This window comes from Manacus vitellinus, unplaced genomic scaffold (assembly GCF_001715985.3).
Source record: "Manacus vitellinus isolate BGI_N305 unplaced genomic scaffold, ASM171598v3 scaffold_0_pilon, whole genome shotgun sequence".
In the NCBI taxonomy this organism is placed as follows: Eukaryota; Metazoa; Chordata; class Aves; order Passeriformes; family Pipridae; genus Manacus; species Manacus vitellinus.
This window is the reverse complement of record NW_021938789.1, coordinates 26,077,336-26,204,787: the sequence shown is the minus strand read 5'-3', so window position 1 is coordinate 26,204,787 and position 127,452 is coordinate 26,077,336. Positions and strand designations below refer to the sequence as shown.

General features: G+C 37.6%; 1 protein-coding gene across 1 annotated transcript; it reads right to left on the bottom strand.

The window, feature by feature from the left end:
- Positions 1-60,033: 60,033 nt before the first annotated feature.
- Positions 60,034-118,914, bottom strand: MTNR1A (melatonin receptor 1A). Its single transcript, XM_029961254.1, is given in 5 exon segments — positions 60,034-60,902; positions 118,719-118,782; positions 118,785-118,817; positions 118,820-118,878; positions 118,881-118,914. Coding segments are annotated over 5 exon segments (1,059 nt in total).
- Positions 118,915-127,452: the final 8,538 nt, after the last annotated feature.

The window sequence follows — 127,452 nt, the reverse complement described above, 5'->3', positions numbered from 1 at the left end:
GGACTGGAAGGGATCTGTCCTTCTTTCCCTCCTGGACTTTTATTTGGAGGGGAGAAGAGATCTGATCCACTGTAAATACATATGTCATGGTAGAGATAGTTTGTGATCATGTGTATAAGGTGATATGGTATTTATTTGTACAGTCATTGTAATATATTCCCTTTCCCCCACTTTGAGTCTGTGTGTGTTTTGTCTGGAAAAACCCATCTCACATTAGGTTGAGATGTGGGAGGGGGAATAGAGCTAGGGAATTGGATTTTGGGGCTATCTCAAACCATGACAGTGCACTATCAGGAACACATGTTCAGCCTTGACACTGGCTGCACCTGGGGACATGGAGCCACAGCAGTGTCACGTCCATGGGGCTGGGACCCAAGAGGGCCACCTGAAGTCCATCAGATGTGGCATCCTCTAACTACATAAGGTCCATTCTCTTGAGACACCCATAACAGGGGACACTACTGAATTTCTGAAAACCTACCTGTACAACTGCTTACCTTGATGCCCTCAGTGCTCTCGTGTATTCTAGAAGTGGAACACCATCCTTTCACAGTCCTCTCTCCTGAAGTTTATTTTATTTCCTTATTTAGGTAACTCTTGTAGATAAGTCTCCTCTCTGACCTATATAGCAAGTTCCTTTCAGTATCAGCTTATGTGGCAACTAAAGACTTCCTCTCAGCTAGGAAAAAAAATGCTTTATTCCTTCCTTGAATTAACTTCTGCTTTTAAAGGTTTTCAGCAGTCTGTTTCTCCTTTGTCTCAAATATTTTCCCTTTCTAGTCTCCGAAGCCTCTGAAGAGAAGTACTTTATTTCAGGTGGAAGGTTTTGTCATTTGTTCATGGATGTTTATCATCCTACCTGACAATTGTTAGAGATGGCAGTCCCACTAGTGTTAACATCCTTACTGTCACTGCTAGAAGTCCAGTGTAGGGATCCAAGACATTACCGTGATGGAAATTTGAATAGAACTCTTAATCTCAACATTTAAAATAAATGGGGAATTTTTCAGCCTATAGAATAGGATCCTGAATTTTATCCTGATCTGCATCTACTCATATTGTACCGATAACTGGAAAGATTTGCAAGCAAAAAATACAATCCAAAAAGTACATGTATAATATAAGTGATATGGGACCTTTTAGATGAATTAAATTCTTATGCCAGGAATGATATCAACTATATAAACAAGATTGTAACTTCACAGTAAAATTTTGTATTTGCTCAGTTAAGTTAATGATTTGCTATCCATTTATTCTTTAAGAAAGGAAAACAGAAAGGAATATATTTAGAAGGTAGAAATAAATACCAGTGGAAGCTGAAAGTGTAATTTTTGGTAAATTATGGGAAAATTTTCTCTTTTAAAAGGAAAACTACTGAAATATATTCAAACATTTTTAATTTTTCTAAATTCTGTCCAGATTATATACAGGTATTCCATGTTTAGAAGGTTTACTTTTTGTCCTTGAAGATGTCAGTTATATATATATTTTCCTGAACACCAAATTAGGATGAAAACATTGACTTTTTCCTTATTTTGTTCCAATTTATTCTAATTTATTGAAGCCCAGAGGTTCAATAACTGCTTTTACACTGAGTTTAGTGGTTGACTACCCGTAAAATAAATTCAGAGGAATTATACAGGATATCAATAAAGAGTAGCTGATCCCTCTGGGGTCCTTTTTAAAAGATCTGCTGCAATCTGTGGGTGCATTACTTTTCTAAAGGTGAAAATTGACTGTGCTGTACAGTAAGTGAACTTCATGAGGTCATGCTATTCCTATGCTGAGTCTGATTCTCATCTGAGGCTATTTTTGATGGATTTTTTATGTCAGGAACAAACAAAGCCAGCTAGTTCAGTAGTGGAGCTGAAAGATACGCACATTTTTATTCATACTTTGGGACAGCTGACTGGTAAAGGTTGCTTTTCTATGCTACACCAAAGTCCTATTGAAAAGTATAAGGAAGGTTATATGCTGTGTTCAAAAGGATTGTTGAAGTACTTTTGCTATATCTTTTATTCCATATATCAAGAAAAAATTTTGAACTATTTTTAAAAGACACCATTTGGGATATTTATTAAGGTCACCAAGTTGCATTTAGGCTGTATGACCATTGGTCATACCTTTTACAGATTTTTCTTTTTCTCACGTTCAGAAAAAGCGTGCAAAACAATTCTCTGAAAGAAAACAAGCCCAAAGTATCTATTGACTTCAACAAGTTGAATCAGAATGAATATAGAAGAGAAAAAAGGAAATTGCAGAGAGGGAGACATTCACTAACGTATTAATAATCTTTCAGGCAACAAAAAACACGATATGATAAACAATAAAATAAAAGAAAGATGTTGCAAAACTTTCTAAAAGAGAAACTAATATGAATGTTCATGTATTTGCTCCTCTGCAGCCAAATAGGCTTGAAGTCATTCAGGTATCTACCAGAAGGCATTTACCTGCCTTTGCTATTCCAGAGCACCACTGCAGCCACAGTGTGGCAAAAAAAAATCCCCACTAAATGGTAGTGGAACTACTAATTGGTGGTCATTCATCTTAAACCTGGGTGTTTTTTTCAAATATGTCGATGCTTGTACCTTCAAGACTATAATTAAAACATGTTATTTTTAACCCAGTTATAAGCCTACAAAAGTTACTTATAAATTTAACACATACTCAAATGTCCATCCTGTTGGCAACCATTTTACTATCACTTGTTCTAAATGGTCCAAAATTAAATACGGAAATATTTGCATGACTGAAATGAACTGAGAAATTCAGAAATGAACAACAATAAATGAATATATGCCAAAAAAAAAAGGTCAAAATCTTTCACTTTGGATCAATTCAGGATTAAACTACAGTTTTCTATACTGCCCTAAGAATCATCATTTATGGAATGGATCTTCTGTTCTCTGATATCTTCAGTCCTTGGTTGAATTATACTTTTCAAGACTCACTATGCTTCTTTATAAGAAAAAAAACCAACACATGCACAGTAATTTAGAAGAAAATGACATCCCAAAAAGCTCATGAGAAAATTGGTTCAAGTTACAATTTTCAAGAGACTTTTTGCCATAAAAGAGAGTACTATTTATTACTAAATGGTTTAAAACTGAACATTTATAATCAGTTTAATAAATGGAAATACTTCGTACTCATCTATTTTAGACACAAGGAAGTGGTTTAGAGAAAAATTATTGAAATTTTTTTGTCCAGAAAAAATATTTCCTATTAGGAAATCATTAAGGCAACATTCCCAGATTGCTCTGGGGAATATCAGTTGTATGTTATGTACTTTGGTTTATCTTAACGTTTCCCTGCCATTACCAGGGAATGTGGTGCATTATTATTATGTGTGTGCATTAGCTATCTTGCTTTGCCATGTTTTTAGAAGGGTCTCTGAGACTCTCTGGCCTCCAGCACAATTTTTCAAATTGCCTTTTTTTTTTCTATTTCTTAAGTACTCTTATTCATAACCCGTTTTTTTAAAAAAAATTCATATTAATCTGTAAATTCATGAAATCATATTAGTCTGCTTAATTTAGAGAAGCTTTCAGAAACTTGGGGTTACTGTTTCTAGATTATTTGGTGCTTGAGAAACTAAAGACAGAGGAGGCCAAGAGTAGTAACAACAAACTAGGAGATAATAACACGGAGGAAACAAAATCAAATTAAATATGTTGGATCCATGCCTTGGGCACAATCTGAAGATCCTAAGTCAAGTAAAACTCCAGTCACATGTAAATCTACTTCCCAGATGCATCTACAAATTAAGAATGGCTTGTTCTATAAATTACACTAATTGTTTCCTCAGGGAGGATATTGTTGCATATGCAAGATGATGTGTCTGTGGGCAGACATTTTCTTTAATGGGAGAGACTTCAAGGAAACCACTCTCCTTTCCTGGCTACAGCTATTTAAAATCACCAAAGTATAGTTCTAGTAATCTATCCTACCAAGTTTTGTTTTAAGTAATACAGGTTTCAGCTTGATTTATGCATTTTTCCAGGGTACAACACAGGTAGTAAAACCATGCACGTAGTGAATTCTCCACTAAACATCTAAGACAATTTCACAGGGCTTTTGCTCTAGGAAAGAATCCAAAGCATGGCCAGGACAAGATGAAGTGCCTTTAGATTTCAGCTGAAACATCTATAGTCTGTAATCTGCAAAACAAGTTGGTTTCCCTGAAACACTGAGAAATGTGGATAGTTCCCTGCAACCATGAACGCACTCTGTTTTCTCTTTCTTAGAAAATGCTATACTAGCATTAACAGTGTATGAATGTATGTTTTCATGTAAAAATGAAAACATTTTTATTTTTTCTGATTTCTTCTGTTTTTCTGTGACTTATGTGGTCAGAGGATAACATCTGGTGGACTTCAGGACGCTTCCAGTTCCAGCCTCATGCGAGGCTGTGATGGCTCCGGGTCCAGCCAGTGGCAAGGCTGAACATGTATTCCTGATAGCACACACAAACTGCTAACACAACTTGCCACACAGACCAGAGGAGAGAAAACTGGATATTTGCTCAATGGTGTATGTTCTGTCTCAATGCCTCACAGATTTTAGGACAGCTAGTGAAAATACAAGGCCTGCTATATCATCAAAGACAGCCTTGGACTTAGGCTGATATTTAAATTCTGCATTGTGGTTCTTAATTCTCTGCTTACCTCCTGACAAATCCTTGAGGTCCATAAACTCAAATAATGCCTCAGTTTCCCTTGGCACCTGTGTTTCATTGGTGTAAATGATCCTAATATTTCAGGTCTGATTCTATGGGGGCAGCTCATCACCTACATGGTGCCTAAATCTAATGCACAACTACAAACTGAATGGGCTAATGCTTATCTACCAAAGGAGAGTAGAACTAGTAGCTGTAGTAGGTGTAGGATGGAAAGTTCCCATGAAATTTAAAGAATTTATTTTAAGCTACTGGCATCTCAATGACTACAGCTCTCACTCAGGACCACAAAACCAAGGCTGAGTTTTCCTCTTTCCCTGGCGATGTGAATTCAAATCACCTGTCTCCACAATTTGGAAGTAAGCTCCTCCTGTTGAGGCCATGTAATTGTGAAAAAAAGTCAGTTGGACCAGAGGGAGAACTGTTATGCTTTTTTTGGTACCTATGGCAGTCTCTTGGACTGTGATAAACCAAACTAGGGAGCTCAAACCACACCAGCTCTAGCATGAGTTACAAGTTTTTCTATGACTCTTTTCCTTCTCTCACTCATGTCCTGAAAGCAAATAACAGCACATTGTATTTTTCAAAGAAAACTTATAGACCTTTGTCTTACAGAGAAGTTTTTGCAGACATTCCTGCAAGGAAGTATTCACAAAGGTGAATGCACCCAAGTTCTAAAGACAAGAGGTATATGAGTTTATTTCAGCTTTTCTGTCTCGAGGCACTCAATACCTGGCTTGTCTAGTATTTAACTGTCTTCAGACATCATGCTAAGGGTGTCTGTCCTCAACATGCTAGTCTGGATTCTACCTGAAGAAGCAGGAACTTCAAAATTACATGTTTGAAGTCTCAGCATGGTGGTACACATATTTTTTTTTAGACTAGAGCCCTTCGATCTTTTATTATGTAGAGAATGTTCTAGCCTGAGACATTAGTCAATTCATTTTTTTATAAAGAGGACTGTACAAAGAAAAGTGTAAATTATATGTCATAGTTTGGAATTTCTCAAATTCCAGCTGCAGGTTTTAGAAGCTGTAATTGCAGTATTAGCTAAAACATCTAGCACTATAGCAAGACAGTGGGAAAAAAGCTCCCAACACTTTTTCCAAGGGTTATTAAAGCCATATATATAGTGAAGGTTCTTAATTAACTATGACAAGACAATTTAGTGTATAAGTTATATGTTAGTCTAAGTTTCTACAAATAACTGAAAATCCTGATGCCATGCATAAAGACATACATATTAGGAACTTATTCTAAATATCTTGTAACCCAGGAAAATTAACAGGGGAATATGAAAGCTTCATGTAGCAATTTATGCATTGCAGCATATCATATGCTGAAGAGGCACAGAGAGTCAATTTTGTGTTAGTTTGGTTGAGGGCGAGTTGGGGGTGGTTTGGTTTCATTTTGAGTTGGCTTTTTTTTTTAAAGGAGCTCTTCTTTCATGCACGAGCAGGTTTAGGGGTGACGTGCTCTGGAAGAGAAGATTTTGACAGTGAATATTGTCTATTTTTTATATCTTGATATTTCCAATGAAAACATAATTACAAATTTGAAATCTTTAGGATTTAATATTATCCTGGTTTAAGATTAGATAAAATACTTCATACATAAACCCCTCAGGATAGGAAAGTGAATCCCTCACACCCTTCTCACACATATTTTAATGTTTATACTAATCACTGACGTTAGGGCAGGTGCCCACACTTTTTCAGATGGCTGTCATTTCAAGGTAAAACAAAAATATAGATCTTAGAAGCTACCGACACCTTCCATAATAATTCTTTTGAAAATCCTCTGTAAGGACATTGTAATCACTTAAAAAATAGCAACAAGGATTCTGAGTGACCTCGAGGACACAATATACTTCTGAGTTGTGATGACTTACACAAATAATTCTTACTGACTCTTTTTTTGTCATAGAACAATCTATGCTCTTCTCCTGTCATATCATAGAGTATTGGAGTTCTGGAAAAATAATGTGTAATGAAGATCTGACTGTACTTTGTGGGTTTGTACTCCTTTTTGCTTTGTTTCTAGAATTGTATATGGAAAAATATTTTCATGTTAAAAGTACTTCTAGCCTCATGAATGAGGGAAAAAATGGAAAATTAATCCATTACTGGGAAAAGTAGGTGGGAAACGTTATCCAAAATAAAAAAAAATAAAAGAAAACCACTGGCAATTTATTATTTCACAATAGTTCATTACATTGCAGCAAATTTCCTTCATTTTGAAAAGTTGCTTCATGATTTCTGAGCACTTTGAAGTGGAAATGCTAAAGACCTATGAGATACAGTGTATCAACTGAAAGAATTTAAAATACTTGGTTGTTTTCAAATGAAAAATGCAAAATAAAAGTAAGATCTCTGAAAATCTAAGAGAATCTAATTAATTTTTCATTTCAGCTTATGCTTATTCAACTGCGAGGATTTTCCATTAACTCTTTACACTGTGAGTAATTAAAAACAGCTGTGAAAGAAAGATGATCCACATTTTTTCCCTCCTTTACTGTTATCAAGCCTTGACAAAAGACTATCATCATCAAATATGATCGAATACCTCAATACAGAATCACGTGTGGTTAAGAGAGCGTCAAGTTCTGTCATTGGTAATTATGTGGATATAAAGTCAAGAAGGGATGTTTTGCATCTCAGATTTGCAGATGCAATCTGAAAATTATTGCACCATGGGAAACCTCTGTGTTTTATAGAGGGCTGTTGGTGACTGATTCTTTTAAAACTTGAAGTCTCACAAAATACTGAGGAAGGTCTTTCAAATACGGGGGGTTTTTTAATCTAATATAGGAAGCATAACTTGAAGAAGGGAAACAGAGAAAGACATAGATAAAACACTTTGTTTTCATTTCTGTTCTGTGAAATGCACATGCATTAACATGAAAATGACCATGAGATTATATAAACAGATTTGAACAGAACAGAACTCAGACTTCCTTTTTTCAGGAAAAAAAATCTCTAAAAAAAGAACAAGACAGGCTAAGAATTAGCAAGAAAGTTTACTCATAGTCTTTTTTCCCCTGGTAATACCTAGGGGTCTTTAAATCTATTTTTGGAAACATTTGGTACTAATTAATTTTTAGAAACAGTATACTAGGGTGGGTATTAACAGTTGATGGGGTTGATGACTTTAGCATTTAGGAACCATCATAATGGACTGAAAATTCAGGTCCTGTTTGTTTGGCCAATTATTATTTTCTCCTAAAAATATTCTTTGCAGTTATCTGATGTTTGTTTCCTGTTTGAGATCTGAAACTAACTTATGAGAATGTATAAATAAGATTATTTAGATTTTTACAGTCAGAGAAACTCGGGCACTGTGTGGGTAAATGTCCTGCTTAGCTTATAGCAGAGTTGAGAAACAAACCAGCATTTTTCAACTGCTAGTTTCAGAGGAAAATGTTATCTTCAATATTTGTTATATCTTTGGGAATTTTGGAAGTTGTGATTTTTTGACTCTTTTAATGTTAATTCAGTTTTTGTTATAGTAATTAAGTAGGTATGATAGCTAGGGTCCGGTTTGCAGTCAGATGTCAATTATTAGCCCAGTCGCCATTTATCCATTTTTTAATGTGTAAATAGTTAGTCCATGGATATCTCATCTACAGAAGAAATAAGCAGACCTGAGAGCAGAACTGATTAGCAGTTACATACTGTATTATTTGAGTGCTCACACATTCTTGAGCATAAGATGCTTTTGGAAAAGCCTTTGATTTTCATCTTTCTTGGTTAAGGAGTTACCTTGTTTTAAATCATGGCATATGTAATCCTGTCCATAAGACAAATAAAACCACATAAATCTGCAAATACTTTTGGAAATTCAGATTGTGATAAAGTTTAGAGGTTTTCCAGTTTATATGCTTAAAGCCTACTTGCTAAAGAAAGAGAATAATACATAATTCTTTCAAATACTTTTAAAAACCCTAAGTTAAAGGATGCAATTGATACTAAACCCAAAAATGTTTAAGTCCTATAATGTTTCACAGTTCTAGAAGACTATAAAGCTTTTCTCTAACCAAGATGTTAAAATACATATTATCAAAGCAGTTAGATAATTGTGAAACCTTAGAACAGAAGAACCATGCACCCAAGTGTGGAATTCAGGAGAAATGCAGAGGGTAAACAGAAAAAGAGGGAGTGTGGAGACTTGATATGTCAGTGCACCTGAGCAATCAAGTAGATGAAACAAAAAAAATACTGAAGCATCAGTCAGCTTCACTTTAGACAGAAAAAGACATGAGCTTATATATTATTACTGTAGGATACAGTACTTGGGCAGTTTGCTCTTTTCCACCCTAAATGTAGCAGCCACATTTAAATGACTCTATCACTTTGCTCTACCTGGGGGATCAGCCTTCCACTGAAGTGTTTTCTCATTTACTTTCTCTGACTCCAAAGACTACCTTTTTCTCAGATGGAAGCTGAGATGCTTTGTCACTCCCTTGAAGTCCTCATTTTTTGTCCAGGTCGGCCAGTGCCTTAGGAGAAGTTAAAAGCAGTATCAAAAATTTTCTATGTACTGGGCTACATCAACATAAACATGAGCAGCAGGGCAATAGAGGTGAAACCCCACCTGAAGTACTGCATCCAGCTCTGGTGACCTCAGCATAGGTGTGGACCTGTTGGGGAGTGTCCAGAGGAGGGCCATGAAGATTACCACAGAATCACAGAATTGTTTGGGTTGGAAGGGACCTTGAAGATCATCTACTGCCAATCCCCCTGACATGGGCAGGGACATCTTCCACTGAACCAAATTGCTCAGAACTCCATTCAATGTGGCCTTAAACATTTCCAGGGATGGGGCATCCACAACTTCCCTGGGCAATCTGTTCCAGAGCCTCACCAACCTTACAGTCATGAAGTTCTTCCTATTATCCAGTCTAAATCTACACTCAGCTTAAAGCCATTACCCCTTGTCTTATCACTACATGCCATTGTAAAAAGTCCCTCTCCATCCTTCTTGTAGGCTCCCTTCAGGTAATGAAAGGTAATGTTCATGCTGTTAGTGTCATTGAAATTATTTTGTGTCATCCTAGAGCGTTCTTTTCTCTAGGTTGAACAATCCTAACTCTCAGCTTTTCCTCATAGGAGAGCTGCTCCATCTTGGTGACCCTCCTCTGGACTTGCTCCAACAGGTCTATGTCCTTTCAGTGCTGGGGGCCACAGAGTTGGATGCAGTACTTCAAGTGGAATGCCGCCAGCATGGAGTAGAGGGACAGAATCACCTCCCTCAACCTCCTGGCTGCACTGCTTTTGATGCAGCCCAGGACACAGTTGGCTTTCTGGGCTCTGAGCACACACTGCTGGCTCATGACCAGCCTCTCATCCATCAGTACTTTCAAGTCCTTCTCCCCAGCCTCCTCTCCATCTCTTCATCCCTCAGCCTGTGTTGATATCAGGGTAGCACCTTGCACTTGGCTTTCTTAAACCTCATGAGGTTCCCATTCAGAGGAATGAAGCACCTTTCCTATGAGGACTGTCATGGGTTTAACCTGTGGCTGGGTTTTAGTAGCAGGGGGGGCTATAGGGTCGCTTCTGCTAGAAGCTACTAGAAGCTTTCACTGTCCTACGAAAAGCCAATAATAAACAGCTCCAGGAGAGATTTCCTGCTGCTGGCCAAGGCTGAGCCAATGACATGAGCTTCTGTGATAACATATTTAAGAACAGGGGAAGAGAAGGTTGTTTCGCAGAAGAAATTCCAGTCCGGGAGAACGAGCAGTCACCAAGGTTGGTGCAGCCAGAGTGGGGGAGAGGGGGAAACGGAAAGGAAGAAAAAAACTACTCTGTGGCTGCTAAGGAAAATTATCTATATTTATACAAAGATAGATAAACACTATAAGCAATATGCATACAAAGAAGAACTTAAAATAGAGATACTTCCCACACAACCAACGTTTCTTCTTCTCCCCAAAGGAACTGACCCGAAACTGCCTCGCTCAGTGCCAAGAAGAGAAGAAAGAGCTCTCTTCCTTCCATCTGTTTATATATCTGGGCTGACGTAACATAGCATAGAATATTCTGTTCCTCCTGGGAAAGGGAAGTATTATTTAACTATACAAACCTACTACAGGACAAAACCGAGAGTTGGGGTTGTTCAACCTGGAAAAGAGAAGGCTTAGGGGAGACCTTATAGCAACTTTTCAGTACTTAAAGGGAGTTTATAAGAAAGGTGGGGACAGACTTTTCAGAAGGGCCTGTTGCAATAGGACAAAGGGTAATGGTTTTAAACTGAAAGAGGGTTGATTTAGATTCGATATAAGTAAGAATTTTTTTACAGTAAGTGCTGTAAAAATCTGGAACAGGTTGCCCAGGGAGGTGGTAGATGTCCCATTTCTGGAACTGTTCAAGGCCAGGTTGGATGAGGCTTTGAGCAACCTGGTCTAGTGGAAGGTGTCCCTGTCCATTGTAGGGGGGATGGAACTATGTGATCTTTAAGGTCCCTTCCAAACCAAACCATTCTATGATTCCCTGACTGATTCTATGATCCTATGGTTATTACCCTTTTACATTTAATTGTTCATGCTGTTAGTGTCATCAGAATTATTTTGTGCCTCATGGAATGTAGTTTGGTTGAATTCTTGCCTTTTGGATGTGTAAATTTGGATCATTATGTGGAGGTCCTATTAATAACTTACAGATATGAAACACATATTTCCTGAGTTGATTATGGTTCCTTACAAGACAGATTCATAATATGATTTTCACAGATCACATTTCATAAAAACTAACTGGAATTTGGTGATTTGGTTGTAAAAAGTAATACCTTTGGGCAGGTGTCTTTCTGCTTGGTCTGCAAATGACAGCTCAGGCTTATGATGTACAAATTACGATATTACAAAAATTTCAGTATTCTGTCTTGTTTAATTCTTTTGCAATTATTTTGGAACACGTAAACATAAAACACAAATTAGCAAAATGGAAAACATAAGTACAATGAAAGATTCAAGAATTATATAAAAAATAGGGAGGCAAGGGCTGTGGTTGGTATTTTTAAATCAGACCATATTCTCATTTTAGTCATGTCTCAGTAGCAATTTAGGACACATTAAAAGATTTTGATTTTTTGGGAAGTAGATTAGTGTATTTTCAATGTTGCACATAATTGGTCAATGTAAAATCTATAATTGCTTCTGTAAATTAAGGCTTCTGTACTGAAAATTTAAACAAAGACGTTAGAAATCTTCAAAATATTGTCTGGCCATGCAAGAGGTGCATAGCACTAGACAGGTTTTAGTCTTTAAGATTTGGCTGCAACATGCTGTGGGTCTCTTGGAGTCAGCATTGAGTTCTTTTCTTGCCAGGGAAAAGAATGTATGCGTGGGGGCTTTTGTGCATCTGATCTCTTTCTGATATGGAATTAAAATATGCCTGGATCACTTACATGGGCATAGGTACTTAGATGTTCTTATGGACTGCGTACTCTAAATATAGCTCATCTGTCCTAAAAGGAGCCGTTTCACCAATCTGCACTTCCATCTGTTTGATGATGCCTCATTCCACATTTTAATTCAGAAGAAATTTTCTGGGGACTTTCTCTCTCCCCATTGAGTCTGATAAAATGTTGGCAGACATTACTTTCTTCATCTGTCTATGCAAGGTTAGAGTTTAAGTGTGTAACAAGTTGATAAGAGATCCATAGTGACTAAGAAAAAAGATCCATTGACCTCTTTAAGAACACTGCTTCCTTGCCTATATTACTTATTTAATGAAAAGAACATTAAATTTCCTCTAATATACTGATAGAGTGTCAGTTAAAGAATCTTAAGTGTCCTTAAATGCTAATTGATGAAGCTGCTTGGAAGTGAGTTTGGTTGTTTTAACTTCATCATGTCTCTTCCAAACTCATTTCTCTGAGCGTGGAATACAGATTTCTAAGCTGATCTGCACTTTGTGGTGTGTTTGTCTTTAAAATATAATGTTGTACCTGTATTCTATCTACTCATATATTCGTATGGGTTCTTTATTTAACAACATCCCTGACATTAGTGGAGGAAATTATCCTTTTTAGAGAGAGAAAGAATGATACAGACAGAATGCTCTAAGTATGTGCCTTAAAAAAATTATATGGATAGGAATACTCTACTAATTAGAAAGCCCTTGGGAACATTCAGCCAATGAAATCCAGTGATTGACTACATGTTGCTACCCTACTAGATTTAAATAGATGTTGACTCATCGCAACAGTGGTCATAGCAACAGATCATTCCATTTGGAGGGGAGAGTGATATAGAGCAATACTGCGCTTGAAATAGGTTTATACTTAAACAGACACAGACACACAGAGAGATATAGATATAAGCATTTCAAACGTGCTTTTCAAGAGCCTTATACTCATTTTACAACCTGTTAGGAGCTTTGCCCTCAACAGTACTTGGAGTCTACTCACTCAAAGATATAAAATGAGAATTGAACCACTCAGTTTCGCTGCAGCATCTCATATCCTGACTTTGTTCTGGTCAACAAACAATCTTGATTTATCAATTGCAGATTAATTATCAAAGAAAGTGCATTAAAAATATACGAGAGTAGGTTAATACAGTTTATATTGATCTTAAATATATGATTTTTTAAAAAGTGAAATCTGAACTTGTAAACAGAAAATTACTTCTGATTTACATTTTCTTTATGTTTTGTTTAATTGGAAGGTCTTGTAAGAGTTGTAAAAAGTTGCATACCAACATACCACCCACACAGTGATGTTTTATACACTCACCACCACAATACTCTCATCACTGATGAGTTCCTGAGGATAAACTGGCTCCAGAAGCTTCACTTATAACAGAACTGATTTTTTTGAAGATGACACAGTAGTGGAATCACACTCACATTGTTGGAATAATGCTACAGGAAGCTCTTATAGTTCATCTCGTTCAGATACTTAGTACCTTTTAGCATCTGAAAAAATTAGCATCTTTATTATTCTTCTGATAATAATATTAGTGAAAATTTTAATAATTTATAATAGCCCCTTTTTACATGTAGTGGTGTAAGAATATGGAAAAAAGAACTGACTGAAGACAAAGTCAGCATTTTCTCTGTAATAGTTATGCACTTGAAAAGTTGGACTATTTTTTTGTCTGAAGTGCTGTGGGAAAACACGGGTGCAAAATTTTTTAAGAGCATAGTACCTTTTCCCACTCAGTAAACAGTTTTTGTTTCAGTTGGACTGATCATGGCAATGTTTAAAATTATTGCCCAGAATCCTTAGTTATTTTTATAGAAGAAGTACATTATTAAAATTAAGAAAAAAGATGTGTCAAATACATGCTCAGAATGTTTATCTTTTCAGACAGAAAATGCATGATATTATGGGCCAAACTTTGATCCTATGAGAGCAAATTGATCACTGATTTAAACTGATTTCAAAACAAACATATAAGTCCATTGATCTTTGACAGATTATGAAAAAGGTGGATCTAGTTTTTTGTGTTAAAAAAAAAAAACAACAAAACCAAAATGGACCAGAGAAGATAATGCGTTAAAAACTCTACCAACCATTTCTTGTGGTTTAGAAATACACTAGTTTCTGTAGAAGTTATTTGTTAATTTATTACATACAATGGTTCACAAGCTTGGCAGACTGGGAGAGAGGACATGCATGCCTTTTGGTTTCTACCCTTTCAAGTAGATAGGGCTGTCATGACAGCATCATAGGAGGAGGAAAAAAAAATTAGCGGTCAATCTTTCTACTCTCTATAGATTTTCCTTATCAGTTATTCAGTATGGATAAGGACAGCAGGGGTCATGTCACTGACATAAAGAAACAACTTCTGTGGTGTTTTTTTCTTATTAAGAGCCTGAGAGAGATACTTCGCCTCAAACTGAGCGAATTTGTCTATCACAGAATTCACTTACTCAGAATAAAAAGGTGTCTGCTGAATAAAAAGGTGTCATTTCTCACAATAGTTGCCTTAGTGATTCTAATAAAATTTGAGACTGTATAGCTTAGTCACATATAGAGCTTAAATATATATATATGACTACAATATACAGTGACAATATATAATATCTAGAATGCTAATTTATTATGCACATATAAAAAAGTCTGACTTAAGATTACTAATGACTAATGCTATTCATCTCTGAAAGATTCGTTTTTTCTTATGCATTTTTTAGTACACATTCCTATATGTTTTTACATCTGAGATTACCTTATCACAATTTTTAAACTCTTTAGCACTGAATCCTGATTATAAGATTGGGAAGCTTTTGGAAACAGGTGCTGACAAGTATGAAAACCGCTTTAAGTCATTAGTTATCAATATGAAGATGTGTGGCAAATTTTTATAATCTCATGCTATGGGGTAGAAACAAGTACAACAGAAAGCAACTGCTCTAATCTCATGATAGAAGATGTTACATGATTACAGTGTGCAAATTTACACTAGAGGAGCTGGTAAACAGCAAGAGCATTAACAACAAAAATCTCTATAAAGTCCCCTTGACATTCAGACCAACAGCTTCCAGGGTTGTCTCAAAGGGAACTTGGAAACAGGACTCACATGAGGGAGTTCAAAGAATCTCTTTCTGTCCCTACATAGATCCTGTTCTTAATAGGCAAGTTTCAAACCCAATATCCAGGAAAAGTGTACACTTCTACTTTTAATTGTTTAACCTTCTTTCCAATGCCACCAGTGTTAAAAACTAAAATGCTGCCAAGCATATTGAGAATAGTCTACACAGTGCCACAGATTATTATTAACCAATAATGTTTAATCCTTTTCTGAATTATTTCTTTTAATATCTACATTAAAAAGTAATTTTCCTGTATTTGTTAAGAACTTAATGTTATTCCACAGAATTATCTACTAAAGTTATGTCCTTTATGTAGGATAGCTCTACCCATTTTCACTGTTTCTAGTCAGTGAAAACACATACAAAAAATACATAAACACATATAGAAACCCCTTAAAAATCTAAATCACCATTTTCCCAAAAATCATGGGGCAAAGGAAGTTTACTTCATGATCTTGGAATAGATGTACTAACTGATTATCATTTGGTTTGCTACACTGTTGATGTAATCATCCATAAACATAAGTAGTTTTTAAGAGCTTGTCTTATGAATACCTCTTTGGAAAATAATACTAAGAAGGTTGCAAGCATTTTTTCTTCTTTCTTCTAAGGACCAAATAATTAGTTTCAAAGGCTGATGGGTTCCTATTCTTATGTTGCTATGTAGTCTATTGATAAGTGTGCATATCAGAGTTGGAAAAAAACAAATCTCTCACACATCTTTCAACTCTTATGAAGGTGTTTCTCTTACTAACATCTTAGGTATTGAGATGGAAAAAAAGTCATAGAAAAATTCTAATTATCTCAGGACAGAAAGCCTGAACTAGTTCCTCAGATGGTTCTAAATATTAGGATGTGGATTGATTAGGAAATGATCAGGAGATTGATCAACAGAAAGAAAAAAAAGCATTCTGGTAACTTTTTGGTAACTTGTTTTTTTATTAAGAAAACAGATCGTGGCATTTTGTGTCAGCAGGTTGCATAGTTAGATAAATTACAATTGAAGTAAAGATTTGGAGGTTATAAAGGTATGTCTGAGTTAAGATAATATTTCCTGACTGGTCACTCAAGGAAGCACATAGGTTAGTTTAAAGTTATCCAAGGAAATTCAGTAAGTCTAAAGAGATTTCAATGCCAAAACCTGAAGATACAAAACCAATCACATATTTATCATTCCTGCAAAAAATATGGTATTTTTTTAAAAGATCTATCACTTCTGAAAGTAGGTCTTTAAATACTGATTAACTGAGACATAGAATAAGTGGTGGAAGAGAAATCTTAAGTCAGATAAAGCATGCAACCAGAGGCGTTATAGCATCAAATGGTGAAGTGATAAAATGAAGCAGGAAAATAAACTCTAGAGCTCTGGACACAGTGACAAGTAAAGATAGGGTTGGTAGAATATGAGTGGTATTTTTCAACATGTATAGTAATTTAGAAGAAATTGTGTTAAAGTAAATGGAATAGAAATGAAATGAAGATTTTATGAAATCAGAATTTGGTTGAATCCATGAAATGAAAATAGAAGAAAAATCTCATATTTTTCTTTCAAAGATAGAGCAAAATACAGAACTAAGATAGTATGCATGGGACAGCAGGACCAAGAGCAATGGTGTTTTTATGAGCATGTGAATAAATTATACAGTACTATAAAAAAGTTGTTTTCTTTTTCAAGCAATCACTCAAGAAACATAAAACATATAAGAAACTCAGGAGAGTCAAGAAAAGCCTGTCACTTAAATATTCCAGAGTGCTATTTGATAGTAGTTTTGTTAGTAGATTTATTTCAAAAGATATAAGGAATAGGATGCAAAGTGGCCTTTCACAGGACAGTAGCCCAAAGACTGTTTCATAAGAATATTTGTAAAAATTAAAAGACATCTATTGCTGAGTAACTGGTCTTCATTTAAGGCAGAACAATGGATAGATGTTGGTGGCCAGACTGTCTAGCTCATTGTTAAATTACAAGGTATAAATGTAATTCAAAAAGTATACTGCATGGTGATAAGAATAGGGATGTATATGAATTGAGCATGCCACAAAAGCTGACGAGCAGAAAACCAAGTCTAACATAAAAACACACACAGACTTTGAAAGAAGAGGTATTTTTCTGTTAATCTGTTGCGTGTGTACCTGCACTTGAGAAACTTACTGTACGACTTCTGTTAAATTTTTCTCTTAATACATAGGTTTCCTGTCACTTATTACAGAATAGAATCATGGAATCTTAAAATCAGCTGGGCTGGAAAAGACTGCTGTCATGGTTTGAGAACCCCAAAATCCAATTCTCTAGTCCAAGCCCCCCTCCCACATCTCAACTCAGTGTGAGATGGTTTTTCCAGACACTACACGAGACTCAGAATGGGGGAAAGAGAATATATTACAATGACTGTACAAAATAAATACTGCAATACATTATATACAATCTTAATTATCTCTACCATGACATAAGTATTTACAATGGATCAAATCTCTTCTCCCCTCCAAATAAAAGTCCAGGAGGGAAGAAGGAAAGATTCTTTCCACTTTCAGAGCAGCATTCTCTTCAGAGTAGCAGTCTATCTCTTTCTCTTCCAAGCAGTAGCTGTAGCTGGATCTCTGCCAGTACACACGAGGGGGTATCCAAGCCCTCTTGGCTACTCATCTTCAAGCGAGGGTCTTATCTTTCGTAGGTTGTGTTCACTGGGACAAGGGTCACTTCACTACGTCATACCACGAAGTACAGAGGTCTTCGTGATGGTCCCTATCTTCAGGGGATTCAAATTCCCCTACAGAGCTCTTGGGCTCTGATCTCAGGTTGCTAGCTTAGCTTAGCAGCGGCAGCGAGGTGGGTCAAGGTCACCCCCTCCGCATTCTGTCTCTGAGCTTTTCAGCTCCTTTCTGCAGTGCTGTAGCACTCTAAGACTCTTTCAAGTAAGAGTCCATCATCCTTCTCTCTCTGGGAGGAGTCTCCAAGGAGTTTGGGGGTTTCTGATTCAGTTTCTTACCCCAACTATGTCTCTGTCTGAGCTTAGTTCTGCTCTCTCTCCTGCTGGCTCTCTTTTTCTCGGACAACTCTGTGTCTCTCTTGCTTGGCTGTAATGCCTCTGCTGCTTCTCCCTGATCTCTTGGCTCTCTGCCCTCCGTACGCTGCTCCTGCTGCTGCTCCTGCTGCTCACTCAAGGTGGAGAAAACTCCTTCAGCTTTCTAGCTACAGGCACTTAGCCCAGTCTTACGCTGTTCCAAGTCCATGTAGCCCCCCTGCCGGGGGCTGGCGGGGGGCCTCAGCCCCCCGTGGGGCTGGGACCCCCTTCTCCTCATGGCCTCAGAACATGGCCACCTCCCCTACAGCTACTACCAACTACCTTCTCTTCCGGTTTACTTGTGATATGTTTATATTTTGCAGAAGCGCTATGGGGTTTTACCATTTTATAACTTCAGGGGGAAAACTGTTTCCCCCCACCACAACTGTTGAGATCATCAAGTCCAACCCTTGATCCAACACCACCATAGTTACTAGACCATGGCACTAAGTGCCACATCCAGTCTCATCTTAAAAACCTCCAGGGATGGTGAATTCACCACCTCCCTGAGCAGCCCATTCCAATGTCTGATTACTCTCTCCATAAAAAATTTCTTTGTTGTATCCAACCTAAACCTCTCCTGGCACAGCTTGAGACCATTCCTTCTTGTCCTACTGCTGGTTGCCTGGGAGAAGAGACCAATACCCACCTGGCTACAACCTCCTTTCAGGGAGTTGTAGAGAGTGATGAGGTCTCTCCTGAGCCTCCTCTTCTCCAGGCTAAACAACCCCAGCTCCCTCAGCCTCTCTTCATAAGGTTTGTGCTTAAGTTCCTTCACCAGCCTCGTTGCTCTTCTCTGGACCTGCTCCAGCACCTCAATATCCTTCCTGAACTGAGGGGCCCAGAACTGGACACAGTACTCCAGATGTGACCTTATCAGGGCTGAGTACAGGGGAAGAATCTCTTCCTTGGTCCTGCTGGCCTGTTCCTGATACAGGCTAGGATGCCATTGGCCTTCCTGGCCACCTGGGCACACTGCTGGGTCATGTTCAGCTTCCTGTCAGTGCAGCCTCCCAGGTCCCTTTCTGCCTGGCTGCTCTCCAGCCACTCTGTCCCCAGCCTGTAGCACTGCAGAGGGTTGTTGTGGCCAAAGTGCAGGACGCGGCACTCGGCCTTGTTGAACCTCATCCTGCTGGAATCAGCCCAACTCTCCAGCCTGTCCAGGTCCCTCTGCAGAGCCCTCCTGCCTTCTAGCAGATGAACACTTCACCCCAACTTGGTGTCATCTGCAAATTTGCTAATGTAAGACTCAATCCTCTCATCCAGATTATCATTAAAGATATTAAACAGAACTGGGCCCAACATTGATCCGTGGGGGACACCACTAGTGACTGACCGCCAACTGGATGCAGCACTGTTCACCACCATTCTTTGGCTCAGCTCTCCAGCCAGTTCTTAACCCAGCACAGAGTGCCCCTGTGCAAGCTGTGAGCTGCCAGCTTTTTCAGGAGTATACTGTGGGAGACGGTGTCAAAGGCTTTGTTGAAGTTCAGATAGGCAATATCCATAGCCTTCCCCTCATCCACCAGGGCTCATACTTCATCCCCTCATCCACCCTCATACTTCAGAGCTTGTTTAGATCCATTGATCTAGAGGTTAATTTAAGTTTTGATTTTTTCTTTTTTCCCTTTTTTTTTTTTTTTTTTTTCTTTAGATTAATTGATTTTTTTCCCTACCTGTACTTGTCCCCCTTTTCTAAACCTACTTAACCTCACTGGTCTGTTGCTCTCCACTACTGTGCTTTGCTAATTTCCTTATTTTGTGTCACAGACTTCCTGTGGCTCTCTCTTGTGAATTACACCAAATAACAGTCATCAAAGCAATAAGCTCTCTCTTTTTGTTCAAAGAAGCACCTCAGACAAGAGTAAAAAGAGGAATAAAGACATAAATTAGTTACAAAACCTCATATGAAAGTCAGAATAATTATTCAAAATATCAGTTGATATTTTGAGACCTCATTCAGCAAGAATCATATTGAACAAATTGCAATGATTTGAAACAAGAAGCTGGGCTATTGGTACTTGTATATTTTCTTCATTGAGGGAGTGATTGTGTATGTTTGAACACCAAATACCCCAACAGAGAAGTCCAAAGAGCTCTGTAGTCTCTATTTCTCACCAATGAAATCCTATGGTAGAGCTTTGGATTGTTTTTCAGAAGTGTCTTTCTCTTCCGTTGATTCTCAGATAACAAGATCACACCAATCTTTCCAGTCAATTGCTTTAATAAAACAATTGTGACAAAATCTCATTGTTAGATCATTTTATCCAAGAAATTATTGTAGAAGTTCTGGTGACATAAGACTACATTTCCCAAAAATATTGCTCTTTCGTGGTAGATATCTGGCCAAATTTTCAGGGAAGCAATTGAAATATACAGTCACAAAGGACAATATGTGATGCAGTACTAGGACATGGTCTCGGTAATAGGTTGAAGCACTTATGCCGTTTGAAATTCTCAGGCATTCCTACACAATGATGATGTATTAGTGTCATGAAACATATGTCATTACATTACAAACAAAGTAAGGCATATGCATACATCATAATCTAAACCCCTGTAATCTGTAGAGGTAGGATGACTCACATGGTTTGAGAGTAAAGTCATATAAAACTTTATGTAAAAAGATCTGAATCCATAGTCCATCTAAGCACTTGCTTGTTGTAGATACAAACATAATCTAGACACAGCCAGTGAACATGATTATCTTCCTAACTGGAATGCTATAAAAACTGCAGTAGATTTTCAAATAAGACCAACCTTACTTTGTTAAAAACCCCTAAATCTTCTCGGGTTTTATCTCTAGATTTTAAATATTATTTTTTCATTTTTAGAAAAATTGCAACTTATTCAGAATTCAGAGATAAGTATTTGATTAAGCATTAGCAAATTAGAATATAGATTAGACCTACATGAATGTAAATACCGATGCCCTTTTATGCATTCCTTCAAGAGACAGATTTAGAAATAACACTTAATGTACTTAAAATAACTAACCAGGATAAATCAAAATGTATGGAAATGTTTATGTCAGAAGCTGCCAGAAGACAGCTAATCTCTTAGTAGAGAGAGGGAATTCCCCTTTCTCATCTTTAGAATAAGACACATGTCATAATCTAGATATTCCCAGGACTCAGACTACAACAGGTCAAGCAGCAGTTGCTGACCATGGCACAATGAAAACCAAGTCACAATCAGCTCAGGCCAAGGCAACCAAAGGAAAGTACCGAGATTTTGCACTGCCAGGTCAATGTAAAGCTGGATACCTTCCTTGGTAATGGTGTTTACTGGACTATACATGGAGATGTTAGATGTTAGTAGTGAGTCAGAGAGCCACAGAACATTGAGTTGGAAGGGACCCATAAGAATCGTCAATTCCAGCTCTTAAGTGAATGGCTCATATGGGGATCAAACACACAACCTTGTTATTAGGACCATGCCTTGACCAACTGACCTAATAGCAATTAAGGTGATTTCAGAGAAATCCTATGACAACTAAAGAGCAAATTCATACAGTTAATGGCTTTTTTCACTGTGGCTTTCACAAAAGGGAATATACCACTTTTTGATTTACCTCTGGTTCAGTCTTTCATAATTTTTCTTTGAAAACCCTTTCTTAGAGGTGTTTGAATAAAAGCCCTAAACTTGAGAGACTAAGGTAGAACTATTTTGCAAATTCAAAAAAACCAACCAAGTAGCAATTTATAGATTTCCCTGACCCTCCATCTAATTGTATTATGTATGGAGCTATGTGACATATGCAAGCTTGGCAGACGTCACATTGTCTAGTCACTTTTCAGCAATGAAATTACAAACACAAAGCATCACTTATTATTCAAGTGTTTCATAATGTACCAGTGCTTAAAGCTGATGAAATAATCACGTTAGCAAAGTCAGCTACCAAAAAATCATGGTACTCTCTCCTTCAGTAGTAGGTTGAGGTGAAGGCAACTAATTGATACATGGACCAATCTAAGTCACTGCTTTTATTCGTTTTTCCAGAACAGCTGTAATCTGAAAATCCCTTTTAAAAAAAGCAAATATAGCAAAGTCTCTGTGAATTAATTTTTTGTAAGTTGCCATTTTAGGTTTTTTTATACAGTGTATACTGCAGTCTCTGGCCTCTCTCCAGGTTCTTAGGTGTCTTAGAAATTTAGAAATAACAAGACATTTCTTGACTTTTCAGTAGAATACCTTAATTAAATATTTTTTCAAGTGCAAAAGAAGTAAAAGCAAATCTAAATTAATTTGTTCTGTCAAAGAAGAGTTATATAAACTGTTCTTCAGTCCCTAGTTTATACAACATAGAAAACCCCTAGTCTCTTTTGCAGTTTAAAGAAAACAAATCCAAAAATCTTTATATTCTATTCAGGACAATAAAACCTCCAGGCTCTTTTTGATTCACAGAACCATTGAAAGTCCTTAACCCTGGAAATTATCTTACTAGTAATCCCTTAACATCTGCTTTTAATGATTACAACTAGACATAATATCATAGACGTTTTAGGTCTTTTTAACGTAAACCAAATACCTTAAACTCTTGCCAGAAACTCTGTTTATATCAGGTAACCATATGCTATCACTGTTAGTTACTTTCCTTAAATCACTAACATTATTCCATTGTCATCTGCTTTAAGCCACATGCAACTATATGGGTCAAAAGAGACTATAACACAGTGGATTGGTGAATCTTAATAAACAGTATAATCAATGGTAACATAAAATAATTTTTAATATAACATTCATTATTTACCACCATTAAACTTTATAACAGCCTGCAATTTTACAAGTCAGAGATCACTTGCATTCTCAAAAAAGAAAATTTTCTTTTGTTTACATGGTTTTGCTGACCTTAATATACTGAATAATGACTTCCATTTTCCATGTTCAGTATTGAGGTTAAGTATGAGAAACTGAAGATCACAAAAGTTTTAACTTTTAGATACTGCAAAGTCAATTAAAGATACTTAAAATATTCTAGATCTAGGTTTATCAAAATATCAAGATTTAAACAGGTCGTTAGGAGATTCTGACTACAGAATATTTTTCTTGTGTTCTCCAGTTTGGGATTTTTTTATATAAAAAGGGATCTAATTAATGAACATGCTTAAGATACAATGAACAAATGTCTCAAAGATCCCTATAGTTTTCAATCTCTCTTCAATCATTTAATTTGTGTGTTGAGAAAAAGAAGTGAAAAGCAGCTTCAAGGCAAGCCTAACCAACATAAACAGCCCCCACACAATAAGCAAAGTGTAACCTCAGAGATTTGTTAACTACTTACCTAGAATTGAAAAGAAATCTAAAACATACATTGAATAAGAATAAATAAAGGGAATAAAGAGGTGAAAAAATGCAAGAAAACGAAAACAGCCTTGTTGGTGATGAATCAGAAAAGGCTAAGAGAGGACAGAAAGTTCTGTTACAGATATACTGTCCTGGTGAGTAGAAAAGAATTATTAGGTTGGAATTTAAACTATAGCTTCTGCAACTCAGTGCTTATAAAGCACAGAATGTTTCAGAACTGGCTTCTAAAAAAATTAAATCACACCTAGAAAAATTTCAAAATGAGAATAAGCACTATGCTTTGAAAAGGTAAAATAGCATGATCTATACTCAAAAGCAGAACCCCTTTCAGTGCCTCAGATTTCCTATCTGTAACATAAAAAATGTTTATCATAATGGGTTTATCTGTATACCACTTAAAAATCTGTATAAAAATGCCCAGATATTTCTAGTAAGAGCTTAGTAAACATCTTCCAAAAAATAAAACCTGAATGTTTAAAAGTCTTTGCAGAGAAAGACTTATACTTGTGAACCCCGGAATAAATACAATTTTTTTCCAGTAGATATAAACCATGATGAATTAAGGAAAATCCCTTCTTATAGACCATCACAATCTTTCTTTGAAGAGAGACTCATGTTTGGTGGGTTCAAGTAACTTTAAAAAATTAACCAAGACAGTGGAATGCACATCCAAAGAGAGTAACAGAAGCTGAGGCTATCAACAAGTTGTTCTCTGTAAGTGAAACTATAACTCAATACATTAAGAAGGGATTTTTAAAATTGTTATCCATAAAGGGTAACTCCTTGGATTATTGCTAGTAATAATTCTTTTGTCTCGACTCTCAGATTAATACTTCTCTACTAATGGATCAAAGATGAAGCAGATAGGTGCTAAGTAACTTTCAAGGAGCTATCGGCATGTTTTTAGAGAAATCATCAACAAAGCTAGAGTATGTGGAGGGCACAGGACAGGAAGAGAGAAAGGGCAGTGGACCTAGTGCTGAGGGTAAACAGGGTGAGACAACTGCATCCAGGAAACAGGAAGCACAAGAATTTGCCTGCTGAGTTTAACTGGTCTAATACCTCTTTTACATATCACCTAATGAGTGTGTCATATCCAGCAAATTGTTAGGGACAATTTTTTATGCAGGTTGGACAAGACAATCTGGAAGGTTCTTTGCTACTTAGAATCAAGGATGAACTTGCCAGATGAATAATAGTTGATGAAAGCCTTTGTTGAAGGGACCATGAGACAGTAGAGATTTAATATCCTTGGGAAAGTGAAACAAGAGACTAAAGGACAGCAGACTTTGGCATTATCAGGGAACTGATAGGCAGGAAGCCATGGGATGCTAATGGGCAGGAGGAAGGGGTCCAGAAACAGCCAGTTGATTTCTAGGACAACCTTCACAAAGCACTCTCTAACAGTCTATTGCAATGTGCAAGAAGCTGAATAGGCATGGCAGGTGGCCAAACTGGTTAAATAAGGAATTGCTGACTGAACTAAAAATAAAAATATCCTATATGGAAGGTAGAAAAGGGGACAGGCTACCAATGTGAAATGCAGAAGTGTCACCTCCATTTGCAGCACTGGACATGAAAGGCAGATGAAATTTTTTTATATATCCAATAAATTTGTATAATCTTCAAATGTGCCCCTCAAATCTTTACTCTAAATGTCACGAAGCATTGCTAAAATTTGGACTAAGACTAATTTTCATCATATGAAGAACATTTGGGGAGCTGACAGTGCAGAAAGAACCAAAGTTGGATCAGCGTAATCAAAGGCTAATGTCTGTAACTCCAAGTTAATTGTGTTGGTTACATATTTTGAAATTATAATGGGGAAAAAAGGTACTATGTACTGTGATCAAATTAAGTTTGATCACAAGTTACTGAATCACATCATAGGATTTGGAAAGATCAAGTGATTTTTTTTATACAACAAAGCATGCATATTTTTGATACAGACAAGAATCAGACAGCAATTTAGATAAATCTAAGTCTGGGAAAACTGCAGCTGAATCCATAAGAGAGAAAGGAAAATTGATAACTTGACAATCTGTGATAGGTTTATCTTTTGAAAATGTTTTAATACAGTACTGTCCTAACCTATCTGAACCTATCTCTCTGCCAAAGGTTGTCCTGTAGAGACAGCAGAGAACAGACTGAATGTTCTTACAGTTGCTTTGGTTCACAGTCTGACTGTGAGACATAAGCTCCTAATAAAAGGAACTATCATTAATATATCAAAGTGCAGCAGCTGACAAGCAACCAATTCTGCTTAGCTACTGAGATGGTGGTGATCTCTGGCAAAAGGGCAAGGAAGGTGCTTCAGCTGAATCCATGGTGGTGCATCCGACAGAATTTTAAATTAGTATTTCCCATTTCAAACTGGAAAAAAATTGAATTTTTCTCTCTTCCAACTGAGCTCTTGACTGTCATTTTCATATTTGGCAGCAGTAAAATTTTAAAGGAAAAGTGAAACTTAATTGAGGGAATAATTTTTAACTACTACCAGCATTAAATACATTTTCAATCTAATTGTTTGTGCCTGTCTTTTTAAACTTGCATAATATTAAACTTGCTGTCTTTTTAATGTTTCATCTCTGAAGTTGTTGCTACAGGCTTTGAAATAGTAGTTAACTACATTTTGGAATTTAGATGAGCTGCGACCTATTTCATTTTTTTCCCTCAGTGCCAAAACCACTGTCTTTCAAAACAAGCTGTATCAAATCAAAGATTTGATGCAATTTATTCGGGCAAAGTGTTCACTTCTAATCTGTTAGTAGAAGCACAGTACTGTAGTACATGATAATGAATAAAAAAAAATCACGTGAGGCTGACTTGTGAATTTGCTGAGTGTTTTTCCCATGTACATGATTAACTTTATGATACATTAGATTATCACTCCCATGTTCCTGTTAGAAGACTTCCTAACTATTGTGGAGAAGTGCTATTTTTGTCCAACAAATGTAGACTTCGTGGGTACAATTCAGTAATAAAAATGGTATTTTTGTTTATTCATTTAAAACAACAAAAATCCATAGGTGATACTTTCATTTGTAAGAAATCACTCCTAATTGGGCACTGCCTTTCAAGCATAAAAATCTGGTAAAAGGGATCAATTTACATACTCATGCATATCAGCAGATATTAGTGCATATTTTGAAACAGTTCTATACTGCATTGGTTCACTGACTGAATTAATGTACCAGTTGAAAAGAAAGTAGGTAAGCACAACGGTATCCAGGAGATCAAGTTTTCCTTCAGGATTCCTAATGGCAGTTTCTTGTAGCAATTTTCTCTGCGTCACTTTGGTAACTACAAATATGAGATAATAAGTGTTCTTTTATTCTCCCATCCTGTCTCCTCTGTTCAAACTGTAAGCTCTTCAGGGGAGCAATGTGTTCATACTGCTCTGTGCTCACTGTGAGATTATCTATCGATCTATCTATCATCTATCTATCCATCCATATATACATATATTATATATATATTATATATATATTGAGAGAGAGAGAGAGAGAGAGAGAGATACACACTGTGTCCAAGAGGTGTGTTTATTTCAGAGTAGGGGCTTTACCTACACTCGAACTTCAAGATAAAGGGAAAGAAACAAATTAATTTAAATTCTGGAAAGGTATAAGGATTTGACGTATTAAGTGCAAATGTAATATATTAATAAATTTGAAATAGATTTTATAAGCACCTCCCATATGAATTCCTGATTTTCAACTAGAATTTCTAGTAAGAGAACATACTTTTGGTGAATATTTTTCCCCAAAATAGTTATTAACAATAACAGAAAACAGAATAAACAAAAAAACCAAATAAGATAATAAAATGGTACCTTAATTAATAAAGTAAAACCACTCAAGAAAAAAAACAGAGTTTTGCAGAGACAAGACATTCCTGCTTTCAAAAGCATTTTAAATGTTTTATGTAAACTTTGAATTGAGTTTTGTATAAAAGACTGTTAGAAAGAAAAGAGGCAGGCATTTAGGTAGCCCGGGAATGGCTCTTCACAGGAAATAGTGAAACCCTTATACACAGATTACGGTCAAAATAAGAAAAGTGCTTAAAACAGACATTCATAAAACTTTTTGCAATAAGCAAGGGAAACATTAGTTCTGTCATTTCAAAACACATGAGCTCCACCCTTGGAACTACAGCTTTTTTGACAAGTAATTTTGTTATTATTATATCTGTATTAATCAGAAAAATGCATGACTTAAAGTGTTATATTTATAATAAGAACATATTTGTAAAAACATAAGACAATTACTTTCATTTTTGTGCTTTTTATGAATCTTTCTTTAATATACCAAAGGCAAATCTCCCTGTTATGTTTTTGTGAAAGAACTCAGATCTTTAGGTAAAGTTTTAAATATAACACTAGATAAAAGATATATTATATAATTCAGTATACACTTTCTTAATACAATTTTTTTTAATGGAAACTGTGTAATGAACTGCTGAGGAAATTTAGCTTTAATCTGTGGAATATAGCTTCTTAATATCTGCACCAACTATTTCTGTTAAGAACTTAAATAATATGTATACCTCTAATGAATCTTGATGTCAGAGTTAAGTCAAGAGATTTGCATGAGCATTTGGCTATCAGTCTACTTTTCAATATCTCAAGAAAACTTAGGGGATCAGATAAACTCTAGGGGAAAAAATGAAAAATATCACTTCTTCAGACGTTTTTGTAGTAATATCTTCTGAACCTGCTAACTAAAATAAGTTTTTCTTGTTTTTTACTCCTACTGAAATTTAGAGTCAACTTAATTACAAAAGCAGTAACTGAAGAGAGAATTTAACAACAGTTCAGGTGCTCTGGATTATGAGTCTTGGAGACAGATACTGACCTGTTGGACCTTCAGTGGCAACATAAATGAAGGAAAAGGAAAGCTCACAGTTAACTGCAAAATTTCAAACTGAGATTGCAAAAATGACACACACAAAAAAAGAGGAAAAAATCTCCAGATATTTTAAAAAATATTTCCTTACTTGTTTAAAGTGCAAAGTACAGGAACAAATCTGTGAGACTTTAGAAACTTAAGATCTTATGATTTATTTTGAAACAGCACCTCTATTAATGTAATTGATCTTTAAGGATTCGTTCCTATTGCTACTGAAAAAAATTAGTATGGAGTAAGACTTAAGGCAATAGCATCAGAATATGGAGCCTGAAGGAGGGAAATGGGTAGGTTTCTTTCATATCAGAATCACTGTTACCAAGTCAGAAAGCCAATATATATTATTTACTAATTTATTAGTAGTGCAATAATGTTATAATCAGTTATGCTTCAAAAGTCATATTAATAGGCCTGTCATTTGCCTCTGCATTCTTAGGAGGTAATCTGACCCACAAAAAGCAATATTACACACTAATAAAAATTAAAATGCAAAATCTTCTGTTAGTACAAGAAAAAGAATACCAGACTGCTGAACACTCAGAGTAGACCTTCCATCTTGTTTTTTCAAGTGAAGCAAGATATTGCTGCACAATGGATCCTAGCACTTTGTGACACATTTGAGTAATGATTGCAGCTGAATGTAAATGCAAACCATGAGAAAGAAACACACAAATTAGCAGCTGTCAGACACATGATAATATATTGCAGTATTCTTTTGTTTGATTTTCAGCTGCATTGATCTCAGATAGATTGATTTACCTTCAGTAATGAACTGCAAGAAAAACCCTTCAGAGAAAAGATGTCTGTAATAAATATGGATCCTCTTGCTAGAAAACACTACCGCTCATTTATGTTAAAAAGAAAAACACAAAGCCTTTCTCTTTACTTCTAGCAATCAGTACTTTACTAAAATAAATGGGTTACCCCATTTGTTACATCTCTAGATTTTCATAAATTCCAGTATATGTGAGATGAACTCTACAATTTTTATATTGTTTAGGAGAAAGCAGTAATCCTAGCCAAAGTGCAGTTAGCTAGAACTGATGGAGAGCTGGAATTCCCTGGCCCTTAGTTATATATTTTATCATCTTCCATTTGCAGTGTATTGTAACAGTCCAATTACAATCCATTGATATACTTTTACCAGACTTGCTTGCAGCCACAAATTATGTTTTGTACTCAGTATTCAGACAATTTACATTCTACTACGACGTGTTGCACCCGAATTACCTCTTCTCATTAAAAAGCCATCCTATGAGAACAACTACCTGTTTCCATAAAAAAACATTGTAATGTAACACACATAAGACCGAATAAACATTACAGCTTCTGCAGTCATTTTAGCATAATATTTAACATCAGTGTTTCATGGTAAAAATACAGTTATGATCACCCAACAATGAAAAACATTCATCAAAACACTTTAATTGTTAATTCAGAGAATAATAATAATAAACAGTCATGTCTGTCTCCAGTCCATGTGTATTTAATAACATCTGCAACAACAATAAAAAGAAATGAAAAATATCCACTCAAAATATTTTTCATAAAGATCATGCCTTTTAGCAGTTACTGCTAAAGACCTATGTATCTCAGAACAGGCCCTCAAACATGAGACTTTTAAAAAGAGAAATTTAAATAATATTTTATTTAACATTAAATCTTATTTCTGTCCGTATACTATCCTACTTCTGAAACCTTTCCCAGCCTTCCATACTAAATTTTTATCTGTTTACTGGACATATTAACTCCAGATAAATCTTGCAATATGAGACTTGAACATATTGTGCATGAGTTTGCTTTGCATGTTAAGCCATGACTGTTCTATTTATCTAACTTTTCAGAAGTTTGAACTAAAATATATCTTGTGTTTCTTTCCTATAAAGAAATTTAATATCTTACTGGTTTCAAAAATTCAATTTTATGACCCTAATAATTTTCACATCTTTCAAACATTCACAGTTCCTTTTCTACTTTTATCCTTCCCTTCTTCTCCATTCAAAAAAAATGGGAAGAAAAAGAAAAGAAAGAAGAAGAAAAGAAAGTTGCTTTGATCACAATTACTTCCCTAAGAAAGGCTGACCACCTGATTTTGATCATTACAGTTTCTGCCCTTTTAAATATTGTTTGCTTGGAATGGATAGAAAAGTGTTCAGAGGCAGGCCCCACAGATGACCTGAGTGCCTGTGTGTCAGTCATATTCTTTGGGGACAGTTAGAGAGGAGATGTGACATGGGGGAAACTGGCTGGGTTCAAAGCACGGAAGGTGACTAAGCATGGCACACTCATCAGACATATGGGCATGGTAAAAGAATCTGTGTGTGAAGAGCATCATGACAAGCTCTGTTTATATCTGCTTTCAGTACAGGGGATCTTATGTATGGTCAAAATCTGTTTAATTCATTCCTTTAACTGACATTTCCATCTTGGTACTATTCATTCTCTTAGCTTCAAAGGTCTAATTGCAGGCCTGTTACCCAGACAGGAACCTGTCCCTTTCTGATTGAGGCTGATCCCTGTAAAAAGTGATCAGATAAATTCCAGAGGTCCCTTTCAATCTCATTCATTCAGTGATTCTCTGATACGGACTAGATTTTGCAGTGTTTATTAAGAATATTCCGAATGAAAATTTTAAAGCATGACAACACAGAGAAATAAGATATTTTGCGTTATATATTGTATTTAGCAAACACAGTGTATTAATTTCCCCCTGGTGTCTGTCAAAGCCATGCTGATACAAAAGTGCTTTTACCATTTTAGATTATGTTATGCAGGGTAGTGTTGCTATGACAGCTGAAAAGGTTCTCCTGTCAGCCTATGCTGCGTCTCTAGCAGGAGCTATGCCAGCGTGGCTGTGCTAGCATTAGCCTTGTAATGTAGATGTGTTCTGAAATATCAATGGAGCATGATGCCTGGAAACAGAAAACCTCTGGAAGCTGGTACCATTGTTAGCAGAAAGGGATGTTTTGTGTTGTAAATAAAATTAATTCTTTCTCAGAAAATGTGGAGCTATGAAAATGTGATTGCAGGATATGCTGAAGCAAGTCCTTTGACAAACCCTGGGCTTTGTATAATTCCATTCAGATACCATGCCTTGCTGCAGGACAAGTTCATTTTAGAGGATATGTATGGAGAGATATATGCATTTAGGTGTCTACTGTTTTGATCTTCAAGTCAGCGGTATTTGCACCAGATGGTCTTCTTCCAAAGTCCACAAGACTGTAATTTTCAATTTTTTTGTTGCTGTCAAATGTAACTTGACATTTCCCTCTATTTTACATTACCAGATCTCTTCAGAAACTGGAGTGGAATCTCAAAATATAATTTCAAGTTGTGATGAGAAAAAAAACAGAGTGAGGAAGGAACTGCAGTTCATGGTATTGCACCATAATCATGGGGAAATCATGTCTGAAATGCTGGTCACTAAAAGGTTCAAAAGCACATTAGTAAATCCCCCAAGCACTAATGTTGAAAATACTGATATAAATCAAACAAAAATTAGGTATCATTACAATGACATAAGCAAATGACATAAAACCTTTACAACTGCAATATAAAACATGTATGATAGAAAAATATATTTGAAATTACAGTGCTTGTAAAGTTGCATACTCAGTCCTATGACAGGAAGTCCTAAAGTTAAGCAGATGTGTAGGTAGCATTGCAAAGTCTTTGATTCTTTTAAAAAAGTGGGAATCTGAAATTTAACCTGAATCTTAAATTACAACAAATAAACCTTAAAATTTCTGAGACAAAATGGGTGATGTAAAGAAGGCATTCAGTAACTCTGCATCTCTGTTTCCAGGGTCCCCTCTTGATTTAATAATGAGCCCATATTATCCTTAGTTTTCCTTTTGTTACTGATGTATTCAAAGAAGTCCTTCTTGTTGTCCTTGACATCCTTGGTCAGATTTATTTCCAGATGGATGTTGGCCTTCCTCATCTCGTCTCTACTTACTCTGTCAACCTGTCTATATTCTTTCCAAGTGGCTTGACCCTGCTTCCACCCCCTGCGCATTTTCTGCTTACACTTGAGTAATGACAGGAGTTCCTTGTTCATCCATGCATCCATCTTGTCCCCTTTGTGTGATTATTTGCTTATTGGGATGCATTGTTCTTGAGCCTGAGGGAAGTGATCTTTGAATAACAACAAGCTCTCTTGGATCACTCTTCCTTGCAGGGCCCATTCCAACATGATTCTTCCAAGAAGATCTGTGAAGAGGCTAAAGTTAGCTCTCCTGAAGTCCATGGTTACAATCTTACTTGCTGACCTGCTTCCTCCTCATTCAATACTCAACTCCATAATCTCATGTTCACTATAGTCAAGGCTGCCATCAACCTCCACATCTTATCACATTTTAGGAAGAAGTTCTGCACAGAAAGAGTGATTGGGTGTTGGAATGGGCTCCCCAAGGAGGTGCTGGCATCACCGTCCCTGGAGGTGTTTAAGAAAAGACTGATATGGCACTTAGTGCCATGGGCTAGTTGACAAGGTGGTGTTCGGTCATAGGTTGGACTCGATGATCTCAGACATGTTTTCCAACCTGGTTGATTCTGTGATTCTGTGACCTCCAACAAGGCCTTCATTGTGTGTTAGTATGAAGAGCACACAGTTCCTTGTGGGATCCTCCCCTACCTGTGTCGGGAAGTTGTCCTCAACATTTTCCAGGAACCTCTGGACTGTTTGCAGTTTGCTGTGTTGCTTCACCAATGGATTTCAGGGTAGTTAAAATCCTCCACAAGAACCAGGGTTTGTGACTGTGAGGTTGCTTCTAATTGCCTGTGAAAATTCTCATCCACTTCCTCCTTCTGATCAGGTGGTCTGTAGCAAACACCCACAACAGTGTCACACTCACTACTCTACTCTTTTATCCTAACCTTTAAGCTCTCAGCACACTCATCATTCACTCCAAGACAGAGCTCAATACAGTCCAAGTGTTGCCTCACACAGAGAGCAACTCCACCACCTTGCCTTCCTTGTCTGTCTTAAACAGTGTGTGGCCCTTCATGACAGCATTCTGCTCATGTGAGCCATCTCACTGTGTTTTTGTAATCAAAATGAGGTCAAAGCCCTGTGACTGCACACAAATCTCTAGTGCCTCCTGTTTGTTTCCCATATTCCATGTATTGACATACAGGCACTTAATAGATGTATTTGATTGTGTCAATATCCCAGTAAGAGTGCAAAGGAATGCCCCATAGTCCTGTCTTGTAGTTATATCTTTGACTGCTTGTACTTGCCAGAGGCATCTTGTCTTAAGCCTCCTTTTGCTACTTGTGTAGTCACTATAGGTCTCGCCCACCTTTCCTAATTTAGAGCTTGCTTTACCAGGTTGGCCATTCCATTGGCAAAAACATGTGTGCTCCACTTCATGAGGCGGATGCCATCTTTCCCAAGCAACTGTCAATATCAGCAAACAGGGTCCTGTGGTTATAGAAATCAAACCCCTGTTGCCAACACCAGTGATGTACCCAGTCACTTACTTGATAAGTACATTCAATTCTTCTCTCGTCATTTACCCTAACTGGCAGTATCAAGGAGAAAATTCTCTGGGCACCCACACCCTTGATCAAGGTCCCCAGAGCTCTGAAATCAGTTTGATTGTTTCCAATTTACCTTTGATATCATTAGTGCTCATGAGAAAGACCAGCAGTGGGTAATAGTCAGATGTGTTGGTAAGCCTTAGCAGTGTTTCCATGACATCTCTGATTCAAGCCCCTGGCAGGCAACGAACTTCTCTGCGTAAGTTCTGAGATAGGCAGATGGGTGCCTCTATCCCCTGCGTGTCTCAGGGTCTGGTGACTCAGTCACTTCACTTGAAGACTTAACCATCTCATCCTTGGCTTGGAGGGTAATAAATCTGTTTGCTAATGTCAATTCTTCAGGAGGAACAGGAGTATTCCTTCTTGCATAGAAAGAGACCAATTTCCAGCCTTCCTCTGTTATTGACACCTGACTTTTTTTGAGATGAAGAGCAGAGGTTACCAGCATCTCCTGTGTAGAGGGTCGAGACTCCTGTGTCTGTAATGTCTCTGTGAATATCTGATCTATTTCTTTCTCCTACTCACAAATGCTATGCAACCCTCTTACTCCCTTGTGTAACTCCTTGACCTGGTGACATAGTTCCTTGACATAGACACACCTTCTGCAAAGGACATAACCGCCCCAGCTTCCTGGACAGGTACCAGGCACTCTTTACAACCAGAGGCCTGCACAGATGCATCTACTACCAGAAGGTGGAAGCCTCTGACATCATTGGTGCAGAAACTTCAACACCCACTGGATAATGATCTCTACGGTGCATAATAACCATAATATTGGAAGCTCAGACTAAAACTGGAGAGGTCTGCTCTTTTCCCTCGGTGTTAACTTCTGTTCCTCTCTGGTGTTCTCTGCTTCTGCTACTCTGTTGGTCCTCTGATGGAGAGGAGCCCTTTCTCCACTCTCCCTGTGCACCCTTCCTTGCAAACTGCTGTGCAAACTGCTGTGATTGTTCTAGTACTCATCACCCCAGAGTTTACCATAGCCACCACTGCTGTCTCTGCTGTCACTGTCTCACTGGCTGACAGAGGCTTTCAGTCTCAGTACATTTAAATCTGCCGTGGTTACCCCTCACAATACCTATCGCTGGATCAGTCCTGCTGGCAAGGGCTACCAGGTCCTGGAAGGTTCCTTCTCAACTGTTGTTTGGGCTTTCCTGCCTCTGGGAAACCCCTACAGCACTCCTTCCTGTGCTCAGCCCTGCAGAACTTATTGTGGTCACCCATTTCGTTGTATCATATACAAAAATGATTCAATATAGGAAACTACCTTGAGTCATAACAAAGGTGTTGCAACCTACATGCCTTGCCTTGTAAATAATATACAGACTGGAAGAACAACATTCTTTCTTAAGCTTGTGCTTTAATTGGCTCTATTCTCTCTTCCATTGAGTTTCTGCCTACTTTTGCTATTTAAATTGCACATTCCTAAAGTACATATGGTGCAATTTGATGAGGTTGGAGGTGAGGGTGGAAGGCAGGTGACATAATATCAGAGTGGGGACAATCAAGAGTATCAGGATTTAAGGAGTCCATAGACAAAGCAACTGAACCAGAAATGCCATTGAGTTCCCTGCCTGGTAAAATACCCTTTTCTTCCAATGAATCACACAACACATTTAAATGAAAGAAAGAAAGAAACTTAATTTAAAAAAAAATTAAAAATTGTTGCTAATTCAACTTAAAGATATGAAATAAAAATAAATTATTTCACTCATTTCTCCATGACCATCTAACACACCACATTTCTAGTGGGTATATGAAACTTGTATCCCACAAATTGTTGCTAAGATCATTTTACTGGCACCTGCTGCTATAGCTATAGAAGCCCAAGAGGAGGACCACACCATATAGTTGTATAGAGATGATAAGCTTTTCTAAAACTATTTGCATTATTCTAGCAGGTAAATTTTTTGTTGAATGTATGCCTAATATTTAGCACTTTATAGCAGTGCTAAATACACATACACAGTCTAAAACAGAAGACTTTTTTGCAAGACATTTCTCTTCACTGTGCCAACTCATTTATCACTGGTTTTTTGAGTCTGCCTATAATGCAGCTGCCAGTATTCACGGTTTATGATGCTACAGGAAAGGAAGAAACTGAAAGCATGACTGATACCATATTCAGCACTGTATATGCAGAAGGTTGAGAAGTTTTTCTTTTCATTAATATAATATGATGGCTAATTATAAAGAAATGAAATGGCATAACTGTCCTTATACCACAGCAAATCTTTGCTTTTCTGTGATCCAGTGAAGCAGCAATTTAGTTTTGGTAGTCGCTGCCAAAACTCCTGAAATCCAGTATATTTTAGATGGTGGTCTTTAAGCTGGCCTCATCCTGTGGGCATTACTACCTGTCCATGGTCTGCTGTTATTAGGCAATGATTTCTTATGTTAATCAGACTGCATAATAATTTGAAAAAAGTTATCAGATCAGTTAAAAAAAAAAGCTCAAAGATAGGTGAAAACTACATGAAATATATCACACGAAGGCACTGGTAATGCCAATGTGCTCTATGAGTTGATAGAACATTTAATGTAAAATCCACTTAAATGAAGCATTGAAGTTTTCCATACAAAGAGATAACTACAGGAACCCAGGGGAGTGAGAGAAAACCACTAATAATACAATTATTTTCTGACATGTGAGACAAGTTGGAGAAACTATAAAGAAATCTTTATTTTTTATTTTCTTTTAGGAGAAAGACCTATGATCAAGGCAACAGAATGCTTTGTTTCTCCTAAAAAGGGCTTTTATGTAGAGAGATACAGAAGTCATGTAATTTAAAACAATAAAGCTCCATTTTACATGTAAGGATTATTAATTAGGCTAAACCTTTGGCAAAAAAAGAAAAATCTCAGAATAAATTCTCTAGGTGACCTTTTATTGCACTGAAGAGGATGACGACGAATAAGTGCTGATGTTTCCACAGAGATGACAATGTCATTCTAGTTGCTTAGTTTTTGTTACTATTTCCCTGTTGGGTCCATTAAAGTGAATACTGTGAAGAATGAAAAAATACCATCCTAATGAAACCAGATGCTACTCATGTAGTACCAACAATATGCCTAGTTTTTGCTGTTTAGTTCTTGTGTTTGAGTTCTTTTTTTTTTTCCAAATGCTGAAAAAACATTTAATTATAATTAAAGATGTAATGCTAAAATTTCCAGATCTATTTGGCTTTTCTGGTTTCTTATGGAGCTGTTTAATTTTCCTCTTCCTCTAAATTTATGAAGGAACTGTATTTAGAAAGAGTAATTTAGTTGGAGGAATTGAATGTGAGGAATTAGTTTACCTATGTTCCATGTCTGGTTATGCATCTGAGTATTTGTTATGATGAACTGTTCTGGATGACATTTTTTGTAATATAAAGGTTATATAATATTTTGCTATTAGCAGCAGCTTTGGGGACTCCTTACTTTCTAAAATCTGACACTATGACTAACTAGTACTTGTTCATTTGAGTTGTATTTTACATTTATAAAGTAAAAGAGAAAATATTGCATTACTACAAAATACTTCTGTAGGGTTTATTCACTGCACTTAAACTGTTTCCTTCTGCACTACATTGCAAGCTTTTCCATCTCCCAGTATGAATAATGACAGGCAAAGATGAAAGCTGACAAACAAAATTAAATCATGCCAGTTTGCAGGCTGTTGCTCTTACTGGTTTTGAAGGAAACTGGACTCTTAGGGATAGGATGGAGACTTGGGATGATGTGGCAAGGAAATACTGGACAGCAGTAAGTCACTTTAAGTATCATGATTCCAGCACAACATCTGTAAGGTTTCAGAACATCTTATACTCTCTTTGAGTGTGGAACTTAATTAAGTCACACAGACAGCATACCTGGTAATTCTCCATCAGAAGATGGATACACACACTCAGTCCCCCTGTCAGTGTCAACAGAGCCAAAGCTTACAAGAACAGAGGGACTGTATCGGCAGCTCTGAGATCCTCAGCCACAAAGGCAAGTTTTTTAACTGCTCGTGACAGATACACATCTTAACTCAGACAATCTACCTGTTGCTTTATTCCAGGGTCATACTGTAAGGTATGAACTAATACAGTGGGGGCCTTTTGATTTCTTCACAGTGGCCAACAGTATAAGAAGGTTTAATGTAAAATCCAACTTCTCTGGAAGTAGCAAATATTGGAATTTTCCTTTAAAAAATTTCATTATATATACCACTGATATGAACTTTACGCTATCAACTACTTTTTATTAGTTTACACTCAAATACTTAAACACATCTAAGATAATCCCATTGTGGAATTCCTATACAAGCCCATCTTTAGGATTCTAGTTCAACCTCCATCTCAACAACACATAGGCAAGTTTGAGGAAAACATTTTCATTCTGAATGTATGGATATAAATAAATAAAAATAATGGCCAACTTTACACACTCTTGAAAACAGAGTCTAGAATGAAAGGGTGTTAACTCTAGAAAGTAAATCTAGAAAACAGGTTATAAGGAAAAGCATTTCTGACAGTGGTGATGTCTGGGAAGTATGCTAGCTGTTTCAAGTGAATACCAGCAGCCAAATTCTAAACACGAATCATCTTATACAATAACAATTCCTGGGTATATTTACTTTTAGTTTAAATATACATGCACTATTTTCCAGGTGTTTTCTAGCTGGTAACATTTGAAACTAAGCCAATAGAGTGATATGCGGGCACACTCATCAAGGCACTTTAACCCAGTGGAACTGGCCAGATAGTCATAACAAACACTGAATCTTTAATTTCTGGTAAGTCTTTAAAGATCCAGCCATATGAGTTAGGATTTTTAAATTATTTTTTAAATCATTCTTCTTAGTAAATCATGTGTCTAAAAAATCAGTGACAGCTTAACAGACTGAACACTAACTCATATTGTTTCTATTGGACAACTAATTCATTCATTGTTTTAATTATTCTCTATGGTAGATGTTTTCAGCATAAGAAAAGAAAAAAACCACAAAAAAAGCGAAAAGAAAAAACCCTTGGTGAAATGCAAATGGGATCTATTTACACACATGCACTGTTTTTAGGGACCAGATCTACCCGTATCAGCATCTCTCGAGTAGAGCCAAATTTTTATGTATAAGCTATTTATGTATATAAGTATACAAGCCATTTGTTCACTTTTTCCAAGTCTCTCCTTACCTTGGCTGCTGGGAGGTCAGAAATCCATTGTTTGCTGCCTGAAAATTACAGGACAGTGAAATATTACTAAAAGAACTAACTTGTCTCTGAAAATGGGATTGTCAATTCCTATGCAGATTTGTTGGCACATGGTGATATATTCCAAACTTGGAGTGCACTTTAATTGAGGCTAAAATCGGTAGTACAGAGGAGATCTTCCAAAACTTCCCAAAGCCTGGCCAGCATGGGGTGCTCACATGGCATCCCTACCACTGCTCACTTTTAACAGGTTCTTAAGATTTGGTGCTAAAAGCGAATGGCAGAGTACACAGAGTCCTGCCAAATTTCTACTGTTCTTACAGCACACCCTACACCACAGCACACCCTTTGGGAATCACTGGCACATGGACCGCAAACCTGTGGAGATTTTGCACTTGCTACTGCAAAGCCACAGCTTTAAGCAGGGGCATTGAAAGCTACCAGATTTTAAATATAAAACAATAATAGATTACAGACTAAATCTAGGTATACACATCAGCAAGCTTCTCACAAATGGAAACTGACATGATTTAATATCCACAAATCAAAAAGGAAACAATGGCATATCTGAATCAAATTGCAATATTGATTTTTCTGAACACAGACACAGATCTATTTTCTTAGTATTACATCAGCTAAAGACACTGCACTTGTATTTAAAGTAAATAGAACACATCTTACAGAAGACATTTCAGAAAAAAATACTGTGTGGTCCTCAATATCATAATATTTTCCAGTGGTCTTTGTTGGGTTTTTTTCCCTAAACATAAAGTGTTCAGATTAAAAAGATGACTTAGCAGCCCTTTCTTCCAGGGATGGTGGTTATATATAACTTTTTTTTCTATTTTAGCAAAGGTTACACTTTTGAAATTATAGATAAGGTGATTAACAGGAGCCTTGGAAAACTGGTAATCTGTTCATGTGCATAAACTCAAAATGAGAAGGGCCTAGTCATTTGATCTGTCACAATCAAGACCTAGTTATCACCCCGACTCCCACTTTTATTTGGACATTTAGTGACTTAGTGCAAACAAACCAGGAACTCATGAAGCAAGATGGCTCTGTTGAACCAGACTTGTCAGCAGAGAAGTCAGGTGGAACAAACTTTAGGTCAGCACATAATGGTAGCATTTGTAAAACGGGAGAACTGATAAAATTGATATCTCAGATGAAGAAGTCCCCTTGGTGTCAGGTGGTAGCTTTTCAAGACTGGGAAGAAATACAGTGTATCTGTTGGCACAATCCTTGAACTGGGCAGACCTGTCCTGATGGCAGCTAAAGAGAAGCAGATTTGGTGGCAGAAGCAGTCTAACCAAATTCATAAGAGAATCCTCTGTGAGTGAACACGGTATGTGAAGTAACAGAGCCAGAACAAACTGCACAGGCTGTCATCTACTTTTTTTATCCTTGTTGATTTCTTTTTATGAGAACAGTTATTTACCTCCCACTCTTCAATGTGATGTTCATCTTCCCAGGAACTACTAACCAGATTGAAAGTGAGAGGAAAACATTTGATCTTTGGATTTATAGTTGAAGTTCCAAGTACCTGAGTGTTTCAGGATTAAACCTCAAATATTTTGTTTAGTTTGATAAAAAAAAAAAAGGAACTGCTAGACACAGTATTTGAACTGGTTCTTGGTTTTGTAAATGACACATAACAAAGAAAGGGTATACATTATGGTTTGCTTGATTTCTTTTGACAGGAGTGTTGTGATTTAAGCCAAGTCAGCAACTAAGCGCCACATAGGCATTTGTTCATTCCCCCAAATTGGGATTGAGGATAGAACCTAAAGGGTAAAAGTGAAAATACTCATGGGTTGAGGTAAACACAGTTTAAGAGGAAAAGCAAAACCTGCACACACAAGCAAAGCAAAACAAGGAATTCATTCACCACTTCCCATGAACAGGCAAGTGTTCGGCCATCCCCAGGAGAGCAGGACTTCATCACATGTAATAGTGACTTGGGAAGTCAAATGTCATCACTGTGAATGTTCCCCCTTTCCTACTTCTTCTTCCAGCTTTGTATGCTGAGAGTGATGTCATATGGTCAGTTGGGGTCAGCTGATTCTTCTGTGTTCCCTCTCAATTCCCCATGTACCCCTAGCCTCCTCACTGGTGAAGAGCAGAAAAAGTCTTGACTTTGTGTAAGCACTGCTCATTTACAACAAAAACATCCCTGTGTTATCTACACTGTTTCCAGCATAAATTCAAAAACATTGCTCATACCAGCTACTATGAAGAAAATTAATCCTGGACAAAACCACCACAAGGAGGCTGCCAAACTCACTTCCCACGTCTCTAGGAAACAGTTTCACTGGTGAGATTCTGGCAATCTGTTTTGGAAAGTATCAGTCCCTCCAGCTTAATTGAAACTGACAGAAGTTGTTTAGATAGGGTTTCGAGATCATTATTCTGATATGGAAAACTGACATTTTGCAAATCACTTTTCCATATATCTGTTAATTCACTTGAATATAGAATCTTGCCTCATGTATATTTTCATACATTTTACATTTTTATACATCTAAAATGTACTGTATATTTCAGTGAAAGATATATAGACAGAGAGAGCACAGTTTTTTTATACCTTCTTCAGTCTTACTTAGGAAAGACCGAAGAAAGTATTAGTAGGGAAAAAAAGTTCTTGTTCTGGAGTCATATGTTCTAGTGGAGGTTATATCATTCTACGACTTTAATGTAGTGATACACAGAGATGGTGCCTTCTCTCCATCATAATTTTTCCATCTCTTATTCTCCATATCTTTCATAAATGTCATGCTGGTGTATAGATCCTGAAGTATGATCACTTTGTGGTTAAACTGAGACTTTGAATTCCAGTGAAGATTTACCTGTTATTCTTAAGTACCACTGGTACTTAAGTATACCACTCAGCAAACCAAAGAGTATTTGCTCAAAATGGAAGCAACGTGGCTGCCTTCAGATCTACCTGATGAGGGAACAGTTTTTTTCTTTCTCCCAGAGAGTGTTGTTGAAGTAGTCATCTGACTTACGGAAACTGAACCTTAGCTGACTTTGTCGAGGCAAAATGCAGAACCCACACAAGCATAAGTTGCCATTATTTTGTAACATTTGGGAAGGCTTTCGGGAATTAGACCAGGAAAACAGCAGCCAGATGTGTCGGTTCTTATTATACTGCAGTTGTAGAGAAGATTCAGATCTAAGGGTGATGAAGAGGAAAGATGTGGCAAGGTGAAAATAACCTTTTAAGAGTCTGAGAGGGAAGCTAGATAACACTTTTGAAGAGGGGAAGAACACGAAAATAAAATCCTGCTTTAGAGTTTGCAAGGGAAATGGACTATCACTTAACATTATCCAATTCATATTTGGTTTCTGCTGTCTGACTTATAAATCATGTTTGCAGTGTGATTCTCCTCCTTTTGGTGGAGAAACCAAAGCCTCTTTCATAACTCTAAGAGAAACACAGTGTTTCTCTTAAGCTAGACTCACCGATGGAAGCTGTCTAAAGAACCTGTCATAATACTCTGTAACAAAGACATTACTGAATCATTAAACATAATAAAGAGCAAGAGAAAACATTCCTGGAAACAAATGATTTGTTTTCTATTAATTCTGTTTTTTATTAACTCTCAGCATATTAATAGATAAACAACCTTTGCTTTTCCTTTAAGACAAAAAAGGCTTCTATAAGTAGCTTCTTATTTCTCAGCTATGGCAGACAGAAAAGATCCTACTGGGTATTGATTTTATTGGATGGCAGGACTAAAACCTACTTTCAGATGGAAGTAAGGAATGTGAGCTTCCAGTCACATGCAGGGGCCGTTTGACAGAATGACGCGATGGATACGTCCCTCGGTTGCTATGGTGATCACTCATCTGCTTATATGTCCAAGAAATAGGGCTTTTCATTATTTCCTCTAAGAAGAAAAACTGCTAACTCATAATAACAAAGTGATTTGTTTTTGCACTAAAGCACAGCTAATGCAAATACCATTACTCAGTTTTAATTTGGGCATGAAATTAATATCCTAAAGCAAATAACATGAACAAATAGCTTTTCTATCCTTTACCTACTTACTCCTGTAGCATTTTTTACCACAGCAACTGTTTACCTCTTCCATGAACCTCAAATATATCTGCAACAAATTGGATTTCTGGAATAACTGACACGAGATTCCAGAATACTATGGTAACTTTAATAAATTTATTTCAAAGCAGGATTTAATTTTATTTTTTTTATCCAAGTCATCCAGATGTTAGAGTGGACGGATTTTACCAGTATTTTCTATCAACGGTTTCCTGAATATTTAAGTGAATTCTGTTCAGCTGTGGCCATATTCTATTTGTGTTTATTTTCTTCAAGTACCTACCTTCTGACCAGTCTCTATTAGTGGGAATGTTTACAAGAAGCTCATACAAAAATGCATGGCTTAAGCTTCTGAAAATAACATATTTTTTTTTTTATTATACACAGGGAATATTTTTGTTAGGATTGCCTGCATTCACAATCCAGGATGTGACTAATCAGATTAATTTCATGCGTCAACCAGAAGTGACTATTTGATAACACCTTCTATTTCAATTATTTGATTTGGGATGCAACACTATGTTTCCTTAAGCAGTAGAAAAATCAGTAGAATATTAAACAAACAAACCAAAACAAAACAAAAGGAAATCACGTTCTCTCTGTGAGAGTTCCAAAAGAAAAATTAAATTCTCAGTTAAGCTTATTTGCCGATACATCAGTCATGCCTTATTTAAATGCAGCTGTGGCTTCACTGTAGTAATACTCAGGCTATTTCAGAAATCCAAATAAAATAAATATCAAGAGCAACATGATATGGAAAGTGTTACAGAAATTACAGATATATCTGTGAGGTATTGAAGACATCCTCTCATTCAACTCGTTCAAATCAGAATGCATGACCATGTAATTTTATCAAATGCAGTAAGGGACTCTATGGCCTCCAAAAAGTATTTTTGTAGATTAGAGTATCAGTAATTGCACTGTGGCAGTTAGTTCCAGATGTCCCCTTGATAAGTGTGCCAGGTAGAAAAACTAAAAAATCTAAAACTATATTTTATTTGACAGGTAGCCTGTTGTGGAAGCAACTAAGGATATTCTATCAGAGCCATTCCCACTGCAAAGCATTTGTTCAAATTCTGTGACATGGTACGCTCTCCTAGGTGTTAGCTAGCATCTCAATCTCTCTTCCCAGTTTATAAATTATATTTAAAATATGTAGTCTGTTTATAAATTTGGGGGTTGTTTTTATCAAATTTCTTCGCCACAGATTTCTGAGTGTTGGAATAAGGCTAATAATATAAATATACAGAGTGCATGCTTTTTCTGTAGAAATAATGCAGGTTAATGACAGGTAAACTGACCATCTGCTTTATGTTTGAGCAACTATTTCCCACACTGAAGTTCCTATAAATTCACCCATTTTTCTTTCATGCTAACCAATGGCTACATTAAAGGGAACAAATTTAAAGGCTTAAAGGTCCCTTGCCATCTAAACTATCTGTCTCACACAGGTTGGGGACCCTGCCAACACAGTTCTCCAGTCCGTGTTCAGTTACCTTTTGCATGTCATCACTCTCTGGCTAAATTTCAGCTGCTAATCTGGAAGCAGAGCTTTTGATCCGGGAAGGAAGCTGTCCTAGCTACACAAAATACTGACACCCCGTCTTGGTCCTGACGTTAGCAGACATACACGAAGGATATGCTCTGTGGTATCACTTCCCAGTGCTGAGAGATCTGTGCCTGGTTCCCAGTGGTGACATTTCTGTTTCTAATCAGCCTCAACTCCTGCTTTAGCTGAGGTGACATCAGTCACAGTTGGCTCATCAAAGTGCCTCTGCGCTGCAGCAGCCGGTGCTCTGCTTGGCCTGCCATGTTTTGCCTGAAAGGATTTGCTGAATTTTAATCGAAAATTGCCTTCTTGTATGTTTTCCCATAACAGACTGACCTTACCCGTTTTTCCGTGATCTACATTCTTGTTAAGCACTGTCATACACCCAGCACCCCACAGAAAATATCTATAATTAAGCCGTTGCCTGGCCTTCAGCAAGTGCATGTTGATGGACACCATACTTTGCTTTTTGGTAGTATGCACCTGTCTCAGCACCCTGCAAAACAACCTTGGCCTTTGATTTTAACATTCTGATAGTCTTCTGCTGCATGAAAACGGCAGATGTACCAGGTACCACATAGGAATATTTTGCAGCCATCTTGATCAAGGAAAAAGGCAAGGTCCTGGCACAGTATCACAACATTACTAGCTGAAGCCCAAGTGTTTGGGTGGATTGGAAAACCAGGAACCCGGATATGCAGTGGTGAGGTGCTGTTAAAGGAGATCTACCTGGCATCTGGGTGCCAAGGAAGCCTTGGGCCCAAGTCCCCTGAGGAGAGACATTTTGTTCTCCTGATTGCCACTGTGACAGGGGATCTTCATGGGTGTGAGGTCTCACCTGGCAGCAGTCGTGAGCCTCCACATCCAGCTCAGGTTGATCTGTTGGTCCTCAATACTCTCAAGCTTTCAAGGGCTCCCCAGCTGATCCGAGAGAGTGCAAATAGAGCTGAGTGTAGCTGCTCACAGGGCCAGCACTAACCAGATGCTCTTGGTTTGGGTTGTGTGGGAATTGGAGCTACACAGCCAAGGCACCAACTGCTGTCTGGACACATGATGACAGGCTTCTAGAAGGGGAGGTCTGCAGTCTAGGGGTGCCTAGGATCAGCAGATCTGCTGGGCCAGCCACTCCCTGGGCATTCGCAGGAGCTCCAGCACAGCCTTTCAGATCCTAAATACACTTGTGAACTCCCATGCACTTCAATTGCATTGTATACTTGCTTATATTGGTAGGGTCTATATATAGCGGTGTATGTAATTATATTTATCTCTTCATTCACTGTGAAAAAGAGAGTCTCAGCCAGCGGTAGGAAAGCTTAATTAGATAATCACCAAAATTTATTCTCTGTTGGGGTAGAAAGTGCTGTTATCACCTACACAGAGAGTGTATTTGGCCCTTGGGTCTGATTAGTCATTCTGCTACCTCAGCATCGCTTTGATGTAAAAGCAGGGGACGTTACAAGATATGACAACTGCAGAGCATTCCTTTCTACTGTGTTTTATTACGGTGCTTCCTGAAGTTTCTACATGTGTTTCACATTATGACTAAAGTACAACTATAAATAAGGTTCCAAGAGAATAATCCACGTTTAGTTCCCTCAGAGAGGCAAGTTCATCAAATCTTACTGTTGGCATGCATATCTCAAATCTAGAAGCAAATGCATGTGGTTACAGGCAGACTGGAAGCGGCAACATTTTCTGTGGCCTCTTTAACGATTTAGAGGGTTGGGATCTTTTCAGTGCTCTTTTGAAATCTGCTGGCTGGAATTAAAAAATAATGATATAATTGTTATCCATTAGAAAAAACTGCATTCTGGAATCAAAATAACTCATTCTGCATGGACTGTAATATAGAGGTGTGTTATTAATTCTGAGGAGCGCTTTTCATTTTTACAGTACCTATATGTGGGTTTCTTCCAACTCAGAATATTCTATGATTCTATAATTTGTAGAAAACAAAAACTGACATACTGACACTTTTTAAAGAATTTTATTTTTTGTTCAATATATATTTAAGGAAAAAAGTCATTCATATGTTCATTATTTGAATGCAGCTAGTTTTCTTAGGGACCATAAGCCAGCAAATTTTTAATGTTGTGCTTAAAATTTATCAAGAAATTTATCTCAAGGCTTTTCTACTGTAACTTAAATAATCTTATATGACAGCGTTTCATTTGGTGCATTAAAAAAAATAATTAAATACCAATGCAAACTGCATACACATGGTATTATCCACTGCATTCTAGTCTGTATGTCATCCTGTGCTGGAAATATGGGCTACAAGTTTTATAATTGCACGCTGGCCAAACACATTGGAATTTGAATTTGAACACAAATGAAAATTAACAAAAATCACTTGAATTAAAAGTAGGAAGAGAATGCAATTTACATGACAATTTTATTAAAATTGAGTCTTAAATGTGTATTTACAAAAATTTTCTCAGCTCCAGTAAGTAAAATTTTTCTCAGAGAGATGTCTCCACCCTTTTCTACATTTGGAATACTTACACAGGCTCTATAAAAGCGAAGATGTTTTTAAAAAATTATGTGCTTTCATGTACCACAGTGGTGTTTCAGTAAGCCAAAATTTTCAATAACATTACTCAAACACTTGACAAAGCTATACCTCAGTCTTCATATAAATTAACTTAAAATCCTGAATAATATTAAAGTTTCTAAAGAATTCAGAAAATAAATAAAAATTATAGCTGATTTTATGACCTGTTACACTGGGACATGAAGAGAGATTGTTAATAATATGCAAGGAAAACCTGAGATTGCAAACATTAGAATTTTAGGGTAATAATAAAGAAGTTTTAAATTTTTGTTACTTTTGTAAAGGTTTGAGCTCATGTTGAACAGCTAATATGATAACATCTTTTGGTAACTACAGTTAAATGGACATTTTCAGATTGATGTTTTAGTTAAAAAAGAGTAGAATGATGTGTAAGCATCTTTGTTTAAGTATGCTGCAGAATTCATGGGTATGGTAGCCAAAAATGAAAACAAAAGAATAAACCTATCGTTTAATACTAATAGGTCTAAAAACCATTTCTAGTTGTTGGGTTGGTTTAGAAAAATTTAAACTGCAAAATAAGCACCAGATTAATTATTCTTTGTAACCTAGATGTCTCTTGCCTTGATTAAGTTAATTTTCAGTGCAAGAATCTTACTGAGTTCAATGCATTTTGTGAGTAGATACGCATTTGCCAGGTGAAAGAACGACTGCACATGAGTCACATAAGAATTTCATGTGCAGTTCCATACTGGAGAGGCTGCAAATGTAGGCCATATGCCAGAACAATTTACTGAGCACATGGTTTACTCCCTTGTTATTTCTGGAAAAGTCCTATGCAAGAGCTTGGAGGCTTCTCATCTACAAGATGAACAGGACACAATTATCCATGGGAATTTGAGGAGATAAAAGTAGTGGGTAGTGCTTCCCATAGAGGAAAAAAAGAATGGCTAAGGAAATTATCTGAGAGTTTGCTTAAGGTTAGAAAAAAATCATACTGCTTCATGAATACAAGTAGCTGCATCTTAGTTCTCAAGAATTAACCAAAAATTGCATATCTTAAACATTAGACTGCCCCCATAGCAGAATTAAGTTTTGCCAAAAACAGACTGAGTAAAATAATATTTTTTTTTTAATTCATGAAGACATCTGGACTTTGTTTTATTTTGTTTTGAATTCTCACTTCAATTCTAATGCGCTCCTATATTTTTTAAGTTATTTCCCTAAAGTGTGTATTTTTAGGATGATTTTTATGAATATTTGAAATTACTATACATTATTAGGTTAGTTTGGTTTTAATTTTCAAAGCAATAATTTGGAGACAATTTAAAGGCAGTGATAAGTCCAAATCAAGTACTGAAACTTTTAGAAATCCTAATCCTGGAATGTTTATGTAAAGAGAGTACAGATAAAATTTGTCAAGAGCTGTATGCTGCTGTAAAATCCTAAATGATGTTATTTAACTAAAACCACAAGATTCTCTTATTATACTGGCACATATGTCTTCTCTGGTGGTTACCACTAAGGGCTGTCCCCATATGGAGTCCTGAAGTACCCTCACACTTCCACAGTCAGATCTCTAGGTTTGACTTACAATAAATACTTCCTGAAAGAGAATTTAAGTACTTGACACTAGCTTCGGCTCTAGATTTGTACAAAAGGTTGCACACACCAGTACAAAAGAAGAGTTTTATCAGTATTTTGCTCATGAGGATATGCATATGTACGAGAAGTGATGCATAACCTAGCTTAACTGAAGCCTTTCCTCCAGGTCTTCTAATTGCCATGCACTGACTATGCCCTGCAGGCCTTGTATGATCTATAGGATCAGTAATCAAAATGAGTGAATTTTTGCTGTACAGTTGTCTCCATTTTAGTATTAAAAACATTTAAAATGGAAAAAATAGGATTCGAAAATTATCTAATGAAAAGAAGCCCTAAATATTTGGAATAATTAGCATCTGTGTTTATTTTTTAGGAGAAAATATTTTTGTAACATGTGTAATGTACTTGATTCCTAGGTGACCATTTCAGTAGTAGTAATTTTATTTTATTTTAGTGTATTTTAATATTAAATTTTCCTCAGTACAGAATAGCAATAAAATTCTTAGTAAGGATGTTATACATGCAGTTCATTTACTCTGGTTTCTTCACACTGCCTGATCCTACCTAATATTATTTCCAAAGAATAGATGAAAAGACTGACAGAGTGGAGGTGTTAAATAATACTGGGGTGATTTATCCACCCCACTATTCACTAGCTATTTTGCATTTGAATGATAAAGGAATGCTGGAGCTTATTGAGGCTTCTTGTGCCATTGAGCATGGAAGAAGTAGGAGACTGTTTTTCCTGGTTTTCAAATATGTATCTTAGTATACGTCTCCTAACTTCAGAATAATTATGATATTTGGTGGTTTTCACCTACAGTTACAGGAGAATCTCACTCTTCACTGGAAAAGTGTTTTTAAAGACGGATTGAAAATATGAATATGGTTGCATCTTTAAGACCCAAAAATGGAAGGCAAATTAAAGTACTTTATTACTATTTGAAATCATATCTTTGTTTAATGTCATTCTCGGCTTTTTGTGTACTTGGTTCATGGTTTGTGCAGGATTAGGGCTAGCAAGCCCTACTTTCAAAGAGATCTAGGAAACCAACCATAGTCTATTCTAATTCTGAATAAGTCTCACTCTTATTCAAAAAAAAAAAATGAAATTCATGGTGTGGACTTGAGTAGCGAGAATTTATCCTACATTTTTTGCAAATAAAAGCATATATGTATGTATTTGATGGCTGGTTAAAGGAACAGTTTGTGCTGCCTCTGTCATTTATTACTGAAGTATAGTGTAAATCCTGTTGCCATGGAGTAGCAATGCATATCAATTTCAGACAAATTTTAGTGTATGAAAAGTATACTAGGTCAGCTCTAAAACAGAGGAGGGACCTATAACCAAGGAGAATATAATAAGTCAGTCTTGAATTTGGACACAATTTACCTATTCTTTCATAGTGTGTCCTTTAAAAAAAGACAAATAGTGGTGTCCTGATGATACATTTCATCTAAATGAGATCACAATGTCCTCCAATCTTCCATAATAAAACTGAACTAGTATTGACTATCATGACTGCATAAAATTCATTGGTAACACTTGAAAAGTTCAAATGTCCTGTTCAAACACCAACCAATTGAAACTGTCTTTATCTGCAAGATTTGCTGACATAAATGACAGAGAGAAAATTTCAGCAAAAGGAATGGTGTTGTTTTAGTATGAATTACGTACATTCTATTTCAACTTATCACCAGAGTTAAAATACTTGTTTTTTAGAAGCAGCAAACTCAGAAAATTCTAAATTTCCCTGTCCAAAAACTAAAAAAAAATTTAAAAAGTCTAGCAATTATATTCACTCTCCACTGCTGCAAATCTTGAAAATAAGAAAATCTTCACAGAATCTACTGTCACCATTCAGTTGAAATCCATTAATACTTTGCTCCCTAGTATTAACTGTTATGTTCTCTCTTGCCTAAGAAGTTAAAATTAAGGACTACTAGGCAGTAAAATGAAACAGGAATGCCTTTTACTAGTGTGGCCCATGCCCATCAGAACTTCATAAACATCAGTGAAACCTTTCAGAGATATTTCCCCCTTGCACTAAGCGTGCATGGTACTTCTACCAGCACCATGTGTACCAGTACACATCAGATCAGGAGGTGTACCCTGGAGTGGGAAGTCTGATGCGCCTGCAGAGTAGCTACTGTGGTGGTCACTTTGTCTTGTCTCAAGCTGGCAGAGACAAGCATGCAGAAAATCAGGCTGAGAGAAAAAGAATACCCACAACAGGGTGATTTATGAGATAGCAGCCATTGAAACACATAGACGCATGTACAAAGTGTACTCCAAAATTTTATGTTGACATCTCCCCCACCTAGAGAAAGCATGACAGTTGAATGAAATGAAAGGTAGGGTAAAAAAGGAAATGCAAATGCAGTGGTTCAGTATAGCTCAGTTTGTTATTTGGTGTTGACAAAACAAATGTAATACATATGATTTTCAAAGACTTTAGTCATTCTCAATGACTGCTACTTTCTCTTTGCTGAATACAAATCTAATTTTCATAGCTCCCTACAATAATGTATATGCAGCTGTATCCAAACATACTTGGAATGCATTTATCAGGATTCTCCTCAAACATTTTTTTCTTCCAAAATAGAAGGAAGAACTGAAACCAAAAATGTCATAACAGATGTTAAACAACTGTTCTCAGTATCATGGAACACTGGTCAAAGGTTGTGATGCTGAAGAATAAAACTAAAAAGTAAAGTAACTGATGAGGCTGAAACTGAATCTCTTTTTCGAGGAATGCTTTCCTGTGGCTACAGACACTACTCTGAATTTCCTTATTCGTGTATTTTAAGAGAACGTTTTTCATTCCATCTGCTCATGCTGTCATCATCCTGCTTTTAACTATGATTAGATGGTTAGTTTGTAATACTTAATATTCACCTTTAGATGAGACCCAATGACACACTGTTGAGTTATTTATGAGAATGTTCAAGAGTCTCTTGGCTTCCTGAATATACATTGTCATCTGTGAAAAACAGATGAGGGTGAAAAACAACAGGGTTTGTTTTTTTATCAGGGTATTGGTGTTTAGATGTAAGCCATGTCCTACATAAGAGTATAAAAAATTATTTTTTGAAAGTTATACTGGAGATTTGATCATATTTTTTTCAAGTTTAAAAAAAATGTTACTCAATTGTTTCTTTAACAACCAGTTGGATTCTTATTTTGAATTCTTCTGCTTGCAGTTATTCATTAGGTAGTGTTATCTGTATTATGAAAACACATCTTAAACATCAAGGAAGTATTTTGAGAAGATGAATTAACTAAAAAAAATAGAAAGAATTGTTGCTTTTCTGTATTTATAAGGAAATGTACTTATTAGATAATTCTTTTGGGATACTGTTCTAATTGTTTCGAAAATATTTAATTCCTAATATCAGTGAAGTAATTATGTAAGATGGATTCTCTACTTTGATTACTGCTTTCCTAGACAGCAGTTTTCTAGTAATATGTGAATCAAATGGAAGGTCTATCTTGAAAGACTAAACCAGAAATGATTTCAGAAAAGGAGAGTCCTATTTAGGACCAGACTAATTGCCTGGCCCAGCTGGCAGCAGACATCTGTGCAATAGACCTTTAAGTCTGTTTGGGATGACAAAACACCTACCCTCTCTCTTCATGTTTTGTGGACCTCCCATGACAAAATAATATCCCAATGAACATAGGATTTTTCACTATGAGTTGTCACGGTTGTGTTTCACATATCCTTTCCTGTATGATGAGGGAATGACTATTTCACTATTTTTATCAGATACGCTGTTAAAAATCAAAAGAGAAGAGTGTTATAAATTTACACAAATAGAAACTGCACCCTTGTTGGTCCCTTCCTTCAGGTTTGGAGGTTTCAGTGGCTTTATAGATTTACAGCTTCCTTATAGCTTCTCCATCTTAACAGATAGGAGCACAACAATAATTCAGGGGTACTGAGAAAGGGCGAGTGTTAAAACATTAAAGAAAGGGTAGATGCTAAGAGGTTTTATGTATAAAACCATACATCACATGTACTCATATATATGACCTGAATCATAGAATAAGCTGAATTGGAAGGGACCCAAAAGGATCATCAAGTCCAACTCTTAGCCCTGCACAGGACCATCCCCCTGAGTCACACCATGTGCCTGGAGTATCATCCAGACACCTCTTCAACTCTGCCAGGTTTGGTGCTGTGACCACTTCCCTGCAGAGCCTGTTCCAGTGCCCAGCTACCCTCTAGGTGAAGAATCTTTTTCTAATATCCAACCTAAATCTCCCTGGACACAACTTCATCGCCTTGGGTCTCGTCACTGGTCATCATAAAGAAGACATCAGTGCCTGTCCCTCCTCTTCCCCTCACAAGGAAGTTGTAGACTGCAGTGAGGTCTCTCCTCAGTCTCCTGTTCTCCAAGCTGAACAGATCAAGTGACCTCAGCCAATCCTCACACAGCTTCCCCTCAGGCCCTTCACCATCTTTGTTCTCCTCCTTTGGATGCTGTCTAAAAGCCTAAAATCTTTCCTATATTGCGGTGCCCAAAACTGCACACAATATTCAAGGTGAGGCCGCCCAAGTGCAGAGTAGAGAGGGACAATCCCCTCTCCAGACTGTCTGGTGATGCTTTGCCTGATGCCCCCCAGGACATGGTTGGCCCTCCTGGCTGCCAGGGCACTGCTGACTCATATTCAACTTGCTGTCAAACAGGATTCCCAGGTCTCTTTCCATGGCACTGCTTTCCAGCATCTCATTCCCCAGTCTGTATGTATATCCAGGGTTGCCCCATATCAGGGGCAGAATCCAGCACTTCTCCTTTTTGAACTTCATATGGTTGGTGATTGCCCAGTCCTCTGATTTGTCAAGGTCTCTCTGCAGGGTCTCCCTGCCTTCCAAGGAGTCGACAGCTTCTCCCAGTTTTGTATAATCTACAAACTTGCTTAGTATCCCTTCCAGTTCTGCATCCAAATGATTTATGAAGATGTGGAAGAGCACAGGGCCCAAGATGGAGCCCTGTGGAACCCCACTAGGGACAGGTCACCAGTCTGATGTTGCCCCATTCACTGGTACCCTCTGTGCTCCACCCATGAGCCAATTGCTCACCCACTGCATGATGTATTTATCCATTGTCCATTCTGGACATTTTATCCAGAAGAATCCTGTGAGAGACAGTATTGAAAGCTTTCCTGAAATCCAAAAGGATTACTTCAACTGGCTTCCCTTGAACAACTAGGGGGGTTACCTTGTCATAAAAGGAAATCCAGTTGGATAAGCAGGAGTCTCCTCTCATGAAGTTGTGCTGGCTGTGATCAATGACTGCATTGTCTTTCAGATGTTTTTCAACGCCTCCCACAATAATCTTTTCCATAACTTCACCAGGCACTGAAGGGAGACTAAAAGGCCTGTAGTTTCCAGGCCTGTTAGTTGATCATGTAATCAACAAATAGAACATAGTGAACAAACTATTGGCATATAAGCCTTTCAGCTAGTCTGAAACAGAAGTTTGGGGATCCAAGGGCTTTATAGTTGGTTTAATGCACCTGTAATAGCTATGTTTCTTTATACTGGATGTAAACAATCTCTTGAATATAGTATTTGGTGGACACATCTTTTTACATGACGAGGTTTGTAAATTATGCATATATAATCCATAGATCTACATAATATTTTTATGTAACTTAAAAATTTATCAAAAAAGGCTTAATGAAGTTTTTCCATGTTATTTTTTAAGCATCTAATATTGTACTTTTAAAAAGGAAACAGAATTTTCTTTCTACCTTGTCATAAAAGGAAATCCAGTTGGATAAGCAGGAGTCTCCTCTCATGAAGTTGTGCTGGCTGTGATCAATGACTGCATTGTCTTTCAGATGTTTTTCAACGCCTCCCACAATAATCTTTTCCATAACTTCACCAGGCACTGAAGGGAGACTAAAAGGCCTGTAGTTTCCAGGCCTGTTAGTTGATCATGTAATCAACAAATAGAACATAGTGAACAAACTATTGGCATATAAGCCTTTCAGCTAGTCTGAAACAGAAGTTTGGGGATCCAAGGGCTTTATAGTTGGTTTAATGCACCTGTAATAGCTATGTTTCTTTATACTGGATGTAAACAATCTCTTGAATATAGTATTTGGTGGACACATCTTTTTACATGACGAGGTTTGTAAATTATGCATATATAATCCATAGATCTACATAATATTTTTATGTAACTTAAAAATTTATCAAAAAAGGCTTAATGAAGTTAAATTTGCAGATAGTTAGTAGGCAAATTCACATTCTCCTATAACATGGACAGCTGACAATTGTGGACTTCCTTAGAAATAAAATATATATTTATTGTGTAAATAGCATAAAATAGCTAATTTTTAGATTTATGAAATCTAATATGTCAAAATCCTCAGCTGACATGACACACTGAAACTGTGCTGGTTTATGTGAGATGAAAATGAGACACTATGTCTCAAATGCTGTTTGGTTATAACTTTTGGAATAACCTGTATATACATTTATGAATAACATGCTTTTCAAAATGGGCATACTTTGGTCAGTGTGTGGTAGTAGGGGTGGTTTGAGTGATGAGTATAATATTAAATTGGGAAAATATTTTCTGTGACCATTATTAATATATGTATTTCTTTGATGAATTTACTTCTGTTTCTATTTAAAATTATAAAAGCTATTGACTTGTACTGTAAGTCTTTTTCCACCCTATTCATATTACAATCTCTCAGACACATCTTTGAGGTAGGAATAAAATTTTTAATAAGTAAATTCATAAAACCACATAATGGAATTCTTAACACAGGCAAAAATTTGAGATACAGTACAGGGGCTATAAGCCAGGCCACTACTTGAATATTTTTTCTTCTAAAAAATTTAGCTTTAGCATGTGTGATTTCCCAAAACTCAGTGACAAGATGACAGACATTTGTAGTTCTTAATTATTCATAAACCTTGTTAATAATACTTAGAAAGTGCAGTTACTAGAAAAGAATTAAAGAATAACAGTCCATCTATATTACTACAGTTTGTGAACAAGTTTTTCAAATAGAGGAAGAGTTTGAAACTGTATTTTAAACTGGATGATCACATATACTTATGTACTTGTGTATTATATTTTAAGGAGACTTTTTTATGACTGGTTTTTTCAGTGCAGTTTAAGGGAAAGGGCAGTTCCCTTCAGTATGTCATAATTAATCAGATCTCACATGATACTATTTCAAAAGTGGTCAAAAAGAAGAAAAATATGTGATCATTATAGAAGGATGCACTATACACTAATACAGATTGACAGTATGTTTATTATGGATGATTCCTACACCTACCTTCTAAAACAAATAATAAGCAAAAGAAAAACAGTAAAATCATTGCTATATATTATGCCTATTGAAATAACATATATTTGCTTCATATCTCTGCACTTGCACTAGCCCAGTGGTAGAAGAAAATGTGCAAAGCACTCTTAAGCAAGCTATTCCAAATGAAACTACATTGTTGCATACAGTTACAGTTCAACTACAATAAATACCCTGTTTGATATTAATATATTCATTAAGATTCTCTTTGCTGGTAAATATGTAATACTGCCAAGCTTCTTTGTTAACATGAAGTTTGCAATGCAGATGACCACCTGTCTGTAGGAGTACAAGATGTTTTGATATAAGATCATATTCAGATTGTCAGTGTAATCAAGACTGGAATATAAGAAAGAAATTCTTGTAGGATAAGGTAGAGGTCAATTATGCTATAAGTCTTCGGTGCGTTGCCTACAGAGGCGTGCACTGCTCCTTCACAGAGGTTCTTTGGCTTCACGGGAGCTCAGACCAGAAATGGATAGGAAATACAAAAGGGACGGGCCTGTGCAGATGTGGTAGACACCTAAGACTCTCAGTTTAGAAATTAATCTGTCCAGGGCTGATGATTGCTGTAGGACAAGTACACTATCTAAACCATCCAGACAGAACTCTAAATAATGCAGTTTTTCTATTCTAGCCTTTAGTATAGGGGAAAATTTAATATTTTGGAATGTAAAAAAACACATCAAGGCTCATCTACTTTCACAGAAGCAACTAATTTTGGATAGGTTTCTATCCATCTCCTTAGAATGGACAGAAATCATTATCATTTTCATCAATCTTTATGTTGACCATAAAGAGTCAGACGTTGTGAGGTGCTGACTTACGTTGTCTTGCCCATTGTCAATGAGCAGCTGACAAGGCTGCTGATTGTCTTAGATAAATCACTTAAACTCCTTTGAAGCAATAGACTTGGATTAAAAGTAACCATTACTGCAAAGTACTTCAGAATGGCAGTAAATGCAAAAGTAATCTCATGAGAGCAGCAGATGTTGCTCAAATTTTTCATCCATAGTAATTTTAAACTAAATTCTAAAGACTTGCCCCCCAAAGAAGAATCAGGGATTAGTTTATTAAAATTATTGCTATATTTAGCAGCTTAAAAATTTGCACCAACATGCAAATTCTGTGATTTAGATTTAATACAAATATTTCAAAATACAGCTCTGAAAAATGTTCTCCATTTTTATTACAGGCCTATTCAACAAAATATATACCTTTGGTATAATTTGTTCTGTTGTATATAGCAAAGCATTTTCATTGTCACCAAAAATATATTTTAGCACTTGTGAATTACAGGGGACTTTAATTCCTCAGATAACCCACAATATTGGATACAGTGTCTTCAACCGGCTCATAAATATGTAGACATGATACACATGTACATTTTCTGTTGGAAATGGCAAGTGACAGATCTTTGAGAATCCTAAACTTACTAATGATTAAGCTACTTAAGCTGTCTTTATGCTACTTTAATAAATATATCATAAGACATCATTTTCATTGAAAATATGCTTTAAATAAGGCAACTTTTGTAAGAATTCAAATATTGTTTTCTCTTGCATGAAAAACTCATTTTCTTGTAAGGTAATCATGCCTCCCTTGCTATTCTAAAATCACTACGCACAAAGCAATAAAATTACAGAGCTAAGCATCCTCCAAGGATGAAATCACAGTGAAGAAAGCTGTGATATACTTTATGTTGTTAATCACGTTGTATCATATCGCATCACATGATGATACCACAATAGAAGAGAGTTGGTTATTTACACAGTGGTTCTGACTGAAAAATGTAAACAAAGATGAGTCAAGCACCTTGGCAATGCATTGACTTTCTAGTTCATAACCAGGGTTTTACAATGTTGTTCATTAGTTCTGTTGTTAACATGACATGAGGCACCTGTTTTTAAGGTAAGAAACTGGTCAGATGATGAAGTGTCAGTACTGCTATCAAGTAAATATGAATATGTTTCCTTTTAGTTCATTATTAAGTCAAGGATATGCTAATCTATGATCCAAGAAAGACGAAATGCTGTCAGATTCATATGCAGTTTAAGGAGTTCTATGACATAGAGTAACTGTTGTTTTCTAAGACATATAAGCTCAAGAAAATCTCCATTACAGTAAATAATATTTTAAAAAAATTCTTTAGGTAAAATTCACATTTTAACATAGATTAACAGAAGTCTGATGGCTATTCAGAAACTCTTAGTCCCATTGACATTGTTGGAATCGGCTTGGAAAAGCTCAAGTGTACTCGAACATCTCTGTAGGTATAAATGCTTGAGCATTAAAAACTATGACAGTTGGAGCTTCTTTCCAGAACTAAATGCTCCTTCTTTTTAAGGTCAATTTGAAGGTGAATCCTATTGTGAATTGCTTTTCTCCGCCAGAGGACTTCATTATAAACAGACATTCTTTGTTGCAGGAGACAGCCTAGCTATTCTTCCTCACTTCACAGTGTGCTTCCCCTCACTGAAGAGGTGCCTGCTATCTGTGGAAAGTCCACATAACACGTCCTGTCCTGAGAGTCACATATTCCTCTTTGTGCCACTGTCATAAGTAGTATCTTCTCTGTTCTATTATTTAAAGGTGTCTAATTGTTCTAGGTTATTCTACTATGTTCATAATTGTGTTAAACACCTAATTATTAATTTGAAAAGCTCATCTGTGTCAGATTACAAAATAACCTCTAGTCTCAGGCTATTCTCAGGAGAACAATTTCCAAAAGATGTTATATGGTCATTCTGTATCTTATTTCCCAGGGTTGCATGGGGTTAAGATTCCACTGACTAGACAAAACTTGCCACTCATATTAAATGCATTAATCTTCTTCTCACAGAGGTTTAGAACTTCTATCCTTTACACAGGTGAGATATAACAGTCTTCCTCACCTATGTTTCTAGAAGGTGTTTCCTCAGAAGCTCCTCTGGGGCATTTCCCCATTTCATGAGTTACCATCTCTTCAGAAATAATGGTAATTTAAATTTCTCTTCCCAACCCTCCTACACATTTTTTTCATGCTGGAATGGCTTGACCTGATGAATCACAGCTCTTTTCTTTTCTTGCTGTTTATCCTCCTGCCCTTGGAGCTTTGAAGATAATCAGTCAGGCATGTTTCTCCCCTTAAAAGCTATTTTAAAATTGAGAAGTCAATTGAGAATGTCATTCTTAGGAGGGTTGCTGAGGTTTAATACCCAAAGAAAATTATAACTGTGTCCATGTTAGTAGCAAAGCAATATAGATAGAGGTACTTATCAAAAATCCTGATGAATTTTCAATTACCTTGATTTTTCACTTCACATCTCCTAATATATTTCATAAAGGCCTGATTCCTTCTTTTAAAAGAAGTTTCCAGAGGTTTTAGAATCAAGACCACAACCTGGCCAGAAAAAGCAGGTGGAAAGTGGCAGGAAGAGTTTTATGATTTGTTTTACTGCACTAGGCAGTGTGGATACTTCTGTTTCAATCTCTTTCTAGGTGTTTGTCTTCATCTAAGGGAAAAAAACAAGTATCCATGCATAACTTGTTATTCACTCAAGGATATCATTATGTCATTATACAAGAGATATACCATTGTATAATAGGACCTGTATACCATGGCTCTATATCAAGCTCCCAAATACTATGAAAGAAATTTGATCAAAGTGCTCTCAGTGTAGAAGATATATTTCACTATAATATCTAACAGTAGAACTAATAAAACAGAGACTTTATTTGGATGCTGTTGAATGACAGTAAGATTCCCATTTTCAGACAGAGTCCACCTTTACTTGATTGTTGTTTGTAATCAACGGAGAAGGTTTACTTCTCATTCTGTCTCCTGCATCATTAGAACTATCCTGGAAAAAAACATTTGCTGTACAAAAAGTGACAATAATTCTCTTGTATTCTCTTCTGAAGTTCTGGTTCAGGAGTCCATATACTATAGCATTAAGGCAGCTGTTGAAATATGCCATATAATAACTAGATACAAACAACCACTCTGGAATCCTAGGGATTACAGTTTTTGGGTTGACAGCCACAGCAAGGCCTATAAAGTTCAAAGGGGCCCAGCAGACTGCAAACAGTACAAATACTACAAACATGGTTACAAAGTTTCTGAAGTCGTGTGGCTTCAGCCTAGGGTTGTTATCTGGTTTAACCCTTCGCCTTACCTGAATAACTAGGATCCATATTCTCAAGTAACAGAAAGTAACTACGGCTATGGGAAGCAGGAAATGGAAAAACACAATTGCTATTGTATATGCTGAACTCACAGATTGTGTAAATGTACACGAGTAAATCCTGGGGTCATACTGTAGCGATCCCACAAACAGGTTGGGCACAATAGCAACAAATGTTAGGACCCATATAAGAACAACATAGCACAATGAATTCTTGTTGCTGTATAGCTTGTCATATTTGAGACTGTGGCAGATATAGCAGTACCGATTGATAGCGATGCCTGTAATATTGAAGATTGATCCAATGACACTTAGGCCCATCAAGAAGCCACTAATCTGGCAGTGTAGGTATCCCAGTTTCCATCCGTTGTGAAACACAGATGTGAGGACCAGTGGATATGGGTAGATAGCTACAATCAAGTCTGCAACTGCCAGGCTTACAACAAACACATTTCCTGTAAAATAAATATAAAAAGGCAAGTATTAGTTTTTCTTTTGATCTTTTTCTGTCATTTCTACTCTCATTATATTTATGAGAAGCCTTAAGCGGAACACTTAAAATGTAATTAGTGTCTACTTTCTAGATCAAAATTCATTATATCAGAAATAAGACACTCATTTTGAGTCTAAAAAGGTAGCTTAAATTAAAGATGCACCTTTTAAAAGAAAACTGTCTTTAAGCTTAATTACCATGACCTAGTATATTTATCATGTCATTTATTTGGATTCTTCCAATCACACAGACTTAGAATTAATATCAAATTAAGATATCCATAACTTTAAGCCTTGCCTTGGTTTTAAATAGTATCTCTTGAAAAATCAGCAGAAATAATATTACTAATAAATTTCAAAACTCACATTTACCTTCCTTATTTAATTTAATTCCCTTTCAGTACATTACCCCTTAACTTTTCCAGTCCTGAAATGAAAATCTCTTTTCCCCCATTTATATTTCAAGCTTCCACGACTTTTACGTGTCTTTTATAGTAACTGTCTTTGAATCTGCTGGCTAGGACTTCTCTAAACTTCTAAGAGTCTAGCTGAACACAGACTTAGTTGTCTTTTCTAAACTGAGAGACATGCTCTTCAGTAAAAAAGTGATGCTGGGCAGTGACCTAGACAGTTCCTAGATACTACTGATGTCCCACTCTTCTCTGCCACCAAACAGAAAAATTAAGCAATGAAATATTCTCTTGGTTCATTTTTTAACAAAGACAGATGCTAGAACCCCTCTCTGCTTCAGAAACAATGGAATCCATCAAGTTTTGAATTAATCTTTTGAGTATAGATTATATTTTCTTTTTTTAGTTGCTTAAACTGAATACCTCCCAACCATTCTAGTTTCTAAGAAGAAGCTCATGAGATACATTGAAGTCACTTTTATTCATTTTTTAAAAGTAACTATTACATGTATTGGTCTAGTTGTTCATGTCCATTTCTACAGAAAGTTATAAATGTGTGTATACACATGCATGTATGTAGGTATATAAATGCATATTCTAAATAGGCATTTGTGTGTTTGAGATTCTATTTTGCAATTCTGAGATTATTCAAGGAAGATGAAATATGAGCTTCTGTTGCAACCTGTAATAAAATACATTGTTAGCTTTAGATGATGCAGATTTCATTATTAGTCCAAAGTGGGGTTGGTGAACTGTTTTGCACTTGGGCAGACAAAACACAAACAAATAAAAAGAGTTTATAAGAAAGGATAAAAGTATCTATGGAACAATAGGGCATTCTATCTCAAACAACTTAAAATGCATCTTCTCTTACCAATCTTAGCCTTTAAATGGCCAGTTAGAAATATTAACGTCTACAAACACTGACAGAGAAAACCAGAAAATATCTGTCTCAGGAAGCTACTTACACTGTCCTGTTTAAATTTTGATACGTGCAAAAGTACCACATTTGATATTTATACTAATGGCCTTAATTTAAAGACTGCTACACTAGCTGTCATCAATTTTGTTTCTGGATTTATAAACAACTTTCTCATGATAGCGTCTATAGTTGTTTCTTCTTTGTCTGGGAATTCAATGCCAGACTGCAATATGCTTATCCTGAAGCCTTTGACAGAATTCCAAATCATTTCAGCAAAAACATCAGAGTTTCTATCAGCAGAAGATGATATGGGGGAAAAAAAACATTGCTTTCAGAATTTACCCTTGATGTAGTGGCAAGTGATACAAGGATAAGACACTACATGGAACTTAGAGCTCTGGTTTTTCTTATGAATCAAGGATTGGAAAGTAAATGAAAATTTGCTGTTAGTGGGTTTTTTCCCACTAAAAAGAATACTGCAAAATTGAGAAAATGATGACATATAAAATCACAATACTTATTCAAATCACAGAATATGCTGAGTTGGAAGGGATTCATTAGGATCATCAAGTCCAAGTCTTAGCCCTGCACAGGACCATCCCCATGAGTCACATTATGTGCCTGAGAGCATCATCCAGACACCTCTTCAACTCTGCCAGGTTTGGTGCTGTGACCACTTCCCTGTAGAGCCTGTTCCAGTGCCCAGCTACCCTCTAGGTGAAGAATCTTTTTCTAATATCCAACCTAAATCTCCCTGGACACAACTTCAGGCCATTCCCTTGGGTCCTGTCACTGGTCATCATAAAGAAGACATCAGTGCCTGCCCCTCCTCTTCCCCTCACAAGGAAGTTGTAGACTGCAATGAGGTCTCTCCTCAGTCTCCTGTTCTCCAAGCTGAACAGATCAAGTGACCTCAGCCAATCCTCACACAGCTTCCCCTCAAGGCTCTTCACCATCTTTGGACACTCTCTAAGAGCTTAATATCTGTCCTATATTGCGGTGTCCAAAACTGCACACAATATTCAAGGTGAGGCCGCCCCAGTGCAGAGCAGAGAGGGACAATCCCCTCTCCAGACTGTCTGGTGATGCTTTGCCTGATGCCCCCCAGGACATGGTTGGCCCTCCTGGCTGCCAGGGCACTGCTGACTCATATTCAACTTGCTGTCAAACAGGATTCCCAGGTCTCTTTCCATGGCACTGCTTTCCAGCATCTCATTCCCCAGTCTGTATGTATATCCAGGGTTGCCCCATATCAGGGGCAGAATCCAGCACTTCTCCTCTTTGGTCTTAATATGGTTGGTGATTGCCCAGTCCTCTGATTTGTCAAGGTCTCTCTGCAGGGTCTCCCTGCCTTCCAAGGAGTCAACAGCTTCTCCCAGTTTTGTATAATCTACAAACTTGCTTAGTATCCCTTCCAAATGATTTATGAAGATGTGGAAGAGCACAGGGCCCAAGACGAAGCCCTGTGGAACCCCACTAGGAACAGGTCACCAGTCTGATGTTCCCCATTCAGTGTTACCCTCTGTGCTCCACCCATGAGCCAATTGCTCACCCACTGCATGATGTGTTTATCCATTGCCCACTCTGGACATTTATCCAGAAGGATCCTGTGAGAGGCAGTATTGAAAGCTTTCCTGAAATCCAAAAGGATTACATCAACTGGCTTCCCTTGAACAACTAGGTGGGTTACCTTGTCATAAAAAGAAATCCAGTTATATAAGCAGGAGTCTCCTCTCATGAAGTTGTGCTGGCTGTGATCAATGACTGCGTTGTCTTTCAGATGTTTTTCAATGCCTCCCACAATAATCTTTTCCATAACTTTATAAGGCACTGAAGTGAGACTGATGAATATGTAGATTCTGGGTCCTCCATCCTGTCCTTCTTGAAAACTGGGACAATGTTCACCAGCTTCCAGTCAGCTGGGGCCTCTCTGGATTCCCAAGACCACTCTAAAACCACCAAGAGAGGTTGTGTGAGGATTCTGGGATGAATCCCATCAGGCCCCACAGATTTGTAGGGATCCAGCTGGAGTAGCAGATCCTGCACAGTTTCAAGGTTGACTGGGAGTTGATCATTCTCACAGTCATGGTCCTGGAGCTAAGGGCACTGAGACCCCCTTGGTCCATCATCCGAGTTGAAGACAGAGGCAAAGAATGCATTAAACACCCCTGCCTTGCCTCTGTCCCTGTTTGTGAGGTGATCATCTCCATCCTGTAACAGGCTGATGATATTTCTACACTGCCTATTGCCATTAATGTACTTGAAAAACCTCTTTTTATTGTTCCCCACAGTTCTGGCAGCTTCAACTCCAGCTGGGCTTTGGTGGCACAAATTTTTTCCCTACAGCAGCAAGCAGAATCTCTGAATTCTTCCCATGTCACTTGACCTTGTTTCCACTGGGCATGCACCTTCCATTTTTGCCATATTTCCAAGAGAAGATCCCTGTTCAGCCAAGCCGGCCTTCTGCCTTGCCTGCTTCACTTCCAGCATTTCGGAACTGACGATTCCTGTGCCCTTAGGAGGTGATGTTTGAAAAGTTATCATCACTGATGGACCTCAGCATCTGCAAAAACACTTTCCCAGGGGATCTTACTTACTAATTCTCTGAGTAGCCTGAAGTCTGCTCTCCTCACATCAAGAGTTATGGTTTTGCTTGAAAGAATTTTATATATATATACATATATATATTTGCTGTTAAATTTCTGTTTAGCTGGAGACTGCCCATCCCAAGCTTCCTTCTCTGCCATCCACTGAAACTTCTGTTGGTGCTCACTATTAATATTGTTAATATTCTCATTTTTTACCCACTGGAGTCAAATGATAAGGAAAAAGTTAAAAGTGGGAGATTTTTCCCCTTTGTTGAAAGGCAATACATGGTATACTTTTCTCTGAATAGTTTAACTTTGGAAACTGAGTCCAGGAGGAGTAGACATTCTGTCTTTGAATCAGCCAGACCTCAAGGTTCTATAAACTCATGCACCATAGTTGTTCCAGGTTTTCTCAGTTGGCTGCTGTAGAGTGACAAACTGAAAGTCTTGGAAACACAAGCTGTGTCATATAAAAATTGGAGGCTAGCAGGATATCTTGGGAGTCTGTCTTTTAAAAAAAAAAAAAATATCACAAGTTTAGAAACCAAGTCCCAAGCTGCCAGGTCATGGTTAGCATGTCAGCTGAATGAACAAAGCATGGGCCTGAAAACTGCTTGGAAACCAGATACCTGCTTGCAGAGTGGACTTTTAGCTTCCACTTGAGTTCAGATACATTTTCGTTGTATGTTTTTTGTTTGTTTTGAGGTTCATTGTTTCAGACTCCAAGGTTGGATCTGAAATGATGTTGAGCTTTCATATGTTATATAATATGCTATTTAAAAATATGATCCTAGCTTTACGTACCCAAAATCAGTGGAAAATATTGATAATTTATTCAATTCCTATATTTTAATGGCATATTGTGAAATTAAACCCTAATGTTTGGAGACTACTTAGTATTGTAGAATCATAGAATCATAGAATCAGCTGAGTTGGAAAAGACCTTCGAGGAGATCAAGTCCAACCCTTGATCCAACACCGCCATAGTTACTAGACCATGGCACTAAGTGCCACATCCAGTCTCATCTTAAAAACCTCCAGGGATAGTGAATCCACCAGCTCCCCGGGCAGCCCATTCCAATGCCTCATTACTCTCTCTGTAAAGAATTTATTCCTAATATCCAACCTAAACGTCCCCTGGCACAGCTTGAGACCATTCCTTCTTGTCCTACTGCTGGTTGCCTGGGAGAAGAGACCAATACCCACCTGGCTACAACCTCCTTTCAGGGAGTTGTAGAGAGTGATGAGGTCTCCCCCGATCCTCCTCTTCTCCAGGCTGAACAACCCCAGCTCCCTCAGCCTCTCCTCACAGGACTTGTGCTCAAGTCCCTTCACCAGCCTAGTTGCTCTTCTCTGGACCTGCTCCAGCACCTCAATATCCTTCCTGAACTGAGGGGCCCAGAGCTGGACACAGTACTCCAGGTGTGGCCCCTGAGTGTGGCACTGAGTACAAGGGAAGAATCACTTCTGGAGCTGTTGGTCACACTGTTTCTGATCCAGGGCAGGATGCCATTGGCCCTCTTGGCCACCTGGGCACACTGCTGGCTCAGCTTCCTGTCAATCCAAACCTCCCAGGTCCCTTTCTGCCTGGCCTTGCTCTCCAGCCACTTCTGTCCCCAGCCTGTAGAGCTGCAGGGGGTTGTTCGTGGCCATAAGTTTGCAGGACCCAGAGTGTAGTGTTGTTGAACCTCATCTCGTTGGAATCAGTCCAGCTCTCCAGCCTGTCCAGGTCCCTCTGCAGAGCCCTCCTGCCTTCTAGCAGATCAACACTTCCCCCCAACTTGGTGTCATCTGCAAATTTGCTAATGGTGCACTCAATCCCCTCATCCAGATCATCAGTAAAGATATCAAACAGAACTGGGCCCAACACTGATCCCTGGGGGACACCACTAGTGGCCGGTCGCCAACTGGATGCAGCCCCGTTCACCACCACTCTCTGGGCCCGGCCCTCCAGCCAGTTCCTAACCCAGCACAGAGGGCCCCTGTCCAAGCTGTGGGCTGCCAGCTTTTTCAGGAGTATGCTGTGGGAGACGGTGTCAAAGGCTTTGCTGAAGTCCAGGTAGACACATCCACAGCCTTCCCCTCATCCACCAGGTGGGTCACCTGATCATAAAAGGAGATCAGGTTGGTCAGACAGGACCTGCCCCTCCTAAACCCATGCTGGCTGGGTCTGATCCCTTGTCCATCCTTTAGGTGCTGTGTTATTGCACTTAGATCACTTATGTGATCTGCTCCATAACCTTGCCAGGCACTGAGGTCAGGCTGACAGGTCTGTAGTTTTCCGGGTCCTCCTTGCAGCTCTTTTTGTGGATCGGCGTGACATTGGCCAACTTCCAATCATCTGGGACCTCCCCAGTGAGCCAGGACTGTTGGCAGAGGATGGAGAGGTGCTTGGTGAGCTCTTCCACCAGATCTCTCATCACCCTAGGATGGACCCCATCTGGTCCCATAGGCTTGTGAGGATCCAAGTGGCTCAGCAGATCACTAACTGTTTCCTCCTGGATTACAGGGGGGATATTCAGCTTCCTGTCTCTGTCTACCAGTTCTGGTGTTAAGTATCTCAGCCTTTTCCTCATCTTTGGTGACTATGTCCCCCCACCATGTCCAACAAGGAATGGAGGTTTTCCTTGCTCCTACTTTTCTATTGATGTATTTGTAGAAGCATTTCTGGTTATCCCTAACAGAAGTGGTTAGATGGAGTTCAAATTGTGCCTCTGTCTCTCTAATGTTCTTTCTACATGACCTAACTATATTCCTAAACTCTGCATGAGTAGCAACCCCTTTTTTCCATAGTCAGTAAGCTCTCTTTTTTCCCCTAATCTCCCTTAATTTTCCTTTAAAATCTCCCTGTTCAGCCAGGTTGGCTGTCTTCCCCACTGGCTTGCCTTTCAGCAGACTGGGACAGCCTGCTCCTCTGCTTTCAAGACTTCCTTCTTGAAGCATGTCCATCCCTCCCAGACCCTTTTGTTTTCAAGGATTATTTCCCAGGGTACACTCTGAACCAGTCTTCTGAGTAGGTTGAAATCTGCTCTGTGGAAGTCCAGGGTAGAAGTTTTATTGACGGTCCTCTTTGCTTCCCTGAGTATTGAAAACTCTATTATTTCATGGTCACTGTGCCCCAGACGGCCTCTGACCACCACACCTCCCACCAGCCCCTCTCTGTGAATAGCAAGTCTAGTGGGTCCCCATCCCTGGCAGGCTCATTTACCAGCTGGAGCAGGAAATTATCCTCTATACACTCTAGGAATCTCCTAGACTGCCTCTTCTCTGCTGCGTTGAGTTTCCAGCAGACATCTGGCAGGTTAAAGTTGCCCACACGAACAATAGCTGGTAATTTTGAGACATCTGCTGGTTGCTTGTAGAATAATTCATCACCCCCTTCATCCTGGTTGGGTGGCCTGTAACAGACTCCTACCAAGATGTCAGCCTTGTTGGCCTCCCCCTTCATTCTGATCCACAGGCACTCAACCTTTTTGTTACTGACTTCAAGTTCTACAGAGTCAAGAGACTCTCTAACATATAGAGGTGAGTACCACAAAAATATATATATAGGAAAAAATTAATTTTCATCTTCAGATTTAGGTTTGTACAGAATGCTATAAATGAAGCCTGAAGCTCAATATTAAAACCTTTTAAAAGGTTACATAATGAAAATCTTGAATAACTCTTCCTTGAAGAAAAAGTATTCATTCTCTTTAGAGAGATCACATTACTGTGAAAAAATGTGATTTGTGTAACTAAAGAATATATTATTATGCAGTAATGCTAGTCAGCTGAACTGAGAAGGCAGAGGTTGAATTTCTTGACTTCAACATAGGCCGAATAAGCTTTAATAAATTTAAGCAAATGTTGTGCTATGGATGTATGTGGGAAGAAAGATAATCTACCGGTAACCAGGTTTAGCAAGTCATGCTTTTAGATGCTATCTAAAGCAATGTTCCATTAAATATTTTACTGAAAAAGATGCCCTTCTGCTCAGCAAACACATAGCAACATCAGACCTACTTGCTGAATATAAAGTTGCACTAAAGTAACAGAAAACAAAAAGCATTTTCCCAGATAATTTGACTTTTCCAAGAGCAAAATACAACATAAACTGAGTGTAAAAACTGTGGCCCTGACAGATTATAAGAAAAAATGCTTATAGAATTGTCAAGATGTCAGAATAAATATAAGAACCTCAAATAAGAACTAGTAGTATCAGTAGCAACTTGTATTTGCAGAACATACAAATTAATATGTGGGTTGTTTTTCCCTAGATTTAGTGCTAAGTGTGCCCTTAATGGGAATTAGAGAGTTTCCAGAAATTTCTCATAACTTAAATAAGCGCAGAATAGTAATGGAGAAAATAGTCTAGGTGGTACTGAGTGACTCCCATAGGCTTAAACTGGAGGGCTGAACAGTTTGCCAGCAGATCAAAAATGACTAATTCTTTTGGCAATTTTAGGAAAACTGAGGGAGATGTGGTCTATGGAACATTTTCCTCAAGTGTTGAGACTGTGAAGTACTTTAATTCTTCCAAAACTTTTAGCCTGGGGAAAAAAAATATTGTAAAAAGGGAAACAACTTATCAATGGAATAAAATAGCAATGTTTTAAAGCACTAGAGATTCCAGTTAGAATTTTTTTGTACTCAGGAAATCTGAGTGAATTTTAGAGAAGAACTCATATTGCTGGAAATATTGGTAAGGCTACTATTTCTCCTCTTTTTTTCCCCCAGATATTTCCATACCTTTTAATATTGGTTGCTATGTCACTACTTCTGTTCACCTATTTCAAATTCTTTCCTGTATAAATAATGCATTGCCTTCTTAAAACAAATGCTTTCCATGAACCATCATGTTTTTATCATTTTGCTACATTTTGAAGAACATACCATCACGTTTCCTGTTTATGCAGTAGTGCTTCAGGTTGCAGCAATTTTAGGTAAGATGGGTTTACAGTCTTTATGCTAACTGAAGTTGCTTTAGCTTTTAGGTAAGACTAAACAGTACATGTAGCAGTCATTGAAGTCACATACAAGGATTTTGTTTGAGTGGCCATTGACTAAGACATGTAATGTTTACTTGTGTAGTATATCTTCAAGTAAAGAGGATAATGTAAAAAGTAGCAGTGTTGGACCAATTACAAGATCAAACTTAATTTCCAACTCCCAGGTCCGTGTCATTCTTACCTACTCTCTTTTCATCACTTATAAGATATTTCCAGATATGCTAACAGTCACTTTCAATTGCTTCATAACAAACCTTAATTACAGGATACTTCCTTATAAATTTAGATCATATTTTCTAGACATTGTGTTGTATTTAAATATCATACTTGCCAAGGTTGTTATATCCACAGTTTTTACATATTTAATGGCACAAAAATGTTCATTTACATTTTAAAGCACTGGCTTCTGATCACTCTAATACTTCTATTGATTTGCTTCAAGGATAGCTTACAGATTTTATTGGCATTATGAAATCTTTCTCACTAATCCAGCCCTTGCTCAGAATGTTAATCTGAGAGTTTATGCTGCTAGTTGAAAACAAGACTATGATTAGATGCTCACCACTGACAGCCTGTAGCATTAGAAACTTTAAATGCAGTACCTCACAATTATAACTGAGTACAGCATCATACTGACACACTTCCGTACAGCAAAAGTGGCAGCATAGCTGACAAAACACCTGGTTTAGTAAACTAGTACCTTCCCTTCACAACTGAATGGTAGGAGTGAAATGAGTCTTTGATTCTAGAATATAAGACATCACATGAAATAAGGCAATGGGCTAGTTAATGAAGACAGTAAAATGAGAAGCCTAAGCATAATATTCAATACAGTATATTTCATTTTCCCACTAAGAACTTCTTCCCTAGAAAGGCATTTTGTTGGGCCTCTGCTTGTCTCATTATTGTTTCCATGCATAAAATAGTATCTTAATTACAAATATTAAAGCTAGATTTGCTTCATATACCACGAACATTTTTGTCCTGAATGTTGTTCCATTAGCACCAATATTTCATTTGTAAAACATCATAAACAACTACAAAATCAAAGAGTGAAGGCTGTTTTTGTGAGTATCTAATACATATTCAATAAAATCTCCTTGTTCATATATCCAGAGACAGAGTTTAACACTACTCAGTGTTCCTTCTCCCTGGGACATTATCCAGTCATGATGTTTCAAGGAAAAGAAGACCACTCCATAATTTTTCTAGTATTAAATTAATATTGGAAAGTTGCTGTACCCGGCAGCACAGTTTGGGATTCCACAGAGATCATGTTCAACAAAAACTGTTAAATTAAAACACCTGTAAGTGGGGTCATCGACCACTGTTTCTTAGGTAAAATTCCAAAGTCAAGTAAGGTTACTTAGACAAACAAGTGTGCAGACAGTCCCAGCTTCACTGGAGAAAGATTTGAAATGTCTAAGAAGCTAACAGTCCTTGCAGCTCAGCATCAAAATGGCACAAAACAGCTGAGCAAAAATATGGGAATAAATATTACATAAGCTCCAGTTACTCCTGGGAGCTTCATTCACTTTACAGATAATAATATCAACTCCCCTAGATCTGAAAAAGTCTATTTTTAAACTAAAGGCACTATTTATAAACCTGTCCTGAATCAAGAGGTCCACGTGTGCATTAAATTTGAATAGCGTGATGGGCCTGTGGGTTTTGCTTCTCATTAGCAAGTTTAACCTTATGTTGCAGATGGTGATGCAAAGAAATGGGAAGGGATTAAAGCCCACATTCAACCTTTTAGCTTTAAGCATATGTAGGAAAACCTCTCTCTTTCCTTTTAAACTGATAAAAGACCTTGTATTACTTTGTTGTTTTCATAAAACCTCATTCAAGTGTACACTTCTGTCATATTATAGAAGGATTTTTCAGACCTTCTATCACCTCGTTTGGTCACTAATGAAACCAGCAGTGTAATTACAGATATGCCAACTGCCTACAGCTTTAATGATGTCAGGCAGACAACTTGTTAGCACTGAGGAGAGTATTAAATATTTGTGGTTTAAACTCATTTACAATCTTACTAAGGCAGAAATTCTTAATGTCATAGACAAGTTAAGATACTGAAATGAACCTAAGTAACCTCAACTTTCAATTGCAGTTAATAGAAATTCAGAGAGATGGATCTTATAAGGCTGGACAAATATACTGCATAACAGTATATTTGAGAGATATTGAAGAATAGATTTGTTAAAGGGCATAATATCAGAATAATCCATATTGTAACACTTTATTTCACTGTGCTGAAAGTTGAAGAAAATTTTACATAATCAGCATGGCATAAATGAAAGATTACTGATGCACTCAGAAAACAAAATATTATACTGTATTTAGAATAATTATCACACAGAATCTTCCAGTGAAGCTGCAGCAACAATTAAACTTGAAATGCCTATGCCACCTTCTGGCCAAGAAAATCAGATGCATGAATGAGTAATTGGCAGAAAATGGCAGTGACAAATTATATAGTATTCAGAATAAAGGAATGGTTGGGTGTCAGGTCTGAGTTGACTGTAACCAAACTGTATGCAGATGTGATGAAGTAGTTTTGCAGGTATGCCAAACAACATACAGTTTTCTGTATGTATCACCCACCATTTTTTCCTGCAGTCCCATGACACACGTGAGACAGCTATTGCTCTCCTTCTTACAGTCTAAAAATAGTTTTCAGTGCTATTCTTGGTGGTTCAGTCATGAGAGGAAAGTGATGCAAGTTTACTGTCAGGCAGAGAAGGGAATTGAATCCATACGCTGGATGAGTGCTACAGACTTGGGGATGTACCTTGCCTGTGGCAGTTTTGTATGACATGCCAGGGCTGCTTTGAAAATGTCTCTTATATTGGACCTCTCACTTGATAGGAGTACTTAGTTTGTACTAGGCAGTGGATTTAGTGGGTGCATGGGATATTGAATATCTCAATACTGGCAAGACTGAGGTGTTCCTCGGTACGCCAATAAGGATAGCGCTATCTGCTGGATGAATTTATGTGACATGAAATACAAAGCACCTGAGGCTTGTAGAGGTGAAAAGGCCTGGTGTACCATTGCCCACTTAGGCACCTAACGTAGGAGCAGACTGGAGTTGACTGAAGAACTTTTGTGAACCTGAACTTAAAAAATCTAGAGGCTGTCAAGGTCAGGGTCTTTTTTAATGACTTCTAAAAAAATGTCATTTTAAAAAGTACTTTAAATAGATCTCAGAGCTACAGTGCATCTCAGGATACACTCATCTTTCTGTTACATTATGCAGTGGCAGGAAATATTTTGCTAGGAGATTCTACATAGTAGGTTCATGTCCAAGATATTTTGCTTTAGAATCGGCAGCAAACTGAACAAAACTTCTGTTCTTTAACAGAAATGTCTAAAATTTTATCACAGTAATATCTAGCTAATACATACTTACCTTGGAAGCAAGATTGTATTAAACTGGCACTGTCATACAGTTTTATGGTTTAAAAACATAGAAATAAAAGATGAAAGTGACTCTTGTCAGCCAGCCAAGAGTGAACTAAGACACAACATAAAATATCATGAAGGCTTATAATGACATTGAAGTGAATCAACAAACCCTGCTGTCTTGCAGGTGAAAGTTTGAAACCAGGGCAGGCAGACGTAGTGGTGGATGTCTCAAGTTCTGTGACCCTGTTTTTGGCTCTGGTATCTTCCTGGACTGTTCTTTCTACAGTTCACTGGGCAGGTGTGTTTTCAAGGTCAGGACATCTATCCCCTTTGAACATCAGCCTCTTCTACCATAATGACAATATTTCAGAGATCAAATAGATTTGCCTGAATAACTTATCCACTTTTACAGAAGGGAATTATATTACCACTTCTGATTTGATCTTTTCTATCTCTAATTTTTATGATTCATTTGGGAGGAAAAAAAAAAGTCTGTGAACAACCTGTTCTCTAACAAGGTATTGCCTAGATGTTACAGAACACTGAGGTTCAGCAAGCTGTATGAAACCGATTAGAATAACAATACTGTTGATGTCAGAGGATCATGCTACTAAACTGCATCACAGCAGAATCAGTGCAAGAGTACTTTCCCCCCTTCAACTGTATTTGCATTAGAGACTGGAAATAAATGGAAAGACAAAAATGATACTATCACAGTAATATAAGAGCTCAGATAAATAAAACTAATAATACAGTTGAGAGACTAAAACAAATGAAAGGGAAAAAGCATAAAAAGGCAGAGAAGGATGCTTGTGAAATATAATTATGTTTTATATCTGTACAAAATCTCACAGATCTGTCAGGACTGGTGCCAGAAAAATGTGAGGATACAGTATATTGCCTTTCAAGTTCTAATATATATTTTGAGAAAACAAGTAGGAGAAAACAGGAGAGTGGAGGTACAACCACATAACTGACAGGAGATTTCTATACTGTATAAAACATTGCAAACACAAAATTGCTTTCCTGAATGTCTTTGAAATTCACACTTTTATGTAACAGGATTTTGTGCCTGATTTGTCCATAGAATTATTCATGGGATGAAAAAGAAGTTAAAAAAATTCTCAAGAGGACAAAATAATCCATTTTCTTTCTGTTATGACTAATAACAGTATAGGTGGTCATTCAGCCAATGTATTTAACTACAGAGTCCACAGTAGACAGCGAAGATAATGACATGAGTTCATAAAACAGTATGCCCAGTTCTTTCTCCTAAAATCAGCAATGGTAGGATATCTGCCAAAACAATGGAAAATAGCACTACAAAAAATATCACTTAAATATAGTTAAATGTGTTTACTCTCCCCTCCTCTATCCATTCTCTATTTTTCTATTCCTTTTCTTCCTTTTTTGTTTATTCCATCATCACATCTTTTCTCTCCGTAGTGCTTTACAACACAAAATCTTTTATGTTTCTGAGAGAAGCCTTTTTTCTCCCTGCTTTCCCCTCCTTTCCTCTCTTTTTTTTTGCCCCAAGTTCCTTTAAAAAGGTGAGAAGACACAGATGAATATCATACTACACTCCCATCTTATCAGTTTGATGATTTTTAGAGTGTATTCCACTGCATCATTATCAAAGACCCAGGTGCCTACAGTTCTTCCCCGCTCCCTTTCAGATCTTCATTTTCTTTATTGTGCTACAGCAAAAATCAAGTTGAATGTTCCCAGACCAGAGGGGAGAAAGAAATGGGATTAAGTATCATGGAATTCACTAGAATACATGCTATTTTAATTCCAATGTTAGGGGGTTTGTTTATAAAAGTAACTGATGATATGGAGAATTCTTGCTCTTCTATAGCATCAGAAATGTATTTTGCACTGGAAATTAAAAGCAGGGCAAATAGGTGGAACTTCTATATGCATGGCAGCAGGGTGAAGGATCTTAATACCCACCTTCTCTACTATCTGTCTTTTCCTCGTTATGAGGAACAGAGAATTGAATTCAGGAAACAGGATATGGGAAAAACATCTGGATTAAAAGAGAGTGAAGATCCTTTCCTGATATGTAGATCCTTTCCTCCATAAAAAGGTTTAAAAACCTTGTGAAGTTTGCTATTGGACCAAAATAAACTGTTCCAGTCCAACAGCAGAACACCTACACTATCTGCCTGTGTCTGTGTATATCCACAGCCTGCCAGGAGAATCCCTTTCTTAGCATATACTTTTGTAATTTGATGGGCACCCACATCATCTGCAGGATTCTACACCTTCCACGCTGAGGTAAAAATATGATAAGAAATACAAATTAAACCTAAACTGGTTACACTGAGTGTCAAGCAAATTCAAAATATGACAAAATAACAATTAATGTTTCAGATAATTTTCTTAAAGCAGATTATCTGGATTGTTGCAGTAAGCAATTAAGATTATATAGCCCTGAAAATTTAAGTGTATCAAAAGCTTAGAGGCATTAGTATATTTTCTCCCCTTATATTATTGAAAACAAAACTGATTTAGATATAGGATACTTTTATAAGAAATTAAGGAAGTAGGTAGTTTATTCTTTATTGCCCCGATTCATACAGGTAATAAACTATAATTTTTTAGCACCTGTATAGTATAATTGACTCAGAAACAATGTTTGTTTATATTAGATGTGTATTTTAAAATAGGTTGTTGATAAAACCTGCAATTGAAATGTTATATTAGACGAGAAAGAACGAAGACATTGCTCTACCTTAAGTAAAATCTGTATTTTAATTTGTATCAAAAAAGTTGCAGGAAATATGTACTTTATCTGCACCTAAACTCTTTTTTTCCCCCTAAAGATCCTGAAATGGATGTTGACAAATAAAATTCTCAGTTTTCTAATGTTATCCTCATTGTTAGTAGCAATAGTTTATAGAGAACTTAAGACAAAATTTAACATTTGTGGCATTTGAATGACCACAAAAATATTTTCATTTATTTTAAGGCTTCCTAGGATTTTTATATTTGTACAATTTAGTTTCTTCATTACAAAAGCAACTGTCAATATAAATAAAACAACAAGGACAAACTGCCTATAAAGAATTCATAGAACTTTAAAAAATATTCTTAACTCATTATTCCTTTAATTCTTCAGACAAATAAAGACATGACTTTTTTTTTTCCCAATATTTCTTCTGAACAGCCTAAAATAAACACTGTGACTTCACTGCAGGCAAAAAATTAAGGTATCCTAAATTTTTGCCAATACCTTTAGAGTATACAATGATATGAGAAGTACTGATGCACATGTATATCATCTAGTTAATCCACAACAGGATATACTATTATACTTGTAGATAATTAACATATCTCCACTAAAATTTTAACTGAATTATCTGGTTTTTTGCCATCTGAATGATAAAACTTGCACAGATGTTGGCTCTGGTTTGACCAGGCTCTAGAAGTTATAATGAGAAGGAGAATTCATTTATTGCTTGTTGTTTCTTTCTTTTTTTTCCCCTGCATAACGGGATTTTTCATAGAGCACAGAATAAAATTTTCCAGCAGTAATTATTTCAGAGGAACTAGAAAAAGAAATAGTCAGGTATGACTGCCCTTTGACATCACAGAAGATTTCAGGTATTTCCACACTGTACCTCACACAAGTGGGGTCAACCTCTTGAAGGATTTTTCTTCTCTTTAGCAACTACTGACATACAGCTCCAAATTTTTTCAATATCCTCTTGATTAGTTAATTAGAAAATTCATTACTTTTAAATTTAATGGTTATTAGAAATAAAATGGGGTTTGGATTTGTGCCTTTTATCTTAGCAGTATTAAATGAAGATTTTACTAAGAGTTACCTTACATGGAGATGTAATTTAGCATACACATGAATTTGCCATGCAATTTTATCCTTAGAAGTGGGCTTTTGACTAGAAAAAGTTGGCTAAAATAATGACTTAGCTAACTCCACTGACAAGTTGAAGTAGTGTAAGTAAGCAAATAAGTGGCTCTGCATATAGAATATAACTCATAATTATATTTTTGAATTGTTACTCATCCCCATCTTGTTTTAGTTACTTGCCTGTTCTCGGGGTTTTACTTTCATAAAGAGTGGTGTGGAATTTTTCAGAAAGCATTTATTTTCTATTGCTTAAGACTGAACTGTTTGTTTATTACTAAGTGTAATTACTCAGTAATAAACAATTTATTACTCTCAAAGGACATGAGACTATGGCACTAGCTAATAGGAAAGATATATATATATATAAATGATGTTGATTTCAGTACCTACATAGGTCTTCAGATCTTATCACTCAATGTTCTTACCTAACCTGTAGCACTAGACTGTCCAGTACAACGAAAGAAACTGCCGAAACCTACACTTGCTGTCAAAAGTATTGGATTTTGTATTATAGTAATTTCAGTGTGGTAGCATTTAAAAACTCTGTTATGATATCTCATCTGAAGGATTTGTACCCATTGATTTTTGTTATGACTCAGAAATATTGTAACTGCTTACTTTGAGAAACCAAACACAATTTGTAAAATTAAGTTCAATACCTCCAGAGTAAAAATTATGAACCCTGTAACTGTGTGAAAACCAAACAGATTTGCAAAACTATATCATTATAATCTGAGTCTCACAATGTTATGTATATAATACCTTGGCTGTTGGAGCTCCTTTGCTTTTTTAGTGCCAATTTTTTCCTCTTATACTCCTTTCTATCTTTGTTTTAATGCTAGGGAAAATCTTACCAAAAAAAAAAAAAAAGCTTTTAAGAAAGCTGAAAAGTTATATATAGATAGCTAAAGATAGTATCCTTTTAAATATTTAGTAAAAACTTTTCCAGTTCTCCCTCTGAACCTTCCTGCTCGGTTCTTCATCTTTTTTTAGGAACAGGGTTTTAGTGTGCCAACATACTTCATTATTTAACAAAACTTAACAAACCAGAAGTCAACACTACTACTTATGAAACTAAAAATAAAGAAGGCACCCAAAGAAAGGTGGTATAATTATCTCAATGAATATTAAAAAAAATGTATTTCTATGTTGAAAGGATGCCAAAAAGAAGAGGTTCTGTACAATCAGTGTATGTCAAAGATGTTGTGTATTTATATTGTGTTACAAAACCTGACTTGAAGCTTATTGTGAAGAGGAATGAGCGGGAAGGAAGCCTTAGCTTCAGACTGAACAGTAATTTTGCATTTCTTTACTTTGTTCTATCAGGGAATAATCCTCTCATTTTTTAAACAATATCTTGTAAAATATTCTACAGGTAATTGAATGCTGAAAAAAAGTGTAGGGAGTGCAAGAAAAGTGTCTTTCACATCTCAGCTAAAACCTCCTAGATTTTCTTACTTTAGTTTCATAAAGATCTGTATTTAGCTTTGTATGTGAAAAGATTTCTTCAACATTTTTGAAAGACAGCTTGAGTTCCTCAGAGAGCCACTTTAGTTCTTTCCACGTATGAGCACAAAAACGTCCACTTTAGCACATTAGTGTATTTTTTAAAGTAACAGCAGAAGAGCTTCCCCTAAGATCTGAAAATTCTTCACTCAAGACTAACAGCCTTCATTTGTGCGGAGTAAAACTGGTCAGTTCACAATGCAGAAGTTAACTATTTTGGTAATACATAAAACACCTCCTTCTAACTCTTTTATTGAAGTTGTGTGTGTCAGTTGCAATCATCGATGGGCAGTAGCAGAATTTGTTGGCATTATAGTAATTTCCTGATAGACTTGAATTCATATTTTAGGGAAGTCCACGGGGATTTTTTGTTTATAAATTCCAATATCTGGAATAGTACAGTGCCAGTTCTTTACAGGATTTCTAGGTATATTTTATTAACAAGCTTGCTTCCTGTAAATTTTGTGTGGAAGATGTTGACCTGGTCAGAGCTTTAAAATAGATCAGTCAACCTTCTTATAGTGAGCTCAATCAATGAAGAAAATCATGTAAGACAGAGAACAATAAAAATAAACCAGTTTCTCCCTGCTTTGTACTTCAAGGTATATCCTTTCTTCCAGGATTGATTTCAGTCAGTTCAAGGACTATGATGGTCTCCTGTGGTCCTCTTCTCATTTCTTAGGCCTAATCTGTTTTCCGTTCTTCTTGGCCATCTCAGCTCCCGCTGTAGTTGCAAGTTTCCTTCTTCTTGATGCCTTCCTCTGCCTTGTCTTCCAGTTGGCTGGTACTTGCTTTTATTGACCCTGGGAGAGAGTCATTTCCCCTTTCTTCTGGGAGATAAATCTCACCCACATATGCCTTTACTAACAAAGTGTGGCATGCAGAGTGAGGAGAAAGGTAACAAATACCTTTAGTCAGACTTAAAGGAGAAAAGAATAGTACTTAAACTTTTCATCTTCAAGACAGCTCCTGAAAATCTTTCTTTTAAGTCTTCAAGGAATTAAAACCTATGCCAAACTACTAAGTACAACAAATGAACAAACACATCCAGCCTTTTTCTTCTAGAATAAGAAATTACTTAGTTATACTTACTTAGACAGTACTTAGAGATTCTCAGTAGAGGTATAAAGTCAGAAGAGGTACAAAGCAGAAGCAGTATCAAAGGATCAAAACAAGTATTGTTTAGCTTTTCCATCAGTGATTTGTACAAAGGGTACCTCCTCAGCCCTCGTGAGGCTGCATCTGGAGTGCTGTGTCCAGTTCTGGGCTCTTAAATACAAGCGAGACATGGAGCTCCTGGAGCAGGTCCAGTAAAGGGCAACAAAGTTGATTAAGGGACTGGACATCTCACTTATGAGGAAAGGCTGAGGGATCTGGGCTTGTTCAGCCTTGAGAAGAGACAACTCAGAGGGGACCTCATCAATGTCTGTAAGTATCTGAAGACAGGGTTTCAAGAGGATGGATCCAGGCTCTTCTTGGTGGTGCCAAGCAATAGAACAAGAGGCAATGGGCAGAAACTAAGCCCCAGGAAGTTCCATCTGAATTGGAGGAAGAACTTCTTTACTGTGCAGGTGATTGAGCACTGGAACAGGTTGTCCAGAGAGGTCGTGGAGTCTCCCTCACTGGAGATATTCAAGAACCATATGGACCCAATCTGTGCCATGTGCCCTAGGATGATCCTTATTGAGCAGGGAGGTTGGAGCAGATGACCCCACAGTGGTCCCTTCCAACTTTACAGAATCTGTGATTCTGTGAAAATATCTACCTCAGCTTGGTCACAAAAGGATTTCTCTGATGATGAATCACCTGAACATCAGGACAACCTAGTCAATATGACTGACAAGCAAGCACTGCTCAGAATAGGAACTTGCTAATCACCCAGGAAGGATAAAATTCTGTCATCCTTAACAGACATAAAAATTATATTTCTCTGTTTATGGAAAAAATCAGGATTGCAATACTATTTAGTTGCATGAACATTTGTTCAACAGCTGGTTCACTGTTGAGAAATGCTACAACCCAAGCATTAGAAGCTGCATTTCACAGTGAACCTGGCTGCTCTCATGTTTCACCTGTGGAGGGACTTTTGAAAATGAAGTTTCCTGGGGCAGAAGGGAAGTGGAGCAGGTTGCTCCCCATCCTCCTACTACAAATGGATCCAGGAGACAAAGCTCAGCATGGTTTAAAGTGTTTAACATGTTAAAATGATTGTTTTCTGTGAACCTGCACACATGGATTTAGATCTATATGTCTAGCTTGTATCAGTGGGCTTCCTAATGAATTGACAAACAATAATTGATATAGTTGAACAGTTATATTCATATGTAGACATGTAATGAACAAATGTACTGAACAAATATGGGCCATATAAGGCTAGAAATAATGTTAACTATAGGTGGGAAAAAGTAGGGACTGACATGCATTTGTGTCCCTATAAATAGGGAAGATTATTTGAAATCCCTGCTGCCTCTAGTTCATAACGAAAATTTAAATGTTGATGTAAATTTGATTACAGTCCATACAAGATTTAAGATTTAAAAATCATGCTATACATGAGTTCAAATTACAAACCAACCTCACATCTACTTCAGTTTATTGTATAAATATAGAGTATTGGGACTATGGTTTGTAGTATTAAATGACTGCATTAGTATTTTTTAATTTATAAGCCTATTGTTCATACATAAAACAATTCAGTGAAACGAGTTGTTATTATTATGGTGATTTTTTTAGTGTTCCCAACAGAACCTTGCTTATTAAGATTATTAATCTTCACAGAAACAAGGAGTCCCAATCCCCAAAAGAGCCAATGACAGAAGCCTAGTGAAATTCTCAAACCATCATGAATACATCCTGTATTTTACATTTCTCACTCATTATTATTGCACACAATCAAGCCCTTCAAGGAACGCACCTGGAAATTTACATTAGCAGTAATTACTGCATTTTATATAAGCAAATATGTAGATGATACAAAACTGGGAGAAGCTGTTGACTCCTTCGAGGGCAGGGAGACCCTGCAGAGAGACCTCGACAAATTAGAGGGCTGGGCAATCACCAACCATATGAAGTTCAAAAAGAGGAAGTGCCGGATTCCGCCCCTGGGATGGGGCAACCCTGGATGTATGTACAGACTGGGGAATGAGATGCTGGAAAGAAGTGCTGTGGAAAGGAACCTTGTTGATGGCAAGCTGAATAGGAGTCAGCAGTGTCTCGGCAGCCGGGAGGCCCAACCTTGTCCTGGGGGGCATCAGGCAAAGCATCACCAGCCGGTCCAGGGAGGGGATTGTCCTGCTCTGCTCTGCACTGGGGCGGCCTCACCTTGAATATTGTGTGCAATTTTGGGCACCACAATATAGGAAAGATATTAAGCTATTAGAGAGTGTCCAAAGGAGAGCAACAAAGATGGTGGAGGGCTTTGAGGGGAAGCTGTGTGAGGATCGGCTAAGGTCACTTGGTCTGTTCAGCCTGGAGAAGAGGAGACTTGCAGTCTACAACTTCCTCATGAGGGGAAGAAACAGGACAGGCATTGATCTCTTCTCTGTGGTGAGCAGTGACAGGACCCAAGGCAATGGCCTGAAGTTGTGACAAGGAAGATTTAGGTTGAATATTAGAAAAAGATTCTTCCCCCAGAGCGTGGTTGGGCACCACAGGGAAGTGGTTACAACACCAAGACTGGCAGAGTTCAAGAGGTATCTGGATGATACTCTCAGGTACATGGTGTGACTCATGGGGATGGTCCTGTGCAGAGCTAAGAGTTGGACTCGATGATCCTTGTGGGCCCCTTCCACCTCAGCATATCCTGTGATTTTATTATTTTAGTCACTTCACCCCAAGAAAACATAACTAGAGTGTAGTGATTCCAAAGCAATGCTTTTCTAGAAGGAAATTCTGAGAAGCAATAGAATTAAAATAGCTGCTGTTGGATATTTAAAATGTCATTATAGTCAACAGCTTCAGAATTATTTTTTTTAAATCAAATTCAGAAAAAGTATTGACTTGAATAGCTCCTTTTCTTCTATTTCAACTTAGTATCTTTTTACATTTCAATATATTAATTCATTATGATGCAGTTTCCAAAACAAAAAGATCAGGCATATCTTATTTCCTTGTAAAGTTAAATATTCTGAAAATTGAATTAATTTATTTGCATTCAAGTGTGTTTAAGAATAAATAAAAGTGCCCAAATTGATTCACCCATGTAACCTTCTGAACAACTTTTAAAGTAATTCAAGGGTAAAAACCAGGTACCTCAAAGTTTTGTTTTTCATGATAAAGATAAAATAAAATAAAATAACATTTTTTACAGAAAGCAGAAATACTTCCCTTTCTGAGCTGAGCTTTGTGTGCAGAAATACACTGAAATTCTGTGTAGAAAACACCTGTAAAGAACACCAGAGACATTAATGATGGAGACCTGTCCCTCATTCTGGAAGACATGTTTCATAAAAAAAATTGTTAATTAAGTGCTTATTTTAAGCGTACTTTAGACACTATATACTGTTTGCTGATGGATGATGCTTTGTCTTGCTATACTGTACAATCAATGCTTGCTGTAGAACTTCACCTAGTTGTCACAGTTCATTTTCTGGGGAAAGGGATTATTTTTAAAAAAAAATCTCATTATTATGAGGCTGGATCAAAAGTTTAATTTAAAAAAACCTTAACATTTAGCACAGCCAACTCTGTGTATTACGGATTTTGCTAAAAGATCAGAAAAGCAAAACTTCTATTTTAAAAAGCATGGCTGCATTCATTAGGAAAAGGCCGTAACAACTTCTGGGCTTACAGTAATTTTAAGAGCTTCAGTGTGGTCATGTCTAGCCTGACCTGAGCCAGCAGAAGATATTGAAGATACGTCACTTCTACAGACAATAAATTGATGGATTGCATCCAAAATGATACTGGCTTTTTTTATTATTATTCTGTTTCATTCTCTGTTCTTTGATTTTTTTTCCTCCCTTTCTTCAGGTAGTTTAAGGCCCAAGTAGTGAAGGATATGCTAGCACTAAATAATAAGCTCTGCTTCCAGAGCATGGATGCTCCAAAACCAAAAGGAATGAGGCATTTGGAGATACTTTAATCACATTAGGACCTACCCTTTTGCTTCTTTTCTTATTAATAAAGATAAACTGATGTTGGATGGCATATGAGGAAAGACAGCATCTGAAGAAAAATAGTAGATACATGTCAGGATAGCCTAGTACATACATGAAAGGATATCCCGGTGTCCATCACTAAGAAATGGACAGCTTTTTGTCCTGAAGTTTTCATGCCATGAAGTTAATAAAAAATTGGTGCCTTTGCCAATGGCATGTGTCAAACTGAAGTGAATTTGAATGTATTTCTCATATAGCTGCTGGAAATCTTCAGAAACTATAATATAAACACCCTATCCTGGTGACATTGACATTATAAACACATGGCAATGTCTCAAGGTTATACTAGAATTTCTATAAAAATTCTTTATACTTATTATAATAATTAACTATTTGGAAGAGTGAAAAAAAAAAATCCATGTGCCCTCTAGCAAAACTTTACTATTAAACCTACTTGTAATCTTTTGGGGATTTTTTATTCTAACTGGCAAATACTTTTTATGTCATTAAATGTTGGTGCAGTCACTGAAGTTAACAAATCTGTCAAGTCTGACATTTTCACTTGCAAAGTTAACTGTTCTGGGAATATAATTGTTTTATTTTCCCTCAGTTGTGTTTAAGAATGAATACAAGTTACACAGGAGATTTAGTAGCCTGAGTGAATCTTCCAGTTATAGCCTTGTATTCCTTTGGCACAGGGCAGCTATTAAACAAGTGAAATAGCCAGTGCTTGTGCTAATAGGCGACCATTTCTAAAAAGGGCTCCATGTTAGAGAGGAATTGTGATGATCATTGCAGGAAAAGTACTGCTATTGGATATGTATTCACCTTCTGTACATGGAAGACAAAGAGAAATGACTGTTACAAGCCATTTCTGTGTATTTTCTTGCAATTGTATTGGAGGAAAACTTTCAGGTCCAAATATGTTTGCTTGAGTTAATCAACATAACTTTAAGGAAACCATACAGGGTTATAGGCATTGAAAATAGATGTGCTACCATTTTATTATATTGAAATCTATCCAATTATTTCAGCATAATACCTTGGTAAAAATAAAAACTCTTACTAAAAATGATGTTCATATTCTTGACAAGTTTATGTTTTTTTATTTAATGAACAAAATGAGCTTTAATATCAAACAGCAGGAATATTTTTAGATCTGTGCATGTCAGATATTAAGAAAGTGAAGAGAATATAAATAATCCACTGGTTCTATGTCCTGTTTCTCATCCGTATTGTTCTTTGTATGTGCATACACTGGGTGAGAATGTTCTTTAAATCACCTCATGCATCATGATACAAGATGTCCACATTTCTGGCATCTTGGCCATTAAGGAACAATATGGACAAACAAAAAAAGAACTAAAAAATTAAGTATGTGTAATTCTCAATTCATAATGACAAGGCTACCTACCGTAATAAGTATAACCTCAGAAGTTACAGTGTTTCACCACAGGAACAACTTTCTATTCTATAACCTGAACAGATGTTCATTTTATGAAACATTGAGTTTTTAGAGGTCTATTTATTTCTGGAACTCACAAATCCCAGGCTATTGGAAGCTACAGTATTCAACATACATGAGATTTCTGGCTGGTTGTTTGAACTACAGGTCTGTGAAATAATAATTTTTAATTATTTCCTACATATATAAAAATACTACAGTATTCCAGAGGATATTGTAATTGTCACCAGTTGGAAACATGTTCATTAGCAACATTTTATTTTGGCTCAGATCTTACTCTGTATATTTAAGTTAAAATAATTTTTCAAAAGACAGAGAGCTTATAATGTAGGAAAAATCTTTTTTTCTTAGCTGTTATTGTTAATCCTCAATACTTTTCTTGGTATATGACTGTGAACTCGAACAGAGTTAAACACTGAAAATAACAGTCCTTGTAGTCAGCTAAGTCAGAAGCATTCAGTGTAAGGAGTTCTGCATGGAAGGAAGAGGTAAGTCGTTTAGAGTCCTCAAAGCATGCCCGATATTTGATATAGACAGGGATAAAGGCTGGAGGAAATTTACTTAAGCTCCTAAACACTTTCCTTCTCCATTAAGATAGAAAGTGTACAGATAAAAGCTTTGATTCAGGTCCAGATTTTATCTATATGCAAAATATGACTCTGGAATTAGTCATATCCAAGGGAGACTAACTCTTCAGGATCCTCAGTTAGTTTTTCTAAGACAAAATTATCAAATCAATCTGAATTTGCATATTTGACAGTAGAATTCTGCCCACTGATTTTTTGAGAGCTACAATCATCCTACTTGTGAGAAACCCTGCAAAGAGCCAGCCAGAGACATCATTAGAAACATTTGTTTAATTCAAGGATGCCATTAATCCAGTGAATAATGTTACCATAGAAAAGATTTCTCTTGCTTCATGAAGTTTAAATTTACATTTGAAATATGTTTTAAAAAATATTTTAGATAGTTTTCAAGTGTGGATTAAAATATAATGGGAAAACATTATTCTAGGCACTTCTTTTTTCATGCAATAACTTACACATAGTATTTACGTGTCTGTCAAGCTCCACTAATTTCAAATGAGACTATTAATTATTCAACGTTCAAAGCAAATTCAATTATAAAGTAGTGATGACATGTCTAAAAAAAATTTCTTTTGAAAAACAGATGGGTGCCCAAGTTGAAGTCAAGAACCCTTTCTCAGCCAACAATCTGTAAATTTAGCATTTCATATGCATCCATGAATTAGTCCACAAAAAATACTTTAGTAAAGTATAACTTAATGACTTGAACACAGTGCAGCTCTCTCATAATGCTTGTGTCTTTAGTTTAAATGCATTTCATCTTCAGAAGTTACTAAGTACTAGATGGACGATTATAATTGTTGCTTAGCTTCTGTTAGTTTAAAGTCTGGTGGACACCAAGCTCAATATGAGCAAACAGTTTGCTGCTGCAGTAGAGAAAGCCAACAGGAGGATGGGTCACATCAGCGAGGGATACAGAAATCATTATCCCACTCTACTCAGTGCTTGTCAGGCCACACCTGGGATAGTGAGTTCAGTTTTGTCCCCACTGCGCAAAAAAAGATGTGGACAGGCTGGAGAGGGTCCAGGGAAGTGTCCCGAAGATGACCAAAGCACTGGAAAGCCTGCCATGTGAGGAAAAGCTGAGGATTAGGTTTGTTTAGCCTTCAGAGAAGGCAGCTTAGGAGAGACCTTATCACTATGTTCCAGTATTTAAAGGATGGCTAAGACGAAGATGGAAACTCCCTTTTTACAAGGAATCACATGGAAAAGATAAGGGGTGATGGGTACAAGCTATTCCTGAGGAGATTCCAATTGGGCACAAGAGGAAAATTTTTGACAATGAGAACAATCTGCCACTGGAATAATTGGGATTCACCAAAACTGGACAATTTTTAAGATTCAACTGGACAGGGTACTTAGACATCCTGCCTAGTTTCATATGTTCTTGCCGAAAAAGGTTGGTCCAGATGATCCCTGAGGTCCCTTCCAACCTGGTATCTATGATTCTATGGAAAGACTGCAGTTGAGATGACTTGTGAATATGCAGAAGTAAGTAAATGGATGTGTTTGATTTCTTAGAAGAGGAATTATATCCTGGATACCAGTTGATCAAGTAGTCACTAGTCTTCCCTTTCAAAAAAACCCAAAAACTTATGTACACAGTGCTTTTTTTAAAAAAAAATAAAAAATCAATTACTATGGAAAACTCTTTAGTAATATTCCAAAACTGACCAAATAGGTTATACAAATCAGCAACCCAGTGTATGGCAGCACTGAATCTTTATTGTAACTTTTTTAAACTAAGGTATTATGAAAACTGCCTGTAATATTTGATAGAGGTCTGTTCTAAGGAGAAAGCAAATATGCCTCCTACCCTGTGAGCTGCAGTGGAAAGATGGCTGTACACATACAAAAGAAGTACTTCCCAACCTATTTTCTAGTCAGGACACAGACACCACTATGATTCTTACTGCTCTGTGGGGAACCAGCAGACCAGAGTCTGCAGTCAATTTAGTTGCATTTGAAATGGCCCTAACATACAACATAGACTTCAGAAAGGACCATCCAGCTGTGCTAGGAATATGCATAATGTATAGGCTTTAATTTTGTTCATACAGAACCAGTTGTGTAAGCTGGCTACACAGCCAGTGCATGCCATTTGCAGAGTGGGTTTAATAATGATTTCACAGCACAGACAACAGGGATAAGAAGTTGCAGTAGATTCAGTCATAGCCTTTTTTAATACCTTTAGTTCAGGTGAAAGCTGCATATAATGTTTTGATTCACATTGTTTGTCAATTTTAACTGGAATTAGTACATTGGCCATGTAGCAGTTTGAAGTGGCTTTACAAATATTACCCACCAATTACTATTTTAATTTGCCAGCGGCTTGTGTCAAAATGTTCCAGTTGTTATATTAGACACTATCCTGTATTTGCTGGGTTAGAACTAAAATGACAGTACACGAAAGAATAGAGGACAAAATATTTTCCCATTTGCATGAAGAATGGAAAATAGAACATTTCTGGATTTTTTCCCTATTTTATACCTACCAATAATCTTTTGCCACATATACTGTGATGAAAAAACAAGATGAGGTAAAATTCATTGACAAATACATCTCCCAGCAGAAGGATCAATCTTGGGTTCAAGAAAAATGCTTTAAAGTCACTTCTAACTGGATGTACCCTTTTCCAGTGTTTGAAACTTTTCAATCAAATTTGAAAGAGGTTCTCTAGGACACTGCTGCAAATTTTCTACAAGTTGTGTCAAAAATTGTAGCTGGCTAAAGGAATGGGGTAGGCAAGCCAAGGGTCCGAGGTGATCGGAACAGAAGGGACACAGAAACCAACAAAGCAACAGAGTTAAGGGTAAACATTTTTATTATAGCCTGGTGAGGAAAGGTCTCAAGCATGTACTGGGAAATTAGCACACTTGGGTGCCTCTCTGAAATGCCTCTGTGCTGATGCACATAGCATGAAGAACAAACAGGGGGAGTGACCTTGTTGAGCTATTGTGACATGACAGGATCACATGGTTGGAGTGCTGCAGTGGAGGCACACAGACTCTTTACGAAAGGCAGGCTTGGAAGGCAAGGTGAGGAAGTTGACCTTTACGTGACAGCAAGCAGCTGGAATGCACAGAGCTCTGCCTCGAGATGAGTCAGGTGTCAGTTGAGAGCTTATGGTTAAGACTAGTGGGCAGACCAACGTGGTCTGCTGTTGTAGTCAGTAAGCCACAGACCTACCTGTCAGGAAGGAGTAGGTGAGGTTTTGTTCAAATTAGGTGAGGTCTTCAGAGAACTGGAAGAAGCCTCACATTCACAGGACTTAGTTCTCATGAAAATCTTCAACCACTCTGATATCCAGCAGATGGACAATATGGAAAGGCTTGAACAACGTAGGTTTCTTGAGAGCAACTTCCTGGCACAAGCAGTTGAGGAACCAACAAGAAAGATGCTATACTGGACCTGGTACTTAGGAACAAGGAAGAACTTGAAAGTCAGAGGCAGCCTTGGCTGCAGTGAACTGACATGGTGGAGTTCAGGTTTCTAAGAGAAGTAGTTAAGCAAAAAGCAGGATCACAGCCCTACATTTCAACCTTTTAAGAGGATATGGTCCTTGAGAGCAGAGTGGCCCAGGAGAGTTGACTGACATTTGAGGACCATGTCTTCCAAGCTCAAGAAAGTTATGTCCTGAGAATTAGGAAATCAAACAATGGTGACAGAGACCTGCACAGATAAGCAATGAACAACTATCTCAACCCAGAAATAAAAAAGAAGTAAACAAGATGTGGGAAAAGGGGCAGGTCATCCCGAATGACTATAAAGTTGCTGTCTGGTCATGCAGGGATAGGATTAGAAAAGCCAACTGAAGTTGAATCTGGATGTGAATGGTAACTAGGAATGTGAAAGGCAACTACAAAGTATCCTAGAAGTATATAAACAGTAAAAGGAAGGCCAGAAAAAACATGGGCCTGCTGGTATACTTCAGGTAGCACCGAGGTTTAAGTACCTTATTTGTGTCTTAAGAAAGTAAGATGAACATCCAAAAAAAAGATAAGGAGAAGAAAAATTAATAATATATAGAAGGGAAAGAAATGTTTTTTTTTGTTATGTTCTCAATTGTCAAAAAATTACTGTCATTCCTTGTCTGAGACGGTTTAAAGAATTATTTCTAAAAAATACTGGAAAACCAAGCAAGAACTTCTAGGATCTTGGTAACCAAGTAGATTTGTGCCATGTCTACTCAAAGGTGAAACTTTCTTGGAAAAATGAGATGGACTAGGCTCAAAATAAACTTTCCCAAAATATCAAGAAACTGAAAAATTGACAGAGAAGAAATTGACATTTCTACATGTTACATTGTTGCATCAGAAAATAAAAGAACTCTGTAGAGGAAACCTGAAGAAACTAAGACTATGCCAGATCTTTCATTTCTGCTTTTGTACTAATTCTCAGATACTGTACTCCTAATTTACTCTGTAACATTTTGTCCCATTAAGGACAAAATCTGTATCTGTAGTACTATGAAACAGGAGGCTTAATACTGAGTACAGCAGGCTAATTCAGCTTGAATTGCATTTAATGTTTATTAGTAGATTAGCAAAATATATTTTCCTGTTTCTTCTAGATTACACACAATTGTTTGTAGAGATTAGGAACTGACACAGTTTAGAGCTCAATAACAACAGCTTTATTGGTTATGATTTCAATACTGGAAAAATACTGCATTTTCAATTGCCAGAATCTCTAGGAAATAGGTGGAGACAAAAAAATAAAAATCATAACGCAAAATGAAGTTTTTTTCTGAATATATACAGTCTTTTTCCGTAGGCACCTCTCTTTGTTCCCTTCTAGGCTAATGATTCTACAACTTCTATGTATAGTTATGCAATTGCAGGAGAAAAATCTAGTCTGTAATTATATACATATACAAAATTATGTTTATATACACATATATTGTATTATATACAGGTACATGATGCCAAATTGTCTCTAGTATAAATATAGAACAAGAGATAAAATGCAGGTAGCTGTGATAGATATGTCTGGGAATATCAGAGAAGTTTAATTTCATATCAAGTTTATGGCAGAAGCCTGACTCTATTACAAACCAGGTGAACTCTGTTAATTTTTTAGGTGCATTTATTTGATCACAACTCATAGTATAACCAAAGTTGTTGAATAATAATATTAGAAAACAATTTGATAGAATAGTACAAAATTAAACTATTTAACGCAATCAGAAATTTCAGTAACAAGTCTCATTCATTAGGGATATATTTTCTCCTTGTTGAACATACATCAGTTTAATTAATATTAGAAGGAGTAATTTAAACTTTTTTAAAACTGAAGATGACATTAATAACTGCATCACCAATTGCATGGGTATGTATTCAGATAATCCAAGTACTAATTTTTGGAAATCATTGTCTGGAAATTTTTTCAGCCTTGCTAAGAAATCACATTTGCTACACATTACATATGAAGCTGTACAAAACATATGAAGTGCTCCCTTCTGTACATCAGTCCATTATAGATGTATTACTTTTACATATGTGTTGCTTTGGTTTATCAAATTAATTGCACATTTTGATTAATAATCAAGCCCTTTGAAAGAGGCACTGAAATTCTATTGCTAAGAGCACTTTCATAAAAATCTCTATAAAGTTATATTTGTAAAAGGATAAATAAAAGTATTAAATCTTCCCAGTTATTTAAATTAACTGTAGAGAATCCTGTCTAAACTCTGTGTTTGGCTGTCTCTATATAGAAAGATCTACTTCCAGATGACTAAACCAACTGATCTGTTTGTAGAGCTCTTTTCCATCATGTTTGGATATATTTAAACTTTAGAATATAACCTCATAAAAAATTTGGGGACTTCTGAAAAACAAAAAACAAATAAAATACTTTTGGAGAAAGGTGTCAGTCTTTCATTTGTTATGATCATCTTCTTCTACCTCCTTGGCCCCTAAATGTACTTGTAGCCTTGTCTTCTCACCTACCAAATGAGTATCAAATAGAAGTTCATATTATTCTTTACTTGTCAATTCATCTTTTATCACCTAGTAGAACTAGCACAGCATCATTTCTCACTGTACTGTAGCACTCAGACAAGGGGTAAGCAATTACGTTGAGCAATTCTCCTGGCGGACATTTCTATTTATCTTTCCTCCCTTTAACTCTGTTTCCAGCATCTATCAATATGAAAACAGATTACCATGCATCTCTGCCCTAGATAGAGTATTCCTACACCTTCTCCTGAAACTAACCCACTGGGATTCAGCAAACTAAGCAAAGAAATAAGGTCAGAGATGTCTTCATTGGAGAACACTCAGCTGAGGTTCTAAAATGAGCCTCAGGGACTTGGATGCCCAGACCTCACTCAAATTCAGTGGGAATCAGAAATCTAGGTTTTTTTGGGCTTCTCTGAGAATCTCAATTACATTTGTCAGCAGTACAAACAGCAGGTTGTATTAAAGAGTTGTAACACAAACAACCTTAGAAAAAGAAAGCAGATAAACAACCCTCTGCTTTTAACACTGTCCTATAATGCCACATGCCTTGTAGTATTACAGACATTCCAATATCTAGGTTAGAATGTTTTTTGGCTTAGATTGAGGAGTGCATGCAGCTGCTGTGCTACCTATTACCCATCCCTGTTACACACTTCTGCTTTGTGTGCCTCTCTGGGAGAAAATACCACTGAATTTTCTAAAATCTGCCAATAATTTCTAGTAAAATGAATTTTCATATGTATTTAGATATTCATTCTCAAAGTATTTGGATTTTGAAAAGGTCTAAGTATGTCGAATTTCCATTTCTTTTTCTTTTTTTGGTGTGTGGAAAAGTAGACCATAGAGAGTATGGAGTTCAAGAAAAAAGCTGTTGGATTTGCTTTCAGAAAGACAATTACAAATATAAAAGAATTTATTGTGTTTGTGAAAATTAGGATATATTTCATAGCAAAGAAAACTGCATTTTCTGTGAACAAACATGCACCTATAAAATGCCCATGAGAACTTATCTGTAGATAGGAATTAAATGAACCAGATACCATCACCTGGACAAAGCCGTTTTTAATAGATTTTCAGATTCTGTAAGGATTAAATAATCAGACTGTATCATATCTTGACACCAGCTGGCTGTTTAGTAAAGAGTACTGTTGTGAATTCCATGTTCTCTCAGACCTGAGTTCTAATTCAATGAATCAATAGCAATATGAATACAGTATAATTAATCACTTCTTGCTATAACTAGAAAATCTATAACATATGTATTATAAGATAGTGTGTTCATATTCTGAGAAGTGATGCATAAAATAGAATACAGTACAGTTTGGTTTGCATCTTAACGGTCTAAAGACATAGAACATTTTTCCCCTCTAGTGTCTGGTAGTCAAAATGACAGTAAGTTGAAGGCAATTTTTTTAATAATTACAATATTTTATTTAATTTATATATTTTTTCTTTCTTTTTTTAAAAAAAATTATGAACATGTTAAAGTCTAAGTTAGTCATAATGGGTTATTTTGAAATTATTTTCTAATGAAGAATTAGTATCAGACCCAACTCATAATAAAATCAAAGGAAGTTTTCCTGTTGATGTCAATGAGCTTTAAATTCCTTATTGAAATGAGAAAGTGGGGAAAAGATACATCATCAGAAATTTCAGATCAGTTAAAGTCACATCCTAGTACTCAGTTAAAAGCAATTATAGCAAACATAGATTGAACTTTACTGATAATGTGGATCTTTAACTTTTGGAAAAGCTCTTCATCTTCAGATGTATCAATATAATCTTCGCTACAAAGTAAAGGTTTCTGGGAATAGCAAACATCTGTTAACTTGCAATCAGAGCCTGATCTAACCCACCCAAGTTTGCCTCTATAGGCTTTATATATTTAATATTGTGGGACCAAAGAATGATTCTGGCACTTACTAGAGCAGCTAAATTCAAGGGATCAGAAGAGCAATTCAAGGTGACTGCTACCTGTACCATCATATGTTAGTCCTATAGAGTCAATAGAGAAAAGCAGGCATGTAGTCTAGGAATTTATAGTAAATGTTTTGCATGTGGCCTTTTCCTATCTGTGTGGGGTGCTTTGGAGAACAGACAGTCAGAACTATTAATTGTTGCTTTGAATGTCACTATAGTGACCAGATTTTCTCATAGCCCTGAGTCTGTTCTCTGAACACACCCAGTAAGTGGTAAATATTAAATCAGACTAAATGATGGAATGTTTCTTATCTTCTGCATGGAGCACACATTCCTAGAGTTTACAATCTATTGTATAGTTATATTAAAATGAAAGCCTTTGAGTGTAAATGGAACTTAGCTGGAATTTGCTGCTTTTTGTCAGCTTTCACTAGAGAAGTCTACAACTGGAAGTTTGTCTGTTTTCTCCAGACATTATTTTAGTGAAATTTATTATCTCTTTGCACAAATTTGAACTCAGATAACTAAATTTCTGTAACTTCTCCAAATTGTTTTTGATGGCATATTTTAAATATTGTTTCTTTTATTGAGTTTTTTGGAGTTTGGTTTGGGGTTTTTTGGTTGGTTGGTTGGTTTCAATTTTTTTCTTAAAGACTTGCTGACTGTCAGAGAGAGTAAGTTCACTTTTGCATACCCAGACTACTCTTCAACTGACCTTTCTCAAGAAAGCAAAAGAAGAAACTTTAATGTTCATTTGTTCACAGAACCTGAGTACATACACCCCATTTCTTCCCTCTTCCTATTCTCAGGCTGGCAAAGAGCATCTTTTTTGTCTGTGCAGTAGTGAGCTAAAATGATGTGCAGGAGTTTGCACTCTTCCTTGATGAACTTCTGAGGCTCTGCCAATCTGCTTCTCTAGCTAGATTATCAAGAAACATGATTTTCTCTTATTGCTTCTCTCATTTTACTCTTCTGTTTTTAAGCAGAGGAAAAAATTACTATAAAATATAACTGATCATCAGTAAGGAGCAAAAAAAAAAATGTAATCATATCATTTAAGAAGTAGTAATATTTATTTCATATTATTTGAGAGGAACCTTGCCAGAACCAAAGTTTTATTTAAAAATATATATTCTGCAGTCAGAAATGTTTCTTTATAATGAAAACGCTTTGAAAATTCTTTATCCTGGACTCTAAAGTTTGCACCCAAAATTCCAGGCATGAAAAATAAGAATGACAGCTTCAATTATTTTATTTTTTAATCAATTAAAGGAAAAAAAAAAGAGGTCAAGAGAAAAAAAAAGTTTTGTCTTTCTCTCCATTGTCCCTCTGTACGTCTGCTTCAATTTGTACAGATGTACATTCATTGTTAGACATACATTTGTTGTCTTGGCTTCTGGTATCTTCATAATGATGTTCCATATTGCCATATATTTATTGAGAAAAATGAAACTTCATACCTTTCAATGAAACTTCTCACCTTGCTCCTTCTCTGTTACAATTAATAGACCTTTGTCTTCCTCTCGGTGATTTAGGCGTGCTGCATGTTTGTAATGAGTAGTAATCCCAGTAACAAAACTGAAAATCGGAAATAGTTACTAGGGGAATGGAGCAAATAGCAGCCAGATGTTCATTTAATGAGAAAATTATGGCTCTCAGAAAGTCATAATAGTGCTCATTCTTATCAGCCATCTGTATGGCACTCTTATGAACCTTTGAAACTGTGCAAAAACATGATGGGGCATTCTGTCTCAGCTGACCAGCTTTCTTGAGGCGTTTCCTGTGATTTTATAGATGCCTCTCATACTGTACTCCTAATTGAGGTACTTAGGTTGGTATTTTACAGCAGAAGACTTGAATGACACTCAAAAAAAGAGAGCAACTATGATTTAAAACATAAATATGAGAATATAAGAATGCCTAATACTACCTCATTTTTTTAAGAAGCAGAGATATGACTTTTAAATTAATAATAAGCAAACAAACAAAACCAGTAAATAGAGTCTAAGATAAGATTTCTACACTGCTGTTTAATCTCCCAAACTTATTTTTCAAATTTCAAAAGTTTACAGCTGACGCAAATCTGTAGACTTTTTGGTGTCTAGTCCTTTGATACAACACTGTATTTTCCCTGATACAACACTGTATTTTCCCTGTTCAGGCAATTGCCGAAGTATTTTTGGCCTAGAAAATATTCGTTGAGGTAGATATTCTCAGGAGAAAGAACTCCCGCATATGACAAATTGCTTTATTATGACACTACTATGAAGGCAACAAGAAAAGGTGAACAAATTTGAGAGGAATTTTATTCATAAACTTAAACACAATACTGAGGTCCATTATCTTCTAAAGTGTTTAGCATTCAAGTATAAGAATGAAATCAAATAGCTCATTTTCAGTTAAGGAAGATGCTGGTAATCTTCATGGAGACATTCTTACAAAAGTACATTAGGCTTAACAAAAATGAAGAAACTATATTCCAAGAGAAAAAAGTTTCAATGCTCTGTAGCAATCTCAGAAAAATACTCTTTATGTGCATCAAGTAATTAATGTCCCTTATGGAACTTGCAAACTGAAAGATGCTGCAGCTTGTTACTTTTAGCGTACTTCAATGAAGATAATCTCCCCATCAGGGAAAAAAAAAAAATCTAAAAACTCGATGCAATAACACGCAAGATTTTTATTGTAGTATCTACACACTGCCAAAATCATTGCTAAGAAATTACTTTACTAGAAAAATCTCAAGAAGAAAAAGGTCTTACCAAGCTTGGGTGAGCTGTAAAAATCCAACATTTGTTGAACCTTTGGCTAAATAGTGCCAAAGGAAGTATAAATCAAATACTTTGCCTAAAATGGCTCTTTAACAAAATTCTTCAGAGTTTTCTGTAGATGAATTAACATGCCATTGGTTGCAGAGGGAGTTCTCTGTAGATGACAAGCTAATGAATTCTGACAGGTTGAATGGTGCAAAGATAATGGGCTGAGCTGTCCACTGACTGTAAAGCAGAAGCTGATTAAGGTTAAGACTTCAGGAAAACACCCCTAAAAAACTGGATCAAAAGGAGCAATTTATTTGATTTAGGGGTTGAACTGCAGAGGTTCAGTTTCTTTACTAACGATTGATGTGTTAGTCCAATTCAAGCATCTGAAGTTTTACACTGGTATCATGACTTGCTGCATAATTCATGATTTTTCTTATGATGTCATTCACTTTCTTTTCCAGATATGAAGGGTCAACCAACATTTACTCCATCATCTTAATATTGCCTTTGAAATAAATTCATATTCAATTAGACATAAAGAGTTATTATTTTATAATTTGTTGGAAAACTTTTTCAAAACAGAATACTTGCAGTCAGATTTCAGAATACGAAAACAAGGTTAAATAATAGTAAGAGATATCTACCAAAGAACTGTTAAACAGTTTTTCTTCCAGAAGAACTGTCATTAAAATCATGACTGATAAGAAAGGTGACAAGACATGTGAAAAATTAGATGACTTTTGTCAAGTCTAGAATCAGAAAAGAAATATGTAGGACTTGTTAGGTAAAAAAGAAAGTTTTGCTTCTAGAGATATTAATTTGTTTAATTAAATCTCTGAGAAATCAGCAACAGAAGAAACAACATTTTCTCTTTGTATCATCAGCAGAATGAAAAACAATTAAAGTATTTTCTTTCCCTTTTTTCTGTTATTTTTTCAGATGTTGTCTGCAAAAAGTACACTGAACTGTTCTAAACAGTGACTTGTGTAATCATCCAAGGCTGGATCCTCTTATCATTACTCAAGTATCAACAGACAAAGGTACTTTTCTTGGACATTGTTACATAGACTAAAAAAAATTCTACAAACCTAAACCAGGAAAAAGGAAACAGAATCTGAATCTGAAAGTGAATTTGGCAAGATATCAAACTTACTGAGCTTTCATAATTAGGCTATGAAAATTCTGATAGAGTAATGGATCATTAATATCAGTAGGGTGCTGGAAACAACTTTCAAGAGACAAACCCCTCAAAACTTCAGCAAGACTTTTTTCAATGGACAATGGAAATTCCAGGTTAAGCCATATTTTGCTGCTCTCAGACTGCAGAAAAGAAAACAATTTTAAAAAAAAAAAAAAGATGCAACAATATTAAAGTATTTTTTCTTTTTTTTTTTTTTGGCAAAATGTTAATCTATTTTGAAGCACAAAAATATAAAATGAAATTAAACATTTTGCCTTTAAAATCTGTAACATTCCAATATATGTAGGCATTTCTTGTCATAAAACTCAATAAGATGATTCACAGAACCCAAAGTAGCTTTCTAATTGGTCAAACACTTTTGAGAATTTTCTTTGTAAAGTCTTTGGTAAATGATAAAGGGCAAGTAATTATTTCTCATATTATGTTATTGGAAAAAGGATTATGTATTTTTAATTTTTCTACGTGACACAGACGTGACAAAGATGGGCTCCTCAGAGATGGATGCTGATACTTTTGAGCTTTCTTCATCAATTCCACATGTCATTAGAAGCAGGAAGAGGAACAAAAAGAGAATGAGAAAGTAGTTACTATATGCATAGGTGTAAAGTCAGTTTTCCCTCCATAATCTTACTGTACAGAAATAAGATGGAAGATTCTGAAATCCAGTAATGAATTAGCCTAGGAGATGCTTTTTCAGGGTCATGTTGGTAGAGCTGATCCTGTGCTAGGCAGGATGAGGCACACTGGATGACTCCTTGAAATTTTTACAACAGCTATTTGCTCTCATCCCTATGGAATTTGACATATCCAGTATTTTCAGAGATACTAATGCTTCATTCTGAGTTCCCCAAAGACTTAAGTGCTTGAAGGGAGATAGAGTGGAACAGATCAAAATTTCCAACTACAAAAAGAAGTGTTGATATATATATTGTAAGTACCCGACCACCTTAAATTATCTTTTTAAGGTCATGTTTATGCATTCCATTCAGTATTCAAGAGCCATTATAATGTCATGGATCATTTTTCAGCCAGTGCTATCTGCCAGGCAGAAATCAGACAGCAATCACTGCGGCTAAGTAGTTTCCAAACTGTTGGAAATACTGCTGTGAGACATTTTTCCATTCTGGATAACTACAATATAGATGGAGTCTAAAGAGACTTTCTGCTTTGTGCAGGTGTTAATGATATTGTTCACAAAGCATATACATCAGGCAGATTTGGCTTGACATTCCATGAGGTAGTAACCTCATCTCATTTCTGAAGAGAAATGATGTTCCCTTATAACAGTCACGCTCTTAGAAATTTTGGGAGAAAAAAGTCTGCAAAAACTGTCATTTAGCTTAAAAGATATAATTAGGGAAAGGAATCACTGACACAAAACAGTCAAGTCATTTGCTTGCTGGAAATGGTCAAATTTGTCATTTGCAAACCATCCATTTGCCTTCAGAAACCAGAAAAACCCCTGGCTGCTTAACAACACTCATAAGAGCTCTCATGAAAAACATTGAAAGATGGAGTAAAACAGGTACTAAAGATGTGGAATAAAACCACTTGGAAATCAACTTTAAAACACCAGACAAATAAACCCCATAAAATTTAGCTGAGAGCTGAAAGTTCCTTCTGAACTCTGGATTGCGATTCATGTGCAGAGCTTTGGCCTGTCAGTACTCAAAAAACAGCACCAGAAAATTTATTTTGATGAAAAGCAGCTGCCTTTATTAATATGAGTTTTGTGACAATTCAAGCAGCTACGGATAAGCCAAAGGGGACTGCAGTGTGTTGGAACTGATTTTGATTTTAGATAAATCCATGTATTTGAGTGACTGGAACACTGGCATACTAGGCACGTAGACACAGTGACATAAGACATCTTCCAGTCACTATTGCTAAAAAACATGTCTTGGGAACTTCATTTTGAATACTTTGTTTACCAGAAGAAGAGTCAAGTCATTTGAGCAGAAAATGCCTTGAGTATCTGGATAGAAAATAAAATACATTTGCCTCTTTCTCTCAAGTATAACTGACATTGAACCTATTTTTCCCCCCCCCCAAGATGTTTAGTACATCAATCATGCTCTGCTTTTGTGGACGTTTTGCAGTAAGATGAAGAACTATCTCACGTAACCATTCTTGGGACTTGTTACAAATTTAGTGGCAGCACTCTGTGTATTTACATTTCAATCCTAAATTCAGTTTAGACATGAAAAATAGAAAGGAAGACAAAAACATGTTTATAATGGCTTTGACTTCCAGACATTCCAATAGTGGGTCCCAGATCTGCAAAGCATTTCAACATTAGTCAGCTTCAGGGATAAGCAGTGTTTGACTGGGGCATTCATATCCTTAAAATGTTTGTGTTGAAATGCAACTGCACTGAAAAAGAACACTGTCTGAAAAAAAAACCAAAAAAATCCATCAGTGACCACCTTCCCCCTTTTTCACTTTACAAAAACAGTCACGTAAAAAAGAATAAGGAACTTCATCTGAGTCCTTTGTGAGGTGACTGTATTTGAAAGACAGTGGGAACTGAATTTTTAAAAAGGGTCCTTAGCAAAATGTAAAGCCTCGCCTACCCATCCAGGTTTTCCCAAAGTGGACAGAACAGGTTGCTCCCCAGCCAGTAATTCCCAAAATACAACAAACCCCTCCATCTCAAGGAGAGAAAAAGAAGACACTAATAATTACAGATCTTCAGAATTCTATGCATGCCCATAACAGTACAGGAGATAACACTGTTCACTCTTCAGCTGGGAAGCTTATCTCAAGAATGTTCTTGCGTGCCCAACTTTTCTCCTGTTCTCTCTAGTCCACAGTTGAGGTAGAGAAGCTGGTACTCACTTTCCACCTCTCAGTTCTTCTGAACTGCAGAGTCTTGGTTTGTCAAGAACTTTGACCTGGGGAGAAGCACTTGGGGGTGTTGGCTGATAACAAGCTCAACATCAGTCAGCAATGTGCGCTCACAGCCCAGAAAGCCAATTGCAGCTTGGGCTGCATCAAATGAATCACAGCCAGCAGGCCTAGGGAGGTGATTCTGCCCCTCTGCTCTGGTGAGACCCCACCTACAGTGCTGCACCCAGCTCTGAGGTCCCCAACATAAGAAAAATGAGGACCTGTTGGAACAGGTCCAAAGCAGGGCCACAAAGCTGGTCAGAGGTCTAGAGTCCCTCTCCTATGCAGACAGGTTGAGAGAGTTGTGGTTGTTCAGCATGGAGAATGCTCTGGGGAGACCTTATAGCAGCGTTCCAGTGCCCAAAGGGGGCCAACAAGAATGCTGGAGAGGGATTTTTTACAAGGGCATGTAGTGATGGGACAAGGTGGAATGGCTTTAAACTGAAAGAGAGTAGGTTTAGATTACATATTAGGAAGCAATTCTTTACTGAGAGAGTGGTGAAACAATGGAACAAGCTACCCAGGGAAGCTATGGATGCCCAATCCCTGGACATGTTCAAGGGCAGGTTGGATGGGGCTTTGAGCAACCTGGTCTAGTAGAAGACATCCCTGCCCACAGCAGAGGTGTTGGAATTAGATGATCTTTAAGATCCCTTTCAACAGAAATTATTCTTTGATGAAATGATTCTTGACTTGAAATTGAATTTAATTGGGCAAAAATCATTACAGGAGGTGTGTAATATCAGCTGCACTGACTGCCACAGATGTAGAAGTTAAGAACATTAACAGCAGTTAAGGATGTGTTTGCTGGATTTAAAACAGATTAAGGGGAAAACTACCAAACTCTGTAGTGGTACAGAGACCCCACTTTCATACAACAAAATGTGGACAATACCACTGTTGTTAAAATCCACTGTGAAAATCTCAATTCAAGGTAAAAAATCTACATAACTGAATTCAATGGGGCAGATGGCTTGATTTTCATTCAATAGATGAAATATGACACCAATGTGAAAAGAACAGTTTAAGATAGTTCGTTTGAAATCAGGTTTGAAGTCAAATCTATCGGTAATGTACTCTCACATACTGAGAGGGCAGAAAATCTGCAGCCAAAGGTATGCAGGTGTTATTTAAAAATTAAATTATTACTGTAAGGGGTGCTGCCCTGGGCAATAAAAGAGATGTCATGTACAAGGGATTATATTTCCCATAATATATATGCATAGCAAATAAACACCAAACAGTCTTTCAGTCTGTCGTGTCTTGCCCAGTTGTAATAAAAGTTATAGCTCCGGCACACATCTGGAATGAACGATCAGCAGAGAACTCCAGCATACTGATTTAATCAGACTTCAAACAACAATTGCACAAACCCAATTCCCAATTACTTGATTGCCATCCCTTTAATAAGGACCTCTTTTTTGGTGTGTTTGCAATTTTTACTACATAGAAGCTCAATCCATGGTAGGCAATATAGAAAAGCATGAAATTGGCAATATTATTCCTATTGATATGTAATTTAATTTCTGTTTTCATAAACATAAGTCTCTTTCATATTTTTCCTATGGTTTAAAAAAATACTTTTTCAAAATTGTAGATAAGGCTTGTGGAAATGAAAACAAGACTGTTTCCAAATTTGTGCTTTCCCCTTTCACTGGTCATGATAGTTTCAATATTTAATCACTGCATTATCAACAGAGGAACCACTCCAGTGCTTTTCAGAAAATCTCTGTTTACAATTTACAGCTGTGTTAACAAATCTCTGAGTTATGCTAGCAGCTTGATTTGTGGTTTACTCTGTGACCTCAGCTTTGCTATTTATTTTCTTCAGGGACATGATTTTTCAGGAGTATTTCTGATTTACTGTAGCTTTTATGAGAGAGAGAGAGTATTTGGCTGCTAGTCCCAGACTAATGTTTTAATGGAAAAAGCTTGTTAATTGTATTACGGTAATACTTCTAAGTAAAGTCACTCATTATCTCTTAAGATTAACATTAATGTGATAAACATCAGTGTCAGCAAAAAAGAAACTTTCTAGAAAGTTCTGATGTCCACAGTTTAAGTAGCAAAGACCATAGCTGTAGTAGTAAAGATATTACCTGTTCTTGTAGTGATTTTAAAGCTATGCCATGCCTGTATTTCTGACTACTCTGTGTCTGTCTGTAGAACTTTCACACATGCATAGTACTGTTGACTGTTATTTCAACTTGTTTACAAGGACATAAACAATTTTATTAGAAGTTTAAAAATTCACAAGCTAAAGGAGACCTGTAAAAATTACTGTAAATCTGTTCACAGATAACCTGCACTCTTCTCAACATGGTCATTAGACATGCTGGTCTAAGGAGAAAACAGGTAAAGCTGCCTGTAAATAACCAGCACTATAAGCTTTCCCAGCAAACACTATAAAACAATGTTAGCAATCTAACAAGGAGAAAAATGCAACTCAAGGCCATCTCCCACTTTCAGCAGAGTCCAGTATCTTCTGCGAAGTTTCTGATTTCAACAGTATGGAAAGTTATAGAAGTGTGGTGGAAGAGATGACAACACTTACTTCACCATTTTACTTCACCTGGTAAAATGAAGATTTTAGGTCCAGCTCTGTGAAAAACATCACAGAATTTAGGTACTGATGCAAAAACTGAGAAAAAATGCATTCGAGGACATATTAGACCTTATTTGAACTGTCATTTGAGTGAAAGCATCCAAAAGCTCTATTTTCACTGAGACTAGGCAATATGAAGCAGAAAAGTCAATTAAACAGCATGACTAAAGGGGCTGATAGAAAGCTAAAAGAATTCACACAAGCTTTTGAACTTTGTATCACGAGGGAATTATCTTCATGATGTACCTAGATCAAAAGAGAAGTAAATTTAGATAAGAGTTTTAAACAGCATTATAGGAAGACGCAGGAAATAAAGACTTTTTAAAGGGAGGCCACTCAATCTACCCCATAGTATCCAATAGCTGTAATCCAGTAACAAATGTTTAGTTAACAGTTGTACTGAAAATACCATCCTGTAGTTGAACCAAGCCAATCAGCTGAATCACAGTCTCATGAAATCCACTAGCTTTGCCATCCAACTGATGCCTTTCAAAATGGTAAGTTTTGGAATATTCCCAGAGAAAAATAATGCAAACATCCTCTAATGTTTATCTTCATTGCGTCACCTCATCATAAAACAGCTGTGCAACTTGAGTAGGAAATTGCGTCAGTACAAGAACATCTAATTACACAGTTCATTTCAAGGTAATTTCTTGAAGGTGTATTGGACATATCCTTTGGGTAAAACACTTTTGTGAACAAAAGGAATTTATAATAAAGGATATTTGGAGAAAAGTGTTTTAAAGTGATTCATGCATCATGCAAGGCACATTTTCAGATTTTACATGCTGCATAGAAATGGTTTTAAAAATGTTTGGGAAGATCAAGACTGACAGACTCATAGACTACTCACAAAAGACCAGGGAGAGTACAACACGTGAAAGTGAAAAATTAATATAAGTTTGTCATATTCAAAATACTTACCCAAAATATAAATTCAAAAATTTCTGCCTCAGCTCTGAAATACTACACAATAAATAACATATAAAGCTTGGAATTCAGATAAATTTAGTATGCATTGTATTTAGAGAATCTCTCAAGCTTTTTAGAGGGACTGAAGTCAACATATTGCATTATTATAGATACCCCCTCTATAGAGATAATAGGTCTCACTCAGACAAGGTAGTCCAACATCATGCTTTAAGATGTGAAAGGATCCAAAAAGCCCAAGATGAAGTGACTGTACTGGTAGCAACAGTTCAGAATAAGGGTATTTCTTAATACTTTCTCTTGGAAACTTTCAGTGCCACTGAAGCTGAAAAGCTTTCTTTTTACTAAGCCTAAATATGCCAAAGTAGGTATCGTCTGAACAAATGCATCCATCACTGAAATAAATCTAATTGTGCAGCATCTGAAATTCTTTGAGGGGCTACAGGCATTCCTGAGCATTGTACATTTGTCATGATTCATGTAAATCCTTTAAAATCCTTTAAAATGACAGTGCTAAGGCACCCTCCCAACTACAATTTGTAGTGATCTGAGTTCAGATTTTTCTAATACTGGAATTTTGAAAAATGTCATATAGTTGAATTTTTTGTTCTATACTTAGAAAGGCCTTACTCTTATTATTTCATTATGTACTTCTGTCACTGTTTTTTGTGTCAGTTTGCATAACGTATACACTATTACTGCTCAAAGGGCTTTACAGTGTATCAGAGAAAACAGTTAAGACCCAAACAATAGTTGTATCAGTAAAAATCATTAGTCATTACTGACAGAAAAATCATCCAGCGATTTTTTTTTTCCCACACAACTAGCAAATAAGAATTTCAAGTTCTTGTGAATATCAGGTTCAAAATTATTCTACCAGTTGCTCCACTTCACTGAAACTAGTACACCATGAAATTTTGAAGGCCTTGATGATTCATTAAAATATGCCATCTGTCTGGACAATTAATAAAGCATTGGGTACTGCTTTAAACAGTTTAACTCCAAGCAGACTGTTTTGTCCAGTGGCCATAATCCAAACAAGGACTTGAACAGCAAGAAGCCAAAAACACTTGTTAGTAACACTTTCTAAGACATTTGCAGAGTAATGCTACATTTTTTTCTCTACTTACTATAAAATTCTTATCTTTTGAAATTGCTTTACCTGAAGTTACGTTCTTGCTGCACTTTCTTCCAGATACTACTAGCAGTAGTTAGTAACTGGAATGCTATCAAGACTACCTATTTATGCAGAAAAGACTTCATAGCTGAATATTCCTGGTATTTCTCAATGATTTGTAAACTGAAGGGATCTGATGTAGAGGCAGAATAAAGTGCTGAAGTGTAATTTTTCAAGTCATTGTTTCCTAAGCATAGTCATAGTTTAAAATGAAGCAGGGTTTCTCTTAGAACACGTGTAGAAAAAATTGCCTAGGGACTGCAAAAGCAGTAGACAGATTTAGCTATTGTCTATACTGATAGCCTTAAAGTCATGACATAAAGCAAGATCTATGAGAGGATCAAACGAAATGTAATGAATTATAAGCTTTGTCTGGGAACAAATATGGAAGGAAATTCATGACAGATAGGACAAAAATAGAAAATGACAGTCCTAAAAGCAAAAGTCTCAGGGAGAACAAGAAATAGAGGTCACATTTATGCAAGTGCTCAAAAATTCAGTATTATGTATACAGACACAGATTGACAAAAAAGGTCACATCGGAACTCCGAGTATGGATATGGAGTCAATGAAGTCTACAGAGGGCTGGGAAGATGGTTCTGGAAGACAACAAGGAAAAGGGCAACTGATGCCCTTTCATTAGAACTTCAATAGAAAATTTTTAAGTCTGCTCTTCTGAAGAAGCAAAAATAGCAGCATTGGAGAGATTGCTGCCATTTGTTATTGAAGAGCTGGAAAAACAACCTAAAGCTGCTTGAAACTCCAGAGAAATAAAGGGCAAGAGAAAGTGACAAAATTAACTATGCCCACTTGCATTTATTATTCAGTACTTTAGAGCATGCTGGATAACACACTCTTTTTAGTTATGAGCAACAAAATGTTTCATTATCCTTGTCAGATAATGAACAGGTACAAGAACTGAATCAAATGCATTCCCTTAATAGAGCAATCTCAAATGATCAGAAACCTGGTGGAAACAAGATGTCCTGAACAAAAGAGAAGGCCCTTCCGGAAAGCCTCTTTGGAACAAGGTTTATGATGTGGTCTAGTACCATGTATATCCATCTCATGGATGGTGCAGAGGTATTCTGGAAGCAGATGTACCATTCTGCATGGCAGCTGAGGAGACTTCCAAGTTGGAGCTAAAAACTAAATCGAATAATTAATTTCAAGGCAAATAAGACAGAGTACTTAGCAAAATCATATACTTATCAAATGACACTAACTGCAAAAAAAACCTCTGCCTGAAATATTCTGGGCTCTGAAGGGTCCAATTTCTTTTCCAGAAGCAAGAGAAATTAAAGGAAGCAGGAAAGTGTGACAAAGAACAGCACCGTTTTGAGGCTGCTAAATGAATGACACTGAACTAAAATCACCTTGAATGAATGGAAGTTTGCAGCGAGGCCCTTTCTGTCCACCATGAGTACAGTGACTGCTGCAGCTGTAATCACTGGGTGAAGGGTGAAGCTTTTAATCCTGAGAGCGGTCTCTGGTAGGACAGACAGACTCTAATCCTAAGTAGTTATGCAAGTACACATGCAAAGAAAGCAGTAGCTTACTTGTAAGAACTAACTCAATACTCACACCTGTGAGATGAAGGTTGGTTTTAGGATTACAGACCAATTAGTGACCTACTTTAGATGAAATATTAACCTAATTTTTACAGTTATGTTGCATTCCTAATTTGTCAGCTCATCTGACCCTTTTCTCACTTTGGTAGAGGCTGAGATTTTCTTAATATAGAAGACACAACATAATTTTAATTTACAGATGAACATTAGACAATCCTTTATGTCCAGTGTACTAAAAATGTCAATTTTTTGTGTTTCTAGAAAAAGTATTTAGTCACATACATTTTTACTTATCACATGAATACACAGAAGTGTTCCTACAAAATAAAGCCTTAAAATAATGTTAGTAAATATGTCTTCAGAAACATATACTGGAGCTGGCCCATAGTGTTACTACTGGACATTTCATTTACTTCATTAGAATACCTGTATAAGAGTAGACCAAAAAATTACATAAGCAAATTCATGATTTGGAGATTTATTTGCAAGACAAGCAAGTTTCATGTTTTTCAGTAAAATAAGCAAACATTCTGTCTAGTCATCACAAAGAATGGTCAGCAATACCAAAGACAGAAACAGATGAAATCTCTGTGAAAACTGAATCTGATCAAGAAAGTTTTGTGAGTAAATATGGGGACAGGAGATAATACCAATACCTGAATATAAGCAAAAGATCTCAGAAATCAATTTACTGCTTTGGTGCTAGTCTATGAAGTTACATCTGCACTAGAAAGATGTGCTCAGGCAGGTATACTCCAGGAAGAATTCTGGCAGCAAAGCCCTATCACTGCAATAGCTTGAGAAAAGTAAAAAAGAAAACCCATTTGAAAAGCTTGCAATGAAGGAATGCATCACTATTGTGACAAATGGGATACTCCAGTACAAAACAAGCACCAATAACAAGCAGATTGCAAATTCTACGCCCATTAGGTTGCTTAAACTTATCTTGTTTGCTTCATTTTTTTTTTCCATTTGTGTTTCTGCATGTACATGCTTTTCACATTCAGTCACATCTTTAGGTCACATTGCAGATAACGTTTGCTGCAAGTAGTATTAACAAGGTGTAAGTGCAAGCTTTGCACAATTGTATAATTTCACCTAGATTGTTACCAAGTACACATTAGAAATTCTTACCAGGAATAATTACAAAAGCAGCAATCAATCTCCTTTTAAAATGCTAGTGTTCATAATGGCCCTAAGAACAGTGCAGCATCTCAGCATTAGCGAGCAAATAAAAAAACAGTCTTCACAGAACGTGCAATGGATCCAATAAGGGAGAGACCCAAGTCAATAACAACTCTTAAACAAGAGCCTTTTAGACAAAACCTGACAGATGCAGATGGAACATCTACATTTCCACCCTCAGTGGAAAAATTTAAGGAAAAAACCAAACCAAACCAAACCAAAAAATTCAGCAACAAACAATTTAGCAAGGATAGTGTAAAATTACTATTCAATACAGGAATGGTCATCTTCATGCCATCATGCCCAATGGGTACGGATTGTCCAAAGGAAAAGAAAAATTATAGGATGAGCAGAAGCCCAACAAATTCCTAGAAACATCCAAAAAAGTATTTGAAGAAAAGTGGGTATGTTATGTAAATAAGAGTGTCTATGAACAAGACAAGTATTATGCCATAAAAAACATGAAAATCATGGTAGTTTTCCACCAACCAACAAAACGTTCATAGCTGACAGTATTACCAGGCACTGCAGACATTCCCAGTAGTGGCATGCACCAAATGGACAAGAGAAAAAGGAATCAGAAGAGCTGCAAAAACCAGGAGTAGTATGTAGACAAATTTGTAAGAGAACATGTAAAAGAAATGTCCAATTATTTGCCAAAAAAATTGTTCAAAAACCTTTGCTGCAAGAGCAAGAAAATCTGACTGCATTTTGAGCTCTACATTAGGTATTTAATATACGCTGTGACACAAATACTGTCTTCTCCATACTTACCAATATATAGAGGACATGAAAAGCTCTTTTACACGGCTTGATGAAGATTACTATGTTATCTCTGTAGTCCTGAACACTTGCATCCTAAATAGTTAGAATGAGTTTGGCCAATGAAAATTACGTTTACATGACATCGATACAAAGATCCCTCTGGCAGCTGTCTCATAAGCACGGGTTACAAAACCACTGAAACTCTTCTAATTTAGCCTAAGAACCAAAGCCACCACCTCTGCGTAGGTGGAGGAAAGGTAGGGAAAGCTTACTGTACTTCCTTCCCATCAGGCATGCTGAATATTGTTCTCCTCCAGATGAGAGATCCTAATTTCAAGAGAATGTGTATATTCACAATCAATATACAAAAGTATGAGTTACAAGTGCCAGTGGATGCTGTATTAGAAGAAAAAAACTTAAATGAAAAGGTGTAATCCACAAAAATACACAGAGGAAATGTTTCTGGATGTATCTGTATCTGTAAATTCATGAACCCAAACTATATACAAAATGAAACAACTTTTGGCTTGAATAATTTCTGCAACATGGCAAAAACCAGTAGGATTAACACATGCTTTAATATAAACTGTTTCTGTACATATCCAAAACAAGACACAGCCAGTGCTAAGAAAATCCTTAGCGACAGGTCTTGGAATGTGGTACATCAGCAGGAATGGAGAATAGATGGATTTATAAGCACTGCAGTGATTCTCAACGGTACAGTTCTTCAGACAAGAAAAAAAGAAAAAACAAACAACAAAAGGAGAGTCGAAAAATTAGAAAAATGCAACAGATAGCTGGATTGATAAGAGAAATTTCCAAAGGAAATTCATACATATATATGATCATGTAATTTGCAATAGAACCACCAGACAATCTGTACAATGAGGCTACAGCAGCAAACCCCCAATTCTGATATTTTTTTTTGCTTAATGGACATATTAAAGAACTGCGAGTTCCTAGAAAGAAGAAGAGGACAAAATTATCCAAGATATATTTATGTGATCTGACCAAACAACTCTAGTACAAGCAAACTGTCCTTGACCTAAGTAACATAATTTTCATTTGTAACCCTGGAAAGGACAGCATTGCAGTAACAATCATCGATGGTCTCCTGTGTTTTCTTTATTCCCAGGTGTGTTCTTGAAGCAATTTTCAAAAGTAATAGCTTGCATACCTCCTACACATGAAATTCTAAGTGGCTTCTCATGATGCACCCACCTCACGATATACAGGTCAGGCATTTATGATCCGGATCTGTAATCAGTTTTATTGCAAGGATATCAGTGATTCAACAAAAATCCTGTCCTGTCTCCAGAGTTATGGTAGATTTCTCTACTTACCACACTTTGGGTTTAAGGCTGTTAGCAGTAGAGCAGCCTTCTTACTCACTGGCAACTACTGAAGGCAGAAAAAGTGAAGGGAGATAGGCACTGACCTTGGTAAGAGATTTGCTATTGATTTCAGTAAAACCACAATTTTGCTTTTAGGGAAGATGTTTCCAGAGATCAAGCATACTTCTGGACGTGGGTGTTCTTTTGCAAAAGGGGAAAGGTTATTGCGTAAAAAGACTAACAGATTTTGCTATCAACCTTTCTTTGACTAGGAAAATGACAACCAAGAGGTGATGTTTTTATTCTCATTACAAGAACAGAGAGCTGTTAAGTAATGCTATGTAATATTGGTACAACAGCAAAAGCACATAAAACTGACAGAAAATACATTTAGGCAATGAGAACCATAGAATAGTTTGAGTTGGAAGGGACCTTAAAGCTCACCTAGTTCCAACACCCTCCCATGGGCAGGGACACCTTCCACTACACCAGGTTGTTCAAAGCCCCATCCAACTCAACCTTGAACACTTCCAGAGATGGGCCATCCACAACCTTGCTGAGCAGCCTGTTCCAGTGTCTCAACAATCTTATTCAGTTGGAATAAAGAGAAAGGCAATTCTGAAAGGATTTCTATGACACCTACAACACCTAGATATTCAGTTTAATGACTGAAAAGGTCCCTTTCAATCCTGTGTTCTAAGTTAGAATTAATTCAGTGACAGACATTTAGGGAAGGTTCAGAGATGTAATATGGAATAATGGGAATTTGGGGAAGAACCTAAGTTTTGAAAAGTAAGTTAAAATTATGTGAACCTGCATGTTAGTCACAGGCATTACAGCACATTGCAATACTCAAATTACAGAATGTAGACCTCAGCATTACACAGTCAGAGATAATCTGGAGACATATCTTTAATGTAAATAATTACTATAATTAAGACAGAGCATATTAATGTAAAATATACAAACTTTTTTTTTTATTTAGAGACCATTAATTCTTCATCCAAAATGAAACAAAAACGCAATTGGAAGTAAATGATTCATTTGCCTTCATGGAAACTGATTCTTCACAATATCCAAATCCCATATTTTCAGCAACATCCAGTCTCAAAATAAGCCTGTGGATGATGTTACCCAAAAAATACCCAAAGAGTGCTGAAGGAGAATAAAAAGGCATTGCAATTCTTCATTTTATAAGTGATTTTGTGATGTTTAATTGAAGCGGTAAATAGTGGCTGTTAACGAGGAAAATTCATGTAAAATTCCCTTCAGTAACCCTAACACAAAAATGTCACACCCTAACTGTATTGGCCTAACAATACTCTTTCGCCTACAAAAATGAAAACACTTCTTTTCTCCCAAACACAGACCAGGAGATGAGTGTATCCTTAAAAACCAAGTAAGACTGAGGAGTAGAAAACTGTTTATCACTTAGTTTGAAAAACAGAAACATAAAATAAGCCCTATAGCCACTACTGAGGGAAAAGGACATTCATGATTTTTCTCCAGAACACCGACAAAGATACGTACCTGGTTGTAAGTTCTGAGTGCTGTGACTGGGTACCAATTTTCAAAGTAGATCCCTGTACTTGTGCCCATTCCATCACTTTGGTCCAATGCAATGGAGTTGGCAATCTTGTCTGGCTAAATAACATAGCGTAGTTCTAACAGCTGTACTATAACCGCAGTAGGTTCATACTTGAGTGCAGCTGAAATGGCTGACTAAAAAAGTAGTGTTACTGATTCACCTCAAGCAATACCAAGCATGGAGCTGACCTCTCAGAGTACCTCTGAGAGGTAACCTCTCAAGGTAACCTCTCCATTTTGCTAACCTTGCATCTGCATCCCAAAAAAAAAAAAAAAAAAAGTACACATTCTGCTCAGCTTCCACAACAAAGGTACTAAACAGGCAGTTTAAGGTGTGGCCACATAAAATATGATTAATCTGAAATGATTCCAGCTGCTTAGTACATATTTGATTAGAGAATTTCAGTGCTTGATCACACAGAAGGGTTTGAAATCAGCTGCTTGTTTTCTCTTTTATTTTAGAGAATAGGGGTCCTTAGGAGTTAGGGGAGAGAAGTGAAGCATTGAAGGACATTCTTGGAACTCTAGCATTGGAAAAAATGAGGAGTCCTCCACAATCAAGAAAACCCAACCCACCATCCTGCCCAAAAGCCAGGCAACTGAGTTCAAGTCCCAAACTCAAGGACAGACTCTGAGATAACCTAGAGCTGCAGTTTTATGATCATCAGTAATCTGATACCTCTTCTCCAAAAACCATATATAACTATATGACCTGCTACTATACTAGATCATTTGTAAAATGAAAAGAATGAGCTGAGTCTTTTACTTCTGGTGCAAGGAAGGGGTATAAGTTTGCCTCCTCTTTACAGATAAATGTCATTAAAAAAAAGAACTGCAGAATATGAAACTTTTCACACATAGTGGTCAGTTATCACCACAAAGCTATTTAGAAGCTACTATCTAAATGTTGTAAATAGATTTATTGATTATCCTCAGTTTCTGCTCTACTTGAAAAAAGAAGACAATAAGAAGGTTGCAGCATGTTTGTCATCTGAATTTAAGGGCACTGGTAAGGTTTTCTTTGTATGTTTGATCCAATCTTAAAAAGATAAGATAATCAGACCTTTATTCTGTCATTTAGGTATGAACCTTGATTATCCTACTGAACTGTAATATTGTCCATCTGTGTGACTTCAGGAGGGCTAGATTTTGAAAGAACACTTGTTTAGTAGTAGCATCTGTATTACAGTCCCAAGCATTACTTAACTACTAACATGTTAAATACATGTTTATTTGTTCATTGAGTAAGCTTTGTTAAAAAATTGTGTTCTCTTGTCCTGAAGAATTTGAGTTATCCTTGTCCTTCTGAAACAGAGGTTGGTAATTGTTTCTCAGGAGTGGAAAATGTGGGATTTAAGGCAGCATACAGATGTGACTAGAAGAAAAACTGCCAACAGCAAGGGTGACAAGTTATTATTGAGGTTGCAAAACTAAACTGTGATGCATAGCATTGAATTGACACTGCAATGTTTTTATTGCCCTAGGAAAGCAAGCCTCACTGTAGAAAGAGAACAGACATTGTCACATCAGCACTGGATGCCTATTCTTGGTAGTATTTTCCGTCACTAACCTAGACTTGCTGATGATGTCTTACCCTAGAAAGACATGAAGTATCTATATTATAACATGACAGAAAAGTGCATAGTGTAAAAAGAAATAGAAAAAGGAGGTAAGAGTAGAAGCAGATGAGAAACTGCTAATAAAAAGATTAAAGATGCAAAAAAAACTTAATGAGAAAAGGGAGAGCCCCTCAAAAACATAACCCAAAAGAGAGCAAATAGCAGAACATATCAGTACCACTGCCCACTGGCAGCAGACAACTAGAAAAAGCAATGCCTCTGAATACTTCAAAATGCAGAAAGAATCAATATCTGAGTTTGACAGACACATTAGTTAGAACAAATTATTAATTATTTGAAATACTCATCTCTACATTTGCTCAGCAGCACAGCACCATTTAAAAAGTCTTTGAAGTAAACCTTTGATTCGGTAAAGTATTCAATCAAAACCAATCTGTGGAATGACTTTATTGAAACTGTACTTTTATGCTCAGTTCTTTTCAACAATGGGCAAAGTTCAGCATCTCCACTAGACATTTTCCCTTCTCCCAAACAGCTTACCATTTTTAATACTGGAAGTTATTAATTTCTGAAATAATGTTCATTGCCATCAACATCTCAGTTTTTATCAGAACCCTGAATTTGTGCTACCGCTTGATCTTCTACAAGTTCTCCTCCTTGAGTCAAGTATTTGTCGGGCTACCCAGTCTCTCAGGGCACAAAAATGAAGTCCAAGGATCACCTGTGACAAAAAGAATGACTCCATTAGTCTGAATTCACAACAGGAGTTTTATTTATTAGATAAAACAATCTTTACTATAGCATTTAACATTATAATTTTAAAATTAAAAAACAAAACGTCATCAAGAACAATACTTTTCTGAAAAGGCTTATGATATCTCCAATCTGACTATCAAAAGATAGTTCCAATTTACATTCTAGAAAGTGCACTAAGAGAGGAACACTCTTCAACTAGATTCTTACACTGCTCAAACTGAAACCCAGGACCTGTTTGAAAAGCCTCCAAAATGGAATTCTTACTGATAGATTCTCATCCTCAATTCTGCAATGACTGTTTTATTTAGCAAAGACTGAATTAGAAAAAAAAAAATCGTAAGTAGCTGTGTTCCTTAGTTCTTTCAAAAGTAACTTCACTGATTTTGGAGATTACTCTTGAGTTTATTATTCTTGTTTGCACTCACAGAGCTGTCTTCACAGAACTCTTGGACCTAAAAGAGGTGAGCATACAAACATTGGGGTTTTTCCCTTTTTCATTGCCATCTCATTCAGAGAAGTAGTTACCACACATACGTAGGTTTAAGCATGTGTGCAGTCCTAGTGAAGTTAACTGCATCTTGCTGCTCCAGGGGCCTGAGGCCTCAGCAACACAGCAATATTGAGCTTCCTCTCTGCTTTCCTTACTATTAACAAAACAAAGAGCTTTAGCAACAAAACATTTGGGCCAAGGACATGGAAAACTGGGAAAAAGTATAGAACCCCAAATACATCTAGCACAGAACAGAGATGGATGAGAAGGGTGAATGCAGCTTTCTGCCCTGATGTGGTAGGTGCTAGTTACCAGCTTGGCACCAGTCCCTGTATTATCCCAACCCCTGTCAGATGTTAGCAGATAGAACAGGCAAAGAAGAGCGAGGGTGAGACTGCTGGGACTCTTCTTGCCTGCTGGAGGCTCCCTTCTCACACAGGGCTCTGTTGGAGGGGTAGTCAGGGAACCTCTGGACCTCAACACATAAAAGTGCCCAGGAAAAAAGTAACCCACCAGGCCAAGATAATAGTTTCAAAAGGAAGAGAAAGAAGAGCAAGAGGTGTGATAGCACTCAAGAAAGCTTTTTTCATTGACCTTAAGAATGGTCCAGTTCTGCAATCATTACCCAAATCCACCATCACCAAAATGACAGGTGCATTCTAACTGACATTTTAATGTCACAACTCATAAACTAATCTCCGTAGTCAAAGACAGAACTGCTCCCTCACCTTGTTCTTGATGCATTGTTTTTCTTGGTGTGGGTAACAAAAAAGGCATAAGGATACCAGCAATCACCAAATTTGTGTGTATCACATAAATCACTTCATATGATCTCTTCGGTTTTCTGAGGTGCTCTAATTAAATGTAGATAGTTTCAAGTAAAAACTACACTTATTGCTAAAAGTACCAGTAGTTCTTTAATCCACTTTCCCTAATGCTAGTTACTGCATCATTTCAGGGTGAAAATGTTGAATGACCTTATTTCTGATGTATGAATATTAGTAATGGAAAACAAGACACCTTAGAATGATTTACACAAAACTTTTTTAAGTGAGCTATTCTCATTCTTTTAAGAAATTAATTATTAAAGAAAGCACATCAGTTTAAAGTTCAAGATGTATGAATGTGCTATCAAGATATAGTCATTAAAATCCTTATGCCTTGAATGTTTCCCTTGAACTTTGTGCCAAAGTTAAAAGATCACAGACATCATAAACCAAATTCAGTCTTTGTGTAGGTCAACATTAAATTGCAGCTGTTCCCATCAGGACTGAATTGGTGTCAGGCACCTCTTAGATTACAAAGCCACCATAAAATTAAAAACAGACCAGAACTATGCAACTTATTACAAGTCAAGTACATTAAATAAAAGAGGATCCTACCAGTTGCATCATCAGCTTCTGTGTCTAGAAGAGCATCTACTGAAGCCATGCTTGTGCCTATGAAGGAGTCTGTAGTATCAGACACTCCTCGCTTGCTGAGACAAACTTCGAGTTACTGACTTCTCTGCTTTGATCAGTGTCTTTTACTAACCTTCTGACTGTCAGGAAGGTTACATCACTTGTTGAGAAGGTTTTTCTAGGCCTTCCTACTATTCCCCAATGCACTTTTAAAATCATAAGTCCACAGGTTCAATTTGCAGTTATCTTCCAAAAAATATTTATATAATAGAGTAGGACAGAGATGAAAGATGTTTTCCCCCACCAAATCCACTTTTTTGGTAAAGTGTTAAAATACTCTTTATTTCTGTTAGTCCTCTCTTGCAAAGAGGGAAGAAAATCTTCAGTGAGATACATGTTCTTCAGGAGGCATCTTCTGTTCCTCCCTGACCTTTTTCCGCTGGAATTTTCATCCTGTGTCCTTTTTCCTCAATAAATATGCCAGCCATACTTATTAATATAAGTTGTTGCAAAACCAGAATTTCCTTTCTTATTACATCTCTCTAGAAAGTCATAACTGTCTTTGACATCACCAAGTTACAAGCTAGTTGTATGTATAAAGCAGATTATTTTCAATATAATCCCTTCCTGAATAATCTGAATTAGTGTAAACAAGATTTAGGAGACTTTAGTCTTCAGATTTACAAATATTAGGCCAGAGTTTTCTAAATACTTATGCCCTGTCTTAAGTTTACTTGCCTGAGTAACCCCTTTTTAACTGAAGGCCAAATTTAATAGTGGTGCTCACATAAGTAAAGTTATGTCCAGGCATAGGACTTTGCAGGATTAATCAAAAACACTTAGCACACCTTTTTGAATCTTATCAATTATGTTATTTCCAAAGTTTCCCTTTATCCATGTACTAAAACGCCCATATTTTAAAGAAAGAAAAACCTACAAAAAACTTAACAATAAAAGCTTGCTATTTTTTTGCTAAAAAGAAGTATAAACTATCTACCATATAGTACAAAGTATCTACTTGTTTTTATTAATCCTTAATTTCAGAGGGTAAATCATTATCTAGTTCACGTTCCAGTCTCAAATAGTTTATGTTCAGAAGAATGCTCTATTCCCCTGGCTGTAGGAGATTACTGTTGCCAGTTTGCTGCAGTTCTTAACAGCCACTATGACAGAAAAGGCAAGAACAAGAAATGCAGTAAGAGTGAGCAAGTGAGCACGTGTTGAGTTTCAAGAGGGATTACATGAGATGTACAGCAGAGAGTATGCACACATATAGAGCCCAATGATTCAGTTGTTTCCAAAAAACAGGCACCACGTTTATTTCAGACTTACTACCAGACACGTTTGTATTGCAACTCCCCACAGAAGTGCTGAATAGATAGTAAATCGATTTACTAATTGAGGAGGAGAATATCACCCTTTCCCCTGGTGTAGCCCCAGTAATATGCCTGTCTCAACCCTCTCTTCCCCCCATCTGAAAATATCCCAGGGAACAAGAGTAGTCAAGTGCTGACTTGGACTTCCGGAGTTTGAGTCTCCTCTCAATTACACACTATGGCAGTGTGTAACCCTGCCAGCTCCAGTGAATGAGATTTCTGTGAATGAAAGCAGGAAGCAAATATAGCTTTTAGAATTTACATCAGCGGCAACCACAGGGAGAAAAAAAATAAAATTTGTTACTCTTCGTTTTGATCTTGTGTGTGGCATTCCACTGTGGCTGAATAAAACTGAAATGTACAATACATTTGAATTACCTGAATTAACCTTAGAAAGTTTAGCATGCCACTGTTTGCCAGAGTCCAATAGCTATAGCTATCTTAGGCTAGCTCACAGCAAAGCCTGGGCTCAAGTTCCACCTCAGATGAATTTTAAACCACTAGGTAATGAACTTAGTGGAGTAATAATAAAGACCCTGAGAGCTGAGTTGGGAAAAAAATAAAAGCAGCTTCCCAGTTGTCAGGGAGTGAAATTCTGCTTTCATTAACAGTGTGGCTCTCCTCCCATGCTCCTGTATTTTTTCAATGAAAGATGCACAGGATTTAGAGTGCACAGATTTGGTACACGTGCGCAGCAGCTGGTCTGACATGATAAAGCAGAATGAATCTGAAGAAGTTCCTGCCTGTCTGACCAATAATCCATGAACTAAGAGGGATTTACTCAATAGGCCAGCACAGATTCTATCCTGTCAAAATTAGAGTTTTACTTTTTTAAAAAACGTGCCTAAAGCTGTTTTCTGTTAGATGTTTCCCATTCCCCAAAGACCTAGACAGCAAGTAGGAGGTGAACAAAGCAGGGTGAGGGAATTGCCTGAATCCTGCAATGTTTATAATTTCGTATTTCCTTGATTTGAAGCTCCAACCATAGCATTTGTTACTGGAGACATTTCTGTAACTCAAAGAAAATCAATCAGAAGAATAGCATCCAGCATGCACAGACACACACTGTATGCCACAGCAGCATCCCCGGTATGGTGACTACATTTCATTCTTAAGTGCGGCTTACTTGCCGCTCTCTTTTGCTAGGTGGGAACTGCCGAGAGCTAAAAATAGCACCACGACTCGGTGGCGGGAGCTAAAAATACCCTTTCCCGCTCGATTACCGACTCGACAAGGAAGACGAAGCCCTTAGCATCTGTCACAGCCTATAACCGCCAGCTGAGGATGCGAGCAGAGCCCAGCCCTGGAGTTGCGCGCCCGGGGAAAGTTTTACGGACAGACGAAGCGGCCACAGCTCCGCGACCCGGGACCGCGGACCTCCCCACCCCAGCCCGGGCGGCGCCCCCGGGCCTTCCCATCGCCCCTTACCCGCGTTTCGCAGCTTCTTGTTGCGGTAGATCGAAAGAACGACCAGAGGTTGCCCAAGCAAGGTCCTAACACGATGGTGAAGATGAGTGATGGGGCGGCCAAGTGGAGGTCACCCCCGGGCTGGCGGCGCGGGCACCCTCGCACGGCGGGTCCCGCGGAGGACGGAGCGGTTCAGCTCGCTCCCGTCAAGTCTCATTCCTGCCGCTGCCACCCAGGGCAAAGCCGAAGTACGCGTGAAAGCGGGTCGCTCGCCGGCGCTGCGTCCCGGTAGGACGCAAGTCCGGGCGGGGGCCCCGGCCACAGCCGCCCTACCGCCGCGGGGCTGCCCGCCCAAGGCGAGCGGGGCTGGCGGGAGCCGCCTCCCATGGCCACCTGCCGCTACTCGAGCCGGGCAGTTTCCCCAAGAGTGTACCGTGCCGCGGCGGGACACTTTATAAGCTCCCCTCCCGCCGCCCCGCCACCGCCCGCCGCCACCGCGCCGCCAGGTGACACCGACCGCCCCCCGCGCCGCACGTGCGCGCCGGGGCTCCGGCTGCGCCCGCGCCATCCGCACGCACTCCCGCCGGCCCGCCGCCCGCCACCCGCCGCTCCCATTCATGCTCCCGCCCGCTCCATTCAGCCGCCGGCCGCTCCATTCAGCGGCGGAGGCGCGAGAGGGACCGACGGGGGTTGCTGTCTGCGGTTGGGTGGTTTGCAGCGCTCGCCGCTATTTTTAGCTCTCCTGGTTAACGCCGGCGCTTAATTAGGCGCTCGCTGGACTCCCTTCCCCTCCTCCCCCTCCTTCGTTTAACATCGCACCCGCACGGTAACGTGAGCGCGGCGAGAAACCTCCCATCGGGGAGCGTGTCGGGGCTGCTATAAAAAGCTCCTCGCGAAGCCGAGCTGGCTGGGCGGACGGGGGGGGGGCGTTTGAGGACCCGCGTCCCAGGAGCACCACGTGCTGTTACAGCAAGCGAGGCGGCGGGGGGGACACACACACCCCCACCCCCGCCTTCCTTCCCTGTAGCGCTTCCTCCCCTGTCCCTTCGGGCTTCGGCAGCGGGGACGAGTTGCACCGGGAAGACAGAGAGCAAGGTAGCGGGGATGCCCTTTGCCACCCCTACGAGCCCGGTGAGGTCTGGCTCCGCTGTTCCCCAAAAGCAGCGCGGAGGGAACAGGAAACCATTGCCCAGCCGTGAGGAGTACCCAGTTCAGTGAATGGAGTATCCCTTCATCCCCTCGTGCGGTGGGCGCTCCGGTAAAAAAAAAAAAAAAAAAAAAAATAAAATTAAGGCATTTGCTTGTGGCCGATTCTTCTCGCTTACGTGGTATAGAGCTATTGAAAATCTCTGAGCAAGCTGGGCGTGGGAATTACTCTCCCATTCAGGATAATGGGCTGCGAGCACGAATGGCAGTGCGCGCTGTCCTCCGCGGAGTGCAGGGCTGGGAGCGGCGCTGGCGGCCAGGGGCGACCCCGCGCACCGCCATCCCGGACAGAGCGCTTATGGGGGGGCTGCGACTGGGAGTACCCTGAACCGCGGAGGGAAAGGAGGGAGTCCGCGGCGAGAGAGGGGGGAGAAAGCACCGGGAAATGGAGGAGTCTGTGGTGGGAGCGCGGGGCTCCTCCTGAGGCGGCGCAGCCTCCACGGGGTGCTGCACAGGCAGTGTCCCTGCGGGATCTGCGCGGGGCAGGAGGGGCTCCTGCGGCCGCAGGCCTGCGCTTCAAAAAAAGCCGCCCAGGCGGTCCACGGTGCTGTAATCCAGCGGGCCGTTCCGAGGTTAGGGGGATAACCAAAGTGTGGGACCAAATAGTTACGTAAGGGGCGGCCGGGTTGGCAAGGCAGCCGGGGGAAGCCAGCCGGGTCCGCGCAGGCCCGCGGAGAGGGCGCGGGAAAAGGCAGGGCGGGCGGGCAGCAAGAAGCAGCACAGCAGGGCAGCAGAGGCGCTCCCGCCCCCGGCAGGCGCCGCAGTCCCGGCCCACACGGCTGGGCTGGGCTGGGCTGCGGAGGTGGTGGGTGGCAGGGAAACCCCGAGCTTCCCATTCATCCAGGGTTTTCTTTCACCACCGTGGGCGGCGGAGCACGGAAACAGCGGCTCAGACTCCCGCTGGCGAACGAGACCAGTTTTGTTCCGTGGAGGAGCGATGATTATTTGATCACTTACTAAGTGCTCAGTATTCCGGTAGAGTTTTTTTCCCCCCGCCCCGATAAACAGCGGATCCGGGGAGATGTGTCAGCACTGCAGAGCATTCCTTCCAACTGCTTCCCGAGGAGAGCAGAGCCCATCACTGGAGATGGACAGCAGCAGCCCGAGTACAGGGGAGGCTGCAGGAGGAACCTCCCCCCTCCGCCCCCAGTGCGGTGCCGCAGCTCTTGGGCAGAGGGCGATTGAGCACACCCTGACATCCACATCCACCTGCCGCCCCCCCACAACCCCCTCTTGCAGGTCGGCGCATGTGTCCGTGTGGGTGCATAACAAGTAAGTTATCAAGCTGTAGGAGAAGATTACATATACGAAGAGCCAGTATCAGGGGGCCATCAGATCAAGGGCAGGCACACGTGAAGACAGGCATAACTCTCTGGTCCTCAGTAAACATCAGCAGGTGTTTTGCTGGACAGGGAGGGGCTGGCTGCCCGGGGAGAACTGTGAAGTCTCACAAGGTCAGGTATTTTTAACCAGAATTTAGAGCAATGATGAGGATCAGCCTGGGATTTTGCTTCAGAAAAAGAAAGGATTCTGGTCCACGCAGGGACTACTGTCATTTGTCTCATTCCTGAGATGTTCAGTGACATGTTTGCAACTTAGGCCCACAGGGGACTGGAGACATCACTCCATCTATCCCGTCTTATGCCCACAGGGGACTGGAGACATCACTCCGTCTATCCCATTTTAGTCTTGTGACAAGACCAAAGAAAGGTTACTTGTGCTGTTGAGAGCAATGCTCAGGGAGGGGAATGCCTCCTGAAAAGGGAACTGAAGAGGTTCTGTCAGAAAACCTATCAGAGCTAAGGCTGACCCAAGCACCAGTAAGGGCCATGATACATTGAGAAGTCTTGTGTTATTGCTCTATGTGCTGACTTTGTTTCCTGGAGAAAGGGGGGTGAGCATCAGAATGTGGATCAGGCTCCAGCAAGAACCACCTTCCCATTCCCACCAGGGAATGGGACAACCTTCTCTTTCCTCCCTCTCACCTTGGCAGAGACACCTCATGCTAGAAAATGCTGACCTTTAAGGTTTTACAATTGTTTACTCACATTTTGGAGAGTTAGAGACTTTTAGATGCCACTCAAAACAAGCTGTGAAAACTGCAGAGGAGCAGATCTAAAAACATCAGGCTATTTCACACCAATCAACATTCAGAGTCAGTCAGACAGTCTTAGAGGCAGTTTGGTACTGTCTGTTACATCCTCTGGGGCTGGTCTCTCTGCTCTCACATTTTCTACACTTTTTCTACATATGTGTTTTTAAAGTATAACTAACTGAAAGCAGTGTAAGATAAGATCAAGGCATAAGACCAAACAAGTCATTAGGGCCAGTCACCCCATATTATAATTATTTAAATCAGGATTGACTTCACTGTAATCAGAAAAGTTGGTAGAGATCTTATTACATGAAGACACACAGAATTTGTCTGATCTGTCATAGAAGAGGCCTCATTTGTCATTGTTTGAATTAGGTTCGAAGTGTGACTGCTACCTGTTTTGTCTCCACCCAAGTTTCCTGAAAGACCTTGAACTGATGTTGTAGTCTTGGTTTTGGTCCTGTTTCCTGTTAATGCATCCTGGGCTCTCTGGGTGGGTTCTGGGCCTGAGTCTTCTCTTTGTTCTATCTAGGGCTGTCAACTGAGCCTGCTGTCAGCATCTGGCTCTGCCTGCTGCTCTTAGGTCTTGTGAGACTATGCTCTGGTTGGTGTGGACAATGCCTGGGCTATGATTTTCCTTGGCTCCAGGTTTGCCTTTCCTGTGGAGAAGCTCTTACCCAGCAAGGGATAATAGATGAGCACCATCTGTCTGAAAAAGTCGGTGAAAATGTAGAAAGCGTGAGAAGAAATTATCAATTCAGCTGGTTCTCTGAGTAAGAGAATGGCAGGTGGGACTGAGATGGTCAGTAACAAGAGCAAGTACTGAGAGCATGCTGGTAGTGGTGCGTGGCAGAGAAGGGAATGTAAGGGTAAAAGACATAACACTTAACTCCATCTGAAGAAGTTCTTACCATGGTACTGTGTAGTTTTCATCCATCAGACAGAATAGCTGTAGAAGCTGATGACAGGCAGTGTATCTTGGAGGGGGTTGACTTGGATACAGATATGGGAGTACTGGAACAAGGAAACAGGTGAGTTCCGGTGCCTGTGGCAGTGAAGCAGGAGCTTTTGATATCCTTTATGCTCTGGTGCCTTTCTTTCCTTCAGAGAAGCCCAGGAGCTGCATGAATACATAAATGCAGACTTTATTCTGCTCAATCACAATAGGTATTTCTGTAGTGACAATATGAAACTATCTTAAGAGTTAAGGTGGAAAGGCATGAGGTAAATGAAGTGGCAGTGTGTTTCTGTGGCAAGCAGTAATGTGGAGAGTAGAAGCAGCTGCTCATTTGAATGCTTATCATTAAATTAGGTGGGTGCAGATTCTGTCTGATGCTGTTCTTCATTATTTTGAGTTCTTCATTATTTAAGAGTTCCCCTGTTATGCTGAAGAAGAGTTACTATGCTGACGGTTCTTGGGCACTCTAGAAGAGATGGGAAACTTATAGCTCCTCTTCACTTCAGTGCTCTGAGACATTTTCACCATAACATGTCAGCCTCTTGGGCTGCTCTCTCAGCACACTGACAGAGTCATTTGGCTTTCCCCACCAACTTGCCTTGACAGCTGATGTTTAGTACACAACTCTTGCTGATACACCGATGGTGCAATTCCACATCCTCAAAAGTAAAACTGGTGTGGCAGCAGGTTTGTTGCAGCTCATTCCATGGTAGAAGATATCTGCTCTTCATTACATCAGACCTCTGGCTGTGATGCTGCTCTACATATGAACTTGGCTGTTGGTAAATTTTTTGTCAGTGCTACTGATGCCTCAAGAATCGCTAAGAAAGTTCACTACGTAGCACTGAGCTCTCTCAGTGTAGAGACTGCTAGATCTTTTGATATTTAAAAGTTTTTAAAGAGTAAACCAAAGAAACAGTGGAAACAGAGTTGTAATTTGAATGAGTGACTCATAAAATCCTTGGTACAGTTTTGAATTCTTTTATTGATGTTGCCTGTTGTGTGATTACAGATATATTGAGAGTAACAGAAAATAAAATGCAGTTCACAGTGTTTTTTCTTATTTCAGTGATTTTTGTCATCTATAATTTTTTTCAAATAAAAATTCCTTTCCAAATTTAGCTGTCACTCTTTCATTTGTTATTAGAATTATTTTCAGGTGTGTCTCTCCCATTGTTATGCTTTTCCTTACAGACAGATAAAACTGTGGGCAGTAGCAGAAGGAGAACATTTTTCTTTAAATATTCTTGAATCTGGAAGCCTGAGTTAAGTGTAATGTGTTTCCAATCTAGTGAAGTCTGCATGCAAAATAGCAGTAAATCTGATGGAATTGATCACTACATCACAGTAATGGGGCTAAAACATGGGTGGCTCTTTAGGGAGAGAGCAGAGACATTTTCCCCCACCATGTTCTTCCCCATATGGTTTTTGCAGCAGTGGCAATCACTAATGTAAGGTGCATTTCTACCATGCAGCACAGGAACAGGAAATGGAAAACTCTTAAGAAAACAATGAGGGCAAAATTGTTAGACTTTCCTCACAGGCTCCTGGTGAGCCTAGAGGGAGCCTGTGCCTTATATCTCTCTGTGCATAGGAGAGACAACCTAGATTTAGAGCACTGCATAGCAGAGTCATGAGTATATTTTTCCAGTATTGTTAGGCATGTTCCAATGTGTGATCAAATTCCATGCTTGAAAATAAGGCTTTGTTTTGTTTTGTTTTGAGTTTTTTGGGTTTGTTTTGACTTGGTTTTTGATTTTTTGTTTGTGTTTTGTTTTGTTTTATTTTTTAATTGAGTCACCAGCTGTTTAAAGTCTCTTTTCTGTATGATTTTGCTCAGGTCAGCCTATATGTGCATGACCATGTCGGGCATATATGTGGAATTGCCTTTAATGAGCATGCACTGTGAGCTGTAGTTGCACAACACTGGCCTATTTCAGAGACAAATTGGAGGAAGCAACCCAGAAAATATGTTGTCATTGAAGTGCAAGGTGGACTTCAGTACAGTGGAATCAAAATGCATAATGAGGGTGATGATACATATTTCCAGTCTCTTGAAAAAATAAGGAATACATACATATTGTCTGCAATGAAAATTACAGAAGGCCAGTGGAGGAAGAGATTTTTATTGTTTTGTGTATGTTTGCTTTCTCCAAACTCCATTCTGAATTTAGACAATAAGAACACAGTGTGCAACTGAGATTTGGATGTATATGTAGACTAGCAAGCAGAAGGGAACCCTGGGCTTTTGCAGAGCAGGGTGTAGAGCCTGGTGCAGTTCAGAGATCAGAGTAAGAGGAATTACTGACCCCTGCAGATACAACAAGCTTGCATCAAGCACAGACAACACAGGGACCCTGCGCTGCCAGGTCATTGTAAAGCCTGGTGCCTTCCCCTGTTAATGGGGAAAATTTTGTTTATGGAGCTTCATAGGGGAGCTGTAGGATTGCATGGGAACTCTGAGACCCTGAACTCCACAACCATATCCTGGCTGTGTTAGGTGACACAGAGCCCACATTGAAGCAAAATTTGGCATCCCCATCCTAGGAAAGAACATCTGAGTTCAGTGTCAAGGTTTCTTGAGGAATGCATGTTTTGTTCTTAAGTGAAATTTTGGGTGAAAGTAAAGAACATGTATTTCTAGATGCTTTGCTTGTGATTCTAGGCAAGGTCTGTTCTAGATTGAGATGGCAGAGCCTGGGAGTTTTGCTTGAGTCTTCTCATTTTGCTGTATGGAGTTGGTGGACATGAGAAATAGCCCTATCAAGGTAAGTTGACATTTAAAGATCCTTTCTGCTTGTCTGAAGTCTGTTGGGAATGACAGGTTGAAAAATATGGAAAAGCTTTCTTCTCACGTCTGTCCCATTGTCATATGCCTTGTGTTTATCTTTGAAATCACTTTGACATATAATAATTTTCTTTCGAGAAACAAATACTCTTTTCAAAGGGGTATGGAAAGGACGGTGCTCAATAATATAATAAAAACTTCTTTGTCATTGGTTGGAAAAGATCCAGCTCTTTCTTCCTTTCGTCTTTTACCCCTTTCTGACTAGTGCAGCCTCTTCAGACTTACCAGTTGTGGTGCATGTTCCTGTTGTGTTTGAATGAGCATAAAGCTATACTCAATAAAGGCCAATACAAACAAAAAAAGAAAAAGTAAGATGGCTTAGGTGACTGGACTTTAGGGTGACTTTCCTGTGAACACTACTACTCTAAAGGGACAGGAGGCAGATCTGCTCTCAAAATGTGGAATTCCTGTCATGCTCCAAGGAGTAAGATCTTCTTGGACAGGAAAGGTGTCAGAGTCACTGGCACAGCTCCATCAGGAGGTCAGTTGTCCTGAAGTCAGTACTGCAAGGGAAGTCATGCAGTGAGGTAGAAGAGGAAAGATAAGTCCTGGATAGGTGTCATGTCCTCTTTGATCTTTCTACCTTTTCTGTTGTGTTATTCCTAACACCTGTCCTGCTGCTTTAGCTAGTAGCAGATGAAGTAATGATGCAATTAATAGCTAATCTGTGTGGTGATTTTTGGCTTTAATAGAAATAAAATGTTTTTGTTACTGGTCTGAGAGACTTCTTATGGCTCTTCCTTAGTAGGCTAGTTATGTTCTGGTTTTGACTAGAATGAAGGACTTTTGAAATGGAATTTAAATGTGTGGCATTTCGATACACTGGGAACATGGATCTTACAATCCTGTCCTCTAAACTCCCTCTTGCACCCTGTGAACTGAAAAACAAAGAGGTAGATAGCTGAGTTGGAAAACAAAAACCTATGCAGTGTGAGAGGCAGTTTAAATACCAGAGACATTTATGCATCTCACTTTGGACAGCTATTGTATTGATGAATTTTTTAAGAGAAACAAGTAGATGAATCAAGGAAAATTACTTTCTGCTTAAACCAAGTAAACAGCTGAACCAGGGAGATAAACCCTAGTATAAAAATATATTTAATGATTAAGAAAGGCATTTTCCATCTCTTTATTACCCTGTATGTTATTAGCTTTGCATTTTCCTCCAGGGCTCTGGAAGAAATTTCAAAGTACACCAGATGAACCTTGAAGCTTGGATCAATACGCAAAACAGAATGCTTAAGAAAAATCTTTAAACTAAGCCTTAACCTTGTTATGACATGTACTAGAGGACATGCTGCTTCTGTTGGAGAGGTTGTTTATATACTTGTCTTGAACCTTTTTTTGTGTAATATGGTGTATGCTGCTATAGGCTGCCTGTTAACATGCTTACTTAGAGGTCATATGTGTATTATTGAAATGGACTAGACCAGTACATTTTATTTGCAGTTTGCTTCCAGAACAAATGCAGTTTGAACATTTATGAGTGGCAGCTTGTAGTTATAAGTGTTCATATAGACAAATAACATGCATCACCTTATTTTTTTTTCTATCCTATTATCAAGGAAATAAGGTTTTATTCTCCGGTAAATACACTTGCTACATAATAATTAGTTCTCAGAAAAAAAACACCACACCATAAATATTT